At 40.3% G+C, this 143,683-nt stretch overlaps 8 protein-coding genes across 8 annotated transcripts; 5 read left to right on the plus strand and 3 right to left on the minus strand.

Moving 5' to 3' along the window:
* Window positions 1-11,812: 11,812 nt before the first annotated feature.
* LOC146304738 (bile salt export pump-like) lies at window positions 11,813-33,527 on the minus strand. The gene is made up of 28 exons (XM_084714023.1): window positions 33,392-33,527; window positions 33,191-33,209; window positions 31,454-31,483; window positions 31,311-31,362; window positions 30,922-31,214; window positions 30,687-30,774; window positions 29,275-29,408; window positions 29,010-29,181; window positions 28,354-28,478; window positions 28,094-28,268; window positions 27,605-27,718; window positions 27,375-27,485; window positions 27,159-27,284; window positions 26,565-26,768; window positions 26,303-26,473; window positions 24,201-24,402; window positions 23,741-23,804; window positions 23,187-23,307; window positions 22,832-23,008; window positions 21,255-21,359; window positions 20,765-20,926; window positions 19,537-19,740; window positions 18,534-18,775; window positions 17,512-17,668; window positions 16,844-17,041; window positions 15,459-15,665; window positions 12,836-12,982; window positions 11,813-12,355 (listed from the first exon to the last, which is right to left on the minus strand). Exons 1-28 carry the CDS (start codon window positions 33,468-33,470, stop codon window positions 12,155-12,157), a joined length of 4,080 nt encoding a protein of 1,359 aa, XP_084570149.1. The 5' UTR covers window positions 33,471-33,527; the 3' UTR covers window positions 11,813-12,154.
* Window positions 33,528-40,743: 7,216 nt separating this feature from the next.
* LOC146304739 (retinol dehydrogenase 7-like) lies at window positions 40,744-44,408 on the plus strand. The gene is made up of 5 exons (XM_084713477.1): window positions 40,744-40,883; window positions 42,313-42,627; window positions 43,431-43,689; window positions 43,784-43,947; window positions 44,030-44,408. The coding sequence occupies exons 2-5, from the start codon at window positions 42,315-42,317 to the stop codon at window positions 44,251-44,253; spliced, it is 960 nt and encodes a 319-aa protein (XP_084569603.1). The 5' UTR covers window positions 40,744-40,883; window positions 42,313-42,314; the 3' UTR covers window positions 44,254-44,408.
* A 3,344-nt stretch (window positions 44,409-47,752) lies between these two features.
* Window positions 47,753-49,447, plus strand: LOC146304740 (retinol dehydrogenase 7-like). Its single transcript, XM_084713237.1, has 4 exons — window positions 47,753-48,115; window positions 48,621-48,882; window positions 48,964-49,127; window positions 49,210-49,447. Exons 1-4 carry the CDS (start codon window positions 47,803-47,805, stop codon window positions 49,431-49,433), a joined length of 963 nt encoding a protein of 320 aa, XP_084569363.1. The 5' UTR covers window positions 47,753-47,802; the 3' UTR covers window positions 49,434-49,447.
* A 1,819-nt stretch (window positions 49,448-51,266) lies between these two features.
* On the minus strand, window positions 51,267-55,721 carry LOC146304741 (ATP synthase F(1) complex catalytic subunit beta, mitochondrial). Its single transcript, XM_084713578.1, has 10 exons — window positions 55,564-55,721; window positions 53,987-54,160; window positions 53,706-53,880; window positions 53,419-53,540; window positions 53,110-53,294; window positions 52,867-53,025; window positions 52,625-52,747; window positions 52,135-52,347; window positions 51,847-52,048; window positions 51,267-51,752 (listed from the first exon to the last, which is right to left on the minus strand). Exons 1-10 carry the CDS (start codon window positions 55,664-55,666, stop codon window positions 51,655-51,657), a joined length of 1,554 nt encoding a protein of 517 aa, XP_084569704.1. The 5' UTR covers window positions 55,667-55,721; the 3' UTR covers window positions 51,267-51,654.
* Window positions 55,722-64,821: 9,100 nt separating this feature from the next.
* Window positions 64,822-97,954, plus strand: LOC146304742 (uncharacterized). The gene is made up of 35 exons (XM_084713698.1): window positions 64,822-64,981; window positions 67,089-67,663; window positions 69,694-69,714; window positions 69,803-69,865; window positions 72,611-72,664; window positions 72,753-72,797; window positions 72,940-72,966; window positions 73,440-73,484; window positions 73,738-73,782; window positions 74,503-74,556; window positions 76,296-76,364; window positions 76,473-76,541; window positions 77,030-77,098; window positions 83,039-83,107; window positions 84,015-84,083; window positions 85,865-85,933; window positions 86,700-86,768; window positions 86,848-86,919; window positions 87,015-87,083; window positions 87,211-87,282; window positions 87,454-87,522; window positions 87,870-87,938; window positions 88,910-88,978; window positions 89,561-89,629; window positions 90,179-90,247; window positions 92,470-92,538; window positions 92,625-92,693; window positions 92,789-92,869; window positions 93,058-93,093; window positions 93,386-93,422; window positions 93,630-94,187; window positions 94,600-94,898; window positions 95,004-95,253; window positions 97,062-97,256; window positions 97,436-97,954. The coding sequence occupies exons 1-35, from the start codon at window positions 64,828-64,830 to the stop codon at window positions 97,441-97,443; spliced, it is 3,726 nt and encodes a 1,241-aa protein (XP_084569824.1). The 5' UTR covers window positions 64,822-64,827; the 3' UTR covers window positions 97,444-97,954.
* Window positions 97,955-102,469: 4,515 nt separating this feature from the next.
* LOC146304743 (kelch-like protein 41b) lies at window positions 102,470-108,864 on the plus strand. Its single transcript, XM_084713361.1, has 6 exons — window positions 102,470-103,694; window positions 104,997-105,154; window positions 105,496-105,603; window positions 107,190-107,375; window positions 108,176-108,322; window positions 108,421-108,864. Exons 1-6 carry the CDS (start codon window positions 102,588-102,590, stop codon window positions 108,530-108,532), a joined length of 1,818 nt encoding a protein of 605 aa, XP_084569487.1. The 5' UTR covers window positions 102,470-102,587; the 3' UTR covers window positions 108,533-108,864.
* Window positions 108,865-110,775: 1,911 nt separating this feature from the next.
* LOC146304744 (2-oxoglutarate receptor 1-like) lies at window positions 110,776-114,150 on the plus strand. The gene is made up of 2 exons (XM_084713363.1): window positions 110,776-111,352; window positions 112,341-114,150. Exon 2 carries the CDS (start codon window positions 112,350-112,352, stop codon window positions 113,352-113,354), a length of 1,005 nt encoding a protein of 334 aa, XP_084569489.1. The 5' UTR covers window positions 110,776-111,352; window positions 112,341-112,349; the 3' UTR covers window positions 113,355-114,150.
* A 3,522-nt stretch (window positions 114,151-117,672) lies between these two features.
* On the minus strand, window positions 117,673-142,366 carry LOC146304745 (heparan-sulfate 6-O-sulfotransferase 3-B-like). The gene is made up of 2 exons (XM_084713924.1): window positions 141,320-142,366; window positions 117,673-119,156 (listed from the first exon to the last, which is right to left on the minus strand). Exons 1-2 carry the CDS (start codon window positions 141,859-141,861, stop codon window positions 118,400-118,402), a joined length of 1,299 nt encoding a protein of 432 aa, XP_084570050.1. The 5' UTR covers window positions 141,862-142,366; the 3' UTR covers window positions 117,673-118,399.
* Between the last annotated feature and the right edge of the window lie 1,317 nt (window positions 142,367-143,683).

A 143,683-nucleotide genomic window follows, 5' to 3' on the forward strand; every position in this document is an offset into this window, starting at 1 on the left:
ATTTAGGCATGGAGAAATTAAGGTAATTGGGATTTTGTTCGTTCTCCAACATCTACCTGACCCACCATTCCTCATATAACACAAGTGAATGTTTAATATTAATAATAACAATCATAAAATGATGATATGTAATGTTAAACTGGTTGCTTTTAGTACTTTTAGTCCCGCAGTTCCCTTCAGTTCTGCCCTGTGTTTTAGCGTCATAGCTAATGGCAGCTACATCTGCTGGATGTGTAAAGAGCAACTGCTTATTCTGAGACTTTTCTCAGATTTTTGCATATTTTCTAGCGAAATTCCACCTCTTCAAAATAAATACATAAATAAACTCCTACACAAGTCCATAATCTGTGCTGAGATCCCACGACGATGTTGCTTCATTTTGAGGGTTCACGAGCCAAAAGGGTCAGGAACCTGTAGTCTAGTAATTATAATATTAATATGATATTAACAGCCAAGGAGGAGACAAAATTTCATGATTAATATTTGTCTTGAACGTTACATTTTCGAGTCTGTACTTTTTCTCATGACTTCTGTGACTCTAGAAACTTTGTTGGAACCAGCTGGCCCAGGAGAAAACAGGTGTGTACTTGTTCCTTTCAGCCGTGAGGGTTCAAACATGTGGGTGGAAAGCACATCGACCGTTAGTCAAAACACAATAAGTTTTGTGGCTGCATCGCATCCGGCTGTGCTGAGGCCACTGTCGGATGAGAAATTGGTATTTGTGCCTCGGCTGTGATGAATTTCTCTCTGCGGGATTGTTGATCGTCAGAGCAAAATGGTGCATCTAAAGAGGGGATCTTGCACAGGGACTGATGTTTACCTTTGTCTGTGTTGGAATTTATTTAACTTTAAATGCTACTGGGGTTTTTTCCCGGCAGATATCAAGTTGTTCAGTTATTCCTGCAACAAACAAAGTAGTTCCAAAATGCAAAAAAACTCTTCTTGTCTTGTAGGGATTGAACTTTCAGATTTTTTTCAGTTTGACCCTTGACTAGGCTTATAGAGTCAAAGGAAAGCAGCATTGACTTTTGATCTTAAACATTTAATACATTTTAAGCCACAGAGAAGATATGAATCCTGATACATTATACCTAAAGGAAATTATGTTTATATGTGTGTTTCTTCAGTATCTGTTTGATGATATAGTGAAGACTTTTAAAGGAATTTGAAGACATAGAGACATGTACAGAGGACTGACAAATGTCTTGTTGTGTCTGTTACTTTTTAGAGATTTTTATATCATTCTGTTGCTTAGCAGTAGCGTTCCTTATGTATTCAAATCTGATTGATGCAATTTGATTGAAGTATGTATGTTTTCTTAAGTTACCTGCCGTAGGTTTCTGCATGATGACGTTGCTGCAAATAAACCCCACAGACTGAGGGCAGGAAGGGGTTATATGTCTGCAGGAGTGGAGAATTATGAGAATAAGCAGGTAGTACAAAAATAATTCATGAACACCAGTGGTAAACAGCAGCCGTTGCTCTGCAGGAAAGCACTGCCTTTACTGCACAGGGATGATATTTCTGCAAATTGCACGTTTCATAATGAAAGGCCTCACTGATGTCTTAGTTTAGTCACACTTTGAAATCAGTCTTGCACAGCTCACTCAGTGGGTTGTCAGAGCCGTGTAGCGCAACAAGACTCAGTGAGCGTCATCCGAGCTCGCAGGTTGTTCAGCTGAGTATCACTGCAAGGTCAATCATTGCCTCGTTTACTGAAAAGCTATTTGCTAATCCCGCTAATGGCTCTGTTCAGAGACTGTATCTGGCTGAGAATTTGCTCTCAGACAGCGTACTATTTAGACAGCAGCACATAATGTTATCTCGGGTTATTTCAAGGGGATTGAACAAGGGGATTTCTCAGGAAGCTGAAATGAGAAATATCAGCTGGGTGCAACAAATCACATGAGGCTACAGGAGGGTGGAGGCTCCGGTTCCCAGGAGCAGCATCTGAATCAACAATGAACACCGTGCCATGATATGGTTTAATGTGGCTGTCCACACACGGGTTTTATTCATCCCGGTGGGGACGTTTTCTTATCGCCGGGGTCAGCAGAGCAAAAGCCCCAAAGAGATCGTAACCTGGCGCATCTGGTTTAAAGACGACCCAGTGTTACTTTGCTTTCCTCACGAATTCAGAGATTAATCGCAGACTTCATACATGCGAAACACAATCTTTCACTGAGCGGCAGCCAAGGTCAAAGAGCTGCAGTGCACGTAGACGTGGATCAGACCTGATGTGGGTCTGATGCGGGCATGTTTACAGAACGCCAGGCTTTTTTATCGTCAGTCTGATGTTCAGCGCAGGTGGCAAAAGTACACAGGTTCTTTACTCAAATAGAAGCGCAAATAGTGTAAAAAAAAAAAAAAAAAAAGACTACTGATTAAATTTCTTTACTCAAGAAAAAGTGAAAAAGTACAGGATCTGAAATGTATAAGATACATAAAAGTAAAAAATTGACCTCTGAAGGACATTTCTATGCTGTTTCTGTGCAAAGCTAACCGAACCAAACCTTTTCTCCACAGGCGAGTCTCTCTCTGCCTGTTTCATCTTTGTTTTTTGTCTTGTTATGTATTTTTACATCTTGTTATGTCATTATTGTTGTTACATCCTTTTCATCCAGTTATGTCTTCTATATAATTTTTTCTCTTGTTATATTTTTTGCACCTTGTTGTGTCTTTAATGTCATTTTTCAGCCTTGTTACATCATTTTTGTCTTACATAACTTTTGTCATTTTCCTTTCTATCGTTTTAGATTTCATCGTCTTTTCTACATTTTGTTGTCCCACTCTTTTAGGTTGAAGTCAGCGTTAATGTTGGGAAGGTGGCATGCAATGATGCAGAATAAAAATAATCAATAATTCCCTTCAAATGCATTTGAACTGAGGAGTAAAAGTGAAATATCTGAAAACATAAGTACAGCGACAAAGTATCCGTACTTTGTGACTTTCTATCTCAGATCATTTCCGGTGAGTCGCACAGAAACCTTTGATTTAAACAAACAACTGCGAGTGATTCAGGCAGGAATGCAAATTTTATTCATGAATGCAGAATGGCACATTAGATAAGTTTCTTCTTTGCCCTAAAATGAAATAATACACCGGGAAACCCATTATACAAAATAATCACCTTGATTTTAAGAGTCAGACACCCCTGTTATTTAGAAATGGTGAATTTAGGGTGACAAAGGGTCTGTGCTTAATGCAAGCTGAGCAGCTTACACAGCCTTATAAAAAGCTCCACAACTTGCCTGCAAGAAACTTAAATTAGCACTTGAATGCTTCAGGAATAGATAGGCTCACCCGAGGCCAGCCACGGCGCTCAAACGTAACAATACTCACCGTGTATAATTTATAATTTATGTCTCGCCTTTATAATTGTGATTTTTATCAGGCGTATTCACTGTTACCAAAACGGTAGCAGTCAAGATAAAGAGGAAATTGAATTCTGTTTTTAATAGAGGCGTAATTTCATTCATTCATTCATTCATTCATATGTTTCAGCGCTGTGTGCCGCCTGCAGAATACTGGATGCTCTTTACTGCACTACAGCACACCTGAAAGGTCACCTTGGAGGTGCAAACTGATTGTAAGTTCTTATCTTTGAGCAGAAAATATTAACGAAATGATCTGCATGAAGAACAATGCCATGTTTTAGTGTTAGAGACACCTCAAACATGTATTTTCATGTAGAATCAGTGTTACTTGAGAATTAGGTCAGGAGTGTTTAATGAAACATGTGGGCAGAGGTTTAGTTCTGGGTTTTCTCACGCCAGTTTTAAGAGACGGAGGCTTTTTCCTGCAGAGCTGGGCAACTTACTTGAAAAAAACTAATCAATAACTTATTACGTGGTACTTATTTAAAACTAATTACATTACATGATTACTCTAGCAAAAGATAAGTCGAAGATAAGTTAGATAACAAGATCAATACATTTTTTATTCAGTAACTGTCTTTTAAATATGAAAGTAGAGCCGTGAGATACTGAGCATGAAGGTTGATGCAGGGAGAGACAGCTCACTTGGCTTTATTCCACAATCAATCTATTAAAAAAATCTGCCTAACAGCACCTCTAAAATTAACTAAACCTCATACGAGGTAGGCATATGATGCATAAAAACATCTGTCCTAATAATACCTAGAGTAATCTGAAAGGTTTTTTTTTAACCATGTGCAGCACATGCTTGGAAAGGTAACACTTAAGTTTCTCCTTCTCCAGTCAGAATAACTGTAAATGCTGCTGGCACTGAGTAATAGAATTTTAACACACTAAATTAACAGTTTTGTTTGGTTTTTTTAATTTTCACCTGTTTTTTTTTAGGTAAAAATATGCCTGCAGATGACTACAATTGCAATTTATTAGCTGGAAATCACATTGAGACGAAATAATCCAGCCTTACCTAGTCTAAATTCAAATGTGATAACAATACCACCGGAAAACTAGAAAAGCAATTTCTGAAGAAATTGCGGGTGTGAATGCCACAAGCTGAAGCCAAACTGCAATGTTGCCTTGAATACAATAAAGTTTTAAATGATTTGGAAGTTTGATTGTATGTAGAAAGGCTGACGCCACACTGAATACCTGCCATGAAAATAAATTAATATTTGAATTTAGTAAAATATTTGAATTTTTGTTAAAATGATGAAACCACTCTGAATAGCTGCGCTGACAATAAATCAATATTTGAATTATGTAGAATATTAGTTAAAAAGTTGAAGCCACACTGAATACCTGCCTTTTTAATGTAACGATATTTGAATTAGGTAGAATATTTGAATTTTTGTTAGGAAGCTGAAAGAAATAAATCTGAAGAAACAGCTCAAAGTTCAAATTTCTTAACAGTTAAAAAAGACTGCAGTCTAAAATGTCCAAGGTGGACACAGAAAGACACAGACAGACAGAGAGACATTAGCTAATGTAGCTAATTTCTACATTCTGGTTTTACATTACATATAAAAACTGCATATTGTCATCTTAGGGATTTCATTGGCTATATGAAGCGCCAATCAACCACACAGTCTGTCAATTGGCTCTGTCTTAACATGGGAGAAGAGAGGCAGGGTCTTCCTTCCGACTCGGACTCTAATTGGCTATTGTGGGCTGTGGGCGGGGCATGGGCGGCTCTCATTGGCTCAATTATAATATAATGCAATATAATATTGAGCTGTCAATCAAAAGGTTACGCTGCAGCGGCGATAGCGACCGCTGCTGACAGTTTTTTGCATTTTTTGTGGATTTATCGATGTAAATGTTGTGTTTTGGACTGAATATATCAGTGAATAAGGCCAAACTGGACTTTTAAGATTAAAACAAGACCGTTTTGGGCAGTTTTGATGGACGTGTAGCTGATAAAGAGAGCCTTCCGGGTAAGTGGCTAACTGTTGAAATTATGTTTTTTTGCTAGCTTGTCATGCTGACTGTAGCTGGTGTTGTGACTGTGTCTGGATATTTCTGGCATCAACTGAATCACAAAAAATTCAGTTTTCTGTTGAGTGTATATATTTTTCATAGTAGTTGTTTAATTCAGCCAGTATGAGCAGAAGTTGTAAATGTTGTCTGGATGGTTTTGTGTATTCCTTGTGTCATGTCAGCAATTAGCCATTGCTGACAGATGTCAATAACTGTGAGGCATGCAGTAAAAAAGAAAAAGGGAGATGCAAAAACAAATGCCACGTACAAATTTACAGCTTGAAATTATTTTGAGTGCTTCTAGTGAGTTTATCTATTTTTGAATACTTTCCATATAGAAGATATAATGACTTTTCTGGCATTGTGGCTTTTTTTTTTTTTTGGTAAATGGGAAAAGTCTATAACCTGTGTTCAGTCCCTCATATGTTGTACTTCCAATACTAAATCCTTCTACACTCATACTAATGACAACAAACTTATTACAGGATCCTCTTCTAATTCAGCTCCTGGTCTTTCTGTGGTCACAGGGACTCTGTTATTGGTGCTGTAATAATGATTATGATAATGAAAAGCTTTAATGGTAATGACTGTCATCAGTAATGACGAAATTAGGCTCATGTTATATTGTAGCTCCTTTTCACTTCCCCTTGGGTTAATGATACATCTTCAAGTGTGGATTTATTTTACAATGACCGCTGTAATTTTAGTTTTATGGGACCTTCCATGTTTGAGCCAGGCAGAGGGAAAGACATGAAACCTCAGCAGTTTTTTTTTAAAACTGTTCCTGCCTTCTTGCATTAAAGCTGGAAGAGTCACATCAAGTCCTGACACAAACTGCATAACTTCAGGGCTCAATAGTACAAGTATTGCATCTGCCCCTGAAAAGAGGCGTGTGTGAGCTGGAGATATAATTCACGAAAACAGTGTCAAGTTAGAGAAAGGTGAACTACACTGAAAAGAAGCATCAGTAAGATAGGCTTCAGGCGTAGTCGGAGTGGCCACTGGGACCACCGGGAGAAATTCTGGTGGGCTGGTCGCTCTTGTTATGCATCAGCCCACATCCTCCTCCTCAGCCTCAGCATCCTCGATGCCAGTTCAACTGTCGGTGTGGGTTTTACACCTGAAGCGTTAAGACAGTGGGCAATAGTGATAAGATGAGCAAGGTTTGGGTTTGGCTGGCTATTCAGCTATATTGTGGGCTTTTTGTTGAAATGTTTAACTTTTCATAAAATTTATTTGCTCGGCGTCAGTTTATCATGAACGGACTAATTGCTGCCTGGATGGGGTGGGACTGTAAAAAAGCGTTAATACGCAGGACTTTCACCCAGGACACTCAGGGTTCTTCCCCGTGTTAAATGAAAAGTAGCCACAGAGTTATTTAAAGTTTTGAGTAACTTAAAATGCTGTTACGTACGGGACGTCTGTCACCTGAGTCTAAAAAAAATGATGAATGTTTGTTGCGTGTTTCATACAACTGGAACTGATATTATACCAGTGGTATGCTATGTACGGTATATAGTATACTCTTGGATATAATGAAATATACAAACACTATATAATATGTTAATATTATAGCCCACTCACAATGTAAATAATATCATAATAATTTCTTTGTGTGCCTGTGTAAATATTTTTCATTTAGGAGTGTATGAGCTCCTGAACCTAATGTCAGATTCATAATGGAATTATGAAGGAAGCATCTGGGAGCGAAGAAATACCATTTGCTTATGCAGCTATGTTAAGTTCTTTTAGTATTTGCCATCACCAGCGTGGCTGTTTATGCCTATTGAAGGTCAAGCATGTATTTTCAGAATTGAATTAATATTCTGAGTTAAAAGGACAAATGAAAAGCCTTTAGTACAACTGAATGAAGGCTCAAACAGCAACACAAACGTACAGTCGCTCATAAGTTCATAGCTGGAATATAACCAGCTGCCGTCCTCGATCACACATGAAACTTTCTCTTCATGCTCTCTAACCCGAAGCCAAGTCTCATTTTAATTCCTCTTCTTTTTTTTCTCCTCTTTTCTCTCCTCTTTTCTTCTCTCCTTGTGAGTCTGCACCAAATTGAAATTCTGACTCCAAACACCGCTGCCCTAAGGCCAGCTATTGACAAGGCAAAAAAACAAGGGTCTCCTCCATCTTATTTACTACTCCTGCGAGCCAACCAATTTGCCAGCCATCCCTTCAGTGAGCTGTAATGGCTTCTTGACTGTCAGCACTTTAAATCCTTTGGAGACCCCCGCTGTCCGGCACGCAGTAGGTGAGGCCGGGGCAGAAAGACAGTAAAACAAATTGTCCTTATGGGAAATTAAGGGGAGATGTAATTATGAGAGGCACACACAATAATCCATGTGAATGCACCTACACCGAATAAAGCTAATGTGAGTTTTTTGTTGAGTTTACTTTGAGCTTAATGAATTATTAGCTTTGTTTTTACATTTTTATTAGAAATTACAATGCAGGTTGACCCTGAAGAATATTTATAATTAACAGCCAACAACATTTGAGATCAGAAAAGAAGCAAATATTATATTATTCTCTATGTTATGCTTGTTTATGTGAGTGAGATGGTACAAAAACACACAGCGGAGCATGTTTATCACGCTCACACCCTGCAGAGACACATCAGTGGGCCTCTGGCGCCTGTTTCCATCAATCAGAATTGCATTGACATTACATGGCACAAAGTCAAACAGTGTCCTCTCGCTGAATGAATTGGCAGGAGAAGCTGCGAGATTAGATTGCATCTGAGGAATGCTAATTTACCTGGGAGTCTGGGTCCTGGAGATGTCGTGATTAAAGACTCAATTTCCCAGAGGTCAGTATGGTGTGATCACATATTACCACTAACTGATGGAGTGGCTCTGACATCTGCACTCTGACGGCTGCGGCTGTCACGAGCGGCGGCGTCAACACACATTAACGCGGAGTGGAGAATCAGGCGTCGTCGTCAGATTAAATATTCCTGTCAGAGTCGAAAATTCATTCAGTCACGGAGTTCTTAAGTAGCTGTGTTATGCTATCAAACTGCTTATGCATGGTTTAGTTTATGTAAGTGAAAAAGTGGAGGGAGAGGCCTACAGCAGCTCTCCGCTATAAACGGCTAAGCTCTGAAATGCTGCCATCCGGCATTATCTTCACGTAGCAGGAAGCCCTGCCATGCATTATCCCAACATGTGTCTCAGTGGAAGGCATTTCAGAGCAGCAGGTTTTAATGCGGCTGTGCTTTGCTATGCTGGTACCAAGTTAACACTGACAGCACTTCTCTGTTTATTACAAGCATATCATCTTGTCATTGGAGCAACTGACTGACAGCTAGAAAAAGAAACTCCTGGTTTACAATTATATGACTACACCACTGATTTTGCATGTGCTCGCCTATTAAATACAAATCACACATAGTTAACGAGGTGTTGCACAGCATACCATTCATTTTAAGGTGGATTTTCTATAGTTCCTTCCAGGCAGCATGTGATTTGTATTCATTTCTGCTGGGTGCCGAGAAAGAAACTCGCCTGAGATATGTAATCCATCACGGTGACCATTTCCTCGCCCTTGTTTTTCCATCAATGTTATTTTATCATGATGTGGTAATGCAGCTGAAAGCAGAAGACATTTTCTTTCATTTGATGGTGCATCAATGGAGCCCCAAGACTGACAAAAGGCAGTAAAGGTTATATATAACTAAATACATCAATGAACACTTCAATAAATATAATACTTTAGAAAAATGGAATGTAAAATGGGAAGCTTTATATTTTTCCTTCAACTCCAATGAATAAAATCTAAATTTATTTCACACTGAGCCGCAGACTTTGAAGCTAATGTAAGCTATCTATCTATCTAACTAGCATCGCACCACATTTGCCATTGACAGTGATAACGGTGGCAGATTTAACATTGAAATTGGAATTAATTGTTGAAACATGAGGTCTTTGATTCCACGGAGAAGTGAACTCCGTGCATCAACAGTAGTGAAAGATGTTTAATGGCACTTTTGTCTTTTGTTTCTCCTTAAATCAGTTGTACACACAGTACTGTACTAGTTCTATCAGTGGACATGTTGCGCTAGTGTTTTAACGTGCACAATGCAGCAAAATGTGTTATTATCAAGCACACAAAGGTTTTTTTTCTCCCCACTTGTCGTGCGCGGTCAACTTGGGTGTGCTGTCATTCCCAGCTCCAGTCTCCGACCTCCAAGCTGAATGGAACACACCATTAATTATCCACGCACTGCGTACTACTGTTAGCATCGTTGTATAAACTCTACTAGTAGCATTTTAGCCAACAAGCTAATGTTAATAAAGTCAGTTACCACACACAGTGGTGACTTTAGTCTGAAAATAGGGAATACAATGATTAAATTTGTGCTAATACAAAAAATGAAAACTGGGAGTTTTAAAAAAAATAAATCAGAAAGAGAGGAGTAAAATAAATTAAAATGTAGAGTTTAAATTAATTTTATCATCATATTGGTCTTACTTTGCTTTTCACATTCTGTTTTAACTATTTCACAAATAGTACTATTAACTGATGCATTCAGTAATGTTTTTGACTCGGCTGATGCTCTGTAGCTTTCAAGGATGCTCTGCCATTCACACTTTCAGTTACTGATGAGATACCAACTATTTTCTGTAATGAAAAATAACCGTTTCACACGGTCCTTTTCAAAATGACCGTGTTTCCTTTTTATTTGTGTGCTGACTATGATTTCCATCCAGCATGAATACAAGCAGTCAGCTGTTAAGTATTAGATGTTGAAATGTCCTTTAAGGCGCCACCAGTTAGAGTTTCAAAGCAGACCGTGCTTATAACAACTTATGTTGCAGCCAGACAGGTGATTTAATTTAATTAGTTGATTAGAAGTATTCTCAGGACGGTGTGGGCGTGGACAGACATGACTGATAATCTCTCTGAATCTCTTGTTGCACCAGTTGAGGCGGGAAATATTACACCTTTATCAATCTTACAGTCCGTGGAGTCCAGAGACCAAATGTAATCATCAGCAGCACGGCTAAATAGCTAAACACTTGTGGGGGCGTGCAGGGCCTTTTTCAAAACAAAGAGGCGAACAAGAGCAGATAATTGACTTCATATGATCACACAGGTAGGCTGTAAATATCACTTAATGATATTTGATGCACTTTCATTATAGATTGTTTTCATCAGCAACAGAGGTGAAATTCACAGATTTCAAACACTAGATATCGTACAGCGCCAACAGTTGCCAACAAGTATGAGGCGGTTCGTCAGAGCTCACTGGGACATGCCTGATAGATGAAGTTCCTCATATTCACAGAAATACTACGAATGGCTCAGTCGAGCTCAGACACTTTGATATTTTTATTTAAAAACAAACACATTCAATAGCTGGTTAGAGGAACTGAAGCAATTAAATTACCTCGGAACACAGTCTACTGTACACAAGGCACACAATTATTTCCTTCTCGAAAAAATGTTTAAAAGGATAGTTTGTCATTTGGGGGAATACACATATTTGCTTTCTCGCTGAGAGTTAGACAAGAAGATTAATACCACTCACGTCTGTGTGCTCAACTGTGAAGCTACAGCCAGATTAGCTTAGCTTAGCCTGAAGACTGGAGGCAGGGGGAAACAGCTAGCCTGGCTTTGTCCAAATTAGCACGTCTAAATCCCATTAATTAACATGTTAAACATGTTAAATAGTACGCTTTAAAGCTGCTTAAATTATTTATATATAATTATTGTCATAAACAATAGATATTCTATATTACAAAAAAGTACAGTAAGTTGTTGAAGATTACAAATTCATCAAAAATATTTAAATAAAATACAAAATAATGGTATGGAAAATGTATTTAATTAAAATACAAGATATATGTAATCTGAAAATACAAAAATACATTTCATACAAACTCACATTATCACATTTATTGTATTTTAGACATTTCAAATATACAAATACAGGCTCTTAATTTATTTCTTAATTTGGTGGAAATTGCATCTTTTTTTCTGTCCAGCAAAATCCTAATTACAAAACACTCAAAAGAAGTAATTAAATACATATTTTAAATACATTCAGTTGAAATACTGCACATGTCTGTTTGTAGGCTTATTACCACTAACCGAAAGACGGATTTGGTGCACTAGACAGTGGTGAATTGTGGGAGATACTTCGCTCTGAATACCTGTACTCTGTGTTGGCACAGTTTTAGACATGGCACACACTTTCTTGCCACATGGTGATGTAAATTAGTTTGCTAACTCGTGTTTTGCTAACATTAGCTAAATTAACATGTGACTAAATTAACATGTGACTCCCCACAAACGTTTTTTAACCACCTCCAAAATTTGTTTTTCTTTTTGGCATGGACAAGCCCAGCATGTTGCATATCTCAGTGGGTACAAGAAACAGGAAAAAGACTTGCTCAACTGTCATTGGACAACAGAGTGAAAAGGGGCGGGACTTTGGAAAGGTCGATTGCCAACTTAACAGAAAGACAATGAGCAACTGTTACTACTTAAAATAACCCAAAATAGGGCGTGTGACTAACAAAACTCCTCTCTTCATGACAGGATCCATGCCCAAAAATAAATACTGTACGAGTGAACAGGTGTATCTTCCTTTTTTTTGCATACTTTATGATTTAAAGTATGGCGTACTTCCAGCCCTGGCCTCTCTCGGCGTATGGCAGTGACGCTGCTCCTTACATTCGTTTCCCGCGGCTGCCTTGCTAATTGGCTGCCGTTTCTGCGCGCAGTTAGCTGATTGGTGCTCCCGTGGTCACCAGTTTGTAGTAGGCTCCCTTCAGGGCCATGAGCTGGTCATGTGTTCCCTTCTCGATCACAAAGCCCCTGGACATGACGGCGATAATGTCAGAGTTCTGAATGGTAGACAGGCGGTGGGCGATAACGATGCAGGTCCGTCCCTCTCTGGCTTTGTCCAGCGCCTCTTGCACTGTCTGTCATAAAACACACACACACACACACACATGAAGCAGCGTTCACAGCCATGCACACATGCAGGCAGGAGCCATCATCAGTTCTCCCACTGAGCAGACGCACAAGCCTCACAATTATAGCAATTTCACAATCATGCGTTGATTACTATCATTAGAATGCTTCAGTGGATCAGCGCGCTGCAGAGGCCTCTTTGTCCTCAGCATGCTTCAGTCTCTTTGAGCTGGAAGAGCTACGGCATTGGCCCGCAGACCATATTCATCTTAAAGAGGCTCTACTGGAGGGTTGCTATGAACTGCGAGCTGCTGGTGATAATAATAGACATGATGAATGATAATGATGTTAATGATAATAATAATTAACTGCCTGCTCTCCTTGCTCTCCGTGCCCGGAGAATATCAAGCAGCTGCACTGTACTGTCATGCGAGGTTTGTGGATTCAATAAACGATGACGCCGCTGTTCGGTGTTTAATGAAGCGTACCTTCTCGCTCTCGGTGTCCAGGGCAGAGGTGGCCTCATCCAGGAGCAGGATCTTCGGGTCACGTATGATCGCCCTGGCGATGGCAATGCGCTGCTTCTGGCCGCGAGACAGCTGGGAGCCCTGGGCGCCGACGTTCGTGTCGTATTTCTGAGGCAGGAGGAAGGAAGAACATCTGTATTAAATGTCCTAAAGAATAATGGTGAGTCATATCCTCATGTGGAGCTAAAAAAAAAAAAAAATCCTTCTATAATTCTTTTTCTTTGTGGGGTCATAAAAAATCAACAAGCAATAACGACTTTTACCTGGATTGAGTTTCCGTTGTGAAAACAAAAGCAATAACGGTAATAAAATGTCACGAGGCCACGTCCTGCTCACTTCCCCGAGGCTCTTTATTGATGGAACTTCCCATAACTTGCCCTCAGAGTTTCTCACCTTTCCCCAGTTATCGGTTTCATATATGTTTTATTGAGCCACAGAGTATTATACATACAGTATACGGTTGTGTCAATGCTCATTTTCATTCATATGAAAGAATTTCAAAATGATATTATTTACATTCACAGATGTAAAGCAGATCAAATAAAGATATAAGTATTGTATTTTGAGATTAGAACAGTATCAAAAATATATTCGAAAAGAAAAAAAAAAGGAAATAAATAATCAAGTAAAGATTGACAGAGAGAGTAATTGTATATATTCTAAATAAATAAAAGAGCCAATACTAAAAAATATCAGAGTCTAAGAATTGCTCAGTTAAAGTAGTCTAGGAGCTGTAGTTTCCTGACTGTATTTTCCCTCTTAGTCTTCCGTGCTTTTCCTGTTTTTTCCCGGTTATCTGGGACCGTATGCACAAAACATCTGAAGGGCATGTTAAGAGAAACTCCTAAAATTAAGGGGCGTGTCAGACACAACAGAATACAAAAATATCTTTGTACAATAACCTTTTTAAAATGCTCAAACAAGCATACCAGAGAAAAACATCCTGAGCAAACACAGGGAGCTTATTTTGCTTTTGTGGTCATGATTTAATAGCAAATGAAAAACGCTCATTATTTATTTTATTGTAGTTATTTAACACGTGGTGCGCGGCCCAGCAGTGCAGTAGTCTGCCACTGTTGTTGTTTCAGACACACTTATTACACTAACAATGGGAATGCGTTATGTTTCACACAGAAAACTTCTGATAAATCTGCACCTTTGAAGGCATCATCAAAAATCTCTGTTCTAGTGATCTAAAACTCAGGCATGTCAATAACAAATAAAACATACAGTAAAATATGAATTTTCAATCATGTCTGTATACCTATATAAAAGACATCAGTTGCTTAGTAAAAGTTACTCATTAGAGCAGTGTTTATTGAACTTTTTACACCGTGTACCACCACTCTTTTGCGCTGTTTGGTTCTAGCGGGCGCTGTGGACAGTCGAGCTCTGCACCTGCACTTTTCTCCATAATAGCTGCTGTTGGATCCACGATCGCAGTGTTGTTGAAACAATAATTTTCATTTTATCTTCATTTTATCTACTATCACAGTTTAACTCATAACTACCTGTAATCACAGATGATGTGTGCGCGCCAAAGTTTTGTATAATTTTGATATATTTGCATTTTTTAATCTTTTTTTTTTCTTTAAAGAAAATATTTCTGACGGTCCTCCATGTACCACTGAAGGGAGTTTGCATACCACCAGTGGTACACATACTGCAGTTTGATAAACTAGGCATTAGAGGAAACTCTTAGACTTTTTTGGCATATTGAGATTGTATCCAGATTGATTTGAGGAAGTCTGGACAGAAAAATACAACTTGAAATGTGATTTTTTGCAAATTGGATCTAAGCCACATTTAAAATGCAGTTCAATTATTTAAATTGGATCTCTACGAATGGGTCTCAGTCCGACCACTCCGGCTGCTCAGATCTGATTTCAAAGTGTCTTTTGCGTCATTTATATCCTGCACTGTCTGACTGGTTTCATGTCGCAAGTAATAGGTTGCAGGTTGCTCCTGTGAGTGACAGCTGTGTGTCAGAGGGAAAGCAGCAGCACATATTGCCAAAGTTACAGTAAACATTACAATCTTATGATCTGTTTCTCTGTCAGGTACATCCAGTTTCTCAGTTAAACCCCTGAAAATGCTGGAAATCATGGTTGAGATTTGGGATTAAGGTGAAAGTGACGGCTTTTAAATCAGTTGCTCTTCCTCTTTTAATACTCACAGCGCTTCAGATTAAAACACGGCACTCATCTGTCTCGTCTTTTCACTGTCATTGCTTTAAAAATGAAACACAACAGTAAAACTTTATTTCACACTTTCACACATCACGTGGGCCGAATCGTGGGGGGTGATTCGTAAGGGCCACAGGGCAAACGTGATCCATTGCGCCCCTAATGTCCATGCCTCTCTCCCACTAGTATTTGCCAGATCATCTATGTGCCCTTGTTCAGTTCAGGATTGTTGTCTGTGTTTGCCTGCTTCCCCTTTTACATTTTGTTTGCTGACTGGCTGCCTGTTGTAAACCTGCTTTCTGAACACAGAGTAAACCTCATTTCAGCCTCACCTGCCCTGCTTCTGTCCACATCAGTCTCACCACACACACCACACACACACAGACTGTCCACAGTACCTCAGGGAGCGACATGACAAAGTCATGAAGCTGGGCTTTCTTGGCGGCGGAGATGACCTCATTCATGCTGATTTCCCGCAAGTTGTCGCCGTACTTGATGTTCTCTGCGATAGTGCAGTCAAACAAAATGGGCTCCTGGGACACGATGCCAATCTTGGAGCGCAGGAAGGGCACGTTGACTTGCGTCGACTCGCGGCCATCAATCAGCTGCAGGAAGCGATTGATTTTACCATTAGTAGAAAGCAATATAATAATCAAAGACTGAAAATACAATCCACTTAATGAGCTATCATAACACCATCTCCACTGTAATTTCTCTCCTAACTATGCAGAGGTGATACTGTCCTTTTTAAATCTCGGACAGAGAATCAGGACTACGCGTTTCCAAACCGCTTCCAACTCAATTAAGGCCATTTGAATCTTGGCAGGAATTCCTTACTGGCACAAAAGCAAACCTCCATCCTGGGTGGAGTGCCCCTTCTTTTAAAATAAGCGCAACGTCAGCATAAACGTCTGATTGATAAATGAAGCGAAGTCATAGAAGAGTCAGAAATACTTCAATCACCGCCTACGCTAAATGTCCAGCAATTATTCTCTGACTTTGACAAATTACAGGTCTTACTTTGTACAATGACACTCAAGGTACAACTGAGTTTAAGCTGAAAGCAGACGACACATATGACTTATTCATTTTAGAATGAAATATCTGACATTTCAACAAAGGTCAGCAACAGCTGTGACAGTAAAAAGTTGGCTGTTTTTAAAATCATATCTCTCTCTTTGCACGTATCCTTGTTGAAATATGCAAGAATTCACCACATTTTTCAAGTGAAGGTTCATTTTTCTAAACAATATGTTTGTGTAGCAGCATCGCTGTGTTTGTTTACAGTACATCCTTGACTATTTATTTATTTGGCCTCTTGTGGTCAGCTGAAAAAAAAAAGCTGTAAACAGAACACTGACATGGGTGGATTACCAAATGGACCCAAGGGCTCTTGGGGCCACTAAGCCAGAGCTTCTGCGTGAAGTTGCTGTTATTAACTTTGCATTTTTTATCACATAGTGAAAGGGCTTAGTAATTCATGTCAACAACAGACCCAGAAAGATCCCACTTTTGTCCTGTTTGCTATAAATGAGACCATAGCTTGCTTTCAGTTGTTTTTAGGCTTTGTTTTTGTTTTTAATTTGAAAATAACTAGGCATGATAAGCTGTCGAAAAAAATGTAGTGCAGTAAAAAGTACAGTATTTCCCTGTCAGTTCTCATTTATATTTATATTTTTCGTCTCATAATCATTTACACTACATACTTTGAAATTCATAATACACTTCACACAGCCAAGTACCGCACAAATGCAGTGCTTAGCTGCGTGTCCTCCTGACTCACCACTTTGCCGTGGTCGGGATCATAAAACCTCTCCAGCAGCTGCACGCTGGTGCTCTTCCCACAGCCGCTGCTGCCCACAAAGGCCAGCGTCTGGCCCGGCTTCACTGATACATTCAGCCCATTCAGGACCTGGATGTCAGGCCTGGTGGGGTAGGTGAACTTACAGTCAATGAAGTCAATGTTCCCTTGGAAGTTATCCTGAAAACACACACGTGGGAGGGAGGGGGAGAGGAGAAAATAAGCGTTCAAGAGTGTAAAGGTTAGTGTTGGTTCCTCAGTGTGTTAGGGTGCCACCTCCTGACCACAAAAGGTAGATTAGACTCCAGTTATACAGGCAGTTAAGAGTTTAATTTAATGCTAATAATTGTCGCATGAGAGTTTTTTATTCAAAATAATTCACATTTTGTAATGACTTATGTGTAATTGTGTTTTCAGGGGGTTTTTTTCTTTACATTTTCTGATGAAAGCACTAACAATCCTTCCTTTCTTCCATCTACACGCCTGTCATGACTGATGTAAAATTAATAAGCCCAGTAATAAAGGAATAAGAAATCAGACTTTTCATCTCGATTCCCTTCTGAATCTTTTTTTTTTTTTTTTTTTTATGAATTCAACGTCCACTGTGACCTCAGTGCTCATAACACAAAGCATAACCAATGCCTTCATACCCATTTATTTCCCTTGTCGCTGTAGACGCTGATCTGAGGCACGCGGTCCAGCAGCTGGAAGAAGCGTGCAGCTGAAATCTTGGCTTTGGCGTAGTCGGGCGTGTAAGAGGAGGCTCTGCCGAGGGCTGTGCCGCTGGTGACGATGGCCGAGATGACCCTGCCGGAGAAATCAATGTAATGTAACCTATTTATCAGTCCATTTTTTTATAATCTTTATCAAGGCCAGTGCAATGTGCAAACTAAGTGCCTGCTAGGGCCCACCGTGGCCACCAGGAGCACTTGAAATGTTCCATATATCGTTTAATAGTAATTTTACAAAAACACAGTATTATTCCCGCTGCTTCTGTCAGAGATGGTGTCACGTTCATGCTCAGTGAACAGTCCTACATCATGGCGCCTCCAAAATGCAATATATCTTTGCTATTCCTCGAGCGCAGAAAAGAAAATGAAGGCAGAGAGCAGCAGCTTGGCTTCAGGTACATGCTGAATTTACAAGAGAGGACAAATAATTAAGAATTTCTCATGCATACATAGAAAGTTTCACCAAGTTGATAAAGTTTTCTGTAACTCAACAACTCAGAGAACTTAATGATTTTTAAGGGAGTCTGAGGATTTTCTCAGAGGGAAACAAAAGTGCTGTTTTTGGACAAGTTTTTAATTCACTTCTAGAAAATAGTGTAAATGGTGAAATTAACATAAACAGTTTGTTGAACTTCACAAATATCAGCTGCTACTAAACAAAACCTTGGGTTGCAGCATTTTTCAAGTCTGTCAGTTAATTATTTTATGCATGGTAATAAATTGTATGTTTTTGTACAAACCCTCTTGCCTCTAATTAACCCTTAAGGGATGAATAAATATAGTGAAATTAAAATGCAATAAATTAGAAGATAATTTTCAACCAGGAGGACCGAGTAGAAAATCATGCTAAAAATGAACTGAAACAAAACAGGCAGTGTAGCCTGAAATTAATTGTTAACAGCACTAATGACTAAGAAGCACACACACGCTTCTCCTCTCACCTGAACACCAAGCTGAAGTGGAGCCCCTCCTGTCGCACCAGGTAACCTCCGAACCTGTAGGAGGCGGAGTTGGTCAAGAAGACGACGCACTGGGCGAAACCGTAGCAGGCTCCGTACACGTTTGCCTTCTTCAGAGCTGCTTGGTACGGAGCGTCGAGCTGGGCCTCGTACATTTCCACAAAACTCCGTTCTTTCCCCAGGCCGGCGATGGTGCGGATGTTGTTTAGCGCTTCACCGGAAATCTGCAAATAAAGGACGGCGGTTGAATATCTAATAGCAGATTAAACATAAAAAATCAAACAGGCAAAATGACTGATAGTTGATTAAACGTTGTTCTCAGAGTATGATATAGATAAGCATTTGCTCTGTTCTTATCTATATCCTATTTAATGCTGCTGCAGTAAGCCAATTTCTCCCCATAGGGATCATTAAACTTTCATCTAATCCACTTTATTTGGATGGGTGAGGTTTACTGCATCAGGATGATTAAGATAGCTGAAAAAAGTTCATAGTAAATTGACTTCTGAATACTTTTTCTTTGATTATGTGAACTTCCCTGCTCTCGCTGTATTGGCCTGAGGTTTTATCCACTGTGTGTTTCACCACCATAACTGCATTTTAAGCCTGGGTGGCCCCTACAGGAATGGAGCCCGACAGCGTTAGCTCCGTTCCTAACTTGCCAAATTACAGGAGCTCCTAATAAAAAGCTATTGTACCGAGATCTGAGCTCAGCTGCGGGGCTGTAGAGCTTCTCTTCAGTGGTGAGAAAGAGCCTAAAATAGACTCTGTTGTTAAGCTGTCTTTTATCTGCTGTCAGTAGTTAAGTCAGATGATGTCACCCTCCACCTGAGAGTTGAGCAGGTTTATTGAGATGATGCTTTTGACTTGTCATTTTTCATCAGAACTGAAGCATTTCCAAACAAGAGGTGGATAAATAGTCAACAAAGGCGGGTAAAAACTGAAGCTGAGGTGAAGTTCTGATGTAGAAACAACGATATCTGACCCGTCCGGCGGCCTCCATAGCCTGCTTGTCCTGCTTCGCGAACCCAGTCAGCATCTTAGCCTGGAAGCCGCCCGAAAGAGCGAGGAACGGCAGGAAGCACAGGATGAGCAGCGTGAGCTTCCAGCTGAAGTAGAAGGACATGAGGACGGCCACGCCGATGTTGGTCAGGGAGTTGACGATCATGCCGATCTGCGAGCCTGTCGCCTGAGGAGAAGAGAAGTGGAAAAAGGAGGATTGTGTTAGTTGACTCAACATGTCATAGTGTGCAAAAATGAACTCACCACATTATAGAAAGGATTCGTATAGAGAGAGTGCTTTGCAGACAGCCTCTTCTGACAGGGAAAGCCATTAACCAGCTCTCCTGAAAGCCTCCAGACTCCATTTTACTTTGCAGAACATGGGAGTTGCGGCTCTAATGCTGCCTCAATTGATTGTTGGTAGCAAAAACAAGTACGTTTTTAGTGTACATACTTCTTGCCCACAGGTTGCAGCCATTGCAGCCTGTTTTGTGACTGCTGGCTGAGGCTGTTACATCGAGGTAATTCAATTAGCAGCACAGTCCAATCATGAAGGGGAAAAAAAACCTAGCTGAAACTCTGCTGACGGCTAAGAGCTAGCTAGCTCAACAGATAAGCAGCAACTGCTGTTTTATTTATGAATTAATTATGTTGATTTTAATATAAATATTAATATGAAATGGGCAGACAGACACTTAACAAACTGAGATAGGCCTGCATTTAATTCCACTAAGCTGGGGGGCTATTAATGATAAAATAGTTTTGTTTTGTTTTGTTTTTTTATTAAAAATGGCCACATAGCTGGAAGAAGATACTACGTGTTCCTCTCCATTTTCTGAAGAATATCCCATGGCCGAATAATAAAATAATCACATAATAACATTTCAGACAGCCTGAAAACCTCAAAACCTTTTTGTAAATTTCACCGCCTCTGTCTGCCTTTGCATAAAATACCTTTCCAAAAACTAATATATGAAAATGACTCTGTGTTTTATGAGTTGCCGTAATAAATGACTCTGCAGGTTATGAGCACTGCATATATTAAAATAATTTTAAATCAGATTATGCTTTAATGCCAGATGACTGGCCTGCTGTATTGGATACAAATATCACCTCATCAGCTTTATGAATAAAACTGTCATCTTATCGCTGAGTCTGGTCTGAGTGACTTTTCAGAATCATTATCTTTTTACACCGAGGCTGTAACTCACTCCTTGAACTTGTGAGGCATCAGTCGCCAGACGTGTGGTCAGAGCTCCCGGGCTGTTTCTGTGATCATCAAACCAGCCGATCTCTTGGCCCAACATGGCGTGGAAGCCAAGCCGCCGTAACCTGCGGGTCAGCAGCTCTCCAGACTTGGAAAAGGCATAACCCTGGAGACACACACACGCGCACAAAACAGATTTAAATCCAAAATACAATCGCAGTGCTCTTCAACATAGTCTAATATATTAGTAATGTGAAAAAAGGAAAATGTTTCCTCGTCATCCGTCTCCACCGGGTGGTCAGAACTCATGACTCAATTATAGAACGGCTCCTCAGCGGGATGTAGGACAATCTCTTTCATCCAAAGGAGGTATTAATTTGACAAAATAAAGGAGGTCTCTTGTGACTTTCCCCCAACCTTGAGCACGAGTGGGGGGTGAATGAAGGCGGGAGCACCAAAGCAATCAGTCTTTCTAAAGCAGACTGCGACTCTACCTGCAGCATCTGGGTGAAGAAAGAGACCACGCCGACCATGACAAAGAACAGGCAGATACTATCAATCTCCTTCCTCTGAGCCACGGGATCTGTTACTGAGAACGTCTACACACACACACACACACACACACACACACACACACACACACACACACACGGACATACAAAAACATGTTACTGTAAACCATGCTGCACATACATAATTTAGGTACATATAAATCATTTACATACATAAAGTTAAAAAGTAGCACAGCATGGTGATCATTGTGTTCACTGACTCATTCAGTATGTATGATAATAAATAATTAGAATATCTACATAAAAGTAATTATCTATACTCTCTTCATATGGCTGTACTGATGACACAGTACGCCAAACTCGTTAGAGCTGCTAAGATTATTTTCATGAGATCGTAATGACAGTTTAAAGCCCCCGGTCACACCAGTATTTTAAGGCATCCTTTTCGATCCCTGCGTTCGCATGTTGAGGTAAATCCGCTCAAATCTTGACAGTGTTGACCTTCAAGGTGACGGGAGCTAAGAGTCCAACGTGGAGGAAGCTATCTTAGCTTATTAGCAGTGCATCCACTTTTATTTAACCTCATCTACTGGAGCATAAGACAGGGGTCAGTGATACAAATGCCAACACCATCTCAGTTAACAAGCTAGCTAACCCAGAGAGACTTCATTAACATTTTGCTTAATTTAACCATTATAAACATCTACTTGATTATTAATGATTTCTGATGACTCATCAATAGATACTAACCTGTTAAGCAAATATTCTGCATTAATTTGAACTCTAATTAATGTGAAATGGACAAACAAAAACAGTTATTCTGGTCTGGAATAGAAATTTCAGCTTAGTTTCCTTAATCTTTGATGACACATTATAGTAATTTTTATTATTTATTACAGAAAATATATTACAGACTTCTCCTTTAATATTGAATTTTATGTAGGTGTGAGTGCTAGTATTGGTGGCTCTGTAGCCATTTACACCTGGTGTGAGATATCATCACATTTTCCTCGCAGTTAAAACTAAATGAATGTTTTTTTCCAACTCGGTTGTTCGTAATTATGTCCTCAACAACATAATGTGAGCCGTCCTGCATTGGAAAAGTAAGCAGCTGAAACAATCAAAGCGCTAATAGACCAACATCAGAGAGACAATAACACTTTGTCAAAAAGGAAGCCATTAAGTATGTATGATTGTTAAAAATAAAATCAAAAATACAAACAGAATATTCACAGGAAATCCAAATTGCTTGTTTTACACAAATGTCCTGCAATTACTGCCTTCAGTATTCAGGTTAATTGTACAGCTTATCAGTTGTTCTGTGCTGGTATTGTTTTGCATTTGCGCTGAATATAAAATGAAATACCCCGAAAACATGTCGCTTCATCAGGAGTCTGGGGAATCCCAGAAGGACTTGTGGATTAAGGCTGTGCCATTTTCTGGTGTGACCCAGGGGGCCAAGTCTGAAATTTTCTAATTCTGCACTTCGAGGCTTTTAAGCATTTGAAATTAACCTTTTTTATGTATTTCAGAAAATCTGATTAGAACGTGAACCTCACCGCTAAGATTTGACTGAACAGTAGAGAGTAGACAGGGTTGACTCCTCCGTTAATGGCAGCACCAAAGGATCCAAAAAGCATATAGGGCCACTCGGGTATGTTATACTTTAGGATCCTGGCGACAGGAGCAGGCTCCACAAGTTCCTCCTCCTCCTCCTCCTCCTCTGGGATGGCGTTCTGAGCGTTCACAGACAAATAAACATCAACAGGGATTCACAGTAAACGCTATTCACTGTGTATGCTATCTGAGGATACCAAATGCATTACCTAACAAGTAGTTTTATACTCCTGCTTTGACCACCCACACATAAAAATGTATGCAAACTCTCCTGCACACACACACACACACACACACCTTGGATTTGTCTGCCTGTGACACAGCGTAGGCTCTGGGGCCAAGCTCTCCAGCGATGGGAACAGAAGACTCTGGGATCAGATTGGACAGCTGAGATCGGGACCTCTGGCGGATGGAGGCTCTGTAAAAACAAAAAACCTGCCAAGTGAAAACATGGCCATGTCCACCTCTTTATGCACATGAATATTCTGAGGACACCGGAAAACATTGCGGCTCCTCAGCTGTTGTTCTTCACTGTTCTGCACTCATTACTGGATGCTTGTAATAGCGGCAATAGAGAACCTCAAGCCTCCTCTGCTGTTGCACCATTTGTAAGTGCCTCTGGATGATAGTGTCAGCTAAACGCTCCAAATGTCGAAGTTAATGTGAAAGGGTAATTAAGTAAATGAAGGTACCAGTTTCTGCCATGACACAACTCAATTTCAGTCACAAAATGACTTTCGTAATAATCCTATTTAGATGCACGGTCAGGATCACGTAAATGGATTTATACACAAATAAACAAATGAGCGAGTGATAAGAGGCGGAGGTGATTAGGAATGTTTGTGTAATACCTCAAACTGGCACGGTAGCTGCCTGCTCTGGACAGCCTCCCTGGCTCTTCTTCTTTGTCAGCCACTAATGCAAGAGATCCAATAAAAAGATCACAATCAGTAGCTCCTTATGACTGGGTTACACCAACGAAGATTGTTTCAGTAAAAGATCAGTTCTTATCAGAGTTTAGCAAAACTAGGTTTAAAATGAACAAAGTGTTAGACTGCTGTCCATCTAAAAAGTTACCAAAACGTCACATTGTTCGCTAGTTAGCTTAGTTTTTTAGCTTGCAATGGCTCAGTAGAGAGTTACTTTGCTCTGGTCATAAATCTCAAGTGCAGGTTTAACGGTTGAGTGCAACAAAATTAAGTATAAATTGAAGCTTCATCCCTGTTGGTGCAGCCCAGCCCACATGTGGATAAATGTCCGTCTGAGAGCAAAGATTCAATGTAATGATAAACTTGATTCGGTTTGACCTACTTTCCCGAGCCTTCTCATTCAGGGCCTTGTCTCCTTGGCTCTGTAGGGTGACCAGAGTGAAGTAGACTCCCTTCCTCTCCAGCAGGTCATTGTGTTTGCCCCTCTCCACAGCTCGGCCGTGCTCAAAGCCGACAATCACGTCAGCGTTCTTTATGGTGGACAGACGGTGAGCGATGGAGATGGTGGTGCGACCCATGCGTACCTATGACGAAATCAGACGTATGTTGTGGCATCATACTCCACTAAGAAAAATACCCTGATAAACCCTGAAATGTTTTGCACTGTGTGTTGACTGAGGTGTGTTTATGATCATGTACTTTCCCTCGTCTGTGTGTCTTGTGTGGCGGAATTTTCTCATCCCATTATGTAAAATTAAAATGTCAGTGTATCAAAATAAAAAAACGAAGAAAGATTTTCATCCATTTCTGTGCTGTGGCATTTCCTTTGGATTGATCCTCGCAGCAGTTGGTTCGTCAGAGCTATTGTGCAAAGATATGGATTTATAGACTTGCCTTTTTTCAACATTGATGAAACTGTCTTTGTGTGCTTGTATTTTATTTACTGTCTTTATACCGTTGTAGGAGCCGTTGGTTTTGTCTGATTTGACCGCTGGGGAAGTATTGTGTGTAATGATTACAGATGAGCACCAGGTGCATTAATTAGAGCGGGAAAGATCAGATCCGAGGTGATAGGTGGTGGGAGGAAGCGCACGGTTCTGGCCGTAAGCCATGAACTGCAAGCTAAGCAGTGTAATGTAAGTCAGTTTTATTCATAATCTTTGTAATGATCGGCTTCTTTAAAGCCTCTATAAACCTAAATCCAACATGGTCTTCTAACCATGTAATTTAGAGTCTTATGTACATACAGTAAGCATAAAAATATTAGAAATTAGATTTAATCCAAAAAGTGTTTTTGTTTGAACATTTATTACAAACATTATGCAATTAATTCCACAAGCCAATATTAAAAAATTCATGCTGTTTGGGTGGAAGAAAACTTCTCTTCTCCTGCTGCTGCAGCTGAGCCAACTCAACGACGGGGAGCTGAAGACATTAGACTGCATCACTCCTTTAACACAAACGGTGACTTAACGAGGATGAAATCGATAACAGTTTAACGTTATATTTAGAACATTTTCCCCACTTTACTTTGCTGTTGGACAGCCTTTACCGACGGTGAACTGAGGCCGCCGTCTGCACTCTTTTCACAGCCACAAAACTCCAATTTAAAAAAATGCTAATCTTGCCTTGCAGGAAGTCACACCAAGGTCAAACAATAACACAAACTAACTAACAGACAGACTCCTACAACTCCCATGTCCTGCATGGTAAAAAGACTTTTTCTGTCCATGGAGTCTGCTGGTTGTAAAGAGAGCAGAGACCGCGGCTTCAGTTTCCTGTTGGAAAACACTATCTGACATCAAAATAAATGAGTATACACAAAATAAATGGTGAATACTAATAACAGTGTGTACTAAGCTGACTGTGGAAAGTGAAGTCAGGATGACTGATCATTAAGTCTGTGGGTGAAGGTAACGTTAATATAGTGTCAACAGGAAGTAAACAGACATGCAGCTTGTAAAATAGACATTCACACTCAAAGTAGAGAATTGTCATAACCAGGATAATGTGCCAAGTTTTGAGAAGGAGGAAGAATGTGTGAAATAAAAGCCAATATTTCTGGTTCTGTTGCATTGATTTTTATACTTTTTTGATACAGTGTTACTGGAGTAAAACGTTAAATCTGTATTTTTTCTTAGTTGTTGAGCTATGGGGATATTTGATATTTTTAGAACATGCGCTAAGAGGTATGGGTTAATGTTACGTCTCTTGATGTTAAATTGTACATGGATGTTAATGTGTTTTTTCTAATGCTGACTCAATATTAACTTGTTGTTGATGTCACTGGTTGCAGATTGCCACCCAGTGTTACATGTTTAAGTGACCGTGACCTGAAAAGGACCAAGCATGATCAAAACACTCTCCTCAAAAAAGGAGAAATCTCTGTAAAATGTTGCAGAGAAGCTTAGTGGTATTTTCATCGTTTCCCTTGTAACCAGAGATGAAAACAGAAGCTAATTCACACTGACCAGCCAGACTTACTTTATCCAAAGCCTCTTGAACTATAGCCTCGCTCTCGTTGTCGAGGGCAGAGGTCGCCATGTCCAGCAGCAGGATTCGAGGGTTCCTGACCAGAGCTCGGGCGATGGCAATACGCTGCTTTTGACCGCCGCTCATCTGACCTCCACCCTCACCAACCAAAGTGTCAAATTTCTGTCAGATTTAAAATGACAGGGAAAGTTATTAGGCCTACTTTCAGTTTCTTTTTTGCATGTGAGCACTTATAAATTTTATAAACTGAGACCTGTGGCAGGTCCATGATGAAGTTGTAGGCGTTGGCCTCCTTTGCAGCAGTGATGATGTCGTCCATGGAGACGCCGGGTCGACCATACCGTATATTCTCAGCAATGGTGGTGGCAAACAGCACCGGCTCCTGCTCCACAATGCCAATCAGCGAGCGCAGCCACTGGATGTTCAGCCCTCTGATGTCATGACCGTCCAGGGTCACCTAAGATGGAGGGCACAGAGAGCAACTGGTTTTGCTCAAATTGATGGATGATGCTATTAAAGTCCTTTGCTGCAATAATGCGGGTGGTCTTTTTTGCAGCAAGGCCGATTTTAAATTGTGCGGTTGTTAATCCTGTGCATAGCCTTCATTCTCCAGAAGCTGAAAGGAAGAAAATAAGGTGTGCAAAGACCTCTAATTCTAGTAAAAGTGAAAAATGAGGCTGTTAGGACCCATTGGTTGAATAATGAAACAGATTATCATGTACTTCTATCACCCTCAGGGGATGGTTATTTTTGCAACGACTAGAATAATGCTTTAAGGGAAGGAGGCAGCAGCTACGGTTTATCGAGGGAATCTTTAATCACAGGAGTTGACAAAAGTCAAACCTACCATTCCCTCTTTCGGGTCGTAGAAGCGCTGGATGAGCTGAATGGCAGTACTCTTCCCTGCTCCACTCGGTCCGACGAAGGCTGTGGTCTCCCCTGACTTCACTGCAACACTGAGCTGGTCCAAGATCTGAGCAGAGATCACAAGAGGCATTTCTGAAACTGTTCACATAAATCAAATTCTACCTTTAGTTATATAAATGTAAAAACATGAAAGTACCTTGACTTCAGGTCTGGAGGGATAGTAGAAGGTCACATTGTGAAACTCAATGTCTCCTTTGACCCTGTCGAGTTTATATCCAGCCTCGGATAAACAATCGATCTCTGGCTCCTGACAGTGACACATTTGAAAAATGAGACTTGTCAATAAGACAAGCGATTGTTTCCTGAGAAAACAGAGCACCTTGTAAGATCAAAATCTCGCAACATTATAACACAAGGCGTTCTCACTCTGTCAATAGTCTCAAAGATGATGGTGGCAGCTCCACGACCTGCAGCAAACGCCTCCAGACACGGCGAGGCCTGTCCCAAGTTCATGGCTGCTATCAAGACTCCAAAGAACACCTGGAATGAAGAGGTCAGTATATTCCAGCTGCGCAAAACACTGTTACAAGGTACCATCATGCAAACTAGCTGTGTTCTTCAGTGTAACAGTCCACATGTGATCATTTTTATCAAAGCAGCCCTTTCTTGTTTTGTCTTGCTCTGTTTGGTCCGTGTAAGTGATAAAAAAAAAACTGAGTAAAGGACAGAGGGAATTCAAACTGTGCTTGCAAGAGATGAAACAGCGAGGGGCTTATAAAAACTGTCAATCACAAAATTAAACCAGACAAGAAAAGGCTGTTTATGATGAGCAGGAAAACTACAATTTTCTCATCTGTCAGTAGTGGTTGAACCAAAAAGTATATAAATGCACATCCAGTGTGGTAAGTGTGATACCTGCAGTAGTGTTCCTGGTGTGTACTCCTCAGCGTCCACCACCAGACTGGATCCATACCAAAAGGCCAGACCGTAGCACAGAAAGATGATCAGCCACATATATCCGGTGAAGAAGCCCATGATCAGACCTTTTCTGATGCCCCAGCGTTGCGCTGAGATCAAGTTTCTGTCATACCTGTAGAGGAACAGGGGAGCTGACCTCAGATCCTTTTATATATAGGATTAACTTAACCTTAGACTGTCATCTGGTAGATTTTTACCTTTGCACTTCTTTTAACTCTCCGCCAAAAGCAGCCACAGTCCTGATAGACGAGAGGACCTCGTCGGCTACAGCTCCAGCTTTAGCATAGGCCTGCAGCTCCATCCCTGTTAGCTTAGCCACAAACTAGAGGGAAAACAGAGTGAAGCAAAGTTGATGGAGAGGAAAAGAGGCAGCTGGTAAAGTCAAGTGAAGTTAACAAGTCAAGAGAAGTTAAGTCATCAAATTAACAGAGCTCAAGTAAGGTCAAGTCACCCAGCCCAATCTCATTCCCAACTTATCACATCAAATTTGTCACCGCCGTTGGTGACTCATACAGACGCGGACAGCATCTGTTAACAGCGACTCATAATGACTTCGGTGTAAACCCAGCTGCAGCTGTATAAGACCCTCCCAGGCTGTTGACGTAGTATAAAGAGGGAGAAAGTCTGGAAATGGAGGAGGTGGGGTGGAGATATGGGTTCATGTCCCGTGTGAAAATCAAAATTTTGTTAACAATTTTAAGCCTAAACCTACCCAAACTGCAACCGTTTTACAGCATTATGCACGTGTTAAAGTATGAACGTGTTGAGTCATTTAGGCAGCAGAGTTCAAGTTGGATCAAGTCAAGTCAAGGAAAAATCAACTCAAGTCAAGTCGAGAGAAATCAAGTCTCACCAGAGCCATAAGACCAGCTCCAACGCCAATCAGTGGACTTGCTGCGACAATGACAAGTGTTAACTTCCATCCTTTCACAAAGCCAATGCAGAAACCACACACAAAGGTGGTGAAGCGCTGCAAAAAAATGGCAACTTGATCCGCGATGGCATCGTTGATCTTGTTGATGTCACTGCAATGCAGATAAAATTACTGTTAACACAGACACAACAATAGTTCAAAACACCGCACGAGACAGAAGTCGTGTCAAGACTGTCCCACTCACTCTGACATGCGAGTGTTGAGCTCCCCCACAGAGGTGCAGTCGAACCAGCCGATCTCCATCCTCATCACTTTGCTGAAGTACATTTTCCTGATGAGCTGAATCTGCCTGGCAGCAGCTGTCACCCACAAGGAGATCTGTCGAGTGTAGAAGAGAGGTCATGCTCAGATTTGTTGATTGTTAGGAGGCCGGCTGAGGAAAGGCTACTGAGCTGCTTTATGAGAAATGTAGGATCCAGCTGTTTTTGGGGTTTGACCCACACTAGGGACTAAAAGACAGGATGTCTATGCCTCTCGTGTTCTGATTTTGACCATTCTTGATATTTTATGAAAGTGTTATAGCTACTAAATCTCTAAGCCATTTGAACTTTTAAACCAGATTAGATTGTGTTTTAACTTTGCTTAATTTTTTTTTACTCTAAACTTAGAATAAATTTAATTCTATTGCACCAGAACTTTAAATTTAATTAAATTTAAAATGTGATGTGGTACTAAGTTTAAACTTAGACTGGAGGGGGTTTAACTTTTAAAACAGTCGGCTAAGATGGATGGAACAAGGTCCCAACAGAGTTCTTATTTAATTTTTATATATTTATTTATTTATTTTATAGCATTTCCATATTGATTAAACCCTATTTTATTTCCATTTACATCCTAAACTTGGATTTAATAAACTGAAATTTATTTTTAATTGTGTAACAGAGCTCTGTGCAATTTTAAATCTGGCTTTACTCAATGTAAACCTAGTTTTGAAAAACTCTGATTAAAATTAATATTAGATGAAATTCATGTTTGTTGATGCAACCCAAGTCTAAATGCCATAAAGTCCCATCCAGTTTTTTAATATGTTGTGCTCGACTGTGTCAAATGCAGCGCTGAGATCCAATATACAAAGTAATTTTACCACTGTCTGCATTTAATTTAATGTCATTTAGGAGCTTAACAAGAGCTGTCTCTGTGCGGCGGTGTGGGCGAAATCTTGACTGGAAGTCATCCAAACAATTGTTCATGGCCCAGAAGGTGTTCAGTTGCTCGGGGAAAAAAAAGTATTTTCATGGATTTTACTCATAAATAGGAGTTTTGATATTGGCCTGTAATGGTTCGTTAGTGAGGTGTCTGTGTTGTTAGGAAAGACCTAATAACTGCAGCGTTTAGGGGCTGTGGGAAAAAACCTGAGAGAGGAGAAGATTTGACTATTTGCAGAAGATCTGTTGCCATGCAGTTAACATCATTTTAAAGCTTGTGGGCAGAATATCCAGGCCACAGGAGGAGGACTGTTGCACAATTTTCTTCATAGCGAGATAGGATCAAATTGTGTCATGCTGATTGAATCTAATTGGATGCAAGGATGACACAGTCTAATCTAATTTTAGATGAGGCTCTTTTGTATGAAAATAATGACTTTTTAAGACCAACCTGAAAGTATCCCAGCAAGAATACAGCTGCTCCAATTCCAACATAATAGAATGCAAATTTGGTCATTTCAAGTTCAATGTCGAGAATCCTGAAAGATACATTAAATAAATCATATACAAGGACTACAAAACCGCGTACACACTAAAACACAGATCTAAAACTTTTAATATCACATCTTACACTATGTTCAGTGATGGAAAAAGCCCAGCTCATGCATTACTCACAACCCACTTACCCACACGACCTGGCCTTCAGCGGTACGAGCATCTCCAATGTTGAATTGTGCATGAACCAGTCTGACTGGTTCAGGCCATCTGACGCAGTGTAGTTCCTCTTCCACACGATAGTGTTGTTCACGCACTCCTTCCTGTCGTCCCTCAGCTCGTTCAGCTCGATGTCGTACTCGATGAAGGTGTCGGTGAGCAGGCCGAACACCAGCAGCATGAGGGGCTGAGCGGAGCCATGCAGGATTGCACACACACTCCCTAACACCATCATCAGCACCTCTTTGCATGTGGCAAAACGGAACTGGACGCACAGGTAAGCACAAACACATGCAGCTGCTAGAGACAAATCTCATATAGAAATAGGGAACAACGTGAAGAATGAAAAGAGGTACTTTACCAGCTGGAAGAAGCCGACCCTTATCGCTGGCTGCTCTTCTTTTCCCTGACCTCTGTTCAGAATAGAAGGCCTTTTTTTAGATTTTATATAAGGTGAATATGACAGTGAACATGACACAGCCTCTATTGCTATCTCTTACTCACTTCTCATTGTCCTTGGAATTTGTCATTGACCTGCATGGAGGGAAAAAAAAGAGTACACTGTGAGCTGCTACGCATAATACATAGAACACTCTAGCACTTTATAAAAACATACGCTTAAGTAAAGCATGATGATTTAATGAATGGATGAATGAATGAATGCATAATGTATCACGGATTCTTCCTGCTCATGATTAAGAAATCATCAGCTCGCTGGTAATGATAGACCATCAGTTAATGATTGTCATTTCACAGTTATCATCTTTTAATTCATTTGATGATCCATTAAGTATCGCGCCTCTCAGGGCTGCACACAGTGTAACATAGAGACCTTTATGTAATATTCAAAAAATAACAATAATGTACAACCCACGAGAAGTGACCCTGCCCAAAACATCGATTTCTAACATTCCAGGAATGAGATGCAATCAACTCTCTTTGTGGTGCGTTTTTGAACGGCTCGGATAAATCCTACTGATTCTGCCTTCACAAAAACAGATGAAAATAAAACCGAACCCACCAATGACCATCTGCATTCTTCCTGCTGACGCTATATTTTTTATGTTTACGTTACAGCAGCTTGTGTTTACATCCACAGCAGTTTTTATTAATCTACATCTTGTAATTTTTCACAGTATTGCAATTGTTGCACAGCAGTTATGTTTATACTTACAGCAGCTTATGTTTACTTTCACAGCAGCTTTAACTATTTTTAACAGTTTTTTTATTTTTTTGCCCATTGTAGTGATGTTGCACTGCCTGAGAGCACCTTTAAGCCCAGTGTGTAACCCAGACCAACCAAAAGCTTAACAAGGTTGCACACATGCATTTTTGTAGTCCTGTGTAGCTTTATGTATGTATATGTAGTCCTTAGATGGTCTGTCTAGTCTCCTCTGGTGTTCTAGAGCACCATGGTCCTGGAGAAACGTTGTCTCGTTTGACAGTTTGACAACACGTGCACATTTAGAAAAAAAAACAAAAAACGAAAACACACCAGATTAAAAAAAGTTGTTTGCACAACATTTCCGTATTTGGTTGTATTTTCTTACTCTGCTGCATTTTTTTCTAAATGCTGCACGTGTTGTGAAAGTATTATTTGTACTATTACTGCTAGTACTTTTTGGTTGTGTTTTCTAAAGTTGCGTTGCGCTCTCAGGGACATAAACAGGAATTTGTGATTCGTCCCGCATCAGTTCATGCATTAAATCATCATCACTTGTGCGTCAGTAATGCAGCACTTAAACATATTCTACTCTTACTGTAAAGTATTTATTATTCTCTGGTATAGCAGTGTTGTTGCAGACTGGATATATAGACTTAACAGACACATGTACATTGTCCTGCCTACATACATACATATACACATGACCAAGGCCATTGAACTCCTCATAGATAACTCTCTCTCTAGCTACTATATTTCTTGTGAGGAGGTTGACTGTCACACATGGTAGCCGAGTCTTTCCTGTTTTTAAGGCGATATCAGCTGCCTTTTCTGTTTGCCTCTTATTTCTCCTGCTGTTTAATAATTCTGGCGAGCTGGTGGCTGCACTTTGCACTTAAAATGGGAAACCATGCATAGATATTAAAATACCAACCACCAGCCTGACGTAGTCCCTGCAGAACATCCATAACAGAGTGAAAACACTCCTTTTATACAAATGTTCCTTGTTACAATATCAAAGATGATCCTAAAGAAATATATAGTGACACATAAAATACAGTACTTAATAATATACTTACATGTAGGAGCCAGCTGGTTCTGCAACACAGGAATAGAAAAGGCTTTCAACTTTTTTCAGTTCACATCTGCTCAAGCTCTTAGTTCATACTTATTTATTATAATAAAAATGAAATACAATACATCTCCATATAATTTTGGAGCAGTTCTGTTCAATAAAGCATCTTCCACTGTCTAGAAAATTAAACATAATAGTGCACTACCTTCATCTGAAAACTCATAGCTGTGGTTCTCCTGTCCCAGTTTTTTAATGCTTTGCAGTTTCACTGATCCAGTCGGCATGTTGACTCATCTAGGAAAAGCAAAAGGAAAGCGCATCTAAGATGTCCAAGACCAGAATAATTAGTGTATGACGGTCATGTCAAAATTTAAATCCCACTTGAGAGTACTTTTTTTTTTTTTTTTTTTTTGGTAGCAGTCATCAACTTTCGAGGAAAAATCAGAAAGCTTCTGATGATGACAGTCATGTCAAGAGATATTAGGAGTAAAAATGAGAAACTTACCTACACGTTTTCTTTTTTTTTAGAGAAAACTATCTTTTTTTATGCTTGATTGAAACCAATCATGAGTTCTAACAAAAGGAAATTAAACCAGCAGCAGCAGTAATTAAATCCAGGATCCAGGCATGCAGTTGTTACGTCCCCCTGCGAGTTGTAGTTGTGGCAGCCCGTCACTTGAGTGCAGGACGACAAACTGTGTACCTTAGTAGAGATTCACGTGCTCTTATTTAACAGAATTGGGCTTGGTTGGAACTCAGGGTCAGAGTGTTTTGTTTGAGGGTAAGTGTCCTGTCGGTTTAAGGCCATTGACCCCGGCAGGCAAACATTTCACCGCTTCTGCATCCTTACTAGTCGAGCGTGATGGATGAATTCTCACAGGTGATAGTTTTGTGTCTGGGCCTTTCAAGGATGCCACTTTCATACCCAATCATGATGAATCTGTTTGTCTGTTGAATGAAAAGAACAGACCGCGCGACGCCTTCATTGTGAATTATGTGCTAACGTCCTCCCACAGAAAAAGGAATAATCATTTAAGGCTTGAAACTTAAAAGTCTTGTCCAGTTGTTAGTTTATTGATGCACACCCCGGCACTATGGTACGCTGGATTATTACGCTGGCTTGCCTGTCAGCCAGGCGCGTAATACTAATAAACTAGAGGCAGCATAAACCAAACTCTTTCGGCATTGACAAATGGTGTTTGGAGTGTTTGGGCTGTCGAAGGGGCTTATTTCTACAAGACTTGAAATGATTTGATGGACCCTGAAACTTCATAAGGTTCTGATTAGTGCTGGGATTAATAGGATTTAAGACCAGAGGCTTTAGTGAACAATTCTTCAATTACTTTGATAACCAGAGCAATCTGAGAGCTGCCCTTTTAAAATGAGCTTGTGACAGCTTCAGTGGACTAATAACAATGGCTCTGCTCACAATTTTGCAGATCACTTGATTTAATATATTCACTTACAATTGGGATTACTGTACAGTGTTTTCTTTGCATTACAAAAGAAATCTTCAAAGCCAAACATCGCAAGTGAAAGAGAATGAAAATTATGCTCCTCGGTGTCAAAAACCTCAAAGAAATCTAAGTTTTCTGAAATCAGATTGGATTTTAAAGGCAATATAAAACCATAAATGCCCATTTAACTTCTTGTGTTGCAGATTTAAGTGTTATTTTGATTCTTCTAGCAAGTATCAGGGTCAGACATATAGTCTATCATTTTTCAATAGGACAATTAGGGGCCAGTCAATATAAATTTATGAGGTTTAATGGCATTCAAGTGTAGAGTCACTTCACCGAAACACTGGCTGACATGCTTTCATTAAAACACTGATTCTATAATTCATCTTAAACTGTATTCTTACAGGCAGCCAAGTGTAAAATACTAATAAACTGGAAGCAGCGTAAAGTGAAGCGTTTTCACACTGACATTTGGTTGAAGGACATTTTGGACTTAATGACAGAGAAAAGGGCTCGGTTCTGACTTTGCCAAAGATGGACTCTGATGCTTTAAAGTATAAAACAGTCTAGTCTAACACAGTGTCACCCCCCGTTTATTTATTAACCATATGTGTTATGTCAGTGTTGTGTGTTTTTAGTTGTTGTAAACTTGGTTTACTTCCTTAAGCTATGAAGTTGGAGGTGCAATCCCAGTATATAAACAAAAATAATCATAATATAGATGCTTAAGTGGGATTAATTTTCCCTTTAAACTAAAAAAAGGGTGAAACTTGTAATGTGCAGATGAAGTTATGATCACACAACAAAACCGTATTTGAAATGTTGAGGCCAGAGCAAAGACACACAGTGACCCTGTGCTGTATGACAGTACGTTAGCTGATTATGCTGTCTTAAACAGCCTCTATGAGCAGGACAAAGTAACTTTTATTAAAAAAAAGAAATAATACATTCTTCTACTTACAAACAAAAAGAAATACTCTTGTTATAAATATTTTTTAAATATTTATATTGGGCGAATTTATGCAAAAAGCTTGATATTTACACAGAATAGTGAACTGCTTTAATTACAGGCCAAACCTGAAACGTGTCAACCAGCCAGTTTGTGTGTTACTCAAGAACAAGAACGGTGAAGATATTTTTTAAAACTGTGCCAGTCCATCATTTAGGATAAACTTAATTCTCTTTAGGTGTAATATATCAGTGAGTTCTGTCATCCACAGCTTCACTGGAGGAACGTCAGCGTTTTTGCAGAATGTTAATATAGGTTTTATAGCGGCTATTAGCCCATATGAGACAAAGAGTCAATTTTCAAAAAGCCTCTTGTATTCACAATATAATCACTTTAGGGATCTGGCTCCAGAGGGATTTTGGTTAAAGTGGCTTCGCAGAGAGGGGAAACACTGGGGAATATTTTATTGAGTTTAGGTTTTGACTAGTGTAACCTGTGCAGCACTTTAAACTCTATCAGGCATTGAATGGTATTTATAGAGCTGCTGAATATGAATATTCTGAATGTACTTAAAGATTTTGTCTCATTTATCTTTTGAGATGTGTTGACCGAGCTCATCCTCCCATGTGGACCTCGGATGACGGGGTTTCAGTCTTTTGTAGAACAGACTTGCTGTAGTTCTGCACGTATGTTTTCACATAGTCTCACGTAGTTCCCTTTTAAATATAGGGAAAAGTTTAATGCTTCAGCTGTAGAACATAGTTTTCATCAGTTCAACGCACTCACAAGATAACAGACAATGACTCAGTTAGCTGACTTCATGACTCTGCTCTGCTTTTGCTACTATTACACTGTTAAATATATACAATATATTCAGTATATATACAATAACACATATCGTCTCACCGTTCAGTAGAAAAAACACAGGCGCTTAAAAGCTACAACATGGTTTTACTATTCATGTGAGCATGAGTTGTGTGTTGACACTCAAACATTTTGGACGAGAGGTTATTGGCCTCTTCCAGCTTGACTTCCTGGTCAGCTTCATGTTGTACATACTAATGTCATCTTTTTCACCTGAAATATAACAACTGTCAGGGAAATCATATTATTTTTAGTGCAAAATACACACAAACAAGCAAACACGCAGGAGAGGATGATTGTTAATTTCCTGTAAGCTTAATGATATAGCAGTTTTCATGCAGATAACTCTCTATAATTATTTACAGAAATCCACCTGTTGTCACCAAGAGCAACTAGGGTAACAATGGTGAGGAAAAACTTCCTTCTAGCAGGCAGAAACCTTGAGCAGATCCAGAATGTTTTTTTTTATGCTTAATAATACGTAATAATCAATAAAAATGTCAGCTGACCTTTTGTTGCACCCTATTAACCCTAAGAGGCATTTCTATTTATTCATTTCCTTGAGAAATCTTCAAATTAAATTAGAAATTAAATTTGGGTACAGATTATCATCCTGTATCGCAGGCCTCCCCACGCTTAAGATTAATCGTACCAATGATGAGATATAAAATACGTTCTGTTGTCAATGTGACTGGTCACCAAATACAGTGTAAGATCAGATAAATGAATAAGAACATGTCATTTAAATCCCATGACTTTGTTTTGTTTTGCTTTTTTCATTGTAAATACTACTAGTTTGTGCAACAGGCCTATATTTTAGAGTTTCATAATTTAAAATTCACTCAAAATGCTTAATCTATAAATCAGATCCTTCAATTACGTGTGTACTACTTGTGATCTATATTGACATTAAAATGACAGATTGTGCCTGTGTGCATACAAATGAAAGCAATCGATTGTTCACCGGTGGTGCTGAACTGTCGGTCACTCACTGCTGCCTTCAGGTGCTGTCAGGAAACTACAAAGAGAGAGATGAGGAACATGAATCCAAGACGTGTAAGAGTACGTGATTTAAGAATTGGTAAGGGTAATGAAAGGTTCAGGATGAGGTTACTTCAAAACAGAAGAAAATCTATGAATGATTATTATATAAATTCCCTTTTCATGATATAAAGTGCACCCACTTAATGCCTTAATGTCCTTCCACTCACAGCCTGTAAAATGACTGTTTCCCCCTGGATACTGAATCTGTTTAAATGCCATATAAATAAACTTTATCAGTAAAAATTAAACCATACACTGATACACAAAAACAATCACAAATAGTGTTAAATACAATTTAAGGTTGCAATTTTCTGTGTTCCCTTATTTAATGAGTCATTTAAAGGTTAGAAAACCTGCATCAACAACTGAGTGTAAATTGCGTGTAGGCGTATTTTTTATTTTTTTTTCCCAGAGTGTGCAAAAACCAGCACCGAAGCATGCACAGCAGAGTACACTGACTGTCCTCATCCATCTTTTCCACCTCCTCCACCCCCATACGCCCAAGTAAACAAAACAAACAAACAAAAGAACACAAAAGTAGAGATACTTAAATATGTTTTCTGAAACAGCACGTCACGTGCCGAAGTAAACAGCAAAAACAAAACAAAGGTAATAATAGCTCAATATGCCCATAATTTATAGTGTGTCTTTGTCCAGAAAGTCCATTACTGACCACCTCCAGAAAAACATTTTCCAAGTACGAAAACAACTGGAACCAAAGTCATATATGTCATATATAAATATATCTTAACTTATTTTCTAGGGTTCATCTCTCTGCTGGTAAAAATTCTGGCATGAGGTCCAGGAACTACTTAAAATTTGGAGGGGATTTATTTTTCCATAATAAAGTACGCATTTCTTAGCAGCATGTTATTTTAATTAATATTCTGCATTTTTTAGACCCAATCAAAAGTCGGGTATATCATTTAATAAAGAAACAAGGGATTAGATGAAATTCTGTCTCTAAGACTGATTTATTTACTGAATGAATCCAATTCTAGAAATTTTGTGACTTTATTTTGTTTATCTGTTTTCTACAAAATCATGAAATACAGGCCTGAAGCATTTACATGTACAAAAAAATTGTACTTTATTCAAGGAGTGCTTGAAGGCAGCGCCTTTAAATATGAAATAGCGAACAACACTGCTGCCACCTTGTGGTAGAAATGTGAAAAGCTTCAGATGACCCCCAGCTCACACCCTGAACAATTACTTACTGTTGACTGTAGAGACACAAGCTGTATTTTTGGTGTGTGTGTGTGTAGTTTTATCACTCATACCAAGAAACTTCCACTGTAACTTTCACCAGTAGACAGGAAGCACACCCTGCACGGGGACTGTACATTCTGTATGGGTGTTTCTAGGATAGGATATCCTGTTTTGTTAAACAGAGGAAGGGTGTTTAATGATGTACATCGAGAGGAAACAGAGAGAGCAGTCTGTGGAAAAGCAGAGGTTTTTGCTGGGTCTGATATCACAGGCTTTGAACGTACATTGCGTGATAGCAGTGCCTGTGCAAACAAAAGGTCTGCTGCAGCAGTTCAACCCTCTAAAGCATGAAATTAGCCATTTTTGTAAGTGAAATGTTTATTATTGGGAGACCAGCTTGGTCAAAGTAAACTGAATTGGTCAATATAACATACAGTTAAGATAGCCCAGGAATTGTTTTAGTGATATATTAAAATACCAGCTATTAGCAAATGCTCACTCGCTCATAACTGTTTGCAACATACATGTGATTATAATGGAAGGAGGTTGCATATGTAAAACATATAAATATCAAAATTTCGCCTCAAAGTTTATCTTAGGATGACATTTCAGTCTAATCTTAGTTTGTTTAACAGTGTATTTGTGAGTGTGGTTGTATAATGCAGATTGCATCATGACGTTTGACAGAAACGTTTGTTGCAGAAAGCTGCAACATATTTTGATACACGCATTTTCAACATATTTTACCATAAAATAAGGTACAAAAGTAATTTGAGTGTTTGTCAAAGGTAGATATTAATATGGACATAGTAGTAACAACATGATTTTTTCTTCCTGTAACTTTATTACAATTAGCAAAGATTTCCCTGCAAAAAGTGTGCGACTCACCACGTTAAGGTAGCCATGTTAGTTTCTCCTCTTGGGCAGCTGCTGCCTGCAGAGCACCGATAAACCACCGGAGGGTAGAAGACACATCTCAGATTGATACAACAGGTTTTTCAGGAAAGTATTGATCATATTGATGTTGTAAAGGTCTCAGAAACTCCTGTATCAAATATGATGCAAATTGCATGAGAAGGTTAAAGCCTGATAGAGAAAGAGCAGGGCTTCTCAAACTTTCTCATGTCAACGACCCCTACTATATATGCACATAAGACCACAGACCCCCAGTGAGAGGATTTTGTCTTAAAGAATCACTTCTGAGTATTTTTTTTTATTGTTATGTTAATCAAAACAACTAGGGCTACATGATATGGTAAAAAACAAAACACAATGCAATTATTTTGACAGATATTGAGATTGCAATATCAAGATTAGTGGTAATTATATATTTTTTTTGCATCACAGTTTTCATTTTCCCTCATACAACCATTATACCAATATACTAATAGTCTAATATATACATATATAGAAATATAATAATAATAATCATTATAATCATCATCATAGTTCATGTTATATAGTAACATAAAGTTGAGTATATAATACAGGTGGGATAAAGTATAATTTGAAATATAGTAATATAATAGACTTATAGCCTAATATATTTAGTATAGTACATCAACAGAATAATCAAATATAATATAGTTTAGACTCATGCACAGAGGAGGAAGTAACTAATTATAAATACTCAAATTTTATTTTACTTTTGTGAGTAGATTTTCAAGTCTGTACTTTTTCTTGTGTGCATTACAAGATTCAATCTACTTTGTTACTTTTACAATCATCGTTGAAAAGGCTGAAAATTATTAATGATGGATCAGTTGTTAGCATTTGTTAAATCACGGTTAAAAGTAACTAATACTCTTATGATGAATACTTTGTACTTTTACTTCAGCAGATTTTCAGTACTTTTTCCACCACTGCTCATGCATAATAAAAACAGTCCAACAGAGACACTCTTTCATACTTCATATTTATATTCTAATTATTTCATATTTATAAATATTCATTCACGCTGCCGTGTTGACGTCACCACTTGCGGCTGCACCTGTCACGTGTCTTGCCGGTAGGTGGCGCCAGTCGCCTTGTCCCCGGCTGGAGATTATCTGTGGTCATGCGGCTCTGCAATTGGTGGACAGGCGGAGTGTTTTCTGTCAGGACGGAGACAGTTGGTATAAAAACTGTGTGATAACCGGCTGAGACAGTCCAGAGAGACATCTGCACGGCAGGTATGACGTTTTTAAAATCAGTATCTCCCGTCTTGTTTGCACAGTTAGCGAGAAAACTCCGGACAGCCTGTGATTATTTTAACAGGCTCTTCATTATGAGCTCATGTCTCCGTAGGATTTAGGAATTTATCTGTCACAGCCAGGAATGATTCTGTCGAAGTTTTTATTCCTCTTTTCAGTACATGTCATGCGGACACTTTCTCAGAACTGAAGTATCGCATTGCAGCGTTTTTAATCTTTTGATCGGGTAAAGAAACGTCGGGTTGGTGAACTTTGAAATCAGCATAACCTTCAATAAACCGTCTGGTTGTTATCTCTGCCAAGCTGTGCGCCAATTAAATAGTTATACAACTGTGTGTTTAAATTAAATTCCCTTAATTTAATTTTTGGGCAGATAGATTTGTCCACTGTAGTTTATCATAGATATTTAAGTATTTAACTGAGTTACACGAGTTAGAGAGTGAGATGGGCACGGTTTGACTTTGTACTACATTTCAGGGGACAATACTGCACTTTGTACTTCACTACAGGCATTTTTTACAAAAGCAAAAACGGTCCAGCTCAACAAGTGTGAGGAACTGCTGCTTTTTTCCTTTTAATTATTTGTTGTGTTACTTTGGACTGTGGTTAATTGTGAAGGCCATTTTCACTATTTTCTGGCTGTTTACAAACCAGACAATCAGTCGATTAATGGAGTAAATAATCCACTGAGTTATCCATAATTAAAATAATCATTAGTTGCAGTCCTGAACAAAATATCTGTCAGTCTTTTTACATTAATGCATCAGTGATAATAATCTAATCATATAGTATATAAGAGTGTAATAATCATGGGAGACATTTTTCTGCATTACTTTTCATACTTTATACTTGATTACGCTTCCATACTTTTAAATAATATTTTCAATGCTGGACTGCTAATCAAATTATATTTATGATTAATTGATTAAGTGATTTTTAAGTCAATAAAATGTCCAAAAAATGTGGAAAGTCCTCATCAAAATTTCCCAGACTCTTAAGGCCAAAGACATCCTTAAATTACTTCTTTTATCCAAGCAATGGTATAAGTAGCATTTCACTGCAGCACTTGGATTAAGTGAAGCTGATTTTATATAATGGTTTAATCTACAACATTGCATTTTGTTTGTTTTCAATGGAAAATCCAATCTGCATAGGATAGGAAGTAAAAATCAGGAAGTGCAGTATGTCGCCTCAAATGTAGTAGAGTAGGAGAGTAAAGTACCTCAAAACTGAGGCGCAGTACTCGAGAAAATGGACTCAGCTACATTCCAGCACTGGCGCAGGGTTTTTCTAGTTAAACTGTGTTGTGACACTATTGGTCTGCATTGCATAATAACTGCTCACTGAGATCAGTGTGACTCAAAATCTGTGGTGAGTGGAAATAACCTTTTTCCCTCCGTGTCCTCAGTCATGTTCCTGTATCTCCTGGGCCTGGTAGTTTTCTACTACCTGTACCGCTGGGTCAGGGAGCTGCCCAGGGTCCCTGACAAAGGCAGCAAGTATGTGTACATCACAGGCTGCGACTCCGGCTTCGGAAACCTCCTGGCCCGCCACCTGGACAAGCAGGGGTTCAGAGTGATCGCCGCATGTTTCACAGAGAAGGGCGAGGAGGATCTGAAGAAGTCCTGCTCCGGCAACCTGATCACAACACACCTGGATGTTCGGTCTAAGGACAGCGTTGCCAAAGTTGCAGCGATGATCAAGGACAAAGTGGGCGAGCGCGGTGAGTGCGGAGTGTTGACTCTCTTTTTTTTTTGTTCGCCCCACACTGAAATTTTCTCAGCTCATATTGGATTAATTAGTGTCAAATTGTGTACAGACATTCAGAACCCCACATTCTAGGTGAAAGGTTTTAAGTGAAATATCTCATGGTCTCAGGATGATCTGTATTTTCCCCACCTTATTTTAACCTATTAGCATGCTAATACTTGCCAGTAAGCACAAAACATTAAGTATTTGGTCATATACCAAAGTGTTGGACACATTTAAAGGACTGGTGTGTAGAATTTAGTGGCATGTAGTGGTGAGCTTGCAGTCACCTAGCAACCAACAGTATTTTTCTCATCTCACTAAACAACTTTGTAACTATTGTTTTTTGTTTTTTTTTTTCAATCACTGAAACAAACTGAAACATACTTATACCATACAAATGAGTTTGGTGGCTGTTGAGAGAGTGATATTTGGCTTATAAAATTGCGGTTTCCCGTCAAAAAAGCCTGTCTGACAGCAAGTAAAGCAGTGAAAATATTCTAAATATTCCATACTCTTAAACTGATAATAATTTTTTTTAGCTGACTAAAATTTGTCCACAGCAGTGCATTGGTTAGCTTCCTACACAGGTACTCCTGATGTTTCTCCTAACTGGGGACAAGCTGCTGTAGATAATTATTTGATTATTAGTAAGAAAAAAAATCCAAACTTTCCCTTTAAGGAGACAGTTTCTGCTTGTTGTGTAGTAGAATAGTTTATTTTAAAAGTGTTAATTATGAATTTATTGACTTGATGTCCTCTGTGTGATCCACTCAGGTTTATGGGCAGTAGTGAACAACGCAGGTGTGTCCGTTCCCTCCGCCGCCTGTGATTGGCTGACCATTGATGACTACACGTCCATGTTGGACGTGAATCTGAATGGAGTGATCTCAGTGACCCTGAGCGTCCTGCCGCTAATTAAGAAGGCCAGGGGACGGGTGGTCAACGTAGCCAGTGTGTTTGGGAGGATCAGTGTTACAGGAGGCCCATACTGTGTCTCGAAGTACGGTGTGGAGGCCTTCAATGACAGCCTCAGGTGAAACATTAACTCACACTGTCAATTATTTGTCAGTATGTCAACATAAAGATGTTTTTTTGTGTACACAAGTAAATTAAATGTCTCTTTTTAGATTAAGTATGGCACCTTTCGATGTCAAAGTCCTCTGCATTGAGCCAGGCTTCTTCAAAACAAACGTGACTGACGCTGCTATCCTGAGCAAAAGTATCAAGACGTTGTGGGACAGACTGCCGCAGGATGTCAAAGACGACTATGGAGTTGATTATCTACCAAAGGGTAAGTTAGGATCGTCTTTCCTCTTCAGTTATGTGTTTATTTTTGACTCGCGTTTATTTATTCTGCTCATTTTCCCTCTCAGTGTTGGCGTTACTCACAGACAAAGTTGCCAAGATGAGTGACGCAGATCTCATGAAGGTCGTCAGCTGTATGGAGCACGCCGTGTCCGCTGTCCGGCCCCGCACCCGCTACTCCCCAGGCTGGGACGCCAAGCTTTTCTGGCTGCCGCTGTCGTACATGCCAACCTGTGTCTCTGACTACTTGATGAGCAAAGAAGCTATTCCTATTGCCAGGCAGATGCAATAAATCGTGATTTTTTGTATTCATTTGTGCACATTTTATACAATTTGAACAATACTCTGACCGATGCCTTACTTCTGTGCACTTTTGTATAGCCACCATCTAGCTGGAAGGCAATTCTATGTTACCTTTGTGTCATAAACAATACAATTTAAAGAAGTGTCTGTCTGTATCCCTTCTCTGAATACTTTCTCTAGATATGATATGCGGTGTAACTGTGGGCATTTTCAAGGCCACATTATCTGCAGGCAGATAGGTCTTTGCTCAGACTAATAATCTTGGCCTTGAACATAGATGTGAAAGGTGAAAAAGCAATAAAAAAAGCAGCCTGACTTGATTACAAAGTACATATTAGGGCTGGGTATTGATACTCAAACTTCTTCAGTCGAACAGCATCTGCATTCAATCATTTTGGTACGCAGATATAGTCAGAAAATACTATTTATATAGTTTTGTTCCCAGACAATCACTGCAAGCATTCTTCATAAAGAAAAACCCTTGAAAAAGGGTATCGAATGAAGTACTCCACTGGTATCTGTATCACTTTTGGGGTACTGGTATTGTAAACTTTTTAACTGTACTCAGTCCTAGTACATAAGGAGGAGGACTCTGTTGGTTTCTCTTGGTCTCTTTGCAGAAATCCATCCTGTGATGCACAATAATGCATTTTACCCAGCAAAATAAGGCACTTTCTTCTTGTGACCTCATTTCACAGGTTGCAAATGTCTATGACGTGATATTTTATGGTAGGTTTTTAGAGGTGCGATACATCTGCAGGTCTTGAAAAGTCTTAAAATACATTGAACTGAGTGTCCTCTAAAGGTATAAACGTATTTTATACCTTATTTTGTTTTGCTTGTTGTAGGCTGTAATGTATAGATTCCCAAAGGGAATATGGGCCAGAAACTATCCTGCAGGCACAAGATAGTTTCTTGTGCACACCAGATATTGAACAGACATTCACTTTTTACTCGGTGTCACCCAGTGCTGACGGTACCAAGACGGTTAGCTCACTTCACTCTCAACCACAGGGGTGTTAGTTAGGGACCATCAATAAATTACTGTTTGAATGACACAAAATCTGTGTTATTTTCAAAACCTTCACGCCGACTTGCGCATGTTAGCATGTTAGCATGCATACCTAGTTTGTTTGCAACTGTTTTAAGGGATTTATTTTAATTGAATAGAAAATAGTTGCAGTTCAACAGCTTCCATGTCATGTGACCTAATTACTTCAAATTATTATTTTTTATATTTATATGTTTTATATGTTTTAGGGCTTCTTCTATTTCTTCTGTTTTTTTTTTTACTTTACCTTGATATGGGAACCAGTGACTACAAATCATTCATTCAGTGAATTACTACACTCCTCCTCTGGATTTTAATGCCACTTTTATTCATATCTTATATTAATTTTATAAAAATCTTTTTTTTAACTGCTTCCATGTCATATGCATCTACTGTGAGGGTCTGTGGCATAAGAACGTTTGGGAACCCTGGATTATATCTGTTCTAAATACTGTCATATACTGCTGGAAAGTCTTGATGAAACTGTGATATATTAGATAATTTTAGGCCTGATTGTCCCCACTGGTTTCCCATTATGTTTCAGCTCATTCTGACCATAACAGGTATGAAATTGCATTCTGTGGTGGTAATGTCATAAATTTAACTTTGACCCTGCGGAAACCATGCAGTTAAACATTTTTTTTCTTGTTTTGTCCATAGGTCGAAGAAGTATCCAGATCCTTAAGTAAAATTACTAATGCCACGCTGTGAAAGTACTCCACTACAAGTAAAAGTCCTGCGTTCAGACTTTACTTAAGTAAAAGTGTGTAAGTATTGTGTAGCTACTTCAGTATGAAAAGTAAAAATATGATTGATTGATTGAATTTGGTTTAATATTACTGCTTTATGTGCTCACTTTATATACTGCTGACAGAACTCGGCCTGTCACTAGATTGAGAGAGGCCCAAGTTTTTACTTCCAAAGATGTCGAGCACCAAAGAAATGGAACTCAGCCCAGCACCTCTACAGATACATGTCAAGTTGGTGGTCATTCAGGCTTGTTTTGGAGTTCTTCTGCCCCCTAGTGGCTAAAAAAATGACGTGAATCACGTCACTACTTTGGTTCCTGGATTGAATCTGCAGAACTGTAACAGCGGATGTAGCTGTTGCGTGTCTTGCCGATAGGTGGCGCCTGTCGCCTTGTCTACAGCTGGGGATCATATAGATACTCACATCGCTCTGCTATTGGTGGAGGATATTTTTCCCCCAGGGTTCAACAAAACGTGTATGCTGCGTTAAACACCCTGTATGCGCCCATATACGTTGCTCCTGATTGGGTAACACTTGCGGCACACCCACCATACAAGAGAAAACTTGTCTCAAAGCCATTCTGGGGAAACTTGCCGTTCAGTCCGGAAACCGTAGCATAACGGCGCACATCGTTCCCCAGACTGACCGAGGAGACCTCTGACAACAGGTTTGGCATGTGGAAGTTAGATGCGCTCGAGATGATTTGTCTCCGACTTGATCCGACGTCGCGCATACGTAGGCGACGTTGACTTCGCGAGACCAAAGTGGCCGGCGTTTGTTGTTGTTGTTGTTGTTGTGAGACACACGAGACACTAACATACAGTTAGATCACCTGTAGATCACCTGTAGTTTGTGGCCTGCGTTCATAACTGAAGAAATAACGTGTGTTCTTGATTGCTGATTTAAGTTGAAATAGAAAATATCCCACTACTGTTACCTGGAACCTTTGTTCTTTTATTTGCCTCGTAAAGCTCTTTATAACTGTTCATACAGCCTAATCAACCACAAAATATGTGCTTTGACAGATTAAAACTTAATTGAATGGCTTAAATTTAATGTCTCCCGTTAAATATTACAGTTACACATAAAATTAGTGTTTTATACAACTAGTTGTGTTTGTTTGAAATGTGACTGCTTTGTGAGATTATCTGAAACATATTGAACCGGTATGCATTGTGCTGCGATAATGGTGATCGATTCTGCGCGGGCGTGGCTCATCTATTGTCTCCTGTCTTTTTTTCTTCTTCTTTTTTTTTTTTTTACAGTTTGGGAGAAGATATGGGATAGCCAGTTATTATTAATTAACAGGCTATCATAGGCGTCGACTTGAGTTGAACATTGAGGGTTCAAAAAATATCGGTCCATGTAATGTGAAGGTGTGATGAAGTGAGGGGTAGGGATTCATATTTTCCAGAAAATTACACATCTTGACCACATGACCACTTTAGTCTCTCATCTGGTGGTATTAATAATTATTACTAAATTATAATACTATACTATACTATATATACAATACTAATTAAAACAAGTCATTTGGTGTCATGTTATTGAGCTGAAACAGATTCCACATTCCATTCATGTTAGAGGCTGCTGCTGCTGAGCACAGGAGACGCTTTCGGTGTAACATTTCAGCACTGAGGCGGGGTTGTTGTACATTAGACAACATTGTTGCATGATAACTGCTCACTGAGATCAGTGTGAGTGGAAATAACCTTTTTCCCCTCTGTGTCCTCAGTCATGTTCCTGTATCTCCTGGGCCTGGTAGTTTTCTACTACCTGTACCGCTGGGTCAGGGAGCTGCCCAGGGTCCCTGACAAAGGCAGCAAGTATGTGTACATCACAGGCTGCGACTCCGGCTTCGGAAACCTCCTGGCCCGCCACCTGGACAAGCAGGGGTTCAGAGTGATCGCCGCATGTTTCACAGAGAAGGGCGAGGAGGATCTGAAGAAGTCCTGCTCCGGCAACCTGATCACAACACACCTGGATGTTCGGTCTCAGGACAGCATTGCCAAAGTTGCAGCGATGATCAAGGACAAAGCGGGCGAGCGCGGTGAGTGCGCGGCACTGACTCCACCAGATTGAAGTTTCTCAACATTCAGGGTCCCCACTGGTTTTCCCCTGACTTTTCATTTGGGTGAAAGTTCAATTCAAAATTTAAGGTCCATTGTGGTAGATCTATGACTTTTTGGCAGAAATCGAATATAATATCATTATGAGTGAAAACTCACCAGCAAAAAAGATCTGTTGTGTTTTTGTTATCTTAGAATGAGCGGTTTATATCTGCAGAGAGTGTGAGTTCTGTGAAGTCATATATGTCCATAGCAGTACATTGTTTAGCTTCCTACACAGGTTCTCCTCACTGGGCACATGTCAATCAGCATCTACTCCAGATAATACATTGATTATTAATAAATACCTCATACAACCCTAATTCAAAAAAATCCAAACTATCCCTTTAAGGAGACAGTTTCTGCTTGTTGTGTAGTAGAATAGTTTATTTTAAAAGTGTTAATTATGAATTTATTGACTTGATGTCCTCTGTGTGATCCACTCAGGTTTATGGGCAGTAGTGAACAACGCAGGTGTGTCCGTTCCTGCCGCCCCCTGTGATTGGCTGACCATTGATGACTACAAGTCCATGCTGGACGTGAACTTGAATGGGGTGATCTCAGTGACCCTGAGTGTCCTGCCGCTAATTAAGAAGGCCAGGGGACGGGTGGTCAACGTAGCCAGTGTGTTTGGGAGGATCTGTGTTGCAGGAGGTCCGTACAGTGTCTCGAAGTACGGTGTGGAGGCCTTCAATGACAGCCTCAGGTGAAACATTAACTCACACAGTCAGTATGACAACATAAAGATGTTTTTTTTTTGTACACAAGTAAATTAAATGTTTCTGTTTAGGTTAAATATGGCACCTTTTGGTGTCAGAGTCCTCTGCATTGAGCCAGGCTTCTTCAAAACAAACATGGCTGACTCTGCTTTCCTGAGCAAAAGTATCAAGACGTTGTGGGACAGACTGCCGCAGGATGTCAAAGACGACTATGGAGATGATTATCTACCAAAGGGTAAGTTAGGATCGTCTTTCCTCTTCAGTTATGTGTTTATTTTTGACTCGCGTTTATTTATTCTGCTCATTTTCCCTCTCAGTGTTGGCGTTACTCACAGACAAAGTTGCTAAGATGACTGACGCAGATCTCATGAAGGTCATCAGGTGTATGGAGCACGCCGTGTCCGCTGTCCGGCCCCGCACCCGCTACTCCCCAGGCTGGGACGCCAAGCTTTTCTGGCTGCCGCTGTCGTACATGCCAACCTGTGTCTCTAACTACATCCTGCGTAAAAATGCTATTCCTATTGCCAGGCAGATGCAATGAATTGTCTTCTTTTTTTCTTTGACGATACACATTATAACGCTCCTGTGAGTGAGAGTGCAGGTGCTTTTGTGTGAATCCTCTATTTTATATTCTTCTTTTTTCTTGTTAATCAAAATTCAGCAGTTTTTTTTCCACTACCTTTTTCTTTGCACATCCCCTTAGGGGCTCCATGGTAATGTTACATATTAAAAATGTTTTTGTATGTGATTGCAGGCTGTTGGGAGGCGTTACACATCTAATTTAAAGTGGGATTGTGCTGCAGGAGGCTGTTCAATAATTTTTAGTGGCGTTTCAGTCAGGACCATCACACCCACAGCAAACACTGTGACTACTGCTAACCACAAAAAGGTCATCATTTCATAATGGGATGTGTGTTGATTTTTGCAAAAACTTTTATATCTGTTTACATCCAGACATTTTTTTAAATTGTTTTGCACTTATCTACATCCGTTAATTTAATTGATTATATAAACTAGAATTATTGTTATATACTGTTAGGAACTGCTGACAAAATTGTGATTTAATAATAAATAATTATAGGCCTTAAGGTCCCTTCTTAAGGTACATTCTGTGGTATAAAGAAATGTCTTAAATTTACCTTAAACCAGAGCGAAACATAAACCCTGCAGTTAAACATTATGCTTACCACACTGTGAAAATACTCCACTAGAAGTAAAAGTCCTGCATTCCAGCCTTGCTTAAGTAAAAATATGTAATGCAAAGTTTTTTCAAGTATCATAAGTAAATGTACAATGATTTTGGATAAATGTTACTGTTGCATGTTCTATGAGTATGTTCTATGTTGCTGCTGTAAAAGTTTAGAGTTAAGTTCATCTTAAGTGCTTTATATACTGATGGGTACTGTAATCTACAGCAGTGCATCTTTTTCTATAAGATCATGTGTTTGTATCTTGTTGTGTGTTTTATATCACGTGTTTCATTTGTTTGTATCGTCACTGTCCTGTGAGAAGCACATGACCTCTTAAAAGTCAACTTTTCATTGATTTCAGTCCTCTTTTTCAGCTTTGTGACAATGCATTTTCATCATAAGAAGCAGGAGATGTTTCGACCCTTCATCTTTCAATTCATTACAAACATTAAAAATCACCAAATTTGGAAATACAGTTTACAGGTCATACTTTTTAATGGACAGCAAGATTGTAATCTGAAAAGTAGCTAGTAACTAAAGCTGTTAGACAATATGCCGGAGTTCCATAAAATGGAAATACTCAAGTATAATGTTTACTTTGAATCTGTACAGATTTTCAGTACTTGAGTAAATGTACTTAGTTACATTCCAAAACTACTCAATGGTAGCTACAGTAGCTAGGAATCTTATAATGGGATGTGTGTGTTGAATTAAGCAGAAGCTAAAACTTGTCTAAGTCTGATATGATATAATTAGGAATTACAGACAAAACTTAAGTAAAATTATAGACTTGGTTCCTTGTCATATTTGACTCCATATGACTAAAACACAGGTATAAAATTGCAAATGGTATTAAAAATGTAATTTGAACATATGAAAATCCCTTGTTAATCTTTACATGATCCCTTGAACCTCAACTGTCTTAACTAGAAAATATCCTCAATCACCTGTAATTGGTCATATAATCAATTCTGACACAATGTTATTGAAATACTGAGTTTGGAAAATGTCTGAAATGTAGACAACCAGCTGTAATTGTCTTTTCCTCCTGAATTCACACCATGTCTTAGTTTTCTTTTCTTTTTTTTAAACTACGGCTTCTATAAATCAGGTCATGACAGTAATTATCGTTTTGGTATAAATGTGACCTTAAGTGCTTAAAGTTGAAACAATCACTCATCCAGTTGTTTGTCCACTGGTTTATTTCAGTATGTGACAAAGCCGCAACACAGTTCAGATAGCTTAACATGGCTCAGGACTGCCATCTTGTGGTCAAAGTGGTTGAGGACAGCCATTTCATGAAATTCCGTCTTAGGAACAAATTCTCAACTACAGCACAACTATTAAAGCCTTTAGGAAATATACAGTTGACAAGCTGTTTTGTGTAAAGACAGTGTTTTTTTTTTATTCCATCTTTCATTGGAAACATTAAATAGAACTTTTCTTTCAAGATGACAAGACAGGTACATTTGCATTTTGACATGTTTTACAAACCAAGTGCTCCTAACCAGACAGGACCCCCTCTCCTTTTGTTTTCCTCCTCTTCTCCCCACAGTTTAGATGTTTGGATGTTTACGAGTGCTCCTCAGCCAGCTTCTCGGCCTTCTGAACGACTTCCTCGATGGGGCCGACCATGTAGAAGGCCTGCTCGGGCAGAGCATCGTACTCGCCTACGGGGATACAAAAGGAGGCCATATTAGTACTACAGGTAGAGCGAAAAGAAGCACCTCAACAAGACACCTCAGTAAGTTCGTGTACACTTACCACCCAGGATGGACTTGAAGCCCTTGATGGTCTCCTTGAGGGGCACAAGCTTGCCCAAATGGCCAGTGAAGACCTCGGCCACCTGGAAGGGCTGGGACAGGAAACGCTGGATCTTGCGGGCGCGGGCCACAGTCAGCTTGTCCTCTTCAGACAACTCATCCATACCCAGAATGGCAATGATATCCTGCAGGGATTTGTAGTCCTACAGGAGGAGAGTAAACTGGTTAGCCTGATAAATTCATAGTCCTGCAAAAATCGAAGTTTGTTTGTTTTTTTAAAATTACAAACCTGGAGGATTTTCTGCACACCACGGGCGACGTCGTAGTGCTCGGCTCCGACGATGTTGGGGTCCATGATACGGGAGGTGGAGTCCAGAGGGTCGACAGCAGGGTAGATACCCAGCTCAGCGATGGCGCGGGACAACACAGTGGTGGCGTCCAAGTGAGCGAAGGTGGTGGCGGGGGCAGGGTCAGTCAAATCATCAGCGGGCACATAGATGGCCTGGTGGAGAGAACGAGACATTTCTACATTTAATTTGCTTTATCCAGGGATTCAGCAACTGGCAAAAAAGTATAAGTACTGTTTTGTTGTTGCTACAGTGAAACATTTAAAAGCAAGACTGAAGATAAGGCAACTTAAAAATGATAACTTCATAATTCACTCAATTTTAAAGACACTTTAAGGCCTAAAATTTAGATTCTAGGATTTTAGACTTGAGGGATCTGCATAAACCTTGTTATTAAACTTAAAATTTGTTTCAACAACTCTGTCATTTTACCTGCACAGATGTGATTGAACCCTTCTTGGTGGTGGTGATTCTCTCCTGCATGGTACCCATGTCAGTGGCCAGAGTGGGCTGGTAACCCACAGCAGAGGGGATACGACCCAGCAGGGCAGACACCTGAGAGTAAAAGATGACTACAGTTATTATCATCACACTGCATCTTGACATTTCTAAGAGGTTAATATGGTTATAATTCTGTCTTGTGACATTGCTATTCTTAGATATGTTTTACAGACCTCAGAGCCAGCCTGTGTGAAACGGAAGATGTTGTCGATGAAGAGCAGCACATCCTGACCCTCCTGGTCACGGAAGTACTCAGCCACGGTCAGTCCAGTCAGAGCCACTCTGGCACGGGCGCCGGGGGGCTCGTTCATCTGTCCGTACACCAGCGCCACCTAGCAGGGACAAAAACTCAGTTAAGTGGCCGATGTCTGCTACAATGTCACAATTTCTTGTGGCGGCATCCCTAATCCGCTCACCTTGGAGGTGGTGTCCTTCAGGTTGATGACACCAGACTCAATCATCTCGTGGTACAAGTCATTTCCCTCACGGGTACGCTCTCCCACTCCGGCAAACACAGAGTAACCACCATGGGCCTTGGCCACGTTGTTGATCAGCTCCATAATCAATACAGTCTTGCCGACACCAGCACCACCGAACAGACCTGTGGCCATGAGAAACGCAGGGTTAGTTTGATGATTTAAGGAGTTTTTAGGAGCGTCAAAGGGCCATAATCTATCCTAAATGCAGAAGAACTAGTAAGCAAACATTTATGTTTTGGCACTTACCGATCTTTCCTCCCTTGGCGTAGGGGGCCAGCAGGTCCACCACCTTAATGCCAGTGACCAGAATCTCCTGCTCCACACTCATGTCAGTGAATTCAGGGGCCTCAGCGTGGATGGGGGCAGTCCTGTCAGGGAAAATCAATTTCCAGTTATTCATCAAAGCTCAAAACTATGAAGCAAACCAATAGATTTTTAAAGCTCAACATTTGTAATGCTGGGTATGGCAAACTTCTTAATACCTGCTAATCATTGTGTTATCAGTTATGTAATTATTTTAAAGGTGAACTCACTGCTTGGTGGAGATGGGACCCCTCTCGTCGATGGGCTCACCGATGACATTCATAATCCTGCCCAGAGTCTCGGGACCCACTGGAATTCTGATGGGGGCTCCAGTGTCCAAAACTTTCTGTCCACGGACCAGACCCTCTGTACCGTCCATAGCAATAGTACGCACTGTGTTCTCCCCTAAACACATAGTTAACATGATTAAAAACTGTCTCCTGTATGAATTTATTTTTTTCTGTCTGCTCATATGCACACAGGACTGAAGGTTTTCATCCAAGATGCTCACCAAGATGCTGTGCAACCTCAAGGACTAGCCTGGACTCGCGGCCGGCCACTTCCAGGGCGTTGAGGATGGGAGGAAGGCCCTCATCGAACTGGACGTCGACGACGGCACCGATGACAGCCACAATGCGCCCATTGGCGGTGGCTGCAGCAGCAGCAGGTGCAACATAGTCTCTGCCTGTGAAGGAATACAGACAGTGTGTACATTTAGTTCAGTGTCATGTGTGCTGTAGTCATGACCTTGTTATGCGGTAGTATTCACTGGCTGCACACCATTGCACAGATATTGTGGTGAGATTCACAAGTAATAGGAAGGATGATGACGTATGCATCACTGGGAAAGAAAAAACAATCCTGTTGATGTGACATTTAAGGTCTGTACCAAAAAAACACGTTGTTTTTTTTTTTTTTAACACATCTGGAGAACAGGACATGTAGGCCAGTGCATCTCTGCAGCACTACTGTACTTAATTATAATGCTGTTTTGTTACAGCCTCTGTTATTTTAATATTTCTATTTAAATATTTCAATTAACTGTGCAGCCCTAGTCTCACATATAAGCCAGTCCGCTGAGAGGCAGACAACTGCGTGTCTGGCCGCTCCGCCTCAATGTCAAGTCATAGCCGTCGGCCAAACTACGAATAAGCTTTAAAACAAACCTGAAAAGATCAAATGACGCGCTGTGACAAACCAATTAGCACACGTGTGAAACTTAAGTACAGTCTGTTTATTAAACACCCCAGCAAGTCATTTCCTCGACTAAATGACGTTAACGTGTAAATAGTAACAGATGAATGAAGTGTACTTAGAGCTAACATGCTAATGCTGCTACCGTTAATGACAGACGCAGGACACAATGGTAAGTACGTTTATAATGCGTCATAGCCATGCTTTTACTGCTATCTAAATTTAATGCGTATGTGGGTAACCGCTGCAGACTGTATAAACTTGCTAATGTACCAGCTAAAACTTGTACTGCTAACTTTTAGCAGCCTCTGCACAGTCTCACGCCGCCTCATGTCATTACACAAAGGTCATTGCTGCTAGCATAGGATCAACACCGCCTATTAATTTTCTGGTACATGACAACTGTTAATAAACGCATATGTACACAGGTGTACTCATGTAACCTTTTGGAATAGCTCCAATAGATGTTAAATTTTCAATTTCAATGTTAAGGCCTGCTCCGGCGCCGGCAGGGCAGCCAGCGTGTTGCTAGCAGCAGCTAACGTTAGCATTGTCGCCCGTCCTTCGGTCATATTTAGAAGGAAACCCCAGACCTGTCAAGGATCTCGCGCGAGTGAATACTTGAACTCAATTCATAATCTTTCACCAATTCTAATCAAAATGTTTTATACCCTCACACCAACCCACATATTACCCACAGCGTTTTTATATTAGAAAACACAATTAATAGGAGCAATATTCACTATAGAGAAATAACGCGTACAAATCTCACGAGAGGTCCACACATCTGGGGTTCTCTTGTAGATACCTCCCTGCCCTAATCTTGACAGTCGCATGAATTGCGTCTTTTCTTTGTACGATTGCGGTCAAAAGCACCAAGCATGCGAGACCTACGTGAAAGGACGGCTGGGGATCCAACGAGAGCCTTCAGGGGCTGGACCCCAGGCTTGAGAGCCTGCAAAGCCCCGGTGCAGCAGCGTCCCACAGCTCCCAACATCGTCAAAATGGCTGAAGGTGGAAAGAGACAGCGGAACTTGCGGCTTTATAATGAATGACGGCTGAGGCGGACTGGGCATGCGTGCGACGTAAAAATCCTCTACTGAGCATGCGCAAACGCTAAGCGCATCCAGCTGACATTCTGCCCTCCAGAGCTGGACTATTTGACAGTAAATGTGACAGCTGAATAACAGCCCAAACAAACAACACGTTACACATAAAATACGTTATCAGTTAAATCAATCGTCAATTAATGCATGGCAACATGGTAGCAAATGATTTAGGCATCCTAGTGTCCTCTGTCCCATTTGTACATAATGTCCTATGTCAAGGAGAGGAAAGATTTCTGCTGCACCCCTGACATTTGTTGTTCATGTCCCTGTTTTGCGTAGGCCAGTGAGAACATGCAAAAAAAAAGTGGTTAGTTGCATGTCTCGTCTGAAAACTGGAGGACTCTATTTATACCAGTGGTTCTCAAACTTTTTTGGGTACATTCACCTACAGAGGCCAAAAAGTTCACGCCCCTCTGTCCGCAATTTTTGTCAACCATTAACAATGATAGGGGAATCAGCTAATAAAAAGGATCCAAGTTGAATTCAACTGAAGTAAAGGTCAACATGATAGCAAACTCTTGTTTATTTTTCACACATAGATGTTATTCAATGATATTTGCCCCTGGTCATCCACGACCCTTCTTCAGTGACTCTGTGCTCCCCAGTGGGGCCCACCCCAAGTTTGAGAACCACTGATCTGCACTCTTTTTCTCAGCATAAGGTGTTAATTGATGTTACTCAATGAGTGGTGTAGACATAAAACAGGAACCACACAGCTAGACTGGGGACACATTTAAGATTTAAGACGTTTTATTGTCACACTGGTTATACAAGTACAATCCTGTGGAAAAACTTTGGCTGAGATGCTCAGTTACAAAATAACAGTTTTAAAAAAGTAATAAAATACAGAACAAAATATATACAATAATGGAATAAAATGTAAAATAAAAAATAATAAGTACTGCATTTAAGTACAGTCTTGATGTATTTGTACTAAGTTCCACTTTCTGAAATATGAATTATAGTCCATTGCATTGCAGAGGAAAATATTATATTATTATAAATTAATAATTACTGTATACAGTATGCATTAGATGCATTAATAACTTTTAAACTTCTCAACAGTTATACAGTAAAACATAGCTCTGCCTCAACCAGCTACTACATTAAAATGGCGTTTATTTTTTAATGCACTAATAATACTGATCCAACAACAACATATATAAAATGGAATAACATCTTATGAGGCAATTGCACCTATGTTATGGTTTTAGAAGTCTATTTTGGTTACATTAGAAGCACTAGTAACCAGCAGCTTAAGTAAAACCTCTTTATGCAATTTATAAATATTATAGACAGTGCAAAAGAGATCAGTACTGAATTGGATATATGCAGAGGGGATGAGTATGTGCAGTATTTGTATTTCTACATATCTTTACACAGTATATACAGTTTCCTGACTCTGGATGAAGGGCAGGTTGGCACCAGTGATTTTTCTGTGCAGTTCTGACTGTTGATTGTAGCCTGTTTCTGTCTTGTTTGGTGGCTGATCCCAACAGATCCCAGAACAGGCTGAATTATTGCAGAGTGTAACTGGATGATCAGCTTGAGGTTTAATGGTCACACTTTGTCCTGGGAAACTGTGGATCCCAGAAACTTGAAGGTTTCAGCAGCAGACACAGTGTTGTTGAGTTTGGTGTTGGGGCCATTTTCACTCAGTTTTCACTTCTACTTTGATTTGTAACCTCTGACTTGTATTGCTAGAGAGTCTTCTTACTTTTTCTTGAGTACTTCTTACACCACTGACTGCAGAACGTGTGTTACACCACATGCACACAAACAGACCTGCATGTGTCACAGTCCAACCCATCATGCCACAATAACTATATTAAATTGAAGATCAACTGAAATTAGTTAAATTAAATTGAAATTAAAAGCTGAATCCCAGTTCTCCCCGTATTTTTTTTCCACCTCGGTGCCATCTGGCACGTTTGCACTGAAAAAACAACACTTCAAGACAACACAGTGTAAATTACCAACTGTTATTTTCACACTTGATACCGTATAGATCATATATCTTTTTAAAGAAGAATTTCAAAATTTAAATGACAGTTGTCAGGGCATAAAACCAACAATCTGTTGATCTTTACAAATCAAGACTCAATTATGGATTTGGAGAATCGTGACACCCCTAATCACCATTACTGTCTGTTTTGTCTCAGGTTTCACATCTAAGACTACATACAAAGTACGCAAAACACTCAACACATCACTAGCTGGTGCTCACATTAATAAATGAAGGCAACCGAGAGGAGCATTTTCAGTATTTTTAATCTGTTTTTAGCTTATCATAGCATTTCCTGCTATGTTCTTGCTATGATAGGTCAAAATGTCAGGTGTGAAAAAGGTAGAAGTTAATTGATTGCTTGTATATGAATTAAAATATTATAAAAATCCATTTTTAATGCATGCAATAATAGTATGTAGTATGGAAATTCATATACAGCACTTGTGCACTGTGAGCCTAGAGAAGTAAGGGCACCATATTTACACTAGAGGGCGCTGCTGCACCAAAAGACACAGATAACAGACACACAATGTAAAATCTGAACAATCGATGCTCTCTGGTAGACTTGTTTGCATTGATATTTTGTGTGGTGGATGAGTTTGTTAAACACAGTAAAGGCAGTTAAGCCTGACTTATAATACATATTCTTTGCAGTTTTATCAGCACAATATTATGCACAGTAATCTCACAAATGCCCACATTTACCAGAAACTGTTAGTAATCGTTTTTTCTGAGAAAGTTCAAGTTCTCTTTGTAGTCATTTTGTGCTGTTTTGAGGTCATGTAGGTTGTTTTGTCTTTTTTAGTGTGTTGTTATAGTTGTTATACATCTTTCTGAAGTCATGTCTCTTTGTGGTGCTTTTGCTGCTATTTCCAAATGTTTTGCGTCTCTTTTTGGTCATTTGGTGATTGTTTATGTCTGTGGTTATATTGTTTTTCTCTGTATTCGTTCTGTATCTCTTTGTGATCACTTTGTGTTGGTCATTTTGTTTCTCTTTGTGGTTGGTTTGGGCTCTGCAGCCATATTGCATTTCTCTGTAGTTATTTTGTGCCTCTTTTTACTTGTCGTAGGTCCCTTTGCAGTCGTTTTGCTTCTCTTTGTGGTTATTTTATGCCAATTGTTGTCATTTTACATCTCTCTGTGGTTATTTTGCATCTCCTCATGGCCAGTTTTCGCCTCATTGAGTGACATTTTGCAGGTGAACCCCAGGGGGCGCCCTGACCCCTTTGTACCCCTGGGCCTGTGCCCAGTAAGCCCATTCAGTAATCGATCCACTCCCAGGAACTGGCCTATCATATCTGTTTACTAATTCATTTTTTAAAGTACAATACATGTGCAATTCATTTTCTTTTTCAAATTGCACATAGAGCTAAGTCACTGCAAATCAGGAATATGTTGAGTCCAAATGAGTTCAAGTTCAGTGTTTACAACATTTCAGACGCAGACTTGCTATTACTTTGAATTTCCTTTGAATTTCCTCTGTTTTAAAGCACAGCTGCTGATGTTTTGGATATTAATATAACTGATTGAATGAGGCTTGACATCACTCCTCCTGCCCACAGATGATTATCTGACTCTCTGCAGGCATAAATGCATCTCTACTAGTCTGTATTTGTCTGTGAAAACACAGCACATATTTGAATTAAGGATCCAGCGCATGCCCCAAAGTAACGTCTGCTGAGTGATGACTGAGAATACTTCGTGCTGCCAGGCTTTTGTGGTTGGTGTTGTTGGATCATTACAGGAGTCGACACAGATTGTCAACACTCTGAATGTCACTTAATGTCAGATCTCTGTTTTAGAAAATGTCTTGTGATAAAAGTCGCCGTGTAGTCGAGGAAGCAATGTTGAGATCACTTGGAAATGTTTGCAAAAAAGTTTACATGTGTGTGCCCTCAGTGTTTGAGAAAATTGTGCTTGTGGTGCAGTTACTGTAGCTACAGCGATCAGTCTGAATGAGGCCAGGTGATGCAGGAATGGGCATGTTTCTCAACATGATCCAGTGCAGCAAATGCCAATGTGGTTACCACTGAAAAGAGGTCTGCTTCATTTGTCATTATTAATGTTTGATAACCCACATTATGGACTTAGGCTAACTTTGAATCCACAACAGTGGATCTTTATTTAAACCCTTGCAAATGTTTTCCATTCCAAAGAAATGCCTCACCTGTGTATTGTCAGGTTTCGCAAAGCCGTCCCTTCATCATATTGGCAGCAGTTTGACAGCAGGCGACTTTTGACCCTCCACAGACATGTTCCATGCAGTACTTTTGAGGAAACAGATTTCTACTTTTCAAGATTTTTGATCAAAGACCTCTAAGGTGATGAGAATGCACTCATCGTGACTGATTGAAACAGATAGGAGTTTATGACATCACACAATTGAAGTGGTGTTAATAAATGCTTTTCTCTTTTTCTGGTCTGTTTAGCCTTGCTAGCGGCATGGCTTCAGGTAATATAGCAATGTGGGTCTGTCAGTCAGTCCAGCACTTTGGTCCAGACTGAAAAATATCCACAGTTATTAGATGGATTGTCGTGAAATGTTGCACAGACCTTCATGACTTTGGTAGGATAAATCCTAACAACTTTAGTGACCCTGGCACCACCATGAAGGTGGCATGCTGACATGAACATGGTTTACATTTTTGGTTTTGAGTAAATTTCTCGACATCTTTTTGATGGATTGACATTAAACTTGGTAGTCCTTTAACTTTATCTAGCGCCATCATCAGGTCAGAGCTTTAGTTTGTCCAATAGTTTGATTTATGACCAAACAATATTCCCATCAGCTGATGTTTTCAGCCTATTAGAAAATGTTAGCTTGCCAACACACCAAAAAGAAAATGGTAAACATCAGCTGCTAAACACCAGCAAGCAAATATTATAACTGTGAGTGTAGCATGGATGCATTAAGGGAAAACTGGATGCAGTGCTTGAAGCGAGAAATAACAACAACTGCAGAGGTAGCAACCTACGTGCTGAAAGTGGCAAGTTACCACCTGGGTTGCTAACGGTACGAACATAAACAAGCTAGCAGCTGTTAAAGTTTTTTTTGGCTGGCATTTAGCCATTTTAATGTCCAGACTCGCCTCCCCACGAGAAAATGTTCCATCAAAACAAGTTACCTCCTGACACTGTTTTGCAGGGGCATCATCGCTGCATTCTGGGTTTTGTACCGCCCAAGACAATCTTGATTGGTTTGAAGAAATACAAATAAGTCAGGGCTTTTTTTCCCCTATAGCAGAATGATAATGCATGAAGCCAGAGCATCCAGCACTGACACAGTGCTGTGGAGAGAAATCTGACTATGTGAAACTACTGTGAGTGGGTTCACGTGCTGACGTTAGCGTTCACCTCAAAGCACCACAGCCAAGAGCTAGCATGGCTGTAGACTTGTTGTAGTCTTGTTTGGTACATGCAATTTAAGACATCAAACCATGTTTGAGAGTCATTTATGCATTTTATCTGTCATTCGACAGCTCCTTCTAAATATTTGTGGTACAGTAACTGACAACACACTGTTCTGGTACGCCTTGACAGCTGCACAATAAGGATTATTTTCATTTTAACTTTAGTCAGAGAGTTAGCTGTCAGCTCCCCCTTTAGATCAGGTTGGTATGAAGACTTGTTGGGACATACATATCTGTTTCGTTGCTCTGATCTTACAGTCTTATTTGCCATTCATGCAGCAACAATCAACAGCCACTGATGTCAGTCGAGTTCACTGCGGTGCAGTAACTATATGTTGGAGGAACATGCGTTATCTTGTAAGAACAGTGGTTAAAGCAAATGTCACAGGAAAGATACCTGCAAGGGAAAGGAATATCATGGAGCTAAGTGGTGGCTTCTGCAGTATCATAAAAGAAAGACTCGTTCTTGTTTTGTTTTTTCTACTCACTTGATGCCACACACCTTTTCCAAGGAAACAATTTGCTCATTAAATTAAATTATGTGGCATGACATAAAAAATGTCTTGCTTTATTGATGCCCTTTACTGGTGTCTGCATCACTGTGCTCTTTTAGTGAGGTCCATCTTTATTCATTTATTCCCACATCCTCGCTGGATGAATGTCATCTAATTGCTGTGTAGTTTAGAGACACCTCTTTAGAAAACCTTTCAGCAAAGTTAATGCACACTTTAAATGCAGCATAGTGAACATGTTGGCTCATTATTCCAGGATTCCTGCTGTGAAAAAAACGAGGAAAACGAGAAGTTAACTCTGAAACCAAATGCTTTTTTTTTTTTTTTTACAAAATTGTCATGTGGATTTGCAGCTGACCTATTTTGGCGTACCATGACTAGAAATTCTGTGCTTTTCCATTTGTATAAGGCATTTCATATTGAAATTTAGCGACACCGTGTCCTAGTTTTGTCACATATTGTGTATTATGCAAGAAAACAAGTGTCTAAGCCATAAAAGTTTGATTCACTCATGTGAAACAGCCAAAGCAGTACCTCTTTAAACTGTAAAGTCAGACATCAGCGGTGACAGCTTCCTATTTCTCACTGCAAAATACTTCCAAACAGACATAATATTAAAACGACAAAAATAATTCCCATAAATCCTCGCTCTGCTTAATCAGCTCTCCACACGAAGGAACGGGAGCTGAAGCAGATTTAAGGAGGTCCATCTTTCAGAGGGAGCATTCTTGAGTGACAGCTCACCTTTCCTTGCTTTCAGTACTACAGTAGGCAATAAAAACACACGCCGTCATCCCTGTTGCAGAGTTATGTGATTCCAGTTCCAGCTTTTATGGCTGCAGACAGTCTCATGGGATGTTAGGAATCCTCTGATCCAGGACTACATAGGAATTATCATAAGATTAAGGAGTTATGAGGCTTTTCTTTGGTGTCGAAAAGGACACACACCAGGTTTCAATAAAAACCGGACCGATTCTGAAGAAGTGTACTGTTATAGCGTCTCTCACATCCGCCTTTGAAGACACCTCTGCCAGAAAAGAGACTTCTTCTTGTGTTAATGTACAGAATCTAACTATGAATGTGGACTCGAGTGTGTAAGAAAAGCATATTGGTTAGATCTCATCCATTTTGATGATATCTCAACATGAATTAAGGAATTTCTGTGTTGGTGCTACCTTTAAAACTAATTTACTTCTTTCTAGCTTCTGGAAATCTATGTTTACAGTAAATCAGGCCAAGAGAAAGACTAACAAATGATTGCTCCGGGTGTTTTCACAGGTGTATCATGGTACACTGCTCTTGCAAGGTGTGTTGCCTCGAGGTATATATCACCTATCCAAAATTTTCCAGCTTTCTGGATCGTAAGGGCGAGGCACAACTAAAGAAAACTTCAAATAGAATACATTAAAGCAGCTGTAATGGATATTTCTATATCAACAATGGATCAAATGATGGTGTGTAATGTGAAATGAGTCACTTGTGATGATAAGTTATGAATCTACTTTGCAGCTCCCCTCGGCTTGATGGAGCTTTATAGCTTCCTTTAGCTCATTGTTTAGGTTTTACGGCCTGCAACTTAATTATGTTGGTTCCCGTCTTACAACTCTCATAGTGCCATTTTTGGCAGGCAGCTGTTTCCAGCTAAAGCTCTAAAAACCCACTGTACACCACCTTCTCAGCACCAAATGGCAGACAGACTGAGCAACTAGCTAGTGAACATGGTGAGCATTTAGCTGCTGAAGAGCTGGATTATTGGAGAATATGTAAAAAGAGTCCAAATGGAAGCTAATGTTAGTGTGTGCTGGTTGTGTAAATATAAATACGCAACTATGTGCAACCCTGTTTTGTGTAATTACCTTGGTGTACGTCTGTTGCTGAGAACATGGTCCTGAGAACTTGCTAAAACAGTGGTGCACCATTTTTCCATGTTCCTGGAGCTTACGTACAGGATGTACATGCCATAATTTAAAACTGCAGTCGGTAACTTCTATAAAAAGTAACTTTTTGTCATATTTTGTCAAACTGTGACCAGGGTTTATGGCCTATACTGCGGCCAGCCACCAGGGTGCGATTAAGATGTCATGCCCCCCGTTTTATATATGTCAGTGGTCATGCCTGATAAAGTAAGGCTGTAGCACCAAAACCAGTTTTTAATTAATTGAATAAGGATGCATTTTATTGCTTATGAATTTAACTTTTCATCAGCAAGAAGAGGATTGTGTTATTTTTTACAAAAGTAAATTAATGCTTTAAGTTATTTGTTTTTTGCCAATAAACAATGAAACATCAGAATCAACCTAAGAAACATGTAAAATGTCTTTTTTTTTTGTAATTATAAATCCCCAAACTAACATATAAATTCCTAAAATATTACAAGGACTTGACCTTGATGTCCTCAGTGGTTGCTACCTGACAAAAATTTGATAAAGCCCTGTTTTGATTTTAACCAACTGTCTTAATGAAAAAGACAAATTGCTTTTTATTCCCAGGGGTGTTTATTTCTGTTCCTGTTTTAATCAGCAAGGCTAACAAAGTAAAAATGACACTCTCTAATAAAAAAGGGGGAAATGCACTCATTGCTCTGCCTCCTCACCCACCCCACCTCTCCCTCACTCTCCCCAAAATGGGAGTGAGTTTAAAAAAAGGGCTGGACTTCCCTTCATTTACTGTGAGCTTAGAATGGCTTCAATTTGAGTCTCATGAGAGCCAGAATATAGTCTAAACTTTTGGCAACGCACTGCTGCTGTTTCGTCTTGTTCTGCTGCTGTGGTCACCATAAGGTGCCTGCTTGACCTGCAAGACTCTCAACCAAAGACTCTACTACTTGATGCTCAGGACATGGGGACAAAATTACTCTGAATGAAGAATATCTCCTTTTCCCTGTTTGCACTTTTCTTCTGAATTGCTTTACTTGCCAGGGGAGCTTTGCAGAGCTGAACACATTGGAGACCTAAGTCAGCAGCATTGTGAGTTATGCATGCTTAATGCCTGAGTCGTGCACACGCATGCTTGTTAAAGCTTGTTCTCCTGAGTGTGTGCAGGTTTTTTGGAGGGTATTAAAATGTGAGGACGTGTCTGGGTCTTTTTTATCCATCTTCTCTTTATCTCTCAGGGAAGTCATGGTCCCCTCACTGCACTGGCTCCTGCTGCTGTGGGGACTTCAAGGTGTTTGGGCACAGGACTATGAAGAAGACTATGAAGAAGAAGAGGTGGTGACCACCAGGAAGAAGACCAAACAACTTCCATCCAATTCCATACCACTAAATGGCAAATGTAAGTCTCGTTTTTACATTTTTATCAAGGGGCTGTTTGTTCCACTGATGCTCTTATTTTGAAAAGTGCTGTTGAATTTGTGCAGGTGGAACATGTTTCACTTCTTTCATCATCCAAAAAAAAAAAAATGTGCCACTGCCACAGGTGAAAAAATAGAACATGATCCTCAACAAGGACATCGCTGGAGGATGCAATCCACTTGGATTGATCATATCTCGTAGATTTCGCGGCGCCATCCATCTCCTGTGTGACCGTTCAGTGCTCTGTTACCCAAATGTTTTATTCGCTCAGAATCCTGTTTCCCCAGGCACATTCTCTCTGTGACATATTTTCGTGAAGATTAATGTGATTTATCCTCAGCCTATATTAGATCTGTGACCTCCTTCCATTGCTGAAGGTTGGTGCTGCAAGTTGAGTTACTTTTATTTCCTCTTCAAAATTATATGTCACATTCATGAACTTATCACACTTTTCTTGAAAGGCATCAGCCTATAGAGTCTAAACAGTCAATAAATCACCTTTACCCTTCCTGAAGGCTCCACTGATAACAATTTCTCCCCGACTCATGAAATCCATTTGGCTGTGATCTGTTTGGTCTTTATATTGGGCTGGATATGAGAGTAATAAATGATATATCTTAATCTAGTCAACCAACTCGGCAAAAGAAACTACAGGAAAATACATTATATGCTGTTACTTTGTGGTTTGTGAAGTCACAGGTTTGTTATGAAGCCAAAACAGCTACTGTCTAATGATGAAATGCCAAAATGTAATGGCATCCACTCCATTTATGAAAAAGTTTCTTGGTCCTTTTAGTTCTGACTGATTATGAACAGAGTTAAAAGAATGGACCCTTCCTAAGTCCCGCCCCTTTTTGCTCTGTCCTCCAATAACAGTTGAGCAAGCTTCCTACTTTAGTCAGTATTCTCCTTTTCCTATAAAAGCTACATATTCACATCATAGGTTTGCCAATATTAGTGAAGTGCCAGCTGACTAGCTTGCAAGTAACTGATGCAGATCAACTAGGTCCCCAAAAAGTCTCTGGTTTTCTTTGTAACATAGATGAGCTTAGCAGATAGACATGAAACAAGACAGGAGAAAGTTGACAGAGGTACCAAACCTGCTCATCTGTCATTGGAGCGCAGAGCAAAAAGGGACGTGACTAATGAAGGGTCGGTTGTTCTGCATTCTGGGAAAAATGTTTATTCAACTTAGATGAGATTGATGCCGCTCTCATGTCATGTATGCTAAATATGAAGCTACAACCAGGGGCTGGTTGGCTGAGCGTAGCATAAAGACTGCAAACAGGGAGGAACAGTTAGCCTGGCTCCATCCAAAGGTAGCAAAACCCAGCTGTCACCACCTCTGAGCCTCACTAATCCTTATCTGATATTTTGTTTGTTTAATCCATATGCTTACATGTAGACAGACCCAGGCTAGCTGTTCCCCCGTTTCCAGTCTTTATGCTAAGCTAACTGTCATTATACAAACCTACAAAATTACTTTGCTAGAAGTACTGATTTGTTGATACACTGCAAAATTGGACATTTGGCAGAAAACAAGTGAAATATGTTGGCACTTTTTTACTGATACAACACATTTGGGCCTTGCTAGATACATTTATTAACAACATTTCCCTGTTATGTTGACAAAAATTGTAATATGGGTGGCAAATGTATTTGATTTTGTGAGGGTGGTGTGGATGTTGCAGGGCACAAAGAGGTTGGCACACTGTCAGGCTCCAAATAATAACTGTAATTCTCTTTTAAGTTAATGTTTCAATTTACAAAATCTTCTTCAGGCAAGTGTCAAAGAGAAAAACAGGGATTTCTGGAAGAGGCAGTAATCGACTGCTACTTGCTGACCAGCAGGTGACAGGGATTTGAGTTGACTTGGAGTTGAACAGTGCGCAGACATTTCTCATTTATGCCCTGCAGTGAAATTTTTTGTCTTGCCCTTGATGTGAGCACAGTTGTTCCCTCTTCTTTGATGGTGGAGATCTTCTTGTCTAACTCTCGGCAAGAAAGCGAATAAGAATATCTCTCAAAATGTCAGACTGTTCCCGTAATTCTTAGTTAATAAACGACTCACTCTTCTTCCTTCTCAGCACTTGTTGATGAAGATTGCAGTTTGGAGTTGGCCTTTCTGATCGACAGCTCAGAGAGCGCCAAGGACAACCACGCTCAGGAGAAGCGCTTCGCCTCGGATGTGATGGACCGGCTGCAGGGCCTCCGGCTGCAGACAGGCCGGGGGCTCAGCTCCCGTGCAGCCCTCCTTCAGTACAGCAGCCATGTCATCATAGAGCAGACCTTCAAACAGTGGAGGGGCCCCGACAACTTCAAGGCCCGAATCGCCCCCATCGTGTACATCGGCCACGGCACCTACACCACCTACGCCATCACCAACCTCACCCGTATTTACCTGGAGGAGTCGGCTCCCAGCAGCATCAAGGTCGCCATCCTGCTCTTTGACGGCATCTCGCACCCCAGGAACCCGGACATATTTTCAGCCGTGGCTGATGCCAAGAACCAGGGCGTCCGCTTCTTCACCATCGGCATCACACCTGAAGCCAACGAGCCCGCCAATATAGCTCAGCTGAGGCTAATTGCTAGCTCCCCTGCCTCGCGATACCTTCACAACCTGCAGGACAGAGGCATTGTGGAAAAAGTCATCAAGGAGATTGTGAGTAAATTATAAACTTTGATTGGTTTGAGATTGCATGCAGAATTGTAGATGAAGAGAATTGTACTCAAAGTGCGTTCATAATCTGAAAACAACCCATTCCTCCTCTTAATAATAACAATAATAATTTTCCTCAGTGGGCGTTACAGTGTGCAACACCCTCCGTCCTCAGCGTTAGCACGATGTGAGCACATTAGTGTGTTTTTTTCAAATTAGATGTGAAGTGTTTTTATTCAGAAAGCTGCTTTGTTAATGGCAAGCTGCACCGTACTGTAATGTTGCAACCCTGGCCACATATGTTAGTAAAATGCTCTTTGTATTTACATGCCAAAATTTTTTCCTGACCGTGTCCTGGCTGCGCATCTCATCTCGTCTGCTGCGTGGTAATAGAATGGAGTTATTCAGTAACGATGTTACTTGTATTTCATTACTCCCCAACCCTTGACATAAGCCACTGTTAATCTTTGTTTCTCTTTGTTTAACAAATGCCACATAGTCTCACTTCAAGAGCAACGAGATTCCTCCCTATTCATGGAAGTTTCAGCTTTTTTCACAAAGGCTTCGTAACAAAATCTTTCTCATTTAACAAAATCACTTGCAAGATTGTGTAAATTCCTCAAAGTCAGCTCTATGGGTACATTTTAGACTTGTGTAATCACTTTGTTAGCTCGAACATTCTCATATTTCTTTGGCACTCGGACTTATTGAAATTGCATGTATGTTTGATACTTAAGGACAGTAATTTATGACAGGAGGATGCTTCAAAGAGCATTATGCAGACAGACTTTTGCCAAAAGGATCGAATGTTAGCGTCTCTACTTTTATTTCCCCTGTGCTCTCTTTGACACCACCCACTACTGTGATTTCTTGGCTTATTGCATCCCTGATGTACACCTGCTACCTGCTGCCATAGTAACAAGACTGCTGTCATCACTTAAGTAATCGTCACTGTAAAATGAAATTCACTTTGAAATCTGCAGTAAATGTGAAGCTTTGAAATTCGTCTTGCATGTTTTGAGACTTAAAGTTTTTCTTTATTTCTCTGTTATTTATCCTGACTTCAGTGATTGGGGTTACTTCCATAAACGGATGATAAATTTCCACTAAGATAATTAGAACATGTGCTGCGCAGCAACATCCTGCAGACACAACCAGGCTGTTGGCTGTAACATGTGCTCCGCATTAAAAAGCCTTTGTGGGAAAATCGGGTGCAGTTAGAGCAGGAACGTGCATGCACGCTACATCATTCAAGCAGCTCCTCAAACACCACTTCAAACTCCGGTTCACTGTTGACACAGGTGGTACACATCCAAATATGATAAGGGAAAACTTTATAGAAAACTTGCACCGAGGCTCCAACAGCATTGAATCTGACAGTCTGCGTTCTGCTGGCATGCAAGAGTCCGGCAGCAGCAGCCAGTCCACAATCAGACTTTCATCCTGCACAGGCAGCATCTGTATGTCATAAGCATGTGCCTTTGTCTCAGCTGAGAAAAACTGTCTTTCATCTTCAGTCCCAGCGTTGGACTGCGCTACTCCATCCTCTAAGAACGGACAGACTGTCTGTGTTGTCTGCAGACACCCCTCCCCTACCACGGAAACATCCCCGAGATGCTTAGCGAGGCTGTTTCACTGATCAATGCATGTGGTTTGTGTTTAGTCTCTGCGGAGTTTCGACCATTCCCCCCCGTGTAGAGAATGTGGTCAGCTTTGAAGAGTAAAGTGAGCCGTGGGGTGAAAATCTGGGCAAGAAGTGTCTTTTATAAGAGGAAGTGCGGGATGTGAGTCCACTCACAGAGTCAGGTGGAAGAGGTTGAAGGCCATCTGACAAACTGAACCAAGGCCAGCAGTGAACAAGTTTAATTGGGTGTTTGAGAAGCAGGTGTTTTCAGCTCTGGTGTAATCCGACAGTGATTTTCAATTAGTTTCCTTCGATCTCTTTGTGTGAACGTCTGCTGCTGGAGTATAAATATATACATATGGAGTAAATGTGACAACATCTTGACATTCTTGTGTTTCTTGCTCCACAGACCGCACTGGCGGATGAAGGGGTAAGTCTCCAGACGGCGGTCTTTCCTCACATTTCTTGATTTATGTCTCTGTATGGTTCTATTGACTCGTCTTTACTTGTGTTTCAAGTGTCCCCTGGCTCTGAGCCAGTGTGCGTGTGACAAAGGGGAGAGGGGACCCAGCGGACCGCCTGTAAGTATTCTTTCTACCCAGCAGTTTCCTGTACCTGAATAATTAAATAAATAATTATCATTATAAAGTTATTATTCATCATTCTCATATTAGAGGTTTTATAGGACTCAGTTAATGACATTTTTATGTCAAAAGACATTTCTTACTTAATAATCTCACTTTTTATTTCATGTCACCTTTCACAATGTCACTTTTTATTTTATAATGTCACTTTTCAGCCAATCACACGCCCCCTGTCATGTAATGATGGATACCACTGCTTTTCTGAGCATTCAACAGCTATGACAAGTGTCCATGCTCATCAGATGGCACACAGAAAGGCTTTAGGAAGTCAGGTGACACAGTATAAAGACTGTCCATGTTTGAAAGAAAGTTGTAGTCAGTGACACACAAGAAGTTAAACACCAGACTCTCAGCCAAGATACTGAGGTTTGACTCCTCTAAAACACATTTTTAGACAAGTGGACTCTAGGTTAGTCCTTTTGTTTTGTTTTATCTTCAGTTTTTGATCACAGTTTGGCCAATTTTAGGCAAAAACTTCTTGCTTTGGTTTAGGCAACACTGAAGTTTAAAAAACTTTGAAACAGAGATCTTTCTCACGTATGAAAATCACCTGCAAGAAAGTCAGCTCTTTGAAAACATTTCTTTTGCACTTACATTGTATTAATTGCATGTGGGTTTGATAGAAAACTGCTTGATAAAGTTTACACAACAAAACTACTATGTTAGGTTTAGGAAAAGATCCTGGGTTTAAAATAGACTCTTTAACCGTGTGTTAGAAAGCCTTTCTGGCAGAAAGCTTTCTCTTACTCTTATGAGCATGGGCGCCTGGCTAATCCAAGCACTTGAATGCTGCGCAGGGTGTAACTTGCCAAGAAGAACAGCATGATTCATGATAAAGTCCTCTTCTTCTGACACCAACTTCACTTTGATGTTGAATAATAAACCAAGTTCACAGCCAGGGTCTGTGTGACAAAACCAGCCAAATGGCAGATCAAAACCAGCCCAGTGAATGATGCTGGTCTGCAGAGGAACTCTGTAAAGCCTTGGTAAGATAAGCAAAAGGAGATATCCAGTAACACTGAAAAAAGAATGATGAAACTACTAACAATGAGCTCAGTTTTAATTATTACCACAAACTATTTGTTCATTTATATATTTTAGACAATTTATTACTGTTTATTTTGAGATATCTTCATTTATTTAATATTGAACACTCTGTGGTTCCATATTGGCCGTCCTCTGCTGCAGACACTAGGATCAAATCTCTCTTTTTAAAGGCCGCATGTATTGTTCTGCTGCTCTTAAAAGACAATTACTCCCAAACTGGCTCCCTTTGAAGCACCGTAGAGGATATCGCAGCTGACAAAGGCACCCTTGATGCTAACGGGCTACATAATTACAGGGGTTTGGGGGGGGGGTTTAGTAAATCGTGTGTTTTTTGAGAAGCTCTGTTTCCCTGCAGCAGTGAGAGTAAAGCGAATGCCGTACATTCCTCTTACAGTTTATTGAGAACAGGCCTAAACAGACATTTACATGGGAAATCAGTAGAATCATGTCTGTTGAAAGAACTCAGTCACTTGGGATTTTCTGAGGACACACACTCGGTGGATAAGATGCTACATGCATGACTTTCTTTGCCTGCCAAAGCAATGCCGTGATGTGAACGCTCCTTTTATTACACGGAGAAGGTCAGCCACAATTAGACGTAGCGGTTTTGCTTTGATGTATTTTCACAGGATGAGAACAGAGTAATTACGCCCTTAAACCTAACGCTCCGAACAAAAGCTGTTTCACATCACGGCAGCAGGCGCCCGCTGACGGAAGCACTTTGTGCACGCAGACACATACAACCAGGGAGATACTTGGAGGATAGGAACATGCACAGTCCACGACACACAGGGAGAAGAGCCAGACACTTGTTCGAGTGAGCCCTCTCACACACATGCAGACAACTAGAAGAAAACCCCTCTGACTCATCTGCTCCCAGACTGAGTGGCCTTTATACATGACAGACTTCAAACATGTCGCTTCCATGAAGCTATATAGGTCAACACTTGCGTATCGCAGAACATAAGGCAGCTAATAAAAAGGAAGACTATTCTATTGGCCGTCATTACATGAAAGTAAAACATTTACAGCTGTTTAAATATCTCCTGCAGGGCTCAACAATAAGAATTTCCATGTCGAGCTAGTAAATCTAGCAACTCGCTTACCTGACTGGGCAACTGGGCAAGCTGTCCAAAAGAACTGAATTATGATTTTGTACTTTATCATGCAAAAATAGCACAAAACGCTGCTGTCATCCTCTCAAATATGGAAATTAACTTTAGTATTTGTTTTTATTTGATCACAGGTAATAAATAAGACAGTTTGTACAGGAACAAGTAAAAATTGATCCATATATTACATCTTTTAAACGTCTTATACGTAACCTTAAAGGATAGTTTGACATTTTGGAAATATAAAACAAGTTCGCCTGAAAACATTTTGTAATTATGTAGTATGCTGGCTGTATGTACAGCACTATATATACTGTATACTAATTATATTTCCTTAATACAGGTGATTTCATACATCCCCAGAGGCTATAAATACCATGCTGTCATGCTTCGCCCTTTAAGCTCTGACGAAGGCTCGTAGTTGCAGAAACATCTGTCAGAGCTACATACCTGTCACTCTGAAGAGCCCCTGATTTCTTGGCACATTATCGTCTAACAGAGCCTTCATGACTTTAATCTACAGGGCAAGAAGGGTCGACCCGGAGAGGATGGAAGCCCCGGCCCGAAAGGACAGAAGGTGCTGCCCGTTCACAACTATCAGTTCCATAACACAAACATGATGTGGCTGCCTCTCCTGGTAAAACTAAAATCCCTCTTTTGTTCAGGGTGAGAGTGGGCTGAGTGGACTTCCAGGTCGGGAAGGATCAGAGGTGAGCTGAAGATCTTAGTACGAAAATCATTCACTTAAATCATTGCTCTCAAAGGAAAAAGTCTTGTCCTGTGGTGTGTGTGGCAGCGTTTAAATTGTTGCCTGTCTCCGCCTGACTTAACAATGCTGTTTTGTACACACAGGGAAAACCAGGATACAAAGGAGAGAAGGTATTGTATGGATTCAGTTGTATTGCATGTATATCTCCACATGCCCTCATGAATTGTCAAGGTATCGGGTTCCCACGCTTGTGGAAAATCTGCAACAGTGAGAGAAACTGGAGAATTATGTTTTCCAGACCTGATAAAGTGTCTTGAGAGGAAGCATACACAGAAAAGACATTGAAAATATCATGCCATTTTGTTCTCCTTTTTTTCATCTGTGTTTAATGTCAAGTCTGTCTACAAGTGTCTCATAGTTACTTTGGTTTCGAAGGAATTTAATTACGTAAATCCCATGTCATTAGTCGCTGCAAACCAGCTCCTGGCTGGGATATTAAAAGCCATTATTCCAAGATAAATTGCTCCTTGGAAGTTGCACAAACTTGTTATGGGATAGCTTTGGAATTTGATTATAAGCCGGAAATTATGCAAAATGATGCTATGCTAAAGACCTCACTAAACAGTTTTTTATTCTCTTTCAGGGAGAAAGAGGGGAGTGTGGAACACCTGGAATTAAGGGAGACAGAGTATGTTGTCCTTTAATGTTGTAAAAATTTAAAACCAAGTCTAATTTGTCGTAGCAATTTGATTTTGTTTTTCGTCATTGCTTCAGTGATTCAGTCAAGGAAATTGATAGTTTTATTTTAGTTCATGTTCACTCTCCGTATCCTTTTAACCTAATTTTTTATTTCATTAAATCTAACCTAACCACTTTAAGATAAAAGTATTGTTTATGATCACTGTGAGTTATGAATTTAAGCAGCTCCTTTTGGTTTCCAGGGTCCTGAGGGTACCATTGGCCCAAGAGGAAATCGTGGACTTCAGGTGAAATCTAAAACTCTGTTTATTATGAAATCCAACTGACATTTCGCTAAGCTCCATGCGCCAAAAGTTATTGTTGCTCCACCTGTCAAGCTATCATTCGAACATGGCACATGTGCATTTTACAGTGACAAACGTGGTAGATTTTAACATTCGAAATTTATTAACAATGAGTCTTTGATTCTTCAATTTTATTGGTTGAAATGACAACTGTCGCCAGCCGATCTTATCAGTTGTAATATAGACTCACTGCTTTATGGTCATCACGGTACATTTGACCTTTTTCTCGCAAAATCGAAATACTTCCAGGTCGTGTCATCCTTGCCAACATGAGGGTCGTGCATCAGTTTTAAAACGCGACCACCCACGAACAAAATGACAAATACTTTTTGAAGGGACGGCATTAGACATTCTCGTTTAACTTCCAAAGAGAATTAGAGCGACGTCCGTATGACCGTGAACTGTCATGGTAATCCTGACATGGATTATGAATAGAAATGTTGTTAAAATTGTTATAATTTTCACAAGACCTTAATTGGATTCTAACTTTAAAAACACGAGAAAATAACACTTAAATTGCCACTACCAGTTCTTAACTGAGTGAAATGACCCAGAAGTATTGAAGCGGCAGCCTTAAGAGCTCTGTGAATTATCTAAATGCAATGCAATAACTGCTACTGTGCAATACCTGATGTGTAACTGTCACATTTATTCACAATCTAGGGCTTGTCTGGTCCTCCTGGCGACATCGGATCTGAAGGTCCAATGGGTAAAAAAGTAAGTATTCCCAACACATATTACACTTATATATACACTTATATTAGATTTCTGTACATGGACACGAATATAGGCTTCAGAAAGTAATTTAACAGATAAATTCAGACCGAGATGCCTGTGAAAGCGCACTTATAAAGATGATAAGCTTGCTAGTCTGCTTGGTTGTTGGTTACAATTTCAAAATAAAGCTTTCTGAGAGCATTTCAGGTGACGTTTGTAGTTTTAGGTTTAAGTTAAAAACATTACTTGGTTTGGCTCATGAAATTATGGTTTGGGTAAAACTACTTCCTTTAAACAAATCCTAGATCTCTTGCATGAAAGTCTTGTATTCAACCGACTTTATTGCTCTTTATATACTGTTTGTTCTTATAACTTTGAAAGTCGTCTGTCAGAGGCTGTCATAAAAAAACGGGGTGACATGACAGTTTGTGTTCATGTACACAAATCTATTGATTACGTGACCCAGTCTTACTGCTTTTGAAATCGCTTTTTGACATGTTTGACCCAAACCTCTGAAATCTGGGAAGTGTTTTAAGTAGAAAAGGAAACTAAGAAAGTTGTAAATCGCACTTTTTCCTCCCTTCATCCTTTACATTTATGGGAATTTACTCTGTGCCAAAGACTGGCCTTAACCCTTCCTCAGAACCAGATGCACATCTGAAGGGTACAGGGTTCCTTGGTTGGAGGCAAAAACTCTTTTCCAGTCTGGTTTGAATTAAGTCTCTTTCATAGTTGCATGAAACTGGCGTCCATGTCAGCAGATTCATCAGCGCAGAGACGATGAATAACCTGGTCACCTGCGGAGTGGCAGAAGTGAAAAATGAAATGCGTTGATGGCAGGAAGAATATAAAGTGAGAAAACCCACGTGACATAATAATAAAGTGTTTTCTCTGTCCCCAAGTGTTTCATCTCAGAAAAACATTACACTCACAAGGTTGACATTTAAAATGTGTTTAGATTAAATCAATTTATCACAGACATAAATAACATCGCAAATGTCAAGTAGCCCTCCACGCTGATAACACTGATCTGGTGACCATACTTCTGAGCACTTACTTGTGAGTTATGATCCATCAGCACTGGAACATTTGAAACCCCTCATTCAAGTCCCTCATCTGTTATTACCCTGTCAACCTATTTGTCTGTTCCTACTTTTTAAAGGCCCCCCCCTCTCGTGTTATAGCTGCCAATTCTGCCATGAGCCCGCGCTCCCCACCGAGTGTTCCCTCCTTAATTATTTTGGAAGAATGTTCATGTTGATTGTCTGGCTGTCATCCTATATCACCTGAATGGCAGACTAATGTCTGGCTTTAAACGCTGTCCCGACTTGCCTGAAAGGGCAGGGGAGAGGGGGGGAAAAAGTGCCGGTATGCACCTACTAACATTTCCACGCCCTCTTCACGCCTCTTGTGTGCCCTCCTGCTGCACACCACGGCCGTGATTTACAGCCTCTGAGTGAATAATTGCATTCTTTACCAATAAAGTCTTGACTGAAGGAATGAAGGAACCCCATAGTACATTTAAACCCCCCTTTAAAAGTAGCTAGATACTAGGGGTAAGAAAAAAATGTGGAGTTGGAGGAACTAGATTTGACAAAACCGATGAAATTTGAATACCTGGACAGCATAACTGTTGTCCAATCATGTCAAAATGAGGCCTTAGACACAGGAACAAAACCAACGAAGCAGTGTGTTTGAGCATTTGCATGACATGTCTGTCCCTGCCTGTATTTTTATAGGGGGAAAGGGGACTTTCTGGGCCACCTGGAATCCAAGGGGAAGTAGGGATCGGCCTTCCGGGACCCAAGGTAAAGTCTTACACCCTATTGTTATGGAAAATGAAGTCATGAGAACATAATGATCCACCTGTGTTACACCTTGTTCCTGCACTCGTCTCGTTTCTTCACGCTCGACAGGGTGATGTCGGTTTCCAGGGGCAACCAGGGCCTCCCGGTCCTCCGGGACTTGGCGAGTCTGGACCACCGGTAAGACACCAGCACACACGCCTCACGCCAGGGTTACAGGTGGCGGCGGTGCAACATTTCAATAAGCCCCAGCCCCCAGTTACTGATGCTACTGTCCGCCTGTGAGGCTTTCCACTCTAGCACAACACAAATGCAGTTTTATATGATCTGGTAGATTTTATAAATTGACCTTCGCAACCTCATCATCAACTTTCTCCTTTCCTGTTTCCTGTAATTACATAAGCTATGTGCTGGGCTCATTTCTGTTGAAAAGAAAATCGAAATTTGAAGAATTTGATGACCCGTAAAAGGTGTTTTTGGCTCTGAAAATGTAAATAAAAAGCTGAGTATTGCTCTTACTACAGTTCCATGTGGAGACACCTGCTGGGCTGAGTTAAGGTTGCTAAGCTATGATTGAACAATTGCCGTTTAGAGATGGGTTTTAATTGTTTAAAAGGTCACTTTTTATGTTCCTCCAGTGGTAATTTCCATCATTTTGTTTTACTCAGGGGCCACAAGGGCCGCAGGGAGTCCAAGGAGAGAGAGGACCGATTGGCGAAGGTCTGCCTGGACCAAAGGTGAGTTAGTGTCTTTTATGTCTCGGGCTCTTGGGGCTCACAGTTTTTCCTTGGAGGCTCATGCTCTCAGTTAAAAGCTCTGAACCCTGTTGACCCCATTTCATGCATTCATCTTCAATCCACCTACCTACACACCGACATGCGCAAAGGCCCCGTCTGGGTTCCAGATTCCAGAACGTAATGACAGGAAATTGACAACGTGTATGGTTACAAGACATAATAACACAACACAGAAGTGCCATAAATTCATATACAGCAGAGCAGTATGGCTCTTATTACCTCATCGTGTGATCCGGTCCATTGATCGTCCCCGCTAGAGGACATGAGAACATGCCGGCGCAGAGCGGAAGATGCAGAGATAATGCAGGAAAATAGCCAGGACACTTTAAGACATGACAGAGTGAGTGACTCAGAGAGAGGGGAAAGAATGAGTCTGTTCCTGCATCTGTCTCTTCTCAGGGTTAACAGACGCACACGTACACAAACGCACACATATTGTCTCTCTCCCACATGTGGATACACACACACACACACACACACACACACACACACACACACACAGGTGCTCAGAATCCAAACATTAGACATGTTTCTTATCGCAGCTTATTGCATTTTCTTTTCTTATGTAACCTCCATCATCATTTTCTGATGTCGTTATCTTACGTTGTATTTTTTTCCGGGAAATTGCGTTCTCTAAGTGACCTGAACTGCAGTTTCTATTCTATAATTCCAACATTACACATGACGGATATCATTCAAATGTACCATTCAGTGTTTCACCACTAGACGTTGACTCCTTATAGTGTGGAGGAAATTCTGAAACAGCATTTAGTTCAGGGCTTTTCAACTTCAGTAGCAATTGGGTCAAATAGGAAAACTGCTGGGTGTCCACACAGAATGCTTTATCAAGTAATGGCTTCTCACAGTACAGTGATAATAGATATATTCCTCCGAGCCCTTGGGAAGACTGGCAGAATGCAGTCATTGCTCAATAAACACAACAATTAACTTTTATTACTTGTTGCAGCTGGCAAAGTAAATAAATACTTGTCAGTACTTTCAACTTTACATCTCTTAAGATGCGAGAGAGACATTGTGAAACTTATTATTAGCTTAGATAATATGAGTTTCCCTCTGGCCCACCAGCCCAGAGTGCAACATGAGGCTTGACTTATTGGTTCAGATCATCCAGTCTATGTTTCAGATGTTTCAGAGTAGCTCTGAGATACGTACTTAAGTTTTATTAGTCGTATCACACACATGCTAGCCTGATCTGCAAGCAGCCTCTTGTGGGACATAGAAAAGTTCAAAAGGGCCATGTAAAATTTACAGAATGTAATCAAACTGTCAAGTGAATAAATAAATCCAAATAATAGAAAATTATACAGATATCCCTTTGCCCTTAAGGATTTTTAAGTTGGTACTTAGGCACTTAACTCTTTTTCTGGAAGTCAGGCCTATTCAACACACGGCCTGCAGGACGGATGCAGCCCTTTTAATTTTTCTATGGCCAACAAGAGCAAATCAGGCTTTCATGTGTATGATAAGATAAATAAAACTAAGCTGTATGTAACAGGACTACACCCACTCCACACCTGCCATTCGCCAGTTGGTGGACTACAAAGAAACTCACCTTAGCTAAGTTAACAACAAGTGTCTCTCTTAAGGCTGAACTGACATGAAGTTGACTGTGAAAAAAACAAAATTCCAGAGCAAATGGACTGACAAGTATTTTACTTTTCCAGTTGATGTGTTTGTTGTGCAACAAATGCGGTCAGCTGTGATGAAAGAATCATGGGTAGTTTTCTGCCAGTTTACCTCAGGGCTCGGAGGAAGAAATAAATCCGTTAACATTATTCTGTGAGAGTTATTTTTAGCCACTGGTTGACAAAAAAAATTCTGTGTGGCCCAAGAAACCCCAGCTATTTTCCTTTTTTGCCCACTTGAAATTAAATACCGGTACGCAGTAGGTTGAGGTTTTATTCAACAGAACTAAAATGCGGTTTTTGTCATACTCCAAAATATTCAAACTTGTACCCACAATTATGATAGTCTGTTTACAGAACGGTAAAGGGACTTGTGCCCGTGCTGCAGACGTGCGTGCACAAATTATCAGGGATAATTTTCCTCCAGGTGTGTAAAATTGGCTCAGAATTGCTTTAATGCCTTTTTTAATTCAACAGAAATCTCTACCAGAGTTAATTTAATGCTTAGATATTTTTAAACATCTGCCCCGAAGCCATATCAGCTCTATAAGTGAACTGCACTTATGAACTCAATAGCATTTAATTGCAAGGCCTTGTGAGTGCTTCCTTTCACATTGTTGGTCTAAAATGCGTAGGTGTAAAAGACCAAACCCTTTTGTTGTTTTGATAAATGCAGGAGATTAAATTGAGCGATAAAGTCAGTGGAATGTGTTTAGGTAATGACAAATGTAATCACTTTTTGGCTGTGTTACAACACTAACAGAGCGGCTTTAAATCAGCAGGCGCAGCAACCATAACTCAGGTGAAAATCATATTTTCCACCTCACCCTGGACCTTCATCTGATTTATCATAAGTCGACTTTCCTCTGCGATGGCAGCAGCTCCATGAACAGGAGGAGGTGTATCTCTCAACGTTAGAGTCTGGCCTCGGGGGTGCTCGTTTTTTCCTCAACAGGAGACTTGACCGCGGACTCGCAGATGGCGTTCTCGTTCTAAAGGAGCGTTCTCTTCACATGACATGTCACGACAAGCTCCAGATTCACAGGAGCTCAGCAGTAATATTGCCCTTTTTCCACATCATTAGCACCTCGGCTTGTGTGCCAGAACGAGACATCACAAAGAGTCATGACAATAAATCTATACTTTTTGAAGCTGGCATGCAAATGCGGCATTAATATGCTAATCGATGTATGTCTGTGTCTGTCACTGTATTTCTGTTGTCCTTGGGTGACCTTGGAAATGTTCTCAAGGGAAATGAGACTCCTCTGCAGAGTCATACACAGCCAGACGCTATGCTGCACTCATCTCATTGTACTTACTGTCAACTTGGATTACTGCTCTAATCCTTCACTGTAGTTCCTTTCCTGCTTTTTTCTGTTTTTGAATACTTATGGATCCCCTTCAGACACATTTCAGACATGTGAAATACTCTGCTTTGGGTTATATTTCTGTCCAGTATGTCCAAACAGTATGCAGAAACTATCCATGTGCAAAAATGGAGGTGCCTCGGGCCTTGGGCCACATCCACCACCACTACTGGCCCAGTTGTACACAGTGAGCACCTAACACAACACAAACCCCATTTCCAAAAAGCTGGAAGACGCTGTTGCATAAACAGATCGTAACGATTTGCAAATCCTTTTTGAATGGTATTCAATTGAATACATTCATTCATTGTTTTTGTAAATATACACTCATTCTGAATTTGATGCCTGCAACACATTGCATGTTGGGACAGGAGCGTGTTTACCGCTGTGATGCATCATCTTTTCTTTAAACACTCAGTAAGTATTTGGGACCTGAGGACACTAATTGTTTTGCAAGTTTCAAAAGTTAAATTCTGTACCTTTCATGCTTGATATATGACTTCACGTGCTCAACAGACGAGGGTCTCCGTTGTCGTATTTTACGCTTCATAATGCGCCGCACATTTTCAGTGGGAGGCAGATCTGGACTGCAGAAAGGCCAGTCAGGTACCTGGACAAGCCATGCTGTCGTAACACACGCAGAAAGTGTCTTTGAAATTATCATTAGAGAACTTTCTCAGTCTTTTTTGCCCCTGTCCCAACCTTATAGATAGATAGAATGAGTGGACATTTATATTCTGTTTTTATTTGCATTTTTGTCATTTTGGAACAAAAAAATAACAGATTCTTCCTCTTCCTCGTCCTCGAAAAGCTGAATTCATAAGAAATGAAACACGCTTTTGCTAGAAGCCAAGCAGAGTCTAACCATGTGTGTTTCATCTGAGTCTGAGTCTAATTTTGGAAGCATACTGCGAGTCGACTGTCATATAAAACTTTTATTGAACTGGCAGGAAAACACCCCGATCATCACAAAAGGCGTGGAAACATTATCTGGAACAGCAAGCTGAGCTCATTCTAACAGTGCAAGTGAGGCGTCTGCACTGAACAGAATTTGAACACAAACTGTGCTCAAGGGGATCAAAGCAGTAATGTTTCCTTTTTTTCTCAAGTCGAGGTATCCTTATGACTTTGGTGATCTTCTGACTGTTCCTCCAGCACCAACATGAGGTTCACATCTGTGCTTTTAAGCATTTTTCAACAACTACTCAATGGATTGCCATGAAATTTATGTTTAAACATCCATGTTCCTCCCAGAATAACCTGTTATAACCAGTGTTGTGCAAGTTCACACAAAGAGCCACAATGGACCAGTTCACCTTCATAACACCTTCAAGTGCACAGTCCAAAAAATGAATTAGTTCATGGTCATTTTTTTCCATTTACTCCTTCACTGTAGTCTAGTTCGTGTCTGTCTACTTGCTGTTGAATAACAAAGGTAACTGGTCCTTTAAAAGATCCTGTGAGTTTGTCTTGTGTAGAGGAACGTTGCAGCTGTTGGCTTGTGGACTGACCCTTTGTTCACGATTTATTGTGAGCATCGTTCACTTCTAGATATTTGCCAAACCGATGCTTTAATGAAGTGTTGTTTCAAAGTGGTTGCTGTAGTGTCTGTCTCAGGCCAGCATGCCGGATGCTCTAAAACACAGTGCACTGTTAAGTCTTGCAGGAGTTACTGACAGTGACTATAGTAAATAAGATACCTGTTGAACATCAGTATGTTAGCGTTGTCATTATAAGCGTGTTAGAAGGCTTGAATTAGAATAGAATTAGCTGAATAGAATTCAGCTCAAAGCACTATTGTGCCTCAAAACAGAGAGCTGCTAGCATGGCTGCAGATTCTTGTTTCTACTGAAGGGACAGTTCACTCCAAAATCAAAAATACACATTTTTCACCTGGCCTGTAATTCTTTTTAACCACCTCACCGTTTTGAGTGTTAGTTGCAGAGTTTTGGAGATAGCAGCCGAAGAGCTCTTCTATCTTCTCCCTAATATAATGGCACTAAATGGCACTCGGTTTGTTGTGAGCCGTTTCTCGTGGGAGCTACTTTCTTTCTAGTAGAAAGAACATACTTTCAAAGTATTTTTCGTAGCTTCTACTGCCGAAAGAAAGTAGTTTCAGCATGAAACTGCTCGCGACAAGGTGTGTGGATTATCTTTCTTTTGGTGCTTTGAGCACCACAAGCAGAGTCCCATTATACTGGAGAGAGGGCAGACACCTCTGCAGCCAATATCTAGGACTTTGGAAGTCTAAAAATTACATGTTGCTTGCTGTTATTTTTTTCTTTTATGATGTCATGAGTTACTCATATGGATTCATGCAGAGAGAAACTTTGCCCCTTCAAACAACCCTCTAGTGACAAACTGTGTGGGAACTTTACATCAGTTTATGTAGTAAATGTCAAACATCTGAGGGGAGGCAACCAAGAGGAAAAAAACATTTGGGGGCAGAGTGGTCTTTAAAGCCCCAGTGGCTTTGAAAAGCATTGTGTTGGTTTCTGTGGTAACAATCCGCAGAAATAATTAAGTCACACTTGGTGCCAAAACTGGTTACTGTCTCTGTAAACAGCGGTGTCCATCAACTGCACCCCAAGCTCAACATGTAGACACCAACATAAACAGGAATGTTTTTATCCAAACCTCCATCAAAAAGCAAACATTTAGATTCTATAGTCTGAAACTATTTACACTCAGAGATTCATCGTATCAGATTATGCAAGAATTGTGAAAATATGATTTTCCAGAGCCTGAGAAATATTTCCAGGCCTTTGCATTATCCTTTTATGCTCCTTTGTTGTCATTCTTTTCATATATAATAATTTCTGTTTCAAGAAGCAAAATGCAATAACTTCTCTGTCTTGTCTTCACAGGGAGAGCGAGGCTTGGAGGGGCCGCGGGGGCCCAGAGGACAGCTGGGCGTTGGAATCAAAGGAGACAAGGTAGAGAGCAGAGAGGTTGTAAATAAGACGCCGGGCTGAAATGCCTTCACGCAGGCATGAAGAAAAAGCCCGAGTCGTGTAGCAAAGAAGGCCAAGAGTTGGCAGAGCCGCCACTGAATGCATTCAGTGTTATATAGGAGGTCACAGTCTGCAGGTGATGAATCAAGGTTAAAGCTTGGATAGTGTGGGAGGAGAGCAGCTTCACAGTTTTGGGCTGATGAATGTGGGAAAGCGAGCTCTGCACTGGCACAGTCATACAATTACATAAAGGTATTCTCTCTCTACCTTTCAGGATGTGTTTGCAGGTTTCTGCAGCCATCTGGCAATCTTTTAGTTCACAGACGTTTACAGGACACGACTACAAGACACTGACTTGATTTAAAATGTGTTTTAAAGTTACATAATTCATCTTATGTCACTGGAACATGACGTTAACATTTGGGAATGAATGAAACTGTGTCCTAGTAGAAAACATGCATCTTCAAAAACATTAAGCTCCTTACATGGGAGTTCTTGGCACAGATTGTGCTGACAGCTTTACTGTAGCCTCGTGGTGAAGTTCATCACAGATAATTGCTATGTTTTTGTGTGGTAATGACAAACCAGTGCCTAAAGGGTTTTCTTTGCGTTAATGTCATAAATTAATTATGTTTATGTTGCATATGACAGATGAAAATACATTAAATCAAAAAAGCAAATGACATTAAGTGATAAGCACAAAGAGATTTTACAGCAGTAGTGTTTATCCATTACTGAGCCAAAAGGAAATCACAGGGTCTTGGCAAATAATGCTTCACAGTTGGGTGCTTTCCACATGCAATAAATCATGAATTGCACTGTGTGATGCATTGTTATACTATCAGTCTTTGCATGCTATTATCATTAACCTCCTTGTCTGCACCTGTAGGGGGACTTTGGCCCACCAGGTCTTCCTGGGCCCCTCGGCCTCCAAGGAGTAGGCATACAGGGCGAGAAGGCAAGTACTTTAAATTGACTCCCACTGTGGCTTTGTATGTTATTCTTAATGTGAAGTCCATACCAGCCTTTATCAGAGACTGTACAAAAATGTTTGGGGTGGGGAGGACGGTTGAACATTATATTTCACTTATTTGAAGTGGTTTGTATGAAGTATTTATCCATAGTCAGTGTCTTACCTACAGGAGATGGCAATCAGTACGCCCTCAGTTTAAAGAAGCAGAGTGGAGTACTAGCATGGAAGCTAAGCAGTAAATTGCTGTGAACAGGGCCAGCAGCAACATGTGTTTTAGTCATCTAAAAAACACAGTATCTGTTTAAGTGCACGCTGTATTTGGAAAATTGTTAGAAATGTTTTTTTTATGAGGCTAAAATAAGTTTTTCTAATGACAGTCCGATCAGCCTCAGCTTCTTTGCGTGACATGCTAAGTAGCTAATTTTAGCATGCTAATACACTAAACTACAATGGTGCCTTAGCATGTTGACATAGCTTTTAGCTCAGGTCCCTATACCTAAGTAGGGCTTTAAAGAGTTGTTAGCATGGCAACAGACTCTTGTGTCTTGTTTATCAAAGAGCTGCTAATAAATAAACAGTTATTACGGCTATTGAATAAATGAATAGGAAGAGGCAAAAGCTATTTGGGGCTTGAGCGCCTTTTTAACCCCTAGATTCCAAATAATATAATGGATCGAGATGAATTAGATATGATGACATAGCCGCTGTATAAGGTCAGTCTGTCTGATTGCCTGTCATAATTAAACCAACATGATGCACAAGTTGCACAACTGTTCGTGTTTTGGAGCAACAGCTGGAGACTCAGAGGAAACTGTTTCCTGCTGACAGCTGAGGCAGAGATCGCTTCCCTGATATCAAAACACAAGTTAATTACTGTCAGAATAAGGCTGTTTTCCACTGCTCACTGACGTGGACGAGAGGGAAACAGGTGTGTGTGTGTGTGTGTGTGTGTGCGTGCGTCCACTACCAGAAAGCTTTTTCTTATGCTCAGTTGATTTTGTTTGAAGCAAAGGCGTGTTTAAGCAAAACTCAAAATGAGTAAATAGTTAGAAGACTCATGGACAGAAAAAAAAGGTGTACATTAATCAACCAATCAAAAATGCTCTGAGCTATCGGTCTGTAGAGCCGTGGTTTTATTTCACTTCACGGAAACAGTAAGAAGGACAAGTTGGCAGCGTCAGTTTCTGGTCCTGAGCTTGTATTGTTTCCAGGTGTTAGGAAGTACTGTTGCAGATGTCAAGAGAAGTCGTATAAAGCCTCCAGTGTCTTCAGTTGGAGCTGTATGAAGTGTGTTAAGTTGCCTCAAGTGATGTCACTTGAGTCCGTGTCAGCTGGGACTAAAGACTGCAAGTCTGAAAATGGAAAAAAAAATGTGAATTTAGAAGGAGGTGAACTTACCAGATCACTGTAGCTGCTCCTCATCTCTGCCTCAAGCTGGAAGCTACATTAGCCACGATTAGCATAATACACCTGAACCTCAGACCAGACTGTTGGCGGTTGAGTTGCATTGTGGTTAAAGTATGTACCAGAATTTGACAAGGAAGACTGTGTGGAGGAAAAAACAATATGTCTGGTTCTGCTTCTTCATTTTTAGATGTTTCTTTTTCCCCTTTAAACTGTCCATCACGAGCCCAACAATATTAGACGACTGCCTCGCTAAATCAGTGCAGTAGTCTTTTTCTTTTAATGGCACTTTTAACTAACGCCTGTGTTCATGTTTAGTCAATAGCTTCTCTTCTTATTACTGATTCCCTTTATCCTTGCAGGGCGTGGAAGGACCAAGGGGCCCACCAGGGAGCAGGGGCCCACCAGGAGAGGGCATGCCTGGACCCAAGGTTTGTACTTACACTTACAATCTTAAGTTTCACGTTAATTCCAAATCAACAGGCCTGAGGATTTACGCTGCATTCGTCAAAGGTCAGGATTTCTCAGTTGAAATTTCCAACTTCTGACCTCAGAATGTTCCAGGTGCACGACACCAAACTTAAACAAAAAAAAAAAAACGCAGCTGACTGTGACAAGCTGATGTTTCTTTGGCAAGTGAACACACAACTGCATGCTCAGTTATGCAGTCTGCTTGCACATGCAAGCAAAACAGAGGGGGAAACAAAGCATGAGGTAACAGATGTCATTATACATTTTATACATCTAGCTGTTTCAGAAATTAATCCACAGAAGTCAGCAAATGTTGTATATTTCCTAATGCTATCACTTTTCCTGAATAAATTTTGTGCAGAAGCAGCTGCCTAATAACACCGGTGACATATTTTGACAGCAATTTAAATGCAGAACATATTTTACCATATAATAGTATGTATTATTCGAATTAGATACAGGCAAGTATACTTTTAGTTTATGGTTTACCATTTACAGTGTGCACCCATATGGGTGCTGCCATTGTTGGAACAAGGCAAAAAAAAAAACTCTTGTACCAAACAAACATGTTTTTTACATTTGGAGAACAAGATTTCAGTCAGGGCATCTCTTCATTATAATGCTGTTTTGTTACACATTTTACCTTTTCAGCTTCTGTGATTTGGCCATGTTATGATTAATTGCGCAGCTCCATGCTAAAATGAAAATTATGTTGCCGTTTTGCAGGGGGATCAAGGTTTGCCGGGCGAGATTGGCGCCCCAGGAGAGAGAGGGGCTGGAGACCCTGGAGCTAAGGTGAGTCAAAAAAATCAGCAGCAACCATCTTTATTTTACCAATCCATAAACTGACACAGGTCCATGAATGTGTCCTCAGGGTGAGCCAGGATCAACAGGAACGCCTGGTGTCCCGGGTCTGCCGGGGGAGGACGGAGCCCCTGGACAGAAGGTAGTTTAACTGACCACCTGTTGTATCTACATGTGGCTGTTTGCTCCAATATCAAGCCCCTGAAAGTAATAAAATACATATGTTTGTGTGTTTAGGGTGAGCCAGGAGCTGTCGGTCTCAGGGGGCCAGAGGGGGCCGCTGGAATTGGCACCCAGGGTGAAAAGGTGACAAAAAGTGACACCTTCTGCTCTCTCTGTCTTGCAAAACTTTTAGCAAGTGCTGACCTGTTTATACTGGAAGTAAAGTCACAGCTGTCAGATTAGTAACTGTGTTCCCAATGTGATCCTTCAGGGCGACCAGGGCCAAAGAGGAATCAGGGGTTTGACTGGTCCACCTGGCATTGCTGGACCCTCAGGACCAAAGGTGAGGACCAATTAAGCCATGATAAGCTGTTAAAACATTCAGTATTTTTTTTTTTTTTGCATTGAGACCCTGTCCAAGGCCTTATGGAAGTGCAGAAATGATGAGGAGCGATTAGAAAAGATCATTTACGAGTTAATGTTTTTTAACTTGGCTTGTGTTGATCTTCATCAGGGAGAACCAGGAGCACAAGGCAGACTGGGTTTACCTGGTCCACCAGGCCGCTTTGTCCCAGGGCCCAAGGTAAACCTACTCCGATCTCCCGAGTTTTAAATGTTTTAAATCGTGAATTGTCAACATTCACGTCTGCACAATAGCAATCTTCTTCTTCTTTCACCCTGGGGCCCATTGGCAGGCTAATGCAGACCTGACTGTTGAATGCATCATGTTTTATCATCAGATTTTGTATTTAAAATCTCAATCTGCAAAGTACTTTGTTTATAAATATGTAAGTATCTCAAAATTGTACTTAAGTGCTATTAAAAGTAAGTAAATGTACTTACAGTAGTTCCACTCCACCACTGAATGTCAGTATTGTGTTAGAAGCCTTACGACAACTTGGATCTAATTAGCTCTAACATGTGTTGTAGGGTGATGTTGGCCCAAGTGGTCCTCCTGGACCGATTGGGGAGACTGGCTACGGACTTCCTGGCCCAAAGGTAACACTCGGAGTAAACCTCTATTCTAAATAACAACAATGTGTTCAGAGGGATAGTTAGGATTTTTTTAAAGTGGGTTTGTGTGAGGTGCTCATCCATAGTCAGTCTTTTACCTACAGTAGATGGTTTGTATGCCCCCAATGTGCTGCTATGGTCAGCAGTAAAATGCATTTTAAGTACATAAAACATCAGTATCAGTTCATTATATAAGCTAAATATTGTTCTCTCCATAGCAGCCGAGCTCCTTAAACAAAAACAGTCATTTTACCTCGCAGAGCACAGGAGTTGCTGGTCTGCTACCTCCTCGATTGGTTAGTTTGTTTTGAGTTATTGTGTGACTTTGGTGTTTTTAAAGGTTAGTTAGCATTCACTGAAGTCACCCAATAACACAAACTAATTAACTGATGAAGGCAGGCAGTGAATCCATGCTGGTGCTCCTCTCTGCTTCTCCAAAGTTGGAGCATGCTGACCGCTATCTAAGTACCTCAAACAACCCCACTTCACATAATCCAAACAGTCCCTTTAACTTTTGTCACACCCGTGCCTTGGATGTCTGCTTGCTGGCTCAGACTTGAAGTCAGATTTTAAACAAGTGCGATCATGTTGTCACAGCTGAACAGTCTAATCAGTGTAATAAGAGGCAGATCTTTCACCATGAGGACCATTTCCCAGCACACAACAACAACAAAGATGTCTAAAGATGTCGCTCGCAAACACAAATCTGCACGCATCCTGTCGTGCTGTTGTTCAAATATTAATTCAAATCTGAGTTCATAAAATGCTATTTTATAGTTTTAACCTTGCCCTGTTTTGATGTATTGCACAGTACTTACAGTACAGAAGCACGCAGAGGAGCAGAAAGCACATGTGTCCATTTACATCCACATTCCACCCCAGTTTCCTTTGAACGTCTGTGTAAATCACTTTGTATCCTTTGCATGAATGAATTATTGACTGTTTGCTGGCGGTAGGGTGACCGTGGAGATCCAGGCCCTGCAGGTCCATTCGGTCCCAAAGGAGACGGCTACCCCGGCCCCATGGTGAGGAGCTGATTTAGACGCTGACCACCTGTCCGCTCATAAATCCGTACCTTCATACCGTCCATCTACACATTACATTCAGTCATCTGTCTTTTGTCTTTCTTATTCTACCGTCACTTCCAGCCATACATCCATCAATGAGACGTTTATTACCTGAAGTTACAGTAGGAGGCCCCTGTATATCCACTGACTGTGTTTTCTTTAATGAAGACCATAGCACAGGAGGAGATTCAGGGCCAAATCAAAGGAATCACTTTTAGTCTAGTGAGGGTTTGTGCGGTCACTGAAGAGGAGATTTAAAGGAATAGTTTGATCCAGCCAGAAAGTTCATGAGCCCAGTAACCTTCACGATGGACTGGCCTCTTATTTTTATTATGACTGTATATCCAAACTAGTCTGTCTTTTGGTGGTGCAACCAATTTTAGTAGCTGATCGATGACTTTATTCCCTAGCTAGCTTATAAGAGAACTCACACATACTTGGATCATTCCAGTGCTGGAGGCAGTTTCCTTGCAAAGTGTCGAACTATTCCTGTCTTCATTTCACCATCTCTAATAGTGTCATGTTACCCTTGTTGTTTAGGGCCCTCCTGGTCTGCCTGGACTTCAAGGAGAACCCGGCCCTGAGGGACTTGGCATCCCTGGACCAAAGGTGAGAATTTGGATCTATTAGACCAAAAATAACGTTTGAAAAAGAAACAGTTGTGTCGAGACGCCATAGTGCCTGTCACACCGGTGTAGTTTTGACCCATCCTAAGTCCCACCATGTTTTGCTCACTGCTCATATAACAGTTAATCGAGCTTAGCACCATGGTCAACGTTCTCCTTTCCTGTTTCTTGTGCTTGTGTTGAAAAGAGAACCAGATTTTGAGGATGGTGAAAAGATGTTGGGGGACCTGTAAAAGCGACATGATACTGATGGTTTCCTTGAGTCTTTCAGAATTAGATGTGTAACATTTCGTGTTAAAATGAGCCTCAAAGCAATTGTCAAACACTGTTAAAATCAGTTTCAGAGCTGTGTTTGAATCTGCATTGAAGATAAGTGAAAGTATCTCTCCAGTGAAAGATGTGGTCATTTATTTAAGGAAACTAATTACAGGAAACAAGATTTTACTCAGCACAGAAGTTCATTTATTTGATGGATTGTAAATTGCTGTGTTGTAAGTGTTCATATATCTTCTCTGTGTTTTCGTCTTTGCAGGGGGATATTGGTTTCCGAGGGCTGCCTGGTTCACCAGGACCTCCAGGCGAAGGCCTCCAAGGACCTCCGGTATTTCATAACATTCACCTTGTTCGGATTTTACGTGACTTTGAACTAAAATGACTTATAACCAGGCCTGGAATTTAATTATTTTAGGGGAAAGGCCACTTAGCCTTTGGTGTTGTTATTGTTTTGAAGGAACAAAAGTCAAATACAACAAATAAAACAATTATTTTAAATCCACAGAAAATATGAATTTAACTTGTGGAAAGGATGATTTTATTTTTATTCTTTTTTTTTCTTATTTGTGAACACTAAGTACTGGGACACTGGAAATCAGTCTGAGGTCAGTCTGTATAATGACTTAATAGAATTTGATATTTAATAAATTAGTATCTAAAAATAATGAGTTAGTCTTAAAGTAATGAGACACCTTCTCAAAATATTCATCAAATAATAATGAGAAAGTTTATCATTTTTCTGAGATACCAAATCATTATTTTGAGATAATAAGTCATTCTTTACAGATGCTAGTCATTATTTTGGGATGCTAAGCTATTATTTTGAGACAAAATGTTGAGATACTGACTCATTATTTATTCATAAAGCCCAACTGAGGGGCCACAGCGGTCATGGCCATTTTGAAATTCCTGTCCTGCTTATAACTCATTAAAAAAAACTGAATTTTGGGTTCTGTTTCTGCAAACGCAACTCAAGGACAACATTGTAATGTATTTACTTATGCAGAAAGCCTGCTGTAATTTTATTTGACATACAACCAGATGGTCGAGATTGAGTCATACTCTCTGAAGAATTACGTCTTTGCTGTAGTCAGACAGATTGGGGGGAAAAAACACGAGTGCTTCATCTTGTGTGCTAACATGCCCACCACGGGGGCCTTATATTCAGAGGCTGCCAGTTCATTTGTTCCGGGTATTTATCATGATTTTCCCCACAGCGCTCTGACACATCGGTGCAGAGTGTGAATCTCCGCAGCCATATGTGTCTGATGAGAAGCGCTTGGCCTAACAGGCCTAACTGAAGCAACACCCAGCACCCACATGTCCTCAAATATCATGTCCAGACTCCCTGCAGGCTCCACACCAGTGATTCCACAGGTCCCAGTGCTGTCACAGCCATGCAGCGGTAGGCAGGATTTAATTGAGGACTCAACTACAGCTGTCAAACGAGAGAAAATGAGAGAGCGGATCACACTGGCAGACTATAGCCCTGATCCATGTTAAGAGAATGGCGGTGTCAGGAATTCATGACTCAGTATTATAAAGCAGGGATAATCCTCACCTTGAAAATGCTATTTTATAGAAAAAAGACGTATTTTACATCCAGAAAGATAAATTCTTGGTTAAACATCTGCAATTCATGACTGTAGCAAGTAAGAGACTAATATGTAGGTTTTTATTCCAGCGCATCATGACTTCAGGGATTAATTCCTACCTAATGGTTGAAGTTCTACCAAACAACAACAATAAAAGTATCCGTGTTTCATCATCTGTAGCACATAGTTACCAATTGCTGCCTTAAAATATGAACCTACAATATATCTATATGGATTCTCTAGATATTGGACAATGATTGGCTCCAAACAAGTTGTGATGTCACAGAATCCTGCTGGCAAATACATTAACCACCCCTGGTCCACTTAATACAGTCTTGAGTGTTTCTGTTACAGCCAAACTTTATTACTGAGTAACTGACATTACTGAATGAGTTCACTACTCTCCTCTAATCACACTACTGTATAAAATATTTTAGGATTTAAAGTTTTTTTGTTATTATGACTTTTTGGACTGCACGTTCTTTGGCCAATCAGAAATGTTCAGCACTGCAAGCCCCACCCCCAGGTTCCCAGTCCCTGATGAAAGTTCCTGTGGTGGAAATATGGATGCAGTCTCAGTTTAAATACTGTTCTCCCCTCTGTTGCAGGCATTTGGTACAGTCCAAAGAACCATATAACATATTACCAAATGTTTTTCAGTTGCTTTGCATGTGACCATCACAGACGGAAGGAAGCATCAATAAAATGCCAAACCGTGAGTCTTATGACTCTAAGAAGGGCCTTGGAAAACAGACTGTAGCAATCTGCAAAAGATTTTCTCAATCAAAGACGACTTTGAATTGAGTCTGCAGTTCTGTCAGTGTTTTTTAGGTTTGGAACACACCCAGAATGCAGGGCTTTGATAGCAATACTGTGTAAGGCTGTTTAACACGGGGAAATGGAATAAAGTCCATTCCAACATGGTGCTGACTGTACCGGGTTCTCTGTTCTGCAGGGTAACACCGGGCGGCCTGGACCCCCAGGGCCAACAGGGCCACCAGGACAAGGAGTTCAAGGACCAAAGGTGATTTGTTGTCCTTCGCGTATCTGTAAACTCTTTATCTGCGCTGCAAATGCAAAATAATTAATTTAATAATGTGTTTGATTCAGGGTGAGCAGGGGTCCCAGGGCGTGACAGGACCGAGGGGGCTGCCTGGAGAAGGCTTCCCTGGATCTAAAGTGAGTCACCGTGTTGTCTGTGATTTATGAATTTGTGTTTTATGTGCACGTATTATTTTTTAATCACCGACTTTGTACTGTGCATCGTTTGACAGGGTGACCGTGGCTCTGCAGGGGAGAGGGGAATCAAGGGAATCAAAGGAGATATGGGAGACCCTGGAATTGCGGGGGAACCTGTGAGTGACTCTAATGATGCTTTTATATGTCCATTTATTGTTTATATTCTGAATGGTATGCTCTAGTCCCCATTATTATTGATTTCAGCAAAGATTTGTTTGGTAAATGGAATTTAAAATGTGTAGAAGTGCAGCCTTTTTGAGAATAATATAACTATATTTTGTTTTTTTCTCATTTCTTATCTTAGGGACGACCTGGTGTCAAAGGTGAAGCAGGCCTCACTGTGAGTCTTCTCTTGTTTTCATGTGTATATGTACACATTTGCTCAGTACATTTTTCAGCTTTAGTTACTAGTTACTTTTCAGATTACAATTTTATACCATCTGAAAAATCCAAACTATTCCTTTAAGTAAGGTTTTGAATGCAGGACTTTTATTTGTAGAGTATTTTAGCCATTCTGCTACTTTTATTTCAAAAAGTAAAAGATCTGAATACTTCTGCCTCGTCTGACTTTTTCATCAGTTTCTGCTCATGTTTATTTATACTCTCGCTCTGTGTTGGTGTGTTTCTTTCAGAGAGAGGACATCATTCGAATGATCAAAGAGATCTGTGGTAAAGTATCTTGTGATCTTTGAAATATTTATTTCACTTCTCAGTATTGACTTTAGCAGCACAAACGTTATAAGAGAAGATTTAGTTTCTGAATGTAAGCCACTGTCTGGTCTTATCTGCGAATCATTAGATCAGATTCCTCAGAGTGAAGCTCGTCACGCTGGTATTTCAGCCATGAGCTCATGTATTGATGTGATGTGATTCCAGGATGTGGGATCAAGTGTAAGGAGAGGCCCATGGAGCTGGTGTTTGTCATTGACAGCTCAGAGAGCGTGGGCCCAGAGAACTTTGAGATCATCAAAGACTTTGTAAACGCTCTGGTAGACCGAGTCACGGTGGGCCGCAACGCCACCAGGATCGGCCTGGTGCTGTACAGCCTGGAGGTGAAGCTGGTGTTCAACCTGGCCCGCTACATCTCCAAACAGGACATCAAGCAGGCCATCAGGAACATCCCGTACATGGGAGAGGGCACCTACACCGGCACGGCCATCCGTAAAGCCACCCAGGAGGCCTTCTACAGCTCGCGCCTGGGAGTCAGCAAGGTGGCCATCGTGATCACCGACGGGCAGACGGACAAGAGAGAGCCGGTGAAGCTGGACATAGCTGTGCGCGAGGCACACGCTGCCAATATTGAGATGTTCGCTCTGGGGATTGTCAACACCTCCGATCCAACGCAGGCTGAGTTCATGAGAGAGCTGAATCTGATCGCCTCCGACCCCGACTCCGAGCACATGTTCCTCATCGATGACTTCAACACACTGCCAGGTTAGAGACGCTTACTTTTGGTGGTGTTTAGTTTGCCAACACACATTATTTTTGTCCAGCTTAGTGTGTCTTTTGTGTGTTTATGTTAAAATGATAGCATGCTAACATTTGCTACATGTATGTGACTAACAAATTTAATGTCAATCAGTCCCATTAATATTGAGATGTTTCACTCTAAATCACAAATATGACCCTTAGAGTATCACCAAAGTCTATAGCATAAATTATCTGGGCCCTGTGACTGCCTGGACGAACATTAATGTGGATAGGCAGAACCTTGCCACATTGCTGTCTCCAGAGTGACACCGTTAGTGAGGCCAAAACATGTCACAGTGGATGTTCAGTCTATAGAAACGACACGTCCTGTGTGTCCCGCGCTCTGACCTCTCCTCTCTGCGTCTTTCTGTCTCAGCTCTGGAATCCAAGTTGGTCAGCCAGTTCTGCGAGGACGAGAACGGAGCCCTGATATACAACAGAATAACTAACGGCTACAACGGCTACGAGACCAACAACGGCTACAACGGCAACGGCGGCCCCAGGAATGGCAACAATGGGAACTTTGCCAGCGGTGGCCATGGCTACCGGCCTGTGACCAACCATCAAATCCTGAACGGCCGGCAGGGTGGCACCAACGCCGGCGCCAGCGCTCACGGCGACAGAAGCCGGGTGGAGACCACCCTGCATGGCAGCAAAGGATCCAGCACAGCACATGTAGGGAACATATAAGTGCTAATGTAGATTATAACAAGATAATAACATTTATAAATATTTAATTATGTTTAACAATGTTTGCTGTTTTTTTTTTGTCCTCATTAGGGAGGAGGAGGACAGAATGTGTACACTGAGACAAGCTGGGGGCGTGGGGACACATTTACCCTTCACACAACAGACGTCAGACCTGCCCCTCCTTCCAGAGAGGACTCCTCCAGTACCCGAGGCTCCTCCTCCTCCTCCTCCTCCTCCTCCTCATCTTCATCATCTTCATCTTCTTCTACAAATTTAACCATATCATCCTCAGGTGTATCTGTGCAGCATGTGCCTGCACCAAGGCCAACTCTTCCCAAAGGTACACACACACACACACACTTTTCTGCTCTTATACTTTTATATTTACTGTGTTTTTCTCTTTAATAGCCCCCGCATGCAGAGACAAGACACCGTTACATATCCATTCACACAACAGAGCAGTCATCCACAACAAACAGTTTGATAGTAATTACAGAGAAACACTATCAACAAAAGAAAATGAACAACAAGTGAAGCTGTTTTCCTGTAAATGACACCGGCGGCACTCCTCAGGCAACAGAAACGAAATGAATCACATCTCCAGCTTTCATTAAAATAAAGTCACAGTATTTGCATTTTATTATAGTGTTTATGAGGCTGTCCACACGAGTGTCTTTAAATGCATCGTTCCCTCGAGCGACTCTGTTTGAAATTGTGGATGTGAACTCTTGTGGCCTCTTCAAATGACTGCAATTTTTAAAAATTGCAAGTATTTGTAGAATTTAATCATCGGTTCCAGAACCAGCACTGGTTATATCATGTTTGACTTAAGCATTTTGAGATATTATTTATATTTCTGTACAATTAAGACTTTTTTTATTAAAGTTTCAACACTATGGGGCTGTTGCTCTGTCATTAGCCTGTTCAAAGGTGCAATACATATCTGAAGCAATTTACATATATTAAACTTATGCAAGGAGGTTTTGACTCGTTATGAAACCGTCTGAATTTAATACTGATGTCGAGACATCAGTGAGAAGAGTGGCTGTATTTATATAGTGGCTGCCACCGGGTCAGATTCTCTGTGAAATCAGATGAAACAAGCCTGTGTTTACATTTTCCCAGGCAAAGTCACAGTGAATAGCATGTTAGCCAGTTAAAAATAAGCACAAGGAGATTTTTATTCAGAAGAAACACCACTGCTTTGTTCATAAAATCTATAAAATATGAAAGTTCCTTGTTAAAGTTTCAAGTATCTGCACTTGTGTTTTTGTAAACGTATGACTTTTCCTTCACTGTCCACTGCATTTGAAAGACAAATATTGTAGTTTTGCCTCCACTACATTCCCCTCCGTACGTGTTTTCGTCACAGTGATCTGCTTCCACTCTGTCAGTCGAGTTTAAAGCGCTCCCTGCGTTTTTCGAACCAAATCCAGTCAAATCAGTAAAGATTCATATCGTTTTAAATGTTTTCTTTGAATTAAAAAAATCATCGTCCATCCTGAGAGAGCATGAAAAGGTATGTAAACCCTTTGTTTAATTCCAGATAAACAAAGTATAGTAGTTGCAGTTTTTATGCTGTAGTTTGTAGTGACTTTTAATGGATTTTTATGAATTTGCCCGCTGAGTTACTGACTGATGTTGTTTTATAAATGTTTTAATCTTGTCTGATAAACACAGTAGCTACAATTTGTATTAAACAGTACTCAGAGCTAAAAATGTTTTGTACTTTTGAATACTTAAGTATTTTTAAAAGCAGGTGCCGAGGTAGTTTAACTAATAAATAAATTAATTAATCTCCAGTGCGTTCAGAGCACATGTAGATGAAGGCCCCTGCTGTCTTTGAACATGGCCTCTGTATGAAAGCCGTCCCTGCAGCTTGAAGCCATGATGGCTCTGGCTGCGGGGGTTTTGAGAAGTGCTTTGTGATTGGCAGGCTCAGTAATGAGGTCATGTAGGTGAGGAGCAGGGAGGCCAATTATTTTTGATGCTGCATGGATGGTTTTATAGAATCTGTAAAGAAACAGATGTTACCGCAGAAGAGGCAACTTTGAGGTTGGATTAAGTGGACTATGGGTCATCAAAGGAAGATGGCGAGGGATTTTTGGTGACCTTTTTCCCATCATGTGACGTCTTTTTTTCCTGCAGAGACTGTACCGCTTGACCCTCGCTGCGGCTTGGTCCTGGACCAGGGCACATGTCGGGACTATAACATCCGCTGGTACTACGACAAGCAGGCCAACGCCTGCGCCCAGTTTTGGTACGGAGGCTGTAACGGCAACAAGAACCGCTTTGACACAGAGGAGGAGTGTAAGAGGACGTGTGTGATCGGCAGATCAACAGGTACGCTCTCATGAGTCATCCCTGCCATGTCAGTGCCGTTTATGTCATTCACACCTCGCCTGTCGAACAGTTTTTTTCATTTTTTTCTACAGTTTCCTCAGCCGAAATGAGGCCGTAACGATTTTATTGGTTCCAAATGTTTTACAGTATTAACTTTCTCGTATGTTTTCTCTTTCCAGGAGGCTGAGCGAAGGCATCTGCCATACATCTGCTGTAGATACTTAAAGGAGGGGCAGCTAATACCAGCCATTTTACACAGGGTTATGTAAAGTTTCTGCATAATTCTCAGGCATATACACGTACACTGATGCTCCCTATCACCATTACATCTCAGTTCCGCTCTTTGTGCCCCCTCCTGTAGCACTTATTGTAAAATTATCCTCCTCTAATTACAGTGAAAGAGAGCCCAGCTTTGATAGATACCTCCGTTGTTGTTGTGTTTTTAATTATCAGAACCTAACATAGATGCTCCTCTTATGGAAGCCCATTTACATCTGTGAAAGAAAAAATGATCACGCGGTAAATCTTAATTATGAGATAAAAAGTTGAAATTATGAGATAAGACGTCAAAATTGAGATTAAGTCATGATTATCAGATAAAAGTCTGAATAATGAGTAAAAAGTCATACTTTTTCTCATAATTTGGACTTTTTTTTCTCAGGATTTCAGACATCGTTTGGATGGCAGCACATGTTGCTCCAAAAACTGTTTAACAAAAATAATATCTCGTCTTTGTACTGTATTGAGTTGAATACAAGTTGAAATGATTTTCACATCATTTAATTCTGTTTTTATTACCCTTTGTCCCAACTTTTTTAGATTGGGGTTGTAGTAATTTCGACTTTTTATCTTTATACTCTTCTCACCTGATAATTCTCACTTTTTATTTCCCACTGGGGTATTTTTTTTCTTTTACTGGCGGAAATAGGCTTCCATACCACCTACTCAGGAATACAGATGATCACTCTCATTGCGTGCGTCCAGTCCCCTTGTGATTCCCACACCTCTGGGACGTGATCATTGTTTTCATACACAGCCTTCGAGAGCTGCAAAGATTGTGAAAAAACGGACTGTTTGCTCAACATGACCGGTAATAACTCTGGCGCCTTGTCAGTGTCAGAATCATAAAGCGCAGCAATCAATCAATATGCCATAAAGACACAGAGTAGCTATTCATTTCTCTACTCAAACAGTCACCGTCGGGTTGATTAGTGCATAATCACAAGAGCCAATAACACACAGCAGAAATGAAGCCTCTCATCACTTATATCAATATAGTTTTATAACGGTTTGTTTTGTTTTTATATAAAAATGACTGATGCTCTGTAACTTCCTGGAATAATTTTATGCATTTGAATGTGGTTTTTTTTTCTGAATGAAAATGTGATGTTTTGTGTTTACATTGTTTCTTTTCTACCACTAACCGTCTGCATTTGTTCAAGCAGTAATCTGACAACATAACACTGATGGACAGACACACACACATACACACACTGCCCTCTACTGGGTAACACAAGCTCGTGTCTCTAAAGTTGGTCCAACCCAACAAGAGACTGTGTGAGCAGAATTTTTCTTCCATTGTCACCATGTTCTCCAGCTGTATGAATCCATACTGTACTGATTATTACACGGTCAACATTTGATGTCAAACATTTTTAATAAATCAGATATAAACTTATACTCTATGTCCAATCATCATTGTTTGGGGGAGGGTGACAAAAGAGGAGGGCGTTGTCATTTTTATTGAGGCTGCAGGAGAGGTGGCCTCTTTAAAATCAGCTGTCTCTAGTGAGATTTATTAATATACTTTAAAAAAATGACAATATTCGTTTAAATAAAATAATGTAAGAGAGCTTTATTTTTAGTAGAAATGTTCCAGTGCAGTTTTCTTGCACTGGAACATTTCTGCACTGAGACGTTCTTGTATGTTTTTGAACTTTGCGTATAAATGATCCATCCTGCCGCATTTAGTTTTACTCCAGACTTAACAAAGGAGATGAAATAGAGATAAAGAAAGAAGAGAGACGAAAAGGAAAGATGAAACAAAAAGAGGGTGGGGTTCTTCTGTATTCTGTATTCTTGAATAAATTTTATTATTCCACTCATCCATCTCCTTGATCATTTACTCCAGTTAGTTGTGCAATGCTTTTCTCTTTTCCATTTCTCGAATTTCTTCAACTGTGAGTTTCCTTCCGTTAATAGATGGTGATTTAGCATCCGTTCAATTCCTTTTCATTTGTTTCAGTGCGGCTGTGTTTATTATTGTATACAAATAATTATCTCCTTCCGCCTCTGTTCTTGATGGAATGACAGCTAATATAGTATGCAACATAATACAATACATTATGTCCATTTTGAGAGACAGAATTAAGACGGATATACATGTTCTGTAGATGTGTTTTCAGTCCATGGATGATTTGTCAGTTAGAAAAACTGTAACAAAACTTTAACAGTATATTTTGCACATAAAACCAAACTTACGCTTAATTACCTAAATTAAAACCTTAATAATCTTAATTTGTAACCTGTGTTTTCTCCTTTTTGTTTCAGGATAGTTTGAGCGTGTTGCAGTCAGGGTTAGGAAGTCGAAGGAAGGGTTTCCAAGCAGTAATGGAAGCCGAGAGCAGCTTGCAATTAAGTTTTTTTTAATACTGTTATCTCAAGATTATGAGTTAATTACTGTTACATTATATCATGTATATTATTTTGTTATCTTGAGAAAACAAACTTCGTCATCTCTGTTATCTTGAAGAAACAAGAGGTTGTTTCTTATTACTTACAATGTTTATGGCCTTAATAATGTCTTTACCTCTGTCATTATAGCAAGCTTTATTTGAGCAGCTGCTGTCTGAAGCAGAGATGGCTAGTTGACCTTTCATCTTTGGCTACTATATAATGAGACTGTCTGCTCAAATGGCCGAACTCAAATTAAATAATTTTTAAATTAACCGTAATTATCCCGTGACCTTTTTTTTCCCTCGTGATATATTACCTTGTTATCTCTAGAAACCTTTTCTTTTCTTTGAATAACAAGATCTCATGTTTTCATGAGAAAACAAGCAAAAATGAAACCACATTTGCGAGACGTGCTCTAGAACTTTGCTTTATTCATTCATCTGCTGTGGCTTCAGGGAAGTGGCAGAGCTTCCTTACGCAGCTCTCCCCTTCTGCTTAAATTACATGTTAGACACTCCTCGACAAGTGGCGTAGTCTGATCTATCTTTAGTGCTGCCCACAGGAGAAATGTTACCTAACTCTACACACTCCTCACACTTTATCAGACCACAGAAATAAGACAATATAGGACCCTATTGATCCAGACACATCAGCAACGACCTCCTTCAATTGGCAGTTTTAACATTCTGTAGTTAAATGTGTCGCTGTGGGCAAATTGACACCATTTATCTTAAAGAAAACACGATGAGTAAGTATTTACAGCACTGAAATTATCTCAGTGATCGAGGGTTTTATTATAAGATTTAACCCGCACAGAAACACACATTCACAAAGAGACACACATGCACACACACTCACACAACCAGGCAGCTGGACAATAATACACCCCACAGGGAAAAGGGAGCAACATGCTGATTGGTGGACAGAACAGCTTGTGTGTGTGACTCTCACCTGTTTCTGTGCACAGCTGCTGCACCCAAACCTGTCTGGTCCAATTTTAGCACAATGTTTGTGTGTCCCTCAATCTCACTTCAATCGTGTCATGCTGTGATAAAATAAGATAAAGATACAATAAGATATGATGAGTTACAATAGAAGACGATAGGATATAATACAATAAGATACAAGATACCATAAGTTTGATACGATTATTTCGATACAATAAAATAAGAAATGATACAATAAGATACAACATAATACGACATGATAAGATATGTTACAATAAGCTACAATAAGTTAAAATGTGATACGATACTAGATGATAAAATAAATAAGACTTTGACACCTCATTTAGCAAAAGTAATTACATTAAACTGTGTAAAAAAAACACAGACATGCTGATAATAATGAGGTAAATTGACTTAAAAACTAGAGCATTTGTGGACTTTCTCTATAGTTAGATACTCTAATGGAATCTAGGGCTGAAACCATCAACAGGAAATGTTTTTTTAAGAAAAAAGACCCAATATCTGCTGGTTCCAGCTTCTCAAATGTGAGTATTTTCTGTTTTTCTTTGTCTCTTTGGGGCTGCTGCCTGTTGAACAACGCAAGTAATTGATTACATCCTTTTTAGAAATTTAGATTTTTCATGAAAAAAATAATTTGTTGCATCCCTAGTATCAATGGTACTATAATCATTACTGTACACTTTACATTGTTGGGTTACTTTAATTACTTAAGTTACTCTGCTAATGTGTGTTTCTAATTGAGATGTGCAGTGTACTGTGGTATATTAAATATATTTTAGTAGGAATGGTTATGCATTTGCAGAATTAAGTTTACTATGAAATCCATTCATTATTTCATTATTTATAGCATGCTAACTATTATTTTATTCATACATTTACATGTGCAGCAGTTAAGTTGCTTTTTCATGTCCACTTGGCTAAGAGTTAATATTATTTCTGACCTGTTATTGTTTATGAGGGACAGGTATGAGTGTAACAGTGAGAAGCCTGCTGTGTAATTTGTGAAATTGGGTGTACTCTCATGATAATTAAAGACCGCTACCAACCAAGAAAAGAGAGTTAAACTAGTAAAAGCAACTATAATTATTTTGTCTATAATTATAGATTATAATTGTCTTCGTTGCTCAGTCAGTGTTTGAATTACAAAGTATAAATTTGTAAGCAAAGAGCTAAATCAGTAGTTGATTTGGCTATAATCTCTGAAATAAATGCAAAGCTGTTTGGTCTAAAGTCAAGAGAGTATATTTTTGAATGTGACAGCGACTGCTCTAAATATCCTCCCAGTCATAGGTACAGCTTGGGGCGAGCTATTCGAGGGCTTTGACAGCATTGTCTCCGCCGTTAGTCGGCCACATGACACTTTGGGAGCTGAATCATGGTGGCACATCCTCAGCCCGAGCAGCCAGTTGCTTCTTTCAGTCTGTGACAGCAGCTGCTCGAGCCGAGGCCTGTGCTGCGCTGCGATTTGGCCCAGTCAGATTCCTCTGGACCTGCAGCAGGCTGGGGGTAGATGGAGCTATATTTAGAGTGGGGTGGGATTAAATTGCAGGGTCTTCACACTAGAAACCTTTTCGCTGCCCTGCCTTTTCCAGCCAGGACCGACTGCCAAAAGGACCTGTGGCCCTCCGTCTGCTTCCTTTCTCCACAGACCCCCTTGTTCACCCGTTGTTTCCCCTCCTGAGACGCCATGGACCCCAACGCCATCAAGGAGGAGCTGCGCCTGTTTCAAAGCACCCTGCTCCAGGACGGGCTGAAAGAGCTGCTGAATGAGAACAAGTTTGTGGACTGCACCCTGAAGGTGGGCGACCGCAGCTTCCCCTGCCATCGGCTGATCATGGCAGCCTGCAGCCCTTACTTCAGGGAGATTTTCTTCACAGAGGACGGGAAGGAGGTGGAGAACACCAAGGAGGTGGTCCTGGAAGATGTCAACCCCTCCATCCTGGACATGATTGTCCAGTACCTCTACTCAGCCGAGATCGACCTCAACGATAATAATGTGCAGGATATTATTGCTGTGGCGAACAGATTCCAGATCCCTTCTGTCTTTACGGTCTGTGTCAACTACCTGCAGAAGAAGCTGTCCCTGGGCAACTGCTTGGCCGTTTTCAGGATGGGCCTGGTACTCAACTGCCCCAGGCTCGCCGTGGCTGCTCGCAACTACATTGCCGACCGCTTTGAGCTCCTCTACAAAGACGAGGAGTTCCTAAAGCTCGCAGCCCACGAACTGTTTGCCGTCATCGGTGGAGACTCGTTGAATGTGGAGAAGGAGGAGCTGGTGTTCGAGGCAGTCATGGCCTGGGTCCGCCATGACAGGGAGCGCATCAAGGTCCTGAAGGATGCTTTCAACTGCATCCGCTTCCGCCTGCTGCCAGAGAAGTACTTCAAAGACAGAGTGGAGACCGATGACATCATCAAGGCCGACCCAGAGCTCCAGAAGACGATCCAGGTGATCAGGGACGCCTTCAAGGGGAAACTTCCAGAGAAACCCAAGAAGAAGGAGGGGGAGGAGGGGGCTGACAAGGAAGGAGAGGAGGAGAACAGCCTCTTCCCCGGTTTCCTGAATGACAACCGCAGGCATGGCATGTACGTGCGTGACTTCATCCTGATGGTCAATGATACGGCGGCGGTGGCGTATGATGTCAACGAAAATGAGTGCTTCCTGGCAGCCATGGCGGAACAGGTGCCACGTAACCACGTCAGTCTGGTGTCACAGAAGAACCAGCTCTACATCATCGGAGGACTGTTTGTAGATGAGGACAACAAAGACGTACCTCTGCAGTGCTACGTCTACTTGGTAACCAGGTTTTTCTTTTGTTTGATACCAAATGTTGCTTAGAAATGATTTATTTGCAGAAATTGCTTGACAGAGTGTGAGATGAGAAGATAGATCAGCTGCAGCTGCTGTCATTTTCTGATGTTAAAGCTGAGATGAAGTGGAACAATGCAAATATTCCATTTCTGTGTATCCAAACATCTTTTCTTCCTGTAACACATAAATGGCATGACATAGGCTTGAACCAATCATTTCTAATCAATAATATCATGACATCCAGCCATCGATTCAGTCAACCTTTAGCAGGTTGTGTCTTGAAGGGAACCCCAGACCCACAAAACAGTGTGTTCATTTGCATTTTCACAACTTGTTGTTGTTTAGCAACACAGACACAGCATGGTACGTCAGGTTACTTCTCAACATTCAAACCCTAATTCCTCCCAACCTCATTTTTCTTTAACTTGTGACAGCTAGCTGTTTCCTCCTGCCCCTGGACTTTAAGCTGGTTTGTTGGTCAGGAAGTATTTGAAACTTTTGATCTCAACATCTGAACATTATATGACAGAAAATAAGGAAAAGCATGATTGTTCCCCTTAAAAGAAATTATTGCTAGATATTCTTATTCACTTTCTAGAGCGAGGACACAGCTAACTTAGCTAAGTGTAAAGACATTTTTGGACAGACGCAAGCCACGCTAGCTGTTTCCTCCTGTCTCAAGCCTTTATGCTAATCTAAGCTAATTGCCTGCTCACTAGCTTTCATATTTATTTTTAGAGACATTGGAGTGGAATCAATCCTCTCATCTAAGTGCTGGCCAGAAAAAAAATGCATACATCCCAACATGTCCAACTATTCTTCATAAAACACTGTTTGTGAATATTAGTGAGAATATTGAATTTAGCAAACTTTTGTCCTGTGGGAGTAAATAGCTCCTTTAAACTTTCTTATGAGGTTGATTCCAATTCCTCAGTGAAACTCACCAGAAATAGCCTAACAGAGGAAAATTAAAAGATATTCAAATCATTCAGTGTTTTTTTTAGCTGGTCTTTGTAACCACAAGATGCAGATTTTTCCTAAATCCTTCAACAATCAATGGAGGGATTATGTTTCCCGTGTTCTCTCGGGACTAAACTACACAGACACGGAAGGAAGGAGGTGATCCAGACTTTAAATACTTCTATTTTACAGCAAAATCAATATGTGTATATCATACAGTACAATGATTCATTCTCTTCTTCATGAGGAGGTAAAAACACAGAGTTAATGGGTGCTAAGAGGCTGTTTTCTCCACTCTGTGTGTTAATGTACTTTCTTCTTTCACAGTTGGATCCACTCACATCTGACTGGGTCGCCCTGCCGCCCATGCCCTCTCCAAGATGCCTGTTCAACATCGGCGAGTGTGAGAACCTGCTGTTCGCCGTGGCTGGGAAGGACCTCCAGACCAACGAGTCGCTGGATAGCGTGATGTGCTACGATGTTGAGTTAGTGGTATCATTTGCTTCCTTTCCTGTCCCTCTCGCTCTTTTTTTTACTCCTCACCCTGCCTCTCACCTTATGTACAGTTTTCAGGTGATAATTAGCCTCAGGAAATTAACAAAACTGCTTTCTTTAGAAATTAATAAAAGGAGTAGTGGGTGTTTAAGTGTAATTAATGATGTTTTGAAGTGATTTCACCTTTTTAATTGGCTCAATAATTATAGAGCTGCTTTTTTCTACCACATGGGAAATCACACATGGAACAATTGAATATTTGAAGATTTGAGCAAACAAACTCAGCTTAGAAAAATAACAATTTAAAGTTACTTTAATATTAATTCTTCAGGAAGATGAGGTGGAGTGAGACCAAAAAGCTTCCTCTGAAGATCCACGGCCACGCTGTCGTCTCCCACAAAGGACTGGTCTACTGCATTGGAGGAAAGACAGATGACAAGTGAGTAAATGAGCGTGTGTGTGTGTGTGTGTGACCTTAGACTGTGAGCTGCAGCTGCCTGTGGTCTATCATTCTGCCAGACTGCAGGGCTGCACGGTACTTCATAGACAGCAATTACACTGTTACTGTCCTGGGCTGTCCAATATGTTACAGTAATGACAAATACTCATCTGAACATCTCTTTCTGAGCGATAAAGTGACAGGAAAGTGTGCTTATACTCTTTGCCAAAGAGCAAACCGCTGAGCGTCACGTGTGCCGTAATCTTAAGTGAGTTTGCAGCGCGGCAGTGATACATGGACAAAAGAGTCCTCAAACGTCACGATTTAACACCGTATCTAATAATAAGCTAATCAATCAGTGTCGTGTTTTCAGCTGTCGGAGGAGCGCTCTGCTAATCGAGAGGAAACAGGTGTGCTCCTCCTGCTCTGAATCTCAGTCCCCGGTCTCAAAAAAGAACGTGTTGAAAGCCTTCATCAGAGTTTTTAAAAGACACAATTAACAGTCGGCAGGAAATTAATTAAACCTGCAAGACAAAGAGAAAATCCACAAGGCCGAAGAACCCAAAAACCACGAGGAGATAAAGGGAAAAAAAGGGAAAAGATACAAACACTTATACGGAAAAAACAGATAGAAGAAAACCCTGAAATTAAACATTTTATCATGATATATTTTTCAGCTATATCACCGAGCCCTCCTACACCTTCTCAAACAAAGGGCTCTATTTCTTTTCATAAATTAGTCTCCAGTTGGGACAACGTGTGTGTCAATTATGCTACGCTCGCTAAATACAGACAGACAGTATGATGTATTTCATTTTCAACTCCATCCGCATCAGATGATGTTGCTTTAATCGTGTCCCAGTCGATATATGTTGTCAGAAACTGGACAAAAAAGCAGATTATGTCTGAAATTGGGAGAAAGATTTCAGGGTTTTACCTCAAACAGTTAAAACAACTCTACCAGGAATAAAATTTGCAATTAACTAAATAAAATAATTTAAAACTCTTTGTTTCCTTTCTCTTTTTTCTTATTTCTCTTGCTTACTTTCTTATTTACTCTGTTTTTTCCCTTTAATGTTTTCTTTGAATTGCTTTTAAAAGTGTTTTCCTGCTGATTGTTGATTGGACGACGTGTCCTGTAAGAACTCACTGATGATCTGATGAAGACTTCATGCTGAAACACACTGTCAGTCCATTAGTAAAATTAGCAAAAATGATTCAGACATGAGGTGACATGTTCATCATCGTTTACTGGAGTGTCCCTTCAGCCCAATGTCTTTGGGGAAAAATAAACACTTTGATAAACACATTTACAAAGAAACTTACTCCAAATGATCCTTAGTTCCAATTCTATGATCATCTTTTTTTCTTTATCTGCTATTTGTTGTTTTAATGTGGGGAAAGAAGGTCTCTGTAACAATTACTCAAACATCTTTTGACGCTTGAAGTCTCACTGTTGTCTTTCTCACTTCTTATCTTTCTTTATACTTTATACTTATTATAATTATTGTCACGCAGCAAAACACTCGTATGTGTTTACCTGCTTGGCACTAAACCTGATGGTGATTCTCCCTTCGTCTCCACAGCAAAGCCCTCAACAAGATGTTCGCATACAACCACAAGCAGTCAGAGTGGAGGGAGCTGGCGGCCATGAAGACGCCCAGATCCATGTTCGGAGCTGTTGTCCACAACGGAAAGATCGTGGTGGCCGGCGGAGTCAACGAGGAGGGTCTCACTGCTTCATGTGAAGCCTATGACTTTGCGACAAACAAGTATGATTCTGTTACAACCTTTTAGTTGTGTTATAATTTCCACAAAAAAAAACAAAAAACTGCGACACTCAGCTCGATCAGCTGATCAGACTTTAATTGTGTAGCACTTTTCATGCTTAAACAACATGCCCACATCCATCCACACACAAATCACTGACTTTGTAATCAATAAAGCACTAAAACAATAACAGCAGGACTCATTAAAAAAGGGACTGAGGAAACACGATCATAAATGAGCAAACAACAGAGGCAGAATAAACATTAACAATAGAAATGCTATTAACTTTTTTGACCTTTAAACATCATTAATCTCAGATCCACTGTGGAGGAACAAAATGTTTCATACTTACTATAAGTAAATAAAATATTATGACATAAACATATTAATAAATTGTGTAAACTTGATTTTTAAAGCAGTAATTACGGGACATAACGTTGGGGGTAACTTGGTTTGAAAAGTGGGCGTGTCACCTGATGTACTAGCTAGCTAACAAATGAATTATGGCTCTAGGCTGATAGAAGTTGAAGATTGATTGATTGGTTGAAGTCATGTTGTCTTTGGTTTGTTCAAGCTTATGTGACTATGTAGTTAGTTTAGTCATTTCTTTGTATTTCTCAATTCACTGGTTTATTCACCTGTATATATTTTACATTTTATTCTTTGCGTCTCCATGTACTACATTTCAGTTGTTTGGCCTTGAAAAGAATTAAAATTTGTTGGATGTGCTGATGAACAAAAGATATCTAAAATGTGGACTCCAGCTAACATCTGACCTTCTCCAAATGCTGCGTCTCCTCAGGTGGGAGCCCTTCACGGAGTTTCCCCAGGAGAGGAGCTCTGTCAACCTGTTGAGCAATGGCGGCTCCCTGTACGCCGTGGGCGGCTTCACCATGGTTCAGATGGAGAACAAGGAGGTGGCTCCCACAGAGGTCACTGACGTGTGGCTGTAAGTCTTCTCACATTTTGGGTGGAAGGTTTGCATGTTTTTTCGTTGGTTGCCCCTGTGTTTGTTCAGAGATCTGACTCTCCTCTCTGTCTCGTTAGATACGAGGATGATAAGAAGCAGTGGAGCGGCATGCTGAGGGAGATGCGTTATGCCGCTGGCTCCTCCTGTATGTCCATGCGCCTCAATGCTGCCAGGATGCCCAAACTGTAGAAAGAATCATTTTTCTTTCTTTCTCAACCCCCCCCCAACTACACCCTCTGACACCCCCCTCCTCCCCTCCTCCCCCAGCGAGCTGCCTCTGAGGCGCCTCATCCTCTGCACTCGCATTTCTGTGTGTCGAGTTGATCTTTGACATTAATTTTTCTCTGAACTCAGATGATTTTTATCTGTACTATAAACACTCGGTTCTGCTGCCTCTTCAAAGACTGCACCATCCCTACAGTATTAAAAAAAAAGAAGAAGCCACAATTTAGATTGATCTTTAAAGCTCTGTTTACATCATTTTTAGCTCCTCTTTTGTAAAATAAACATTTGTAAACTTCTGCTCCTTTTAGCGTTTTTGATTTGGTGTGATCTACAGAAAAGTGACATCACAGAGATTACATCAAAAAAACGAGGGCAGCTAAGGGAGAAAACGTGTATATTTGTAGCTTCTTTGTACTTTCAGGTAAACAAGGAAGTGGAACTGGGTTAATAGCAGGTGATGTCTCAACATTTAAACACAGCATAATGATCTTCAAACATGTGCCACGCATTCATGTGTGTGTCAACATGACCGAAGGTTATCACACCGCAAGTTCAAGGTATGGAAACAACAAACGTGACTGCAGAAGTTGATGTATATCTATGCATTTCGCCCTCACATGGAAGGAAATACATTCACAGTGAATAACAGTGTTTGCATTAACAGGATAATGAAACAGGAGATGAAAGATCTTGCCCCATATTTGAATCAATAATTTGAATTTATAGTTTGCACCTGTGCACTGGAGCTGTAAAGGAGATGGAACATGTGCTATTAAACTTGTTAATGATTGAAATGAATTATTAGGGTTGCATAAAGCAACAGTCAGTTATTTTAAGTAGAATTAATTCTGCCTCGTGTGAGTGAAAGTCTGCTGGTTTATGCTGAAACCTCATTTAGAAAAAGACATGCTGTTTAACATTTTGAAAATTGAGATATTTTAAGTGTAAAACTACAAAAGGCTGAATATTGTAAAGAGAAATCCAAGTAAAAAAAATTGTACTTGAAATGCTGTCAATTTAAGGAGACAAACTGAAGCACTGTACTGAAGCTGAAATCTCAATTGAAGTGAAACTGTTGAAAAAAGCTGATCAATCATTTAAACTTCAAGCGCTTAAAGAAGTTGAAATGTCAGCCGAAGCAGAATTCCTGAAAGAAAACTGTGCCAGTTCAGCTGAAAGAGCATGTCAGTTTTAAGGGCTGAGTAAATCGTGTTTGAACAGTGAAAGTTGTGGGATTTTAAAATGTTGAGTGAGACCAAAAATGTCTGCTATGAATCTGATTCAAATACAGAATTTACAGACAGAAACTCTGCTGTTTAGGTTCAGTCTTACCAGTGTGATCAGTACGGAGGAGGGGGCAGGCGTAAGGGGAAAAAAAAGTAAGTGATTTTTTTTTACTTATTTAGCATTTTTATAATAAAGTCAATATCAGTGTCGACATTTCAATGCCTATCACCAATACTGAAAGTCTGACTTTCGATTTTATTCTTGAAAGACAAAATTCTTCTCATTTTTTCCTTCTTGCTTGGCCCAGCTACTCGCCGTACACTACCTGTCCAGCACCAAACACGACCGACAGAGTTAGCGACTGGTTAGCAAACACAGTGGAACATTTATCAGCTATTTCACATAGGAGGTGGTGGAGACCAAAATAGAGCTAAAAGAGAGTGAATGTTTCAGGAATGCGAGCGGAAACCTGTGGTGTTTGTTTTGCAGCTCCTCATCGAGTGCTACAGGATGACGTTAACTAAACCACGGTCTACGGTTGCATGACTTTGACACATAATATGTAAAAGCTTAGTATTCACTGATGTATTTTGAACAAAACATGAAAATCTCTTAAGCTTGTGTTAACCACAGGCAAATGACGGAAAGCCCATTTAAAAAAAAAAAAAAGACTGACCCATTTAGATGCAAATATGCTAATTAATATCCAGGTTATGTGACTCATTCCTGCAGCAGTCTATTAGTCATCGATTAATCCAAGCTTAATTTTAATTCTACATTTGCACAACAGAAACACAAATGGGTTGATAAAAATACAATTAATTTCTGCCACAGGGAGCCACTAAAGCATGTTGGCAGAATTCACAGGTAACCTGAACAACATGCACACGAGTTTTACTGTTCATAATTACTCATTAATCAGTGTTTTTCAGAGTATTTTGATTTGAGTAGTATTGATTTAAAAGCTGGTCATGGAATATAAATCTGAGTTTGGATACCTGAATTGTTTGACAGTGTGAATTAGATGGTATGAGGTCTGACAAATAACACTTAATGTGTTATTGAAGTGTTCATTTCCCAACATTATTCTCTACTTCCTTATTTCTTTAATCAGAAACCAAGGTCTGCATCTGCGCCAGATTTAGATCTGCAGTGTCACACTGAGGTAATCACATGCTTGTTTGAAGTTAGAACAAAGACCTCAATAGAAACTCCTGAGTTTGTTTTTCTGAACAAAAGGTACACCGACAAGTTTAATTTTCCGAGTGTGCTGCCTCGTCTCTTCTCTGCAAATTCACCCGAACCCAGATCTGTGTAAATAAAGTAACCCTTGAGCTTTATCAGCTGAAGCATGTCACCAGGAAGTCAGTGCACACGGCTCAAGGTGAAGCGCACACAACAGTGGGCTTTCAAGCAAAAATATGCTGGAGTTCCCCCCTGGGTGTGGAGGACTGGCGGGGGAAGAGGAGAGAGTAGGAGGACGAGGAATGGATGAGAAAACAAAGATGAGACGCTGAATGCTTGGAGTGAGCTCTGATCAGGACACTGTAACTAAAAGTGAGTAGAAAACCTCTTTCTCAAACGATACCTTCATGAATCAGCCTGTCTTTATGTTCATTTTAACACTTTGTGTTACGTTTGTATTTTTACGCAAAACTTATAATTGTTTAAATGAGTACAAGTTCCTGCCTTATGAAATCTGAGAGTACGTGGTCTATGTACATGACACCTCGCACGTCTCTTCACATCCATAATGAGAGCAGATTGCACTGACAGCATTACAGGAAGCTGCCATAAAGCTAGGATGCCATAGGCGCTGTCATCTCCTTAGAGGCTCTCAGAAACCAGACCGTTGACAAGGAGAGAACAAGATTTTGTTTGCTTCTTTCCCACTGAGTTTCCTTGATTGTTTGTTTCTTTCCTCGTCTGCTCGCCTCTGGGTTTTTGTTTTTTTTTTTTACCTGCTCTCTTCATCCTTCCTCAAGCAGTAATTGCCAATGACACTGATATGACAGCTGAGGGAAAAGGGAATGATGGTTTGCTCGTAGTCTATTTTTTCCTCACCCAACAATATATACTGTATATGTGTTCACTTGAATTGGGAGTTAAAAGAATTCACAGGAATGGACAATTCTTCCATTACAAAAAAGGCACAAATTCAGCATTTGTTCAGCAAATTTGAGAACATTAAAGCTGCAATAAGGAATAATTTTACATTTAACAATTAATTAAATGTCTACATGTTATGTGTAATGCTGCATTCACATGGATTCAGGCAGAAGGTCAATTACAAGACAGAGAATACTGGCAACAGTAACAGCTTTGTCACTGAAAGTTAAAATATTTTAAATTCTTGCTGTCGCCCGCAACTATGGCTGATTATTGGTACTGAATACCTTACAGCCATTTTTCTGGTTAGGTTTCTGGTGACTCTTTGGGTCATTAAAAATCTCAGAAATTATGCCCCAAACCCTGGCCTTAGATCCAACTTCTCAGATTTTGGTTTTTAAACGTGGTTTGTAAATTTGCTTTTCATACTCGACAGGGCTCAGCCATGGCTAGCATCCTCTACTACGGAGAAAGTCACAACTGCACCAATATTGACCGACTGATGAAGCGCTATTACCTGCCAGTCTCCTACGGCATCATCTTCATCGTAGGGCTGGTGGGCAACCTAACCGCCATTGGCATTTACCTGACCAAGCTGCGTCCGTGGAAGAGCAGCAGCATCATCCTGGTCAACCTGGCGCTGACTGACCTCCTCTATGTCCTCAGCATGCCCTTCCTGGTCCACTACTACAGCAACGGGGATTCATGGACACTCGGCGACTTCATGTGCCGCTTTGTGCGATTTGGGTTTCATTTTAACCTGTATGGAAGCATCCTCTTCCTCACGTGTCTGGCAGTTTTCCGTTACGTGGTGGTGATTAAGCCATTGCTGGCAGCACAGGTGCAGGAGAAGATCTGGGGTATAATTGCGTGCACGGCCGTCTGGTTCATCGCCGCTGCTGAAATCACCCCAATGTTGACGATGATATCCTTGGTGGAGCACAACAACAAGACCTACTGCTTGGACTTTGCCAGCACCATACCAGTTGAAGACGTGCGGGTGTATGGCTGGGTGCTCACTGCACTCGGATTCCTACTGCCTCTAGTGGTGGTGTTCATGTGTTACATCGGTATAGTGAAAAAACTGGCGAAGGGCCAGCAAACATCCAGTCCATGTCGTATGCGAGCACGGCTCATCACCGTGCTGATCCTGGTGGTGTTTGTGGTGTGCTTCCTGCCATATCACATCTTGCGTGTGGTGCGGATAGAAACTCGGGGGACGCAAGAGATACCGTGTATGGTGGAGCGCATCGTGCACGCAGCATACATCATCTCCAGGCCTTTGGCTGGACTCAACACATTTTTCAACCTGGCTTTGTACACTCTGTCAGGCGATAAGTTCAGGAGGGCCTTCCTCAGCACTTTTTACCGGGAAAACTGGCTGACCAAGGCAAGGTCGGTGCTCCACCTGGCCATCATCAGCAAGCCAAGCAGTGACATGCCTGACTGAGCATGACTGACAACTGAGTTTTCTTTCTTCGATCTCTCTTTGACTCATTCTGTGGACATACTGTAAACTTTATCAGCCAGACATGATATTGAGGGGATGGCATGGCAGCTGGTTTTGGTTTGTCTTGCAAAGACTGTATGCCAATGCCTGAAATGTACATATAAATGACTAGAATTTAAAGCTGCAAGTTACACTACAGTTAGACCTTTGTCCACATCTTTTCTTTCTCTGTCTGGAAGTCACGTGAGTATAATTTACCTGACAAACAATGTAATGGATACTTTTGTTTGCAGCCATGAAAACAGCCCTGAACTGTAGAAGGTTTCAGTTAAAGTTCAGTAAAACCAGGAAGTGAGTTTGCGATTCTGAGCTGTGGGTTTTGACTGATGCAAAGACTAAGGTTTGTGATGTTCGAGTTTCATTACATTTCATATATCTCAACTGTAAATCTGACAAATTGTAAATTGAAGTTTTTCCTCTGATTTAATCTTTGAACACTGTTTATAGAATTAGCTCCAATGAATAAATAAATTGTTATAATTTGTTGATTTTTTTTTTTTTTTTTTTTACTTTTAATCTATCATCGCTGGGTACAAAATTCAGTTTATATATTGTTGGTATGAAATATATAAAATTTTACATCCCATCAGGTTACTCAAAGAGTTGCCAACTGTAGACTCGTCTCTTGCCTGATCTCCAGTTAGTTTTTCCTGTGTATTTTAATTGATGCAGAAAATAGGGTGTGTCTTTAATGAAAACTTGTATATCATATATTACATGTGAGTATCTTTAACGTGACTGTTTTGTGCTTGTTTATTGGATGAAACCACCATGGTTTTAGTTTGTGCACTTCATCTACACTAGTTATGTTTTTACTTAATCACTGACAAGCTAAAAATAAAAGTTGAGTAGTTGAGACTTGCGGAGAATTGTATCTAGCTAGCTCCTTTAGCCTAGCATTAGCTTAATATTATTATGCTTGGTTCAAAAACCATAACAAGTTTTATTTTGTCAAACAACAGATTGTTGTTTTAAGTGACCTATCATAACTATTTGTGACGGAGTTATATTTTTAATGCATTAATATGTGACATATCACATATTTTGCCTATTTTACATAATACTATAGAAGCTGTTATTTAATCTACCTGAAGTTGTTTGTTATTATTCTATGGAGAAAAAGTTCACATGTACCTTAATTAATCACTCATTAAATGCACCACCTGGTGAGCACGTTAGGTGACACAAATCAAACGCACCCCTGTAATTGACGAATAGGGGCTCCCGCTTGTTGGGTCTGGCTAGCGCTAACTGCAAAATGCTAATCTGCTCACGGTGATTTCTACGTTTGCTATATTGAACCTTTACTTTCAGTGAGGTGCGTGACAAATTTCTGATATTTCTGACGATAGACCTTTTTAACGGCAGCCATATTCACCGTGACTCTGTCTGACCTGAATGGAACGGGACCTTAATTAGTGTCACTGGTCACACCTGTGGTTAGCCTGCTGTTTCATTTCAATATGGCTGCCGTGAAAGAGGGATCCGTTTCTGTTACGGTTGCGACAGAAGCTTACAAATGTTTGAAAACTTTGAGGCACTTTGCCCACCGCAGTGACACGGACTGGCTATAGCGGACGAGCGGACGGTTATAACGTTTACTGGAAATGGTCAAGCAAAGAAGTTTTCCGAGGACGTCGCGGTGCGCAAGACTCAGACTCAGGTGAGTAAAATCCATAGTGTTGCCTAGCAACGCAGTGCTGCGGGAGCGCACTACGCAAAAAAACTGTGCTGTTCTCTTTACTTTTATAATATGTGTGTTTGTGGCTGCTGCAGCTGTGGAGCTTATATTGTTAAGACACATCTGTGCTTTGGTGATGTGTTATCCTGCTGTTTCAGTGTGTTAAATTGTCTGTTTACTGATCAACTGTAGTGATGCTACACTGAAGGACGTCGCATATTTCTAATTAGTTGATAATCAGTGGTATGAGTGGCAAACCAATATATAATACTGATATAAAAACAAAGAATATCACGTATATTTTCATTATTCCGAGCACATTACAGTCTAATGCACATGGTTATCTGGTAATAAGTTATATTAGAGGGATTCTTTAAATGTAATTAATGAAATAGAAAAATGCATTGGTTTGTGCTGTATGTTTAACACCATGACTGGCATTGAAGGGAAATGGGCTAATGTCTGCAGTGGTGTCATTCACCTGTATTAATCTATACTTTATAACATAATATGTAGCCAGAATCTGTTTTGCTGGCAAATCACAAGGCATTTTTTGATGCTCGATTGTGTTGAGGCAATTCGATCTGTACCATAAAAGTACTTTAAGTAAATTAAATTCCTTATACTATATTGATATACTATACTATTTTCAGATTTTCAGAGGGTGTTGCACATTTTTGCTTACCATTGTCACAGTCTTTTTTTCTTTTACACTGATGTTACTGACTTATTTTTTGAATTTTATTTTTTTTCTGACGTGGGTGGGAGGGTGAAGGGTTTTGAGGTCTGTCTGCCCTTCATTTACTATCATAAATGACAAATGAAATAAATAGCAAATGTCTCATATTTTTGCTTGAAAAATGACTGAAACAGTTGGTCAATTAGCAAAATGGTTAAAGTTACATAGTTAAATTGCTAACTTATTGTGAATTCAGGTGAAATCTGCAGATGCAAATAGACAAAATGGAGTGAAATAAACACTTAAATGTGTATTTTGGATCTTTCCACTAGTCTGAAAGAAGACATATTGCAAATGCAAAATAGAACAAAATGTAAAAAATGACTAGAGCATAAAATCACCTAGGTGTCTCGCTTGAAAAATTCTGGAGTTTTTCACTGACACAAAGGAGAAACTATCGGCCTACCTAAACAGAGGAGCCTGCGATCATTTACTGGCGATTTTCCAGCTTGCATTTTAAGAGGTTACTTTCTATCTGAATTTGTCATATAACACTTCTTTTTTTTTTTTTTTTTGCATTTCCATCATCATGGTTTGCTGCATTTGTCTCCCCAACAGTGTGATAAAATGATTTTACAGCCCAACAACATCTCCTGCAGCTACTGATCTGTGAAAGACTCTGAGGTTGTATCTAAGCACTCAGCCGAGTTCTCTGTGCAGATGCATTCACCTTCCCCGTGAGCTAACAAGGCAGGCAGCACATTCCTCATTTTGAAAGCCGGAGAGGGCTGACGACTAAAGAAGCAAAGGGTTGGAATCTGAGTCCTTCCGAGGAGGTATTATTTCCAACATAACACAAACTGTACAAAAATGTTTCACGAGCAAGAAGAAATGTTTGAGAACAAAGAAGCAGCAAACATCCGTTTATCTTCATCTAACCTCCCGGAACAAATTCCCCCTGTCAACAATGAGACATCCTCTGCAGATAAAGGAAGCTGTTACATTATTTGTCTATCAGTGGCTGCAAACGGCTTTATCCTGGACACCATATGTCATTCTGCTGCAATACCCTGCCAAGCTTTATGGTTGAGATCACAGATCAAAACAATTAGTAAGCTGTGACCCATAACAAAGGCTCTTATCATATAAGATGGCATTAATGTAACGTTTTCTGTCACTTCTCTGTGTGCATATGTACACAGAAGTCAAATCCAGCATCTTTATCATAGGCTTATATAATTCTAATCTGTCTCTGTTACATGCTGTGCAAGTAGAATAGAGACTGCAGCTGGGGATGGAAAGGCTATTTTGGTCCACGGACTTAGCCATTTCCTTTTCTGCCTCCTGACTGATCTCCTCCTCATCCTCATTTTCTTTCTCATGAACAAAAAAAAAACGCGTGCATGGAGTGTTCAGGAAGTGCTTATTACAGCCACGGGATATTAATATGAAGCAATCACTTCTTCAGCTAACATCTCGAAGGCCTGTTGTTTGTCGAAATGTTTCAAAATAGATTGTTTTTCCTACTGGAGTGCAAATGGGATGTCGGATGAGCTGAGTACTGTATGTTTGTCAGATTATGGAGGGAAAAAAGCATTCAGAAGGCCGCTGGGTTTCTTCTATTTTCTGCTGCGCCAGCGTCACGGTCAATTGAACTTTAAATGATCAATTTGGAAGCGAAGAGCCTGTGATCAATGAGCTAATGGTGGAAATACCAATGTTCTCTCTTTGTGATGTAAGAGCACTGAAACTGGCTCTGACAGCCTGTCTTTCAGGCCTGCAGCTCGCCTCTCTCCTCCTTGAGAGAGCGAGAGAGAGAGAGAGAAAAAAAACGCCTCATCAATGTGCGTCAGTGTGTCTGTGCGTGCGTGGATATGGAAGAAGTTGGCACACCGCAGGAAGATTTCAGATTTTTATGGTGAGAACATGCTGTGAAAAAGGAGCAAGGCAGAACACGTTCATGTACACATGCGTACCAGAGAGTCCATCAGGGACAAATTTACATCACTGGATGCTGCATATTTTTATTGAACACATTTCCTGCGAGAAATTGCCTTGATTGTTTCTGTATATTGCAGCTTAATCAGTCAGAAAAGAAAGAAAAACACACCGCAGACTATTGCCAAGTTTGTGCTTTGATATTCTTATGAAGCCAAACACCACAGAGTAACTACAAGATTTCACTGATCAACACAGCGCTATATCACAAACATGACACAGAGGATCCTTCAATTCATTCACCATTTTTAAAATAGACTAAAACTGGCCTTCCTCATGAAGCACATTAATTTTTCAGTTCTACTAATTATTAGCGAATTTTTAAGAAACATTTTCACCGCTTTGAGAACATTCAAAGCACTTGCTAATGAATAAATAAATACAATTCACAACTGCAGTGCCAAAAATAGCCATAAGAAAAAACATAAATACAAAATGTTTATGTTGCCATGACAATTACATCCATCATAAATATTAAGACACCATTCGGCGGTCCAACGAAGCGCTATGAGGCTATGAGGGCAGGAGGTTTTGGCAGATTCACAGCAGAGAGGAGACGGAGGGAGGAGAGTAAAGCACGATGAATCAAACAGCGATCAGTCAGTGTTTTTGGTTCCTCGACTCTCCTCACCACCGCACCACCTGGCTGCTGTAGTCCTCTGTCGTAGCTACCTCCTCTAGCACCTTCACCTCCTTTACTTCCTCCTCCCCTCCTCCTCCTCCTCCTAGTCTCCACAGCTGAGCCAGATAGGTCCTGTGCATGCGCTGCCTGTGCTGCCTCTCCTGCCACCTCCTCAGACGCTCCTCCTGGTGCTGCTTCTGCCGGTTGTACTGGTAGCGCCGCAGGAACAGTTCCTTGGCGTACTCGTACAGCTCCACGTCGAGGGCGTTGAGCCCCTCGATGCGCCACCGCACCTTCTCGCTGATTCCAACGCTGGCAGCACGTGTGCTATTGATCTGCGTGAAGGCCCGGATGAAGCGCAGGCCGAACGTCCGCTCGAACAGGTACTGCGTCTTGCGTTGGAACTCCGTCAGGCCATAGAAGGCCATGTTGCGCAGGTTGGCCTTGGCGCTGGCGAGCAGCACACGGCCTCGCTCCAGCTCACTAATGGAGGACATGTTGTAGCAGCCTACCAGGCTGAGGTCAGCTAGCATGCGGACCTGGCGGTTGTTGGCGAGGTTAGAAGGGCAGCTCATGAACTCTGACAGGGACACACCTGTCCAGTCTTCACCGCTGTAGCAAGCAGGGAGCTCATCCTGAGTGGGCGGGCGGCCATCACACATGTGGAGGGCGGTTTTCCAAGTGGCCCCACGTTGCACATGCTTCCACTCACTGAGGTAGCGTGACACAGGGTCGCGTAGCATAGTGATGTAGTAGAAATTCCTGCAGACAGATAAGGAAATATATAAGATGAGATGACACGTTAGATCAACAACAAGCTTGTGTTCCGACTTTCTTTGACTTAAATGCAAACTATACAGGATTTTCCCCAAAAAATGAAAAGATTTATATAAGCATAAACCCTCTCAACCTTCAGCCTTTACAAACTAAACTGCATATTTTACCTTGAAAGGATCAGCATCAAAAAAGGATATTCAGCTTTCTGAGATATGCCTGTATTCTTTGCTACCTGAGAGATGAGAAATCACTCTCACATCTGTATGTTAAATATGAAGCTACAGCCAACTGATCTTAGCAAAAAGACTGGAAACGGGGAAACAGCTAGTCTAACTATCTGTACCACCAGTTACTCTAAATCTCAGTAATTAACACTTGACATCATCATATCATTGGTTTCAAAACATCTTCTCAAGGGACTGCTGTTGAAAAGTGGCCAGCTGGCTAACAAACTCAAGATTTGGGTTCAAACTGCAAGATTTCTGACAGAAATATCCATTGTCCTTAAATTTTATGTCATATGACATTTTTTCAAATGCAAAAAAGTAGTGTCAAGTGTACAACACTGTGCTGGGCTATTTTCTTTTTTACACAACAATTTAATGTTGCTTTCATGCTAAGCTAAGCTAACCACCTGCTGGCTGTTGCTTCATATTTAGCCACTGGACATGAGGAGTATTAATCTTCTCATTTATCTCTTGACAAGAAAGCGAGTATGCATATTTCCCAAAATATCAAACTATTCCTTCAAACATTTTCCTTTCAACCTCTGAGATTGAGTCTCCTCTCCTGCAGGGACACACTTGCTAGCTATCACCATTTGTAATTCACTCATATAATGTCAGAACAACAGGTAACTCTGTCAGTGAAAATGGTTTTCATTTCACTGTTTATTACTTTTTTTTACCTTTGTATAGATAATATGAATTTTATTTCGGTCAAATAGCCCCTGCTTCTTAAACTGAATTGCAGCAGCCCACAGTATTAAGCTGAGATGGTACCTGTGTGTGCAGTGAATGATACCAAGGTTGAAGAAACTGTCTGGCAAAACACCATGAGCCACATTTTCAGCACAGTGAAGGAGGAATGAAACTATACATCAAATTTCTCATATCCTGCTGCAGATAAAAAAGAAATATGAGCAGGAAGAAATACCACAGCGCTGGAAGTTTATAGAGAGCACTGAAAGTGTGATTAGGGTTTAAATGAAAAACATCATCAAGTGCGTCTGAGGGTGTTAGAGAATAATGACACAGAGAGCAATGCAAACCAAGCATGTATAGCATTTAATATCCTGCAGATGTGAAATGATTTTTGTTTTTGTCACACCAATTTGCTCCTGCCTACCTCTAATGAGTTTTTTTTCTGTCTGCGGCACCTTTCGTGTTTCTGGATCACTCTGAGCTGCCACGAACGGCGCTTTTCGAAAATTGCTGTAACCCAGCTGCACGAAAAAGCTTTCAACTGACAAACACAGCTTTCCGCTCTTATCTATTGAGTTCAGAGATGACCAGCATAACAGTGAGGTGACTGAAGGAGTCAGCGCTGGGAGAATTTCAGCCATTTTCAAAAAAGTTTTTCAAAAGGAAGACAACATAGATAAAAGGGAAATTGAAAACGTTCATCTTGTGCGCAAAGATCGCCGTGACCTTACAGTGTCAGCGAGAGAAACCAAATAGAAAGCCCAAATAAAAAGCTGAACATTTTATTTCTTTTCATTCCTCAGGGCTGCAGTTTACCGTCTGGGAGCTTTCATTCAACAGCTAAATAAAGAATTCACATTCAAGGACATTTTACTGCAGTGCCGCTCTGGAAAATTCTCTTTAAAACCACATTACAAGAGCGGCCAGTTTTCGATACATAATGTGTTCCTTTCCCCCCTATTGTCTTATAACTTGTTGGTGCTTTATTTCTTGGACTGCCTGTTACCCTGCTGGTGTAGAGCAGTGTTTTCCATTTGATTTCCTCTCCTTGTGAGCAAGTCTCTGTGGACTGAATTTGGCCAAGAGCACAGACCGCTGTGATGAGCTGGATGGGCTCCCAAAATCAGATCCCTGACGGTTTGTGAATTTCTTTGTGTGCTATATATACAACACACTCGCTACCTGAGTGTGTGTGACCGTGTGAATAAGTGAGGACAGCCAAAACACACACACTGTCATATTTCACCTGGCAAAATACTTAATTTGAGTAACCGCTTCTTCTTTTTTTTAATCAATAAACCTAGACACCCGTCATAGTTTTATCTGCTACAACACAGTGAAAAACTGGGAATAGCGACAGTTTATTATGAACCCTTGTCCACCTTTTTTGCTCAGTTGTAAAGGCACAATTATTGTAGTAGGGAAGAGGCTAAACATATGACAGAATATAAGAGCCACATTTTGCAAAAATGCTTCAATAATATGTCTTCTTTCAGACAAGTGGAAAGAAAACACTTTGTCTATTTGTGTCTGTAGATTTCTCCTAAATTGACCGTCTTCACGGCAGCCAAATTGATAAGAAATAGCAGGGTAAACACAAGCGTTACCAGTGACACTAATTAAGGTCAAATTCCATTTAGGGTAATAAAGTCTTTCCAGTGAGCAAGCGCGCACAATAGCTGCACCCTGACTCTGTTTGACCTGGAACAGAGCCTTAATTAGTATCATTGAAAACACTTGTGTTAACTATTCCATGTCAAAATGGCTGCTGTGAAAAAGTTCTATTCATTAAAAGTTAGCATTAGATAATGTCTTATTTGCATATTTAAATAGACACATTTGGAAAACTTGTAATAAAAAATAGTTGATTACAGATTTACAGAGTGACAAAAAGAGAGATCCATAATGCATGTAGTGTTCTTCTTCCAGTCGGGTTATCTGTGGAAGATTAGATGTGTTTAGATCACTGTGGACTGAAAACTTTCAATATTTGATCTGATCATAATAATAATGATCCGAACTATAAACAGCCACAGTCAACATGTTTCATCTCACTACACTGATTAGTGGAACAAAACGTGTGACGTTGAACATGCATCTTATTATAGTCTAATTTCATATGACAGATTTACTGCAGTCCTGTTCTGTTCTGATATACAATAAAGGAGCCTTTGTTTATGCAAATGAAAAAATAAAGCAGTCTTTGTTAATGATATTCAATCACATCTGTTCAGTTTCTCAAAACAGACATATTGGTCCTATGAGCTGTTTAATTGATTATTATGAGGAAAATAAAGCTCTGATGCAGAGACAACGTTGTTGTTCTTTATGATCCATGTCTTTTTAACGTAATTTGATATCTTTTTATGTGATGAATCTCACAAGGCGAGGGCTTCATTACAATATTAGTTGGGGAAAGACAAAACTCCTCAGTCTCTTAATATCTCCTGTCACTTCAGAACATGTAATCCCCTCCCTGTCCAGCAGTTGTCCCCAGTGTATTGCCACCTTTCCACGTCAGCTGACCTCCACACCTGCTCCAGATTCCCTTCTCAGCTCCGCAGTTAGTCACCGTTCGCTGCCGGATCATCTATTGTGCCGTCTCAGCGAGACTTTATGTCTTCCTGTACCTGCCAGCTTAGTTGAAGGTGCAATATATGATCAGCCTCACTGATGTCTGCAAAGAACTATTTGCTGTGTAAAGATATAGGGGAGTAATGGCATCCTGAGCAGAGAATAGGTCACACTCCCTCTGTGTGTGTGTATGGTTATTCGAGCTTCTCTGCTTGTCTAGTCCGACTTTGACTGCGTGTCAGTGCATGTGATAGGTGTCATTTACACTGGGAGCGCTGGGTACACGTCCTCATCACTTTCTGAAATGGTTGATTTAGTCCCCATCACTTTTTAAAATCATAATGATCAAATGTTCTTCAAAATAGCTTGCAACAAGAAACTGTTTGAGAGTTGTTTACTTGCACAGTAAGAAAACATGCGAGTGAACTTGACTGATGACCCTAATGTTACCATGCAGCGTGGAAACAACAAGGCAGTTTAACTCATTTAAATCATCCAGTTGATTCAGTATGTTGTTTTCTTATGCAGTTGTTTCTATTTTTGTCGTATTTTAGGCCACTGATATTGGATTTTGTTACCGCTGGGCTGACTGACAGACTGGTGCTTTCTACAGTAGATACAAAATTGGCCTTGTTGGATTGACATGATGTTGCTGCTGTGGATGCGATGGATGACTGCGCTGTCCGTACTGTTTTGAGTTTTATGAGTATTTTTCATATCAACTCTGTTAGAGCTGCAGAGATTAATTGATTGATTGAACTGAATATCTTTGGGTTGTGGACAAAACAAGACAGTTGTGTAGTTGAGATCTTGGGCTTTGGGAGACACTGATCGACATTTTTCATCATTTTGTAGGTCTGGTTATAGTCTAAACGCACTAAAGTATGTTTCTGAAAACGCTTTAGTTGAGAAATTGAGTGACAGAATATTGATCCATATTCGTTCGACACTGCCTGGTTTGAGCAGTGTGTTTTCAGACACTGCTTTCTTTTTTTCCTGCAACTTTATTGAGTTAGCAGAGCGTGTTTTGGTCTTTGATTTGTTTTGGTCTGAGGTGTTGGTGGTCTACTGTGACCTCTAGTGGCAGTGAATGTTGCTTACTGCACCTTTAATGACCCCTTACCTGTCTGTTCTGACTGTCTGCCATTTGCCAAACTCTGTTTTCAGCCAGTTCTGCTTTTACTTTACCTGTTTCTTCTACCGTTATAATAAGCCTTTGCAGATTTTCCTCTGACTTTTGTAGCTTAAGAAAAAAAAAATAGTGATTAGATTTTTACAAAGGATAGATTTGAAAAAAATAAAAGGGAAGGCTGTCATGAAAAGCTTCACTAAAACTGGAGGCACGTCTTACAAAAAATCCTGCTGTCAGAAATCTTCACTTTCTCCTAGAGGAAGAATGATTTAAGACTAAGTTTTGGGCCGTGATTATATTATTTTATACTTGGGTGATTATCCAACTGTGCTTATGAAAAGTTTGTCATTTTGTGACAAAAACATGATATATTCTGTAAAAATGCATTGCTTTCCGTCAGTCCTCAAGAGCAGCAACCATGTAAAAACTGGAGCTTTTACAAAGAGAGCATCTACACAGCTCTAATTGTTTCAAGTTCACTGCTAAACTGAGAAATTTGATTAATTAAGAGAGAAGCTGTGTTACCGTGCAAAGAGTGCACAGCCAAACAGCCTTAAAAGGTCCACAATTTAGCAATTATTGCCAGGCGGCAGATATCAATCAGCTGTGATATATACTTAAGTGAGTGCCGTGATGATATCATGGCAGAACACACCCGCAGACAGACACACCACCCAGAGATAATGGCCATCCACAGTGGAAGCTAAGTGAATTACCCTGCCATCTTTGCCGGGTTGAACGGACAGCATGAGATGGATGGACACACGCGAGCGCCTCACAAAGCGGCCTTTGTTGTACTTCCTGGAAAACAGCTCAGTCTTTTCTTTTCCTCCTCCTGTGCCTATCATCTATCTGTACAGCTAACCGCGAGACAGCCAGATCAATAAATGTCCATGCAACCCCGCCTTTCTGCGTCTGTGCTTTCATCGTGACCTATTGACAAAGAGCAGCAAATGTCAAAGCTCTCCTCTTACTCATGTCAGGGACAGAGGCAGGGTCAGATTATGAAGGTCAAGAATAATTACTCGTTGGAAGAATGGCTGAGGTTTTCTCATGCAGGAACCAGGCAGTGGCACTTTGATGGAGCACTTTTTAGCACTTATCAAGGTAGGAAACGTCTGTGGCATCGCCAGTAGGAGGTGCTCTGCAGGTACTCTCTCATCCAAAATATCTAACAGCGATTTCAATACAACATTTCACACAAAAAAGGGAAATACAGCAAAAATATATCATGATACATGATCGTAATTCTTTTTTGTGTTGATTTTTAAGACAGTTTTGTATGTCTACTGTAAAAGTATAACCAAACTAATATTCCTATTTAAAATATATAGCCCTACAAGGTAACAAAATTTGAAAGAAATAAGTATAATGCACTATTTAGGGCAAACATTTAAAAAAATATATTAATCAAGTGGGTGGTCACGTTCAACAAGAATTTTAACATGGTTTAGACTTGTATTCAAGTACAGTAACTGATAATAAAATGTCTGCATCAGTTACCTGTTCATGTAGCTTACATGTGGTCTCATACAGAGCGTCTTTCTCAAGTGCCTTCATTAGAGTTGTTTGTTTTGGCCTCTGGTTGCGTGGTTGTAGCTGTTTGACTGTGTGCATGCTGTTTCAGATGCTTTCTTTTGAGGTGGTTCAAAAGGTTTGTCATGTTTCCATCTGATGTGTGAACCTCATGTTTGCAGCCTTTGCAAATAACTGCTGTTTGCTCTTTGCCGGTTTTGGAAAAAGCAAACCGGCTCCGTATTACAGCTGTCTGAATTCTTTTTTCGGGACTAGCAACTCCATGCTGTCATACATGTTGCCAAATCAAAAGAGGGAGGAGGAGAAATACAAGGCGCTACCTGCTGTTTGTTGGTTTATTGGTGTGTCTCCTGGCCAGGCATGACATGGACCAGCAAATAGAGTGATTTATGATTTAGCTGAGAAAACAACTTTAGATAGAACTGTGACTGATAGAATGTGCACTGTAGCACGAGTAAAGGCAGATCATGCAGACATATTAATTACTCTTGGTCTAATATCGTCCTATCACACACCCTAACCCAAAAAATTAAAGTCTTAGGATTAGGGGCCATCCAAAGTTGAAATCCTGGGTCTGTGCCTGTTTTAAAAGAGTTGTCTATTAATGCATTTAACAGACAAAAGGCAACATTAGCGTTTATTTTAAGTTTTCAATTTTATGTTTCTTTCCCAATGATGTTCAGCTCTGTTTTTGGTCTCCACAAACACCTCTGTCAGGATTTTTAGCTGTTAAATGCTCTCCGTTGTTCACTAGCTAGTTGCTAACTTCGTCTGCTCTTTGGTGCTTGGAAAGTGGTTTACAGTAATTGTTTTGTTCATATAAAACTATTGAAAATAGCAGCTTTAAATTTTCTGGTGTTTCTAAACTATCCAGTAAAATTTCTGCATACCAAATGAAGAAACAGTGCTGAAACCATCTTTGCCTATAAGTGGCTTACCTGAGCTAAAACAACTTTTTGTTTCTCTCAAACATCTGTCATCCACCCTAGTTTTCTTCAATGCTGCTGCTACGCTCTTTGCTGATTTGCTAAATGTTTTTCTAGTTTGTTTTCTAGCTTTGAGTGAATACAGTCTTCTCTGTCATGTAAAAGCAGAATCATTGTCCATACACAGATATTACAGGTGTCTGTGTGATCGTGCGTGGTTGTTCCTAAAGGTAAAGTTAAATCAGCTTGTCCCATTTTGCCACAGATCAATCCAACGCCTCGCTCATGCCCTTCTCGCTGCCTGTCGCCTTTCTCCACAGCAAACCTGCAAACACTATTGATCTCCCTCTCTCCGTCTCTCTCCCTGATTGTCTCTCTCACTCTCTAAATCACCATCAAAAAGCTGCAGAGGAAACTCGCAGCAAAAGATCGATATCTGCCTTGTTAATTCACTCACTACCATCAAGGACACAGTCATCTCATGATAAAAGCCTTGATGGAAACTATTTATGCTGCTGAAGAGGCAGCTCGACTAAAAAATATCTAGATGGCCAACCATCTTTATTAATTTCATCTATTTACAGCTGAAAATACATCATTTTGCTTTTAGTTGAGGTGTTTCTGAAGAATGGTTTCACTGCTCAGCCTCATATTGTTCGAATGAGCGCTGTCAATAAAGAATCACTTTTGAACATTTCTATTAGCCGAGTTGGGAGAAAAAGCGAATTTGAAAACGAGCACTGGACTGTACATCGATTTCACACTGAAGTCAGGGTGTTGATGGCACACACAGTTGGAGCAAATCCATTTTAAAGGTGTTTCTGTGCCCACAAGGGATGCCTTTAACCGTCGCCTCCAAGTGGGAATTACTATCCGACCAGAAAAAACAAAACCTTCCGTCATCACCATCTCTAGTCACATGCTGTCTTTTTAACAGTTCAATTTTAACTCCCTGAAATCACCTTTACATGCGGTTTGTGATCATGACACTAAAAGTTTTGGGGTGTGAAACACATTTCTCACAATGAACAGAAGACAATGAATCCCATCTGTTAAGAGGAACACAAGCAGCTAAAAGAACACTGCAAAATGCTGATGAAATTAGTGGTCTGTCATGGTTTTGTATCTTCATTCATTCATTCTGGTTTCCCTCATTAGAACCTGAGTGTAAAGACTTTTTGCACCAATGTCACCATTTGGTCAGAAACTCTGACTCTGCGATGTACTGTAACAGTGGTGTTTCTCAAAGTTTTTACACCACGTACTACCTCGACCTAGAAAATATGAGGCTCCCCGAGTACCACCATTATGACTGACATTAAAATACAGGCATACTCTGCACAGAACACAGATTTTATTATTATAAGAAGATTATTTATTGTCGGCTGTTGTCAGCCACAGCCACACAGCAAGGCAGTGGCTTCCTGCCATCACACTTAAGCTCGTAACTATTCATGGATGACAAATGTGTGAACGTGACAATGTAGCAGGTGGTATTTTCATTTAAAATTTTGTAGTATTTTGATTATAAGTTTTAAATGAGTTTCTTTTATTTTTAAAATTTTGATACCACTAGACTCAGCTCAAGTACCACCAGTAGCACTTGTGCCGTAGCTTGAGAGTTGAGGCTGTAAACAAGAGAATGGATTACACGTTCAATATTCAATTCAAGCTGACTTAAGGATGTCTAAACCACAGAAAAGTTTAGGAAAACGTGTTGAAACTGCTGAAACTCACAGAACAGGAGAACGCTGTGCCTTATTTTACGGTTAATAGGTGGTGAAGATCCATACGAGCTTTTTTATTGGAATAATGACCCAGCCATTTTTTCCTTTTCTTTCCTATCCCAACAGAGTGAACTTCCTCGTTTCATTGCCGAGCCCGCACACAGCAGAAAATCTTATGTCACAAAGGTTTACAACCAGTTGGTGTGGATCATCAGTGACGCATACTGTGAAAGCCAAGGTAGGAGCTCAACTTTTTGAACTTAACAAAACATCAACAACAACATGGTTTTGAGGATTTCGAGTCTGATATTCTAGTATTACAACATTTTGGATCAAAATGCTGATTTGTCTTAAACATACTGTATAAATAATGAAAACATCCCTCTTATTAACCCTCCAGTCTCGTGTTTCTGCCTGGTTGTTTTCATCCTGGTTCCAGTTTTCTGACCCAGCCTGTGTTATTCAGATTTAGCCTCAGCCTTTTGTACCTCCTCCTTTTAGTACCCTTGAACAATTTTCAACTAAAGACTCTTAACCGAGTGCTTCTCACTTTCGCGCTTCTCTCTGGGGTAAAATCATCCCACAATGTCAAGTTATGTCCGCTGGCGACGGATACAGGCAGCTGCGGACCCATCTGAACCCAGGTGGAGTCTGAGTGAAGCCAAGGTTATACTCCCAAACAGACATGCACATGGACAGCTGTGGACACAATGGACTCTTAGTAGTTCTGAGACTGACGGAGACAGAGGAAGAGAGGTCTTGCCCAGGAATGCTCAAAGTTATCTTCTCTCTTTTGCCTAGAAGTGGTGGATTTGCAGCTCACGGCAACTTGATTTGGCATAATCTCCGTCTTTTGTTTGATCAGACCATATCTATGCAGTCCTCATTTTTTTTTATTGGTAACTCTTAAACTCTTGATTAATATTAAGTTAGAATTGGGTTTCATACAGGTTTTTAAGAATAAAGAGTAATTCTCTTGAAGCCTTTATCATCACATCTAAATTGTTGATTGCAATTAGTAGATGAAACACCAGCATTTTTCAAGGAGTATATTCAAATTCAAACATATTCCTAGCTTGAAAACATAACTGTTAAAATTAAGATCTCTCCAAACTTTGAAGACTTTGTACAAACCCCGTTGGATGTATTTTTTCCAAACTTTAATTTAGATTATTGCTTTTTTACTGATGAATATTTAATGTAATAGAAAAATACTTTCTTAGGGGCTTCCGCACAAAGAAAGAGAGTACCAGAATTTTAGACAAAAATGAGCTCAAGAATGAAACCAAATCCCCTCTGAAAATGGTCATGTCTGCAGTGAAAGGGGAAGTGTTAAATGAACCTCTCAGCTGGAAGAACATTCAGCCGTTATACCACGAACTACTCTGTGGGTAACACTGCATTTGCCAAAGCAGATAAAATATTAGCCTGGTTCGAATTTCAGCTCAGCCAACTTAACTGTGTGACTGTGGAATGGGAGTAACAAATGGGAAGAGCAATAAAACACAGCGGAGGGGCACCGATTCCCCCAAAAAAGTAAATGGGACTGGCAATTAGACGAATGAAAGAGGAAAAAGGAATGTCAGAGGGTACCGATTTAGCAGCAGCGGGTCTGCATGTTAGAGGGGATGTTATCACAATGACAGAGTGAAGCTGCTCAGCTGCACAGAGACCAGGCAAGTCTCATCACATCAGTCTCCAGACCAAGAGGTCAAGCGGGATCCATTTTCACTCATCTGATTCTTCTCTTGTTCTAATTTAATCTTTGTCTGCCAATTACAGGCAAAATGATCTTCGTGCCCATCTGCGCACAGCAGGATCACTATCCAACAAGCAAGCACACATACACAACATCTACAACACTCTCTTTCAGCCCTGAACAATCTGACACTTTCCCCTCCAGACAGGGTTCCCATGGGTGCTGGAAATCCTTGAAAATGCTTGAATTTTAATGTGGTGTTTTCAAGGTTAGATATTGGATAAAGTGCTTGAAACAGCTTTAAATAGTAAATTGCCTTACTTTCATAATAAAGCACTATCTGACCAGATAGTTTGCTTTTTAGATAAAGAAATAAAATAAGTCGAAGTGAGCCTGGTTGACCAATCCTAAGTCCTGTCTATTTGGAACCTCATTCATCTTTCTCCTTTCCTGTATTTATATACAGTATGTGCTAGTTTGGCTACGTAGGGAATTTTCAATTAAGGCTGTTACACTAAAGTTGGCTATATATCTGTTTAGCTGGTGAATCTGCAGGCTGAATGATTTTGTTGGAGATGATGATGATTTTCAGGGGGGATTGGGGATGATACAATACAGTAGTGCCACTATTTTATGCCACCGTTTAAACGACATCGCTAATAATATTCACAGTAATGTTAGTTCCTTCCCACAACTGAAAATGTAGGAAATGTTAGACCAATGCATAGTTTGTGAACTAGCCCTGGCTTTTCTTGACAGATGGTTTGGAAATGTAAACTCCAACTGCTTCATTTAACCCCTTTATTGTCCTGTCATCATATTTTATTATGGATAATATAAAAGTATATCTGCATGATCACTCACTGACCCTGCCATCTGATTTACTGTGATGTGAAGTGATATTATCTTTTTAAGTACATTCACAGTGTGTACATAACTATGTAATTTACCACTGGTGTAAGATGCAGAAAAAGCTTGAAAATGCACCTTAAAAATGCTTGAAAGGTGCTTGAATTTACTTCGGAAAATGTGTAGGAGCCCTGCGAAACATAACCCAGTTGTAGGGAACAGCAGCATGTAACATCACTTGATAAATCATACAGAAGCACAGATTGAGATGGAGAGTGCAAGCAGAGAAGTGACGAGCAAGGAGACTGGTGCTGCACTGTGATCTTCATTGGTCGCAGATATGAGATGCTATTTTGGGCGATAAAGGAAAAGCCCCAGGGATGCTGGTGTGGAGACGAGGGAGCCGAGAACGCTTCCAGAAAGACGAGGTGTCCAGGCAGGCGAGGGTGTGAAGATGTGGTTTTGCTGAAAACTAGGTGATAGACTGTGTGTGAGAGGAGGAGCTGCAGCCAGCATCTACTTAAACAAATTAAATTATGCAGGGTATCTCAGGGTTCAAGACAAAATCATCTTTGCATAGGAAATCTTCAGGGGACAGAAGCACCCATCTGTTTTTATTGAAATGTGGCTGCATTTCAGGTAGCTACATTTGTCAATTTTTACCAGTGTACATTTGGTTTTTAAACACACCCACGATGAGCATAATGTCGAGGATATCCACGCACACGACAACCTGGCGTGTGCAGCTTTAGCGTCTTAGCCTTAACCTTTGCCTGACATGTTAATCTTTGCAGCTTTGTGAGGTGTCAGCGAGTTCTCTAGGTCCATGTAGATATGGAAAGGATAAATGGGAGACTCTACTCTGCAAAGGTCACATCTACCCACACACAAACTACTGAAGAAATTCGGAAAGGCAATCCACTTTTTAGCAATATGTGAAAGCTGCTTCCAACGCTGTGCTGTATGTTTTTTTTTTCTTGCAGCATTTCAACATTGAGTCCTTGAAAGCTGTGAGTGATTCACAGCTTGTATCATTCTTCTAATTATTAACCTGGAAAATGACGGAAAAGATTGAAATTCAGGGTTCTGGAAAAGAGTCAGAAATGTGTTGAATCTGATGCAGTTCCTGTACAACTGAACAGTTTCATTCCTTGATGACTTCTGCGTCATCCGCAGGCAGTTTGATGGATAGCACATAATGATCTATCTAGCAAAGACCTTCCTCATGTTTTTTCGCCTCTTTTAACGAAATCGACACGCACTGTTTGGTAAAAAGCAATCTTCAATCCAGTCGACAGGTTTTTGGACAAATCTGGACTTCTGGATTAATCCCCCCCCCCCCCCCCCCCGCACTCCCCTTCCTCCACCCCAGTATAATAAAACCTGTCTTCGACTGCCCCTAATCCCCCTAAGGAGTGTAGAGATTACCCAGATCCTCTGAATATCTCACATTTCTTACAAGAATAAAAGACGCTGCTTGCTGTCATGACAGCAGTGCACTAAAGGTTCTGATTTAACAGAAACAACACACTTCATGCTTTGTAGCACTTTACTATCATTTTAAAAAACCTGTTTTAAAAATAATGCTCTAATTATGGGATTAAAATTAGGATACCTCAAGCATTTCTGCTCATTTTGACCCATGCTTGCTTTGAACACAGGAAGAAAAAGAAATAACATCCCAAAAGTCTTTCTTTAATTATAAGGTGGAGTTTCTTTTTATATTTGTCAGATAGTTCAGATAAACGTTAACAAATTAAAAACTGATTTAAATACTGTAAAGTACAATGCAGGATCAAGGTAGGCGGGGGTCTTTAACTGCCAGCCTGGGATCCCATTCTTGCTGCTGTATGTATTCATGAAGGATTGCATGTTGCTATTCCCTGATATTCTCTGTGCAGAATAGAATAGGTTGTTCACAGTGGCAGAGTGGATTAGCAAGTTACCAGGTAACATTTACGATCAGTTCATTGACAAAGCCAGGGTTTTCACTGCGTACTCTGTGATGTTTGACAGAGACACAGACAAAGTCGACAATCGATCAAATTTAAAGTGACAGAAGAGTTGCTGAGTTTGCCCAATGCACAGTTAACTAATGCATATAAAAATCTATAGAAGCTGCTGTGTGCATTTTTTATATTAAGTGTGATGAAAATATACAGAAACAAAAAAGTAATAAAGTTCTTATAAATATTCTGCTTTCTTGCAGTGCTTGAATTTTGGTGTGGGCCCCCTACAAGATGACAATACCATCAGTGATCCCTGAGGTAAAGAAATCAATCACCAAGCCTGCTAAGACATAAATATGTGATAATGTTACGATTATGTGGAATCCATCCGATAGTGGATGGATTTTTTATTTTAAAGTAACAGAAGTGGTCTTCCAGATACCTTTACACAGTGTCCATTTAGCTGCCAGCTAAAACTTGCATTAGTGATACTAGGTATTTTAACTAAACTAGAAGTTCATTGGCAAGTAGAGAATGTATGTGATGTTTTAACTAAAAGTCTTGCATATTTATATATTTACACAGAGTTTTGGTTGTATGTTTTTACAGCTACAAAATTTATATAATGATGGAAGGGATTTCAGTCCAAAAGCAAAGAATGATTATTGTAAAAACTATGATAGTAAGGCTTCAAATTATGACAATTAACTAAGGAATATTCAGAAATGTTTTTTTTTTTTTGCAGAGACTTTGACCAATACTTCTTTCATATGTGTCCTCTAGCTAGAGCTAGCAGCCGATTAGACTCCAGGAAGGCATTGTGCCCTACCTTTTTCTTAAACATTTATTTGTAGAGATTAAACAAACACTAATGTTACTGGCTGTAGCTCCATACTTAACATAGACAACGAGAGTGATATCAATCGAAGTCTTCGCAAGACAAGCTATAAGCATATATCACAAAAAGGAAAGCTATCAATTTAAGGATAAACATTTGCTTTATCTTTAGATTCTAATTAACTAATGTACATTTAAAAACAAAGCTAATAAATTTGAAGATAAAACAAATTTTTGAGGGTCACTTTAGTATCACCATCAATATTTCATAACCCACAAAGTCCCCTTTTGCCTGCCTCCCTCCACAGGGAGTGCAGAGGTCATTTAGCTCTCTGTTGGGCCTAATTGCTAATATTATCATCATTCTGCTGTAAGGCACATGATCAAGGTCACGTTTCCCATGGTATTGGCACAGCAGACCGTGGCATACATTACCATATGCCAAGCCACACAAATGATGATTTTGTTGATTCAGTCAGACGTCACAGACAGGCTGGTGCAGATATGTTGTCACATGTGTGAAGAAACACGCTGTAACACATACCTTCGAATGAGCACACCTTATGTCTACACCTCATTAGCAAACATTTGATGTCATTGCCTCCTTCACTGAGGTAAATCAGTGTCATTTAAGGATAGGAGACACTGACAAAAACTAAATGCAACCTGAGGAAATTTATATGCTTCATCAGCCTACATCACAACATCAGGCTGCAGCATAGGATCTCCCAAAAGACCCGTGCATTCACCTCTTGCCAAAAATAAAACTCTGGTGTCAGGTACTGTACATATACTTCTCCACCCACATGAGGTGACGAATCAGAACATCAGTGAAATGCAACTGTTTCCTGAACAGCAGCGAATGTGAAATGTACAGAATCCAACACCAGTTCAACAACTTTTTCCTCTTTTGTTGTTCTAGTTTCCTTAAAATAAGACTATGTAACTTCTGACGTGTGCTCCTGTCCAGCACCTAGGATTTATCATGTTTGGATGTGTGTGTTTTTATAAACTTATTACTATCCAGCTTTTTGGCTTCGAGTGACAGTTGTGGGAAAATCCTAAAAGCTACTTTCTAGCATGTAGCTAATAGTACATAGCATATGTGGAGCATGGGTATGAAGTTAGTGAGCTGACTTTGTTATACAGCAATTTTTACCTAAACTTTGCCAACATAAGCTACCATTTAGTCACGACTGGTCATACCAGACCACTTAAATCTTAAAGTGTTCTGAATTGAGCTGTGATTTGTTGCTGCATATGAATTCAGCTTTTCTTCTTAGTAAGAAGAAGAATGTCTTATTTCTTTCTTCAAAAGTTTCAGGACCACTTTAAGTCATCACATATTGGCTGAAAGCCATTTGAATGATTTCTGGTTACTGAAAGTCGCATTTTTTTAACAATCCACGTTCTCGTCACATTGAGTTTTTACAACAATGTGCGGTTGTCAGCAGCTTGTAAGAACTTGATGTGTAAGCTTACAGACTGACATTACACTCAAAAGCAATGTTGACAGTAAAAGGGCAGTACTGCGCCTAAAGCATTTAATAAATACTCTCCGCTTCAAATTGAACACAGTTTCTCAATAATATATGTCCCTCTCTGAAATCTCTGCATATGGCTCTTTGGCTGAGGATTTAAACTGACTCACTGTAACTGCAAGGGGAGATTAATGTCAAAAACTTGCAACCAGATGTTTTCCCCCATATAGTCTATTAAGTATTTCAGTCAGACATGGTTTTGCAGGAGGAGAGAGAAAATCTTAAACTGCATTTTGATAAAATCATCATTTTCGCTATAATTTTATCCCTATCCTTGTTTGACTTCAAAATCTCGACAACTTATTGTATATTTTTGCATATTTTAATTTCTTTAGTGTCATTATCATCATCATCATCATAGTGCCATTGCTAAATTAATAGCTAAAACCACCTTAACTGTATCCAGAATGAACTGGGCTAATTAGACTTGCGTTTTGGCCAGCCTGCATTCTTTGCTCTAATCTGAAATAATGAGGTCAGTAATAAGGTTACACTCTCTGACTGCTCAGTGTGAGGCCGGCTGCTGAGGACGAACAGGGCAGCCCGGCAATTGAAGCAGGTTTGACGTCTGGCCTTACAGCAATTTCGTAGCCCGCTGCGATGGTAATGCTGGAGCCCCATGCTGCGAGCAATGCCCTGCAGGAGCCCCTGACCAGTGGTGTGCCTATCAAAAACTACTTGAACAAGTCGTGTATCACTCACTGAAGTTTGTGTACTGGGAGGGAAATTGCCAGACATAAGGAGGGCGTGTGGATGGATGCAGGTTAATGCTTTATGTTAAGTCAGGAGTGAAGGGATAAAGAAAGGATAAGTAGCAAACAAGAAAAAAACAACAGGAGGTGAATTATCTCCTTATAAATGTACTGTGTTGTGATCAAATTCATTGCCACCAGTTGGCTCTAAACGAGAGCTAAAATTAACTAATTGCTCTGATTTAACAAATGTGTTAAAGCCATGCCACTAATTCTCATAAGGCCTCGCTAGGTGAGCTATAAGCAAACTGGAAGTGGTTGCTATGCCAACAAGCTAATTAGTGATAATTTCTTTAATTTTTTGTTTTTGATTCTTCTGTTCATATCTGCTCTGGAGAAACGTCTCATGTCAGCAGCCCACAGTCACAATAGATACTGGAGACTAAACATTTTATTAACAACGTGAAACATTTGCACCTTTTACATTGCAGGTATGGCCGAGCTATATCAGTCTCTTCTTTATGTGCGTGCTGGTGTTTACACTGGTGGGTGTGTAGGAGAGAGGTGACTTCAAGGTGACTATAAAGTGCTCATAAGCAGACAGATGCTTCTGTATTCAGAGAGGACCAGCAGGACAACATCCGCCAAATGTGTTCAGTATTAATCTTATCATAAAGCACAGATACAAGGTGAACCCAGGTATCTGAAGTTTTGACACAACCGAGATGTAGCTTGTGAGGTATTCCATACATTGAGGAATTGTTAGTCACACTTTACCTCGTTTCACAACCCCCCGAGACCCAAATATATTTCATCAGGGACAGAAAGTAGGGAAATAAGGCACCAGCAGAGCCACAGTGAGGTCCGTTCTCACTGAGTAAGACTTGAGTTTGCAGAAAAACCTTCCATTGTGGAGCTACTTTATGTTCACTTAGGTAGCTCAGAAGGAAAAACTGCTACACAAATTTGGATTTTTTTGTGTAATGTTGGATAATTTCACCTCTTTGGGCCTCAAACAGTTATTGAAATCAAATACTATTTACTATATTATTTGAGTTAGACCTATTGCAAGCAACTCACAGAGTGCTCCGTCCACCTGGGCAGTGGATGGAAACATGCATTAAATTTCTTTTTCTGATTTTGATAAAGATTTGCACTACATTTGTGTGGAAACCTGGCTGTAAACATCTGAGGCATAACAGTGTATGTATACTATTTATATTAAGGGGTCTAGGTATGTTGATGATTTATCATTAATTGATTGATTGCTGTTAAGAATTTAGGTTAATCAACTGATACTTAATTGATAGTCTACAAATAATAGTAAATGCACCTCATCTGATGCTGTTTTGTCTGGCTGGAGCCTTTGTTGAACAAGAGAACTTACACTTAAAATGAAAATGAAGAAAAAATCTGTGCATTGTATCTTATTAATTATTTAATTATTAATGATCAATCAATTGTTTACATTGTCAAACAATTAGGGAAATGCACAAAATTTGCAACCCCAAAAACATTGGAAGCCACTGGCTTAATCTTAAGCAACATGGTGCAGATATTTGCCTCTGATATGTTGCAAAGTATGAAGTAGCAAGAAATAGAACTGCTGCTTAAATTCAGTATTTGAGTAAATGTGGTCTTTGTGAGGGTTTGTAGGAATGCCATGTGTTATAAGAACCAGTGCTGGGTCTGAGGGCTGAGATAGGACTCTCTTTGCAAACTCCATCACACCCTGCTGGATGTAGCCTTAAGCTAAGTGTGGGTGTCATCCATTCCCACGATGTTTGATCCCTGACTGCCTGCATCCCCATCGCTGTATGTGACTTGTATAAGACAGGAGTCATCCTTTAATATCCACATGCTATTACTGAGTTGGATTTTGTTTTTTTGCAATCAGACTAGGACAAAATGTTTTTGAGTGCTTAATATTGGTTCAGCCGTATGAAATACTCTCAATGATTATGTCTGAACTTCAGTTTCCAAGTACAGTAAAAGGGGATTATATATATACTGGAAAAAACAAGTATAATACTATAACCTCTCTTAACTTCTTTTGAGGGATCAGGGCTGAAATACAAACAAAGCAGAGAGATCTTACAGAAGAGGGCAGAGTAGCATTAAATATTATGCTGAGCACTAACATGCTTTAGCACAATTACAAACACACACGCACAAACTCACTGCCATTCCCTTGCTGCCTTTACTGTGTGCGTCAGTAAGTACAGTCCATCATGCAGGGGGCAACCCTGCCCGAAGTGACAGGACAATAGCCTTTCAGGTCTGATAAGACTACGACATGAAACCTTGTGGCAACACATCATCGAGTGTATAATACGTTTTGTGTTGTCTTTATTCTGCAGTTTTAATCTACAATGACAGGAGGCCTTCACTTAATTGTTGGTCTGTTTGGCGTAAGGGTTCCTCGATATCTATTTTTTTGCAAAGTGTGAGGACAGAAAATCGACCAGGCATTATCCTGGGGAAATGAAAACTTCATGTGACAGATTTGTGGCTGTTGAATGAGCTATGAGTCATTGCTCGTCTAACAAATTCACAGTTATAGAATGAGTTATGACTCATGGTGCATTTGATACCTTCTTCTTAAATATATATTTATATATATATAAACGTTGCATCTGGTCATATATGACAACTGTGCACACAAGACTTCACTTGTAAAAGCTGTAATTACCAAGGACTTAGAGAATTTATGGATCATGAAGGACAGCATATTTCCTTTTTATTATTTCTTTTTATTATTTTATCAAAAATATGTGCATTGCAACGTGAAAATAGAAACTGCAGATATAAATTCGTCCTTGACCTCTGACCTCCCTCTGGAAGGGGCCCAGGCAGATGGATTATTTCACTGCAGGGGATCGATGAAGTATCACATTATCTGTGAGTACTTCTCAGCATCGCACGTTGCAGTATCATATTATGTTAGATATCTTCTGGTGCTGCGACAAACCACAAAATAATTAGACTGTAAGTCGACACCCACAGGAGCTCATTCACTCGTTAGCTCTGTGAGTGGAAACAACCCTTCTCTTGTCAAAATAATAAATAAAAGAATCAACACTTGAAAGGATAGTTTTGACTATTTTAAGTGTGGTTGCATGAGGTACTTGTCAATAGTCACTGTATTATCTGCTGTAGCTAAGCAATGTATTGTTGTGGACACGGTCAACAACAAAAGGTAATTTAACCACTTAAAAAAGGTCCACCTAAAAACATCAGTATAAGTTTAAATATATGATATATTTAGATATTTTTACCACTTTACTTTGCCATCAGACAGCCTTTTCAGATGAACTACCACTGTTATACAAGCCAAATATCGCTCACACCAAACCAACCAAACTCCATAGGCAAAATAAGTAATTTTACCGTACAGCACATGGGAGTCGCTGGTGTATCGATGCCCTGATCTGTTAGTTTGTTTGTCTTATTCTGTGACTTTGGTGAATCCAAACTACCCTTTTCTAACACCGAAGTCACACAGTAACACAAACAAACTACCAGATTGAGGCAGCAGTAGACAAACAACTCCTGAGGTCGATAAGGTAAAATGACTAATTTTGCCTATAGAGTTTGGTTGGTTTGGGAAGAGTGATATTTTACTTGTACAATGCTGGTTTCCCATTAGAAAAAGGTGTCTGAAGTCAAGGAAAGCACTGAGAACTAATTATAGCGTTAACTTTAAATTATGTTTTTTAGTGGGTCTTTCTTAAATATGTTTTGCTGCTGATACACACTGGGACTCCTGCTGCCTCCTAAAAACCAGGGGCATGCTGACCTCCATCTACTGCAGGTAATGCACTTACTATGGACAAGTACCTCATATGACCCCACTTCAAATAATCAGAACTGTCCCTTTAATAGCAGGAAAATTGCTGCGTAGGCCCAGATTTGGTCCCATCTTTATAAATGAAGCCAACTCATGTCTGCAATCAGCCTTGTGCACAGCAAAGTGTCAATGTTAATGAGCGCAGATTTGTCACTGACTATTATATTGAGTTGACAAGTGTTGACTGGACTGTTGTTGATTCACTCGCGGTGCTGATACAGCTCGGAGGCGCCTCTTCAAAACAATTTAAAAGCGTTAAATTAAGTGTGATGGCTGCCACAGAGGATGGTTAATGGATTGGAAGGATTCTTGAAGTCGCTCCCCGTCCTTGTCGACCCCCTTTAACGCTCTCAGTAACATATGGAGATTTGCCCTCTGAACCGACTGCAAGGTAAATTGGCTTCAACACGCAGCCGGCACACCTCAGAGGACCCTGCCCTTCTTAAGTGATTTACTCCCTTAAGCTCAGCTCGATCGGTTCTGTAATTACAGGAAATTGAAACAGACCTTCAGTCGAGGAGCCCGGTCTGTCTGCTGGCTGCTGCTGTACAATGTTGTGCGAGTGTTAACACTAAACAGCTCTGTATGCTGCGTTACATGCCAATAAGAACACGCATGTCAGGCGTGAGCGGCCCTGCAGGAAATTGAAAAGCTGAGGAGAAATTGGTGCCACAACCTACACTGTTAAAAAATCCAGTTACCTTTGACCCAGTGCCTCTGGGTAAGTGAAGAGAGCTTCACAGCTCGCTGCAGTCTGCTGACAGAACTCCTCTTGTACGCTCAAAAAACATCCAGTACAAGGCTGCCGCTAACGATTATTCTCATAATCGACAAGGTCAGTCAACGTTTCAGAAAACTGAGAAAAATGCCCAATTTATTGTCTCCAAAAAAACCCCTCATATTCAATTTATAATATTATCAAACTGAAGGATGCAGCAAATGTTTGACCTTTTTTTTTTTTACCTCATATGTTGGAATCCATCTGTCAGTTGACTAATCAATTAATCAATTAATCATGTCAGTTACAGTCAGGACTCTGTTAGTGCGCCCTCATAACTTATTGAATGCTTAGAGTACAAGTCTATTGTGATTGATTACAGCTCAGATTAGTTTTGCTTGTTTGCTCGTTAATTTGCTTCCTGTTGAACTCGCCTGTTCAATGACTCACTGACTCATTCATTCACTTCATGAATGAATGATTTCATATTAAGACAAAGAGTCTGAGAGAGAGTGAGTGAATGAGTGAGTGATGAATAAATGAATGAGTAAGTGAAGAGGCAAATGAATGAGTGAATGGTGACTGAAAGGGTGAATAAATAAGTGAGTGATTGCGTGACGGAGTGTGTGAAAAGGTGACTGAGTAAGTCAGTGAATCAGTGAGTAAGAAAGTGAAAGGGTGATTAAATATGTGAGTGAATGAGAGAGTTAAGGGGTGAATTAATAAATAAGTGACTGTGTGAATAAATTAGTGATTGAGTGAAAGGGTGAATGAATAATTGAGTGCAAAATTGACTAGATGAATAAGTGAGTGAGAGAAGGGGTGAAAGAAGAAGTGAGTGTGTGAGTGAGTGAGTGGATGAATGAGTGACTGACCTAATAGTGAAAAGATGAGTCTGTGAATCAGTTAATAAAATAAGTAATTATGCTCTATGAGAGTGAGTGAATGAGTGAATGAGTTAATAACAAATTAATTAAGAAAAATTAAGACTTAAAAACAGAGTAAATGAGACTATGAGGAAGCAAATCAGTGGATTAGTGAGTAAAAATATGAATGGGTGAATTTGTTAAGGATTTAGTTAACAAGTGAATGATCAAACCAAACTGCATTCAACATTTTATTAATTTATGGGACAATAAATGAGTGGGTGTCTGCCCACTCACTGACCACACCTGTCCTGCAGGTCACTCCTCACCTTTTAGTCTTCGGGGCACTCTTCTTGTCCCTCTTGTTCATCACCACGGGCACACAGCTCGTCAGCTCGGTCCAGTCCGCGTGCAGCCCGCAGCTCCAGCCGGTGGAGAACCGGGAGAAGAGCCACGACTCGGCTTTCCCGGGCCGGTGACAGGTGCATTTCCTCTGGCCGGGCATGCAGTCGCACGGCTGCTCCAGCTGGATGTTCTTGACCAGGTGCCGCCCAAACGTGGTCCCGCCGGTCTTCTGGATGTGCAGGAACACCATCACATCGTCCCCTCGGATGTTGAAGTCGACGTGTCTGTCCAGGTCCCGCTCCGTGAAGTTAAATTTGGACGTGATTTTGGAGGGAAGGTCCTCGTCCGCCTCCGGCTCGGTGTAAACTAACTCAAACCCCGATGAGTAGCGCTGGAAGAGCCCCTTGTCGTCACTTCTGAAGTAGCAGGTGTTGCTGTCCGCCGGACACACATACTGGTAGCCGATCATTAAGAAGAGCACCGCCGCGATGGGGACGAAGATGAGTCTATTGAACTTCTCCTCCATGGTGGAAAAAACTGTAAATCACGCCGTCGGCACAAACGGTAACGTGATGTCCGAGTCGTTCTCCTCCTCCCCTCGTCTCATCCTGCAGTTTCACTTCAGGTCACGGTGTTGAGCTCCTGTCAGTTAATTAAAAACCCGGAGTTTAAAAGTCACACTGTCAGGTAATAACATGTCCTGCAGGAGAACAGGTCCGCGTCTCAAACTTCAAGTTGACGCACTTAACACTCACTTATTTCCTAAAAAAAAAAAAAAAAAAAAAAAATGCAGACAATTATTTCCCTAAATGTGTAAATCTGGTCGCGTTATAACACCTTTCCCTTCCAGACGTCAGCGTGAGACGGCACATCCCCGCCGCGTGAGGAGCGTTGGTGCTCGGCTGTCCTGCCAACTGCTGATCGGTATCTGAGCCAGGAGCTCCGGAGACAAGTTAAACCAGATTAACACGGTGTCTTCCGGTAAACACTTTCAAAATAATAGTTTTATTATAACCTAGTGCAACATTTAACTGATTTAAAATGACAGAATAATAAGGGAGCGGTCTAATTATTTTATAGTAATTATTGTTTATTATTATGACTACAATATTATAAATGATAATAATAAATAATTATTATAGTGACATGATTTTTTTATTATATTATTAAAGTAATTTAATTATTTCCAAGGTGTATATGTGTATATATAGTAGGGGCGTCACAGTTTTAGTATTAAATCAAAAATTGATCAAAATGATCTTTCAGTTTCAATGACTACAGTCAAAGGCAGAATTGGCCATTCTTCCAGTATTTCTGCGTACTTGTGGGCTCTGACGTGCGTCTGAAGGAAAAAACAACACTTTGAACACTTGACTTTACAAATCAACACTTGATAGTCTAACAATGGATGAGGCATCACTGCAAAAAAAAGCTTAAATCAAAAAAATTACATTGAATTGTGAACTTTGTGCGTGTGCATGTGTGTATGTGCACATATTAGGGATGTAACGATTAATCGATTATTAGTCAACTATAAAATTAATTGCCAACTATTTTGATAATCGATTAATCATTTTTCAATAAAAAATGGTCAAATTCTCTGATTTCTCTGATTTGCAAAGCAACCATTAGTACAGCGGTTTTCAGACTGGTTCCAGGGACCAACAGGAGTCCTTTGCAGGGTTTTGCAAAAGTTTAACTTTATCACATTTTTTTTAAAAAGTTGGAATAAGGGAAACAGGGCTGTCTTTTTTGATTGATTGTAAGGTCTAGTAATCCTAGTTTGATTAATTACTGACTATGAAGACTTTATTATCTTCAAACCTAGAAATTAAAAAAATACTCAGAGGAGATTCCTTAAGACGACCTGCCATCATATTGGGGATCTGTTGTATAATGTGTCCTTGACAAGCGCAAGTTTAGGAATGATGCACAATGATGGAAAATAACGTTTTTCTCTGTATGCACTGGAATCTGTAAAGTAATTAAATCACATAGTGCCACATATAGGAATCCCAGACAGGATTCTGGCATGCCCCGCTTTCAAAAGCCAAAAAAAGTCCAAACTATATCAACTGTTATTACATGTTCTCCAGTCCCCGCCCTCCTTATTTTGAAGGCCAAAAAAATAAAATTTCCTGTTTGGTTCTTGTTGGCTTGACTCTACATCTGCGCCAGTCATCTGTCCCGGCTGCCGAGGCGGTGACGCAACCTCTATCTCTAATCACACACACACACACACACAATTTGAGTGGCCTAGAACAACTGCTGGCGGAAAATCATTAATTCCGATAGTATGGGAAACATACAGCCTATAGGGACCTAAATGATGTAAACAACTGTAATTT

This window comes from Lutjanus erythropterus, chromosome 24 (assembly GCF_056507025.1).
Source record: "Lutjanus erythropterus isolate fLutEry1 chromosome 24, fLutEry1.hap2, whole genome shotgun sequence".
Lineage (NCBI taxonomy): Eukaryota > Metazoa > Chordata > Actinopteri > Lutjaniformes > Lutjanidae > Lutjanus > Lutjanus erythropterus.

Bases quoted from the DNA above. Each gene is read 5' to 3' on its own strand.
- LOC146304742 (XM_084713698.1), top strand. From the start codon at position 64,828: ATGGTCCCCTCACTGCACTGGCTCCTGCTGCTGTGGGGACTTCAAGGT. The intron at 73,485-73,737 runs GTATGTTGTCCT...TTTGGTTTCCAG, and splicing joins CTGGAATTAAGGGAGACAGA to GGTCCTGAGGGTACCATTGG. The intron at 76,542-77,029 runs GTAAGACACCAG...TGTTTTACTCAG, and splicing joins TTGGCGAGTCTGGACCACCG to GGGCCACAAGGGCCGCAGGG.
- LOC146304741 (XM_084713578.1), bottom strand. From the start codon at position 55,666: ATGTTGGGAGCTGTGGGACGCTGCTGCACCGGGGCTTTGCAGGCTCTC. The intron at 53,295-53,418 runs GTAAGTGCCAAA...TCATGGCCACAG, and splicing joins CGCCAAGGGAGGAAAGATCG to GTCTGTTCGGTGGTGCTGGT. The intron at 52,348-52,624 runs GTAAAATGACAG...TCTCTCCACCAG, and splicing joins GTTCAATCACATCTGTGCAG to GCCATCTATGTGCCCGCTGA.
- LOC146304738 (XM_084714023.1), bottom strand. From the start codon at position 33,470: ATGCCGACTGGATCAGTGAAACTGCAAAGCATTAAAAAACTGGGACAG. The intron at 31,363-31,453 runs GTGAGTAAGAGA...TATTCTGAACAG, and splicing joins AATTCCAAGGACAATGAGAA to AGGTCAGGGAAAAGAAGAGC. The intron at 19,741-20,764 runs GTGAGTTACAGC...TCTTCTCCTCAG, and splicing joins ATGCCTCACAAGTTCAAGGA to GCGACAGGCTCGCAGATCGG.
- LOC146304743 (XM_084713361.1), top strand. From the start codon at position 102,588: ATGGACCCCAACGCCATCAAGGAGGAGCTGCGCCTGTTTCAAAGCACC. The intron at 105,155-105,495 runs GTTAGTGGTATC...TTAATTCTTCAG, and splicing joins GTGATGTGCTACGATGTTGA to GAAGATGAGGTGGAGTGAGA. The intron at 107,376-108,175 runs GTATGATTCTGT...GCGTCTCCTCAG, and splicing joins TATGACTTTGCGACAAACAA to GTGGGAGCCCTTCACGGAGT.
- LOC146304739 (XM_084713477.1), top strand. From the start codon at position 42,315: ATGTTCCTGTATCTCCTGGGCCTGGTAGTTTTCTACTACCTGTACCGC. The intron at 42,628-43,430 runs GTGAGTGCGGAG...TGATCCACTCAG, and splicing joins GGACAAAGTGGGCGAGCGCG to GTTTATGGGCAGTAGTGAAC. The intron at 43,690-43,783 runs GTGAAACATTAA...GTCTCTTTTTAG, and splicing joins GCCTTCAATGACAGCCTCAG to ATTAAGTATGGCACCTTTCG.
- LOC146304745 (XM_084713924.1), bottom strand. From the start codon at position 141,861: ATGGAGGAGAAGTTCAATAGACTCATCTTCGTCCCCATCGCGGCGGTG. The intron at 119,157-141,319 runs GTGAGGAGTGAC...ATCTGTCTGCAG, and splicing joins AGTGCCCCGAAGACTAAAAG to GAATTTCTACTACATCACTA.
- LOC146304744 (XM_084713363.1), top strand. From the start codon at position 112,350: ATGGCTAGCATCCTCTACTACGGAGAAAGTCACAACTGCACCAATATT.
- LOC146304740 (XM_084713237.1), top strand. From the start codon at position 47,803: ATGTTCCTGTATCTCCTGGGCCTGGTAGTTTTCTACTACCTGTACCGC. The intron at 48,116-48,620 runs GTGAGTGCGCGG...TGATCCACTCAG, and splicing joins GGACAAAGCGGGCGAGCGCG to GTTTATGGGCAGTAGTGAAC. The intron at 48,883-48,963 runs AAACATTAACTC...GTTTCTGTTTAG, and splicing joins TTCAATGACAGCCTCAGGTG to GTTAAATATGGCACCTTTTG.